The 144,179-nt window shown below is 35.3% G+C and overlaps 5 protein-coding genes and 3 long non-coding RNA genes across 11 annotated transcripts; 5 read left to right on the top strand and 3 right to left on the bottom strand.

The window, feature by feature from the left end:
• The first annotated feature begins 10,900 nt into the window (after positions 1 to 10,900).
• LOC110797137 (uncharacterized) lies at positions 10,901 to 17,934 on the top strand. The gene is made up of 4 exons (XM_022002232.2): positions 10,901 to 11,136; positions 13,460 to 13,718; positions 16,742 to 16,936; positions 17,328 to 17,934. The coding sequence occupies exons 1-4, from the start codon at positions 11,042 to 11,044 to the stop codon at positions 17,721 to 17,723; spliced, it is 945 nt and encodes a 314-aa protein (XP_021857924.1). The 5' UTR covers positions 10,901 to 11,041; the 3' UTR covers positions 17,724 to 17,934.
• A 14,031-nt stretch (positions 17,935 to 31,965) lies between these two features.
• LOC110797151 (E3 ubiquitin-protein ligase UPL7) lies at positions 31,966 to 56,778 on the top strand. Of its 2 annotated transcripts, none has more exons than XR_008921573.1 (15): positions 31,966 to 32,124; positions 32,300 to 32,422; positions 34,762 to 35,002; positions 41,148 to 41,734; positions 42,450 to 43,439; positions 43,521 to 43,840; positions 48,186 to 48,464; positions 48,550 to 48,802; positions 50,524 to 50,694; positions 50,796 to 50,888; positions 52,433 to 52,530; positions 53,122 to 53,238; positions 53,450 to 53,539; positions 53,669 to 53,780; positions 56,335 to 56,778. XR_008921573.1 is itself a non-coding variant. In XM_022002245.2 (15 exons), exons 1-14 carry the CDS (start codon positions 32,101 to 32,103, stop codon positions 53,750 to 53,752), a joined length of 3,480 nt encoding a protein of 1,159 aa, XP_021857937.2. In that variant the 5' UTR covers positions 31,966 to 32,100; the 3' UTR covers positions 53,753 to 53,780; positions 56,335 to 56,778. The 2 variants fall into 2 exon arrangements, 1 of the variants encoding a protein (XP_021857937.2); XM_022002245.2 differs by having other exon boundaries at positions 52,423 to 52,530.
• On the bottom strand, positions 54,121 to 57,781 carry LOC110797152 (GDSL esterase/lipase At5g03820-like). The gene is made up of 5 exons (XM_022002247.2): positions 57,394 to 57,781; positions 57,176 to 57,306; positions 56,858 to 57,091; positions 56,364 to 56,619; positions 54,121 to 54,604 (listed from the first exon to the last, which is right to left on the bottom strand). Exons 1-5 carry the CDS (start codon positions 57,641 to 57,643, stop codon positions 54,411 to 54,413), a joined length of 1,065 nt encoding a protein of 354 aa, XP_021857939.1. The 5' UTR covers positions 57,644 to 57,781; the 3' UTR covers positions 54,121 to 54,410.
• Positions 57,782 to 62,954: 5,173 nt separating this feature from the next.
• LOC110797153 (threonine dehydratase 1 biosynthetic, chloroplastic) lies at positions 62,955 to 76,031 on the bottom strand. 2 transcript variants are annotated; one of them, XM_022002249.2, is made up of 9 exons: positions 75,511 to 76,031; positions 70,507 to 70,686; positions 70,144 to 70,416; positions 69,387 to 69,593; positions 68,521 to 68,769; positions 68,369 to 68,442; positions 64,660 to 64,777; positions 63,678 to 63,812; positions 62,955 to 63,584 (listed from the first exon to the last, which is right to left on the bottom strand). In XM_022002249.2, the coding sequence occupies exons 1-9, from the start codon at positions 75,976 to 75,978 to the stop codon at positions 63,444 to 63,446; spliced, it is 1,845 nt and encodes a 614-aa protein (XP_021857941.1). In that variant the 5' UTR covers positions 75,979 to 76,031; the 3' UTR covers positions 62,955 to 63,443. The 2 variants fall into 2 exon arrangements, with proteins under 2 accessions (XP_021857941.1, XP_021857942.1); XM_022002250.2 differs by lacking the exon at positions 75,511 to 76,031 and adding an exon at positions 71,782 to 72,332.
• Positions 76,032 to 102,250: 26,219 nt separating this feature from the next.
• LOC110797142 (ent-copalyl diphosphate synthase 1) lies at positions 102,251 to 118,598 on the bottom strand. 2 transcript variants are annotated; one of them, XM_022002236.2, is made up of 15 exons: positions 118,392 to 118,598; positions 118,041 to 118,139; positions 116,189 to 116,310; positions 112,286 to 112,583; positions 109,284 to 109,467; positions 108,660 to 108,874; positions 107,456 to 107,576; positions 106,819 to 106,931; positions 106,419 to 106,645; positions 106,160 to 106,275; positions 104,708 to 104,806; positions 104,249 to 104,506; positions 103,781 to 103,910; positions 102,940 to 103,167; positions 102,251 to 102,641 (listed from the first exon to the last, which is right to left on the bottom strand). In XM_022002236.2, exons 1-15 carry the CDS (start codon positions 118,483 to 118,485, stop codon positions 102,405 to 102,407), a joined length of 2,541 nt encoding a protein of 846 aa, XP_021857928.2. In that variant the 5' UTR covers positions 118,486 to 118,598; the 3' UTR covers positions 102,251 to 102,404. The 2 variants fall into 2 exon arrangements, with proteins under 2 accessions (XP_021857928.2, XP_021857929.2); XM_022002237.2 differs by having other exon boundaries at positions 102,251 to 102,638.
• Positions 118,599 to 121,665: 3,067 nt separating this feature from the next.
• On the top strand, positions 121,666 to 123,428 carry LOC130462089 (uncharacterized). The gene is made up of 3 exons (XR_008922221.1): positions 121,666 to 122,327; positions 122,420 to 123,108; positions 123,191 to 123,428. It is a non-coding gene; the product is annotated as an uncharacterized lncRNA (long non-coding RNA).
• A 5,630-nt stretch (positions 123,429 to 129,058) lies between these two features.
• Positions 129,059 to 135,719, top strand: LOC130461903 (uncharacterized). Its single transcript, XR_008921910.1, has 7 exons — positions 129,059 to 129,391; positions 130,645 to 131,063; positions 132,044 to 132,081; positions 132,184 to 132,315; positions 132,395 to 132,508; positions 133,336 to 133,424; positions 135,467 to 135,719. It is a non-coding gene; the product is annotated as an uncharacterized lncRNA (long non-coding RNA).
• A 1,228-nt stretch (positions 135,720 to 136,947) lies between these two features.
• On the top strand, positions 136,948 to 140,180 carry LOC110797144 (uncharacterized). Its single transcript, XR_002535767.2, has 5 exons — positions 136,948 to 137,527; positions 138,350 to 138,468; positions 138,600 to 138,687; positions 138,787 to 138,886; positions 139,867 to 140,180. It is a non-coding gene; the product is annotated as an uncharacterized lncRNA (long non-coding RNA).
• The last annotated feature ends 3,999 nt before the right edge of the window (positions 140,181 to 144,179 follow it).

Raw genomic sequence — 144,179 nt, 5'->3', positions numbered from 1 at the left:
GATTCGGATTCCTAGAATCCGGAGTATTTGAGATTTAATTGAGTCTTTTAGTGCGTATTAACCTTGTGACGGGATGCGTCTGGGCCCGTTACGAACTCTAGGCTCGTTAGGATTTTAATTAATACGTGACTCTTATTTTCGAATCATATTAGGAATAGGATTCTCTCGCAATTTCTATCTCATTTAGGATTTATGTTGGAGTGCAACACCTAATTCTGACATGTTTCTATCTTTTATGACTTGCCACTTTTAACAACTACCCATTACGGCAGTTACTATTTTTAGCAGGTTTCCATAAATAGCAGGTTTCTATAAATAGCAGGTTTCGGGTGAAATGAAAAGGGGAATTGAGATTCGTTATTTTATAGGAGATGCGTTGTCAAGTGGAGATTTACGTTCTCATCATCGAACCTTCCCTTTCGGAAATGGGGACAAAAGTAGGTGTCTACATTACTAAATCTAATTTTAGCTTAAATTACTACTTTACCCTTAGAGATTAGTCAACCTTTCTTCCTCTCTTGCATACGTGTCAAGTGATGGGGCTTCCATCAAATTGATTGTTGTCAACTTGTCAACCTCTCAAACAATCAACCCCATCTTTGTGATTTTTGTGTCTAATTAGCTAATTCTTATGAAAGGATTAAAAGCTATCAAAGTATAATGCCTATGGTATTTTTTCCTCTTTAGTCTCTATATCAGCACTAGCTTCTGTTCGTGATATTTTAAAGACCTTGTGCTCATTTTTCTCTCCTAGTTTCTAAACAAAAGTTGTAGATCTCTTTGAGTAGATGAATTTAGGCGCAAAAATCACTTAGTTTGGAGCTGTATCCTAGGGGATACACCCTTCGCTTGTCGCTGCTGCTGCAGTTGTTGCTTTCAGCACCAGCCTCTGTTTCGTACATTTATATTCATTATAAAGACATTTTTAGCCAATTACATTTTCAGGAATTTTGTAGCTCTCTTCCAGATATCCAATTTAGGCTCAAGAATCACTCAATTCGGAGTTGTGTGCAAGGAATTAGAACCCTGAGAGTTCCGCGGTACTGCTGCATTGTTGTTGTTGTTGTTGCTGCGTGTTCTTTCTACTGCAGCAGATGAGGTTGTTGTTGTTGGTCGCTATGCCCCTACTGCTAAGTTGCCATTGCTGTTTTTCTTCCTCTATTCCTTCAAGTTACTCTTGTTCCTTCTTCTCAAATGGAAGTGTGAAGAACGTTGGAGAATCATTTTGGAATTCAAGCATCCGTTATGGAAATCAAGGATTGTGAGTTCTTGGAGTAGTGGTATTAATGGAGTGATTTAAGGTACACATTGTCCATCCACTTTGATTAAAATTTATGGCTTGTGTTATCATTATTTTAAGAATGTGATTTACGTTTAACAATATGAATTTCGATTTAAGTTTTACTTATAATATTGTGATTTGGAAATCCTATATAAGATGTGAATATGAACATTTATAGAATTTCAATGATTTTAATATTTGTGTTTTTAATCTATATATATCTCAATTGATTTAAACATGAGGATTGTGAAAGCTCGATTTTTGAGACTTGAAATTTTGACCGTGAGACATTTTGATACATTTGAAAATGAAACTTGTGCCAATTCGATTGTGAGACTTGTGAAGATTTGGTAGCGAGATTTATTAAGGTTTGGTTACATAGTTGGAGGATGTGACCCATGTGAGATTTATAAAGATACATATATTTGTTAAGAATAATATGGGTTGTAATGTAATCGGAATTCCATACTCTAAGTCGGCTTATGTTAGCTTCAGTATATTTAGTGCATTTCGGAAAATACAGTTGAATATCATTATGGGTAATCAAGCTATAGATATGACAAATTATGAAATAAGGTACGGGGTACATGATTAGGGAACTATGAGTGTGACTCATAAATATTAACCTATGTTGGGATTAATAAGGTTTAGCAGGGACTATCGGTTGAATCATAAGCGATAGATATATTCCTCTATATTCCTTTGTTTATCTTGAATTATTATTATTTGAGCGATATAATTTTATAATAAGATCTATAAGATAAATATTTTCTTTATGTTATAGTTAACGTTATCACTAAACGGTAGTTTTACTAACATATTAGTTATTGTATAATTCTAACTCGAATATGATGATAAGGATTGGTTACAACGTGAATGGCTTTTTGAAATAAGTTTTATGAATTGAGTAACCATAAAAATAAACTAATTGATCTTCTAAAAATCCAGTTTTGAGCTACTCAATATATAATGTATTTTAATTTTCCGAATTATGATTTATGGCCTATATTTACCAAGTCATCCTTTATCGAGTTTTGAAGCTCAATGTATATTAAATTGTTTCATTTGAGATCTTTACACGGTTTCTGTAAAGAGTATGTTTGAATTTAAAAGTTTAAGATTATTCTTTGACTAAGATAAAATAATATAAATGATATATATATTTTGATACGATTAGATTGTGTATTTACACATCATTTTATACTTTATTCTTAAATGAGAATTATTTTTAAGATCTAAATTACAGTGTTGGGTATGTAACCACGTACGATCAAGAGAAAATTAAGTTGACTAGTCTTAATTGAGCTATTAAGCTAACTTGGGTATAACCTATATGCAACTGGAGTTAGATAAGGAAGATTTTGAGTTATTATACTTGGAGTTATGAATGTTTCATAGTATAATAAGGGTTTGAGTTTATTATACTATTGTGACTAAAGGTTGGAGTTATTTGAAATGGTGATCTTTGTGCTACAAACTTAATATTTGCGTTTTGGGACCGAGAATATATCAATTGATTAATATTGAGTTTACTACTTTGTATTCATGAGTATAATTCCTGACAAGCTTAAGGATTTCGGCTATATCTTGGATTTTAATTATATGCGAGTGCTTTCAAGCGAACCGAATAACATATAGGTGCTTATGTTATCTTGTTTTCAAGATTTATGTATACAGAGTTTGTGAAAATCTTTGGATAAGCTATGATGATCTTTAAGCAAATATTTTGAATGGACCTGTCAAATTGAATAAGTATCATTGTGACAATATTTTCAATTGTGTTTAATTGTGTTAATTCAAATGTGATTTGGTTTTTGATACAAGCCTTTGAAGAATTATATTTCTTAAATTTGTTAAATGAGTTTTCAAATGTGTTTTAGTGGGGAAGAAGCCGTTAACAACGGCCATGAACAACACTTGTGTATTTGTGTGTGATCTGTGTAAATGCACATCTGTGCATCTGTGTAAATGTACATATGTACATCTGTGTGGGGACATGTCCTAAAAGTCTTGCAAGCATATGTGAAAAGGTGGGTGACGACCCCTAAAAGTTTGGAGGCAGTGGTTCTTCAACCCGTCTCTATTCGTGTTCTCTTCCCCTAGTTAGTTTATAAGTTTTAAAGACAAACATGTTAGAATTTGCTGGAATAAGAAAATATTGTGAAAGAATAAGTATGTTTATGCGTTTTGAAATATCAAACATATATTGTTTGCAAAATTTGAAGTGTGATTTTGATACGTTATTTATCATTTGTAAGAAGTATTTTTGGAAAAATTATAGTTTTGGAGTATCAATAACTTATAGTTACTCTTTTGAAAAGTTTATACTAGTCTTATGATACAATTTCAAAAATAAATTATCGAGATCGATACGAATCGAAGTTCCAATGTCTTTGAGAGAATATATATGTGTATTGGTATGAGAGATTCAGTATTGAGAATCATTAGTGGCTATTATGTTCGAGATGTGTTTGTACTTAGCTTATGTTCGTCATTAAAATCATGAGAGACGAAATGTGAATCCATGCATGATGGATACTTTTCCAGTATGTGTTAAGGTTTGATTATGTTAAATTGTGGATTTGAAGACTTCTTATACTATGAACATCTTTTGAACACCTAGTGAATGAGTCTGAAGCCTTTGCTTAATTTATTTAATCAATCACGAATACTACAGTTATGATTAAAGATTTTATGTGAAATGATTTAAGTTCTTGCAAATTTTTTACTGAGCTTGATTTGAAATATGATTTTTGATCGTATCAAATCAGTTTTACCTTACAAATAAATAAATCACGATATCATGTTTTAAGCCACCAAAATGAGTTTCAGGTTGGACAGTGTGTACTCAGTTTCCCTGACTTTGTTCTATGAACCTGTCCCGGTGGGGGCAGTTTCTTATGTAGTGATTTTGCAGGTTTAGTAAATGCCAAAGTTAAACCAAGGATCGTGAGTGGGCTGGGGGAAAGGGATGTGCTAGCTGGATTGTATGAATTGAATAAGGTTGTAGTAGTTTTATTAGTGAATATTCTTAGGTTAATTATGAGAATTGTTGATAAAATTGGTTTAATTCTTGGTGGATTAAGAGTTAAGTTTGATTAATGTTTAATAAGCTATTCTAATTAGCAGCTCATAGAGAGCGGGCTGTTACACGATGACACCGTCCTTGTGCTTTGTTTTGTAGCTTTGTACCTTTGTACGACTTGTACGATTTTTGGCACGTAGCTTTGCTTGGAGGTTAAGGCATTTTGCGACTAAAAACACTCCTTTTATGGTGCTCGGGTTTTGTATTTTGAACTCGGTTTTACGGGACGGGGTCCGGCATGCTCGGTTTTATGGGTCGGCGCCCGATTTTGGATTGCTTAGTTTCATTTCGACTGGAAACGACCTTGTAAAACCAATGAAGAGGTTCATTGGGTGAGATTGTGTTTGGATTTTGAATTTGATTTTTGGAAATTGAATTTTGTACTGAGTTTCGGAATGGGAACGGGCTCGGGAAATGGACTTTGGATTTTGGAATATATGTTAGCAATTGGAACTTCCGCACGGAGTTGTACCAACTACCTAGCAAGGATAATGGTCTCATCATCATCCCATTAGGGGAGACACAAATTAGGTGCCTACAGGTAGGAAACTGCTGAGGTCCCTAGAACTGATAATACTGTTGGGCCGCAACAAACCTGCGCCGCATCTCCATCTCCTCAAAAAAACGCACCCGCTCCATTTCCTGGAACTGAGCCCAAGCTAGTGTACTGTAGCCGGGTCCCCATGGCTGAGAGCTGCTCGCCCCATAGTGGTTATCGGGAGAAGTTACATAAGGTGTCTGACCACCTGCATCCCCATACGAGAATGAATACATGCCAGCCTGATCAGAGGTAAAAGTCGTGTTTCTCCTGCCACCAACATCCGAATGCCTCTGAGAGTCTCCCATACCAGTAGTATTAAGGCTGAGGTTCATGTTCAACTCATTATGCTCTGCGTGCTCATCGGCACGCTGGGTCTCTCTGTGAGCCTCCCTGCGCTCCTATACAAAATCCAAGCATCAGACTTCCTGCACACAAAATTCAAGATATAATAGTACAAAAATAAGCAAACTCACTGTACGACCACGACCAGCAAGCTTCTTGGCCAGCTTTACACAGTGCCTCTTCAGGGAGTCAAATACCACCATCCAACGGTGTACCTTGCTGCGAGAGTGATGCATATGAATTCAAGGTTCAAATTCCGAAATACAAGGCAACAATACAACAGTGGAATCAAAAGTATAAACAGACACTTACAATTATAAAGCGCTCATGAATGGCCTTGGAAACCACCCAATTTGAAGGAGGAGCTTTAGGCACAGAAACCTCTACCGGTTCCCCATCATCAAACGTATAGCGGAGGACCCTATCAGCATAGGGAACATCCTCGGGATCCACCTCCTCGATCTGCAAGCAAATAAACAGATTCAGTACAAAAAAGAACAATTCAAAGATACAAGAATACAAAGATACAAAAATTCAAGATTACCGGTTCCACTAACCGGACGACTGGAGAAAGCCTATCTAGGAAGGCTATATAGTTTTCCCCTATCTATAAAACCCTCCTAGGGAAGACACAGCGAAGAAACATCGCCTCGATCCAGGGATGTCCTATAAAACATGACCGCAGCTTGGTCACTCCGCATCATGGACTCTGGAGGATCGAAAGGAATCAGCTAAAAGGCAGAAATATGCTAATTGCAACTCGCTCACCCTGATACGACATAACGCGGTAAAGCCCCGGGATCAACACCCTCCTCATAGTCAAGAAGTGAGCATGAACTGCCGGCTCAAGTATGGGCACCCCATCAAAGGGACGCAATACTACCTGCAAAGCATTAAGTTCAATTGGCATACAATAAATGGCAAACTTCAGGACTTTTCAAATACAAATGTACCTCATCAATGGGTGTAATCCGCAAAGCCTTGCGTAATTTCAGCATAGTATCGCCAATGCACTCCGCTCCAAGCCAAGTAGCTGCAAACGGGTAAGCCGCACCATGAGGGCGAGCAGGCGCCAAGCCGGGGAAATGCTCATACGCCCAAATCTACAAAGAAGTGAGGGTTCAATCAAACCTACAAGTGCAAAATACAAAGTAAAAAAGGAGTAGTAGATACCTCCAACACTATCCATAGGGAAGCCATGATAACCGGGCCCAAAAGGGAAGTCCTCGAAGCATTCTTCATCTGATGCAAAAGGTGGCCATATGCCAAGCTACCCCAATTGAGTCCAGAAACGGATCTCAAGTCCCTCAAAGGCTCCAGATAGCGTACTAATACGCGACTTTTCCTACAAGGAACAACCAGCCGACAAACAAGCACTAGCAGGAAGATGCACACCCTCTGCTGCGTAGTTGCTCTAGGCAACGCAATACCAGCCAGAATCTGCTTCAAAGGAAATGAGTTACCCCCACGCTGCAATCTCCCCGCAACAGGCCCCAATAAATCTCTAATGCTCGGACTGCCCCACCTCAGGTCCTGGTTAAATGCAACCTTCCTCTCAGAAAAGGGGAGTCCTATAATCATAGCAAAATCAAAGGGGGTGATCGTAATCTCCCCCCAGCGCATGTGGAATGAGTTGGTAGTATCCCACCACCACTCCAAAAACACATGTGTCCTAGCCTTGACGCCAGTGACATCCTCAAAACCCTAGACCGCCTCCCAGAACTGGTCAAAACTGATTACTCACACAGGACCCTCGTATCCTCATGAGCCTGGATATGCCTGAAAGACCTCTCAAGATCTCTCCTAGACCATAATACTCGGATACCCACAGGCTTAGTCTACAAACAAGAACAAGTCAATACAAATGAGCATGATCCAAAAAGGAAAAAAAGCAAATCGAGGCAAAGTACAATGATCATACCACCCTCTAGGCGGACGATGGGACAAGTGATGAGTCCGGTTAAAAGCTAAATCATCTGGCCTCCTACCACTATTGTCAAAGGCAGTCCTCTCATGAGGGACCAAACCACCGACCTTGACATCCTCTAGCTCCCCAGCTTCCATGTTGGAGGCATCCTCCTCAGCAGCTCGACTAGGCAAGCTCTCAACGATCTTCCTCCGAGTACAATTTAGAGGCATACCAAAATATCAAGTACAAAGTCAACATTCAATATTGGGGGCTATCTCTTACATGTTCCAAAAATCCAATATCCCTAGTGGCTCTACGAGTACAGCCATGGATCCTCATTTCAAGTTTACGCCAACGCCTAGGCTATCTACGCCAACCAAATGTCCAAATACAAAATCCCAGTAGAATGTGCCAAGTTCCAAGTTTCAACAGTTCATGTTCAAGATGGATAACAAAGAAATTCTAACACAAAATACAAAATTCCAAGATACAAAAAACCATCAACCCCTTTCCATATACCTATCCCGTATGTATGGGTGACCTCCTCCCAAAAGTGGTCAAAAATTCAACAATTTCCAAATTTACGTACAAAATTAAGAGCCCTTCATCATACATGCCCAAGGGAGCAACATTTCTAGGCCTCATACATACAAAAAGCAATTCCAATACAAGAAAACATCCTACACATGCCCTAAGGTAATTTCAAAAGAAAAACTTAAAATACTTACATGGGTTGAGGTAGGAGAAGCAAAGAACGGCCTCGAGCAAGAGCAAGAACAAATTTTGAGAAGCAAATGCGCAAGAGTGAGCAAGCTAACTCACGGATGGGGTATATATAACCCGAGGCTAGCGCCAGGCGCCGGTCCCACTGTTGGCGCATGCGAGAATCTCGGCACGGTCCTTCGTACTAATTGTACTTACTTTGTTGCTACGGTTTTCTGCGCAAGCATCAAACATCAAATCAAGAATCTTTTCCAGCAAATACGGGTATACGTCTATTTCGGCTATCGGAGAGTGATGTTCTTACACCCTAATTCGTCTAGTCGAGAAGAAATTCGCGACTTCTTTCATTTTAGTTAGATTTTGTGTAATTTGACTAGTATAACTTGTTAAATGCACAAAAATCACATTTCAAAAACTTTTAAAAGGTGAAAAAAAACCCCTAAGATATGTGTCATTTATCCAATGTGCATTTAATCTATTACTTTGTTCATATTAATTAACGGAGATGATTAATTAGTAAGATCAGGTGATCGAAATGTGTAGTTGGATGGCGCTTCCTATAACATTAATTGTTAATATTCCAACTTACTTTTGACTAAACCTACAAGGATACACACAATATATAAAAATTGATCAAAGGACTAAACTATCCCGGAAGCGCATTTAGTCTCTAAACAGATTAAATTAATCAAAGAGTTAGTCGTTACCCTTAGATGGGCCACGTCCATGTGCGTGAAAGTACCATCGACATAGGCCTTGGTACTTGCGGATGGGGGTTGTCACTAGTATGTGCCCTAGGTAGAAAGCCCACGAGCAAGGCATTAATCACAAGCCTGCGCATGTGCCAACAGGGGCGTAGTAGGCCTAGCGGGAAGTCCATGCAATGTCGCCTGCAAGAAATCAAGCGCGGCAACGAGCCCAAGCGGAAGCAAGCCCATGAGGTCACATGCGTGCGAAGGGTTGGCATCATACACTCGACCCAAACTTTCCTTGGTTTGCAATATCTGGTGTGCATGTGTGTGCGTGTGATACCATTTGGACTTTACGACTTCTATTTGGCCAATACATCTTCTGCTATATGTTTTATATAAAATTCTAATCGTTCATTAGATGAACATACTTTTGATTCATCACACCAAATACATTTATATATAATCTTCTAGCCCTAGACCTTACGCCATCGAGAAAGTGAGATAAGTGTATCTAGTTCTCATTGGTTCTAACATAAAAAACATAAAGGAAAATTCGATCGCATCATTTGGATATGTGTAGAGGGACGAAAATTAGAGTCCTTAATTTGTATCTTGAACTCGATCGTGGGGAAACGAGAGTACACGCATCTAACATATGTATTCGATTAACACCCTTGATTTGTAATTACTATGGATTTATACATGAGATACTATTATGGTGATTTTTTCTGCACTTGATTAGATCGTAGTAAATCCCAACATTTCCTAATCAAATAAATCATACGCTTCTTCCTCACCTTATAATATTCCATCAAAATATATGAATTCTATCGTAGATCGTCTCGGCATAAACTGAAATCATTCTTCAAAATGCTTGTGCATTTCATCAATATATCTTCTATCACTCTCTCCTGAAATTTCATGGTATGATTTATCAACTTATCACTCATCAATGTGCACAATATTGATCATCGCCTTTGTTCTTATATAATTAAACATAAATTTCTACTTAGGTGTTCTTTCTCAAATCTTGTAGTATCTTGTTTTTCCTTCAAAACTAGCTTGTTGAATAAGTTTAATAACTAATTACCATACCAAACTTTCATAGACATTACATCATCCATACACGAAGTTCGTTAACTTTAAAACTTGATCTTATTCAATTAATTTTATTCGAAGGACTGACATATGGTGTGATTCTACACAAGTGCCCATAAAATAAATTTGTATTAGAAAATAAAATAAAATAAAATAAATATATGTCCTCCAAACTCTCACAAGGAGAGGAATATAACACAATATTATACGAAGAAATAAAAAAAATCTTCATTAAGTGGAAAACTTAAAAATGACGTTGACATTAATTGTGAACATAAACATAAAAGCTAGTAATAAAGGAGAAATTTTGACTTACTATTACGCTTTCAAACGATTTGATCCAAGTTAGGTGTTACTCTTTATGTGTTAACTCTATATTAATTGATATTTAAACTAATAACCATTAAAGAATTTACATGTTAACTCCGTTTTTTTTTGAAATTACATGTTGATCGACACAAGTAATAAGAAATTTGAGTTGATTTCTTATAATAATAATGCAAGTGGTGGATGTGCTATTATTTATTGTAAATATTTGTTTGTGGGTGGATAATTTATTGTGAGAAAAGATGATGTGAGAATGTGTGAAGACCATAGGAGAAAGATAAATGTTAAATAATGGAGGAGTGACCTTGGATGTAATATTTAATGTAGAAGTTACTAAAAATGGAAATATAACTCCTAAAAAATACGACCGTAAATAATGTACTTCCTCCGTTTTTTAATACTCGCAATGTTTGTTACTTTCACGCATGTCAATGCACAACTTTGGTCATTTATATCTTAAATGCTCTTTATGCAAAAATTATAAAAAGTATGACTATGTTTTATCTTATATTAAAAATTACCAAGAATAGTCAAAGTAGATTATATAATAGTGTAAAAAGTTCAAACGTTGCGAGTATTAAAAAACGGATAAAGTATGTAACTCTTAAAAAAAAGTACGACTGGAGTAGATTTAATTCCATGATGAATTGTTCCTTACTAGCATATATATGTCCTAGTATTCATAAAATTTGTACGTATATATTAATACCAATTACCGTCGGCATTTTTTTGGCCAAATAAAGTTCAATAATGACATGATAAATTTTCTTAAAAACGATATTTTACAAGAAAGAAATAAAAAATACAGAGAAATACCTTAAATTTAGGAATTATTTCCGCTAGAACTTTAAAGAGGAATGTAAGATCCTATAAACTCTCGGTGCGGGAAGTCCTTTCTTTGAACAGGCATCGTTGCATACACTCTTCTCAACCTTCCTTGTCAATTTCCCTCATTTCCTTATTTCCTTCCTCTTTCTTCCCTTTTAGATTCTAAAACGTAAACTCAAAATATTTGAAAGAATAACAAAAAATAAAATTAATAATGGTGGGAGGAAAAGAACGCTCAAAAGAGCGTCGAGAAAAGAGACTCCAAGAGATTTCTTTGCTTCGTACAATTCCATATTCAGACCATCGACGGTATTTGTAACTTTTCCAATTATTTTAATGTCATTTGAATGATGTGGATTCTAGTTTCTCAATATTAAATGAACTCGTTACTATCCATTTTATTTTAAAAAAATACTTAATTAAATTGTTTATTAAGAGAAAGATTATTCGTTTTTGTTCATCATAATCCCCTTTTGTAGGATGTAGATGGTTGTTATTGATGACCATGATGGTTTATTGTTGTTGTTGTTGTTGTAAGCGTCTAATGGATACACAATAATCTCTTGGAGGAATCAAAAATTGAGGAAACATGTAATGTTAGGTGATTATGTAACTCATTACAAGTTTTTTAATCATGACTATCTTGAATTCTTTAAATATATGCCTCGTATTAATATTTTGCAGGCAAACCAAATTTTTCTGTCATAGAATTTCACATTCTTTTAATGGGTCAATTATTTTCTAAACATGCTTCAATAATTGATTTGAGGCATTAACAAAATTTTGAGAAATTAAAATGTTTCCTAAGGTCTAGCTTTAATTTCTTGAGAATTTTGAGCTTATAAATTATAGTATATAAATATAAATATAAATATATATATATATATATATATATATATATATATATATATATATATATATATATATATATATATATATATGATAGGAAAATAATAAATATAAATTCTCTATTTATGAGAAATATTTTTTGGCAAGCAAGAGAAAATAGTTGGCCAAAAGAAAACCTTTTATGATGGATTCCCTTTAAAACAACCACTGTAAAAAATGATGGCTCGAGACACTGAGCCAGAACAAACCATCCAAATGCTACAATGAAAGAAACTTATCCTTGTCTAGAAACTCTAATTATGAGAGTTAACTTTCCAAAATAATATTCCCTCCGTCCCAAATTAGTTTTGACACTTATCAAGGCACATAGTTTTAGGAGATAAGTTGTTGTTTGGTTATCAAATAGTATTTTACTAGGAAAGTAGATGGAATGTAGATGATGGCCTGGGTAGTATTTTATTGAAAATTAGATAGTAAAATGTTTATTTTAATGCAATGTGAGGGAGAGTGAGACCATAGTGTTTTGATAGTGGAAGGAGATGTGTATTAAAATAATTAGCTTTTGAGCTCGTTCATAGAACGGACGGTTGTGTAGTAGTTGTTCAGATGTATTTTAAAGTTTTAATTAGTGAGTACTTCTGATTTTTGGTAATATATGAATTAAATAGAGGTGTAATATAAAGGTTGGAAAAATATAAAAAAATATATGTTGAATAAATATTGGATGTTAAAGGGGTGGAGTGGAAGAGACTAATGAGTATATTAGACTATTAATAACTTGATGTTGAAGAAGGAAAATGGAGTGGAAGAGGCATTAGAAGTTGTAAATCATAGAAACAATAAAGAAAAATTGGAAAAAATAACAAAACAAAATGATGGATGAAAGGAGAGATGCCACATGGCTTATAATAATCTATGGTGTTCCTTTTTATAGACTAGGTATAGATTGTGGGGTCTTTTCCAAAATATAAGTGTAAAAACTAATTTGGAATGGATGAAAATGAAGAGTGTAGAAACTTTTCTAAGACAGAGGGAGTATGCTTGTAAGTTGTAATAAATTAATGTTCATTTAATCAGCTTAAATTCAGTAGTATTTGGTCTTGGGAAATTTCACATATCATTACAGGGACAGCTATAATTATGCCCTTATGTAAAAAACTCGTAATTGAATCCTACTAGTATTTTACTGTCTTTATTATTTTACATTTATTATATATTGAAGACATGAAATATGACTTATCTTAGTGGATAAGTTTTTATTGTTAGAAACTCGAGGTCAATGATTTTTTTCCCGTATATACAATATTTTTATCCTTTAGTGATGCACATGAATTAAGACCATTCGAAAGAGGCTAGAGATCTTCACTTGGCATAAGAAATTGAGTGTAAACGCTTTAAATATTACTTTATAATTTGATGTTATAGTTAAAATAATTTGATCATTTGATTGGAATTATACCATTATAGTGGTTTAAACTTATTTGTTCTATAATGGTTCCTTGGTCATTTGTGCTGATAAAATCATATTGTTTTAACACAATTCACATCTTATGGTACTTGTGTTATTGTGTCTGTATAGAAAAAGGTAAATATGTATATCATGTACAAGATGTAAAATATGTGGATGACAACTAGTTTTATAACCTTGTTTCCTTTGTGGATTTTTCTCCACACACAAAAAATGTTAAATTTTGATCAAGTGTACATATGGCCGAAGTTTCTTATTGAACTCTTCTTCTATTAAGGATCTAATAGTTTTTTATATTGATTTTGGATATCTTAGGTGGTGGACCTCTGAAACAATTGCAGTAGTGACTGGAGGTAATAGAGGGATAGGTTTTGAGATCACTAGGCAACTTGCTGGTCATGGGTTGACAGTCGTACTTACCTCAAGAGATACTGAAGTTGGTATTGAGGCTGTGAAAGTCCTACAAGAGGTTGGATTGTTAGTGGAGTTTCATCAATTAGATATTGTCGATCCTCAATCTATTCTAGATTTCGCTGAATGGATTCAAGAAACTCATGGTGGCCTAGATATTTTGGTAAGATTGATAAATAGTTATCATACAATTAACGTATAAACAAATTGTCAAGTAAAAATGGAGAGGGGATACCTATATGAGTATCTTCACTCTTATGAGAACTTGATATAAATAGTAAGAAATTTAGAATAATAAAAAGAGCTCATCGAGTTGTGTATGTTTAAAAAAAATAGAAATGCAAATTGAAATAAATAGAGTAAACTATGAAATGATTAACATTAAAACAAAAATGGAAACGAAAAGTTGGAAGACTTTAGAAAACATGACAAAGAAATTAACATTAATCAAACAATTTTTTCCTAGTTAAGACGAAGTAAAGGTTTTCTTGTCTTACAGACATCATGAGTATAAATTTTAGTTGTTACTGTCTTAATATAGTTGAGCGTTCGATCAATACTAAGAGTGGTGTTTGATTAAATTTACTAAAATTTACTGTAGGTTAACCCTTGTTTTGCTAATGGCGCCAAAAACGAACAAATTTTCAACCTATTATATTTTAAATGTTAATATACATGAAAAATACTAAAGATATTAGAAGTAATTATTTTCTTGAACTTAACTTCCTTTTTGATAAACTTATCTTAGTTTTGCTAAACTTATCTTATTTTTTTTTTTTGCTAAGAACAACTAATATATGTGAAAACTTACTTAACTAAATAAGTAGGGAAAAATATAGCCGCAGAAGAACTTTTCCAAACCTCTTGTTAAATACGTAGTATTTTTCTGCTATTTGTACTTTGCTAAATGTTTGTGATGGGAAAATCTTATGGAGTTCTTAATTAAAATTATTTTTTGAAGTATGATGATGAGCAATATATACCTAGTAAAAATCTTGCTTGTAAAATTTTTATTGTTACCTTGCTTGAAAAATATTTATTGTTGGACTCGAATCCAAGAAGTAGCACATCAGAATTATTTGGTTATTGTGAAATACAACCATAATGTACCCCCTAGAATATGATTTTTCCTTACAAATCTTTGTAAAATTCAACTTTGACCATGTAGAAAAACTTTCTCTAGTGGTTATTTCCATCAATGAGCAAAAATGTCATTTTTTTAAAGAGCTTTTCATTGCCTAATGCTTGAGCAAGAATGACTATCTAGTTGCAAATTGACAAAAGATTATCGACTTTTTTTGTATGTTGAAATGGGCTTGCCTAACGAGGGCTTTTGATTTATAAAATGCTACCTGTGAGGTATTGTAACTGATCTAGAAGCATACACAATTTAGAATGGTGCAATCTATAGATGGTATAGGTCATATCCTACCTGGGAGGCATTGAAACCGATCTAACATAACACATAGGTTGACATTGGGGGAGATAATCATTAGAGTTGGTAGGCAGACATTTCGGATCAAGTCATATTGGAGTGTCTATTAGCTTGTTAATTTTGGCAATTAAGGATGCCAGACTGATTTAAACTGATCTAGCAACCATCTTAACATGGGGGTTAACCATTAGAATTGGTAATTTTAGATCAGGTCATATTGCAGTGTCTATCAGTCAATTCTTTTTGGCAATTAATGGTGTATATCAGCATAGTATTAATACATTGATAAATATTGGTCACATGAACTTAACTTTCTTTTTGATAAACTTATCTTAGTTTTGCTAACTTTAACTTATTTTTTTTGATAAGAATAACTAACATATGTGAAAACTTATTTAACTAAATAAGAAGGGGAAAATATAGCCGAAGAAGAACTTGTCCAAATCTATTGTTAAATATTTTTATTCTATTTGTACTTTGCTCAATGTTTGTGATGAGAAAATATTATTGAGTTCTAAATTAAAATTATTTGATGAAGTATGATAATGAGCCATTTATACCTAGTAAAAATCTTTAAAGAAGTATAGTATAGAAATTTGTATATATTAAAAGGAAATTTTGGTATTCACTGCCTTAAAAAATACACTATTTATATATTTAGTACCTTATGAATATTTGTTTGTAATTTATTACTTTAAAGTATGTTTTTGTTTTTGTATCACTGCCACTTTACGGTTTCTCGTTTTAAAATTAAGATATATTTTTCTTTTAGTCGTTTTAACTGATTTAAAGCTCCTTTGCCCCTTTTTCTATAGGGATTTCATAGAAAACGATATTTCAAAACAAATTGTTTGTTACTTCACAAATATTTTAAAGTTCGTAAATATTGTTTGATTTGTTTGATCGTTTATAAAATTTCAAAAGCACGGCCTTTGTGGAATCATTACACGTAAAGAAGGAGAATGAGTTTTTGATCACTTAAACCAATAAAGAACAAAAAAGATGTCTTAGGGATTATTCAGTATCATGTGCGGTTTTGAGTTTTATGTTATTAGAAAACTGAAAGCTGATTTTGTGTTTTGTTTTATATTTTTTCAAAACTGTTACTCCCTCCTTTTCATATTGATATTCATGTTTTCCTAATCGGGACATTTATAAAACTTTTTCTGTTTCTATTTTAATTCATAAACTTTTTCCACTTTTCCATAAAACATGATTGGTTTTTCTTACACATATTACTTTTTTCCACGCATCCATCCCCACATCCAATTTTTTTTGTACTTTTTCATTAAACAGTCTTTAGTGGAGAGAGCAAAAAGCAAAGAGAAGCGGGAAGAGGAACTGAAGAATGAAAAACTAAGTGGAGAGAGATGCTTTTTTCAAAACAAAAAATCAAAAACCACTTTTAGTGGTTTTGATATTTTCGTTGTGGTTTCGGGAAAATAGTAAAATCTATTTTTATAAATGATTTTGCTGAACTCGTTTTTGTCTATATTTTCCAAAAATAAAACAGAGACTAACAAACTGCATTTGTTCCAAACAGAGCCTTAATTTTAAAATGAGAAAACCGTAATGTGGTAGTGAATCTAGATAAAACGTGCTTTAAGGTAGTAAATAAAATAAAAATTTCTTAAGTTAGGTGATACAAAAGTAGTGTATCATTAAGATAGTAAATACCCAAAATTCTCTATTAAATTAGTTTAGAACATGTTACTACTTGACAAATAAGGTCTGAAATTCGATGAAAACAGGTTAACAATGCAGGTATCAATTTCAATGTTGGATCAGAGAATTCAATTGAACATGCAGAGCAAGTTATTAGAACAAATTATTATGGCACCAAAAGTGTTATTGAGGCTATGATCCCTTTAATGAGACCTTCTCCTTCTGGTGCCCGTATTGTGAATATTAGCTCAAGACTGGGAAGATTGCATGGGAAAAAAAATGTAAGCTATAAACTAATTTTACTGAATCCGTCAAAAATATTTTGCATTGTTTCCTTTTCCACTATTTGCACACTACCTATAAATGAGTTGTATTATTCTTGTAATTTCCATTGATATAACAATGTTAGTATCCCACTAGCTTCCAACACATCCAATTTTCTATTAAAATAATGTTTGACAACCACACTACAATTTATCTCCAAAAATTTTATCGACGGTTAAACGTTCAAAAAAAATATGAGACAAATGGAGTAATTAGTTATTTCTGTGTGAAAAAATAACAAAAAAAAAAGTAAGTGAACTTTCTTTCTTCTTCCATATTTTCTCGAAACTTATATGAAGATGATACATTGAGAGATGAAACTTATTTGAAATATATTTTTTTTCCCAGAGGATTGAGGATGATACATTGAGAGAACAACTATCTAATGAAGAACTATTGTCAGAGGAATTAATTGATGATACTTTAAAAACATTTATAGAACAGACAAAAGACGGTAGTTGGATCAATGCAGGGTGGCCTCAAACATCCACTGATTACTCAATATCGAAACTTGCTACTAATTGCTATACAAGATACTTGGCAAGAAAGCTATCAGATAGAGCGGAAGGTGAAAAAATTTGTGTAAATTGTTTTTGCCCTGGTTGGGTTAAAACAGCAATGACAGGGTGGAATGGAAATGTATCTGTTGAAGATGCAGCTGATACTGGTGTATGGCTTGCGTTACTTCCTGAACAACCAACCAATGGGAAATTTTATGCCGAAAGACGTGAAATTAATTTCTAAAATAATGTCAAGCGTATTCATGCTTTTTTAATATTAGCTTTTATGATAGAACTAGTCTTCTATTGATACTATTCATAATAGTTTGCTAAGCTGCCAACTGGGTAGGAGATAGGTGTTGTGGTATATGGTTTGACAATTTTACTAACTGTCGAACGTTCTTTTATATATATATTTCTTTTTATGAATAACAATTTTATCACGTTGGAGAAAATTAGCATTTAAGTTTTAACTTTATTCAAAGCACTTTAATTAGCTGATTCCAAGTGATATGTACATGATGGCAAAACTTAATCTGAATGATGATGGGATTAATCAACTTCAAGTACCATTTTCCTTATTTATTAGCTAGCTAGTTAAACCATTTCTTTTGATGAGATTGTCGTCAAACACCTTTTAATATTTTTTCTCTCTCCAATTTAATTTCCACGTTTGCCAATATACACACCTTTGAAAATTCAAATATTTAATTATATGTGAGTAAAACTTATAAAATGTTAATACTTTTAGAAATATACATCGAGTTGAATATATTATTTTACATAATAACATTTGTTTTATATATTACGGAGCAATAGATTATTAGGTGAATATAAGACATATGAATGACGCAAAAGTCAAAGTGCAACTGATTTGTAGATGAAGAGAGTATGTCTTTCGTTTTGTATTTAGTTCTTTTTAATAAGTTCATTTGAAAATATACACGGCTATCTAATAAGATCCCACACAACCAATGATTTCTTGCCCTAGTTGTCAATAATAAGTGCCTATGTAGATAGGTCATAGATTCAAATCACCCTTCCCAATTATAACGTGTATTGTCCATGTGGCTCATTTTCCATAAAAAAATTAATAAGATCCCACACAATTTTATTTATATTTATCTATTGTATTTGGTTAAAGTTCACCAAGCAGTATGACATGAAAAATAGATTCACTAGTGCTAAAGAAAATATATAAGGCATATTTATGTTTTCCCACTGTCATTTTATTGCCTTTTAGCTCACTGGTATGGAGACTTTGAGGTTAACTTGCTACATTTTTTTGTCAAGAAGGCATAAATAATTCAGAATAATTTGGATGTTTTTCAATACTAGTCACAAACACATGTCACTCACGTGTTGGCTCAGCATTTATAATTTTTACTACTTGTATAATCGTATTAATTTTTTCCTATAACATAAAAGACGGTGTTGTCTTAATTGTTTACATCAAACAAAAGTGTATCATTCTTCTTCGCAAGTAAAGAAGTGCATATCCATACTTCAATAAAAAGCCGCATGAAAATTTTTACATTTACAAAAAAAAAACTGTTATGTATCTACTCCCTCTATTTCATTTTAAATTCATCATTTTTACTTTTGCACTATTTACGGGATCAACAAAGCAATTACGGTCAATGGTGCTGATCGAATAATGATCCAATTTTTGGTTCGCATACATATAAATCAGTTAATCTAAAATTTAGATAATAAAGTATAAGCAAATCTGGGAGTAATAACAAGATCTAGCAAGCAAGTACTCCGTGTATAAGAATATCACAAACCTCATTCATCTAGGACTCTGGAAAAGTGGAATTGAGAACTGATGTGCTTTAATTTGCACATCTTTAGGAGCAAATTAGGAACTCTTTTGTGTACATATTAGCGTAATTTATTTTCATATAGTTGCATTTAGAGTTATTCTTACTCTATTGCCTTTCTTTGCTTGTTTTCTACACAAGGCTCCTCTCTCCGAATTTTCAAAACAAGCTAAAGAGACACACTAAGTATGGATGTCCTGATAATCCAAAAAAGAGAATGACCACACCAATGGGGATCAAGTGCAAGATTCGCGACATCCTTATCATCCCACCTCATCACTATCATCAAAGGCTCTCACGAAGAAGGAGAAGTATGTGCGAAAAGCTTCCACCCAGTCAAGTTGTTGGGCTTGAAGAGTGCATGACATTTTTGCATGGGAGAAGAGTAGAAGAGAAGTGAAGCAGCTAGGGGCATTATAATTGCACGGGCCGTACAACCCTTGCATTGCCTTGAAGCAGTCACCTTCGATAGCAGATGTGCACGAACCATGAATGATATAATGTGGGTCGTGCAACACTTGATGCATGAACCGCTACAAGGGTCGTGCACATTTGGCACGGACCATGCAGCACCTGCGATTCGATCTTACATGATTACCTTGCACGACTACATTACATGGGTCGTGTAACTCAGCTGGGATCGTGCGGCGCATGACGGATACCCCACTTCTTGGATACATGTTTCCCTTTAGTATAAATAGAATGTTACCGTAAAGACCACAGTGTGGAGTGTGCAGTAGTGTTTTCTCTATCATTTTTTTGTCTTAGGTTACATACTCTCACCACTTTATTTCTTTCTAGTTTAACTCTCCAATTTCTTTAATTTATCTTTTGAATTATGCACTTTTAGGAGTAAGATCTCCTCTTTAAATTCAAGTATATTTAGTTATTTCTTTGCTTAATTTCTTTATTCCTTTCATATATAGATTTCTTGAGCCTCATTTCTATGTATTTAGTTGTCACCGTGACCATCGAGAACCAAGTTAGGAAATCGGAAACCTGACTATAGACTCTTGAACCACACCGTGATCATCGGGTGTGAATGGTTTGTAGTAGTGTGCAATGCTCCTTAGACTAAGTTGCAATTAGCCATATGTTCATGCTTGAGTAGAGTAAGATAGACCTTGACTTTCCATAGCTATACTAGGTGGAATCCCTCTTCTCTAGTCCTATAATTTAGTATAGTTTACTCCATTTGTGCAATTCGTCACAAGTTGTGAAAACAACCCAATCATTGATTGTGTTTGAAGTGAAGTATTCTAGTGATTACATGTGCTTTGTTACTGTAGAAAACGCTTGATCCCCGGGAGTTCGACCCCTTACTTACCCCTTGTCTACTATAATGGTTGTAGTGTCATAGGATTGAGTCAAGTGGACTAGATTATATTACTCGGTGATTTATCTAGGTATTTAACGACCGAACTTAGAGTGCATCAAGTTTTTGGCCTCATTGCCGGGGATCAACGGATTTGTATGCTATCTTATGTCTAGTTGTTAGTTATAGCTATACTTTTGTTACTAGTATTGTTGAGATTGCGTGCCTTACTTCTCTTACCTTTTTTAGCTAAGTTTTTCTTACGTTTCTTCTTGTGAATGAACTTGGAAGAGCAAGGGTGAATAATATTATAGAGGTAGCAATGAGCCACGCAATAAAGTAAAATTCTAGTAGCATTTGTGGAACTCGACCCAGCTCTTATAAAGCTGCTCAAAGCAAACATGTTCGGAGGAAGAATTGATGAGTGCATCATGGAGCACATCGACTCCTTTGTGGAGAAATGTGACTCCATGAGGTATGATGGGATGCTCCGGACATCATAAGGTTCAAGCCTTCCCTACACTCTAGAGAGACAGGCTAAGGCAGGGCACAATACGATTGGGACGAATAACTTCAAGAAATGGAAATTGATGGATGTCATCTTTCGGCTGTGCTACATTCCTTTTCCTAAGATCCAAGAATTGAAGGACGACTTAGTGATATTTATCCAAGGTGGTGAAGAATCATTCTCTAGTGCATGGGAAAGATACAAGGAAAAGAAGGCGAGGTGTCCCTATGGTGTCTTAGAATGCGTTTTTGTTAGTGCCTTTAACTATAGCCTCCGACCAGATAATAGAGCCGTCGTGGACAAGGCCGCATGAGGTAGTTTGATGAAAACCATAATAGACATAACCAAGGCCACTTATGAGAGCCTAGCTAAGAAAGCATAAATCTATGAGGACTCTCATGATACTCCCCTTGAGGTGAAAGGAGAAATAAGAACAAACACTTGTTACTCTGTGATTGCTGGTACGAAAGTAATGGTCCAATTCAATATTTATGAAGTTCCTTCTTATGAGTCGGAACCCGATTAAGTTCGAATCCAAGATGTGTCAAGCTAATGATCGTACATAAGCGTTTCATGGTAGGAAACCCATGCATTTTATTGATTTATTTAATTCAATATATAGTTTTGTTTGATTAATGATTTATTATAGGAAGATTTCTTGAGGAAGTAAAATAGGAGTGCACGGACCACGCATAATGGGCACGGACCATGTAAGGTCCTTGAGCAAGAAAAGCGAGAAAAAAGAAAATACTGGAAAACATGGGCACGGGTCGTACAGTATGCTGCATAGACCTTGGCATCTCTCTTTGGGAAGCTACTTCCTGCACGGGGTAGGGGTTGAAGGAAATAATTCCCTTGGTCCAAGTTTGCAATTAATGCAGTTAATGCTAAGTCTAATAAATGCGGTTCAGTATTAATTAACAAGTTAATAATTCAGTGAGATCAAGTGATCTGAATGCCTAACTAGAGGCCGCTTCAGTTCAAGTGGAATTAATAATATTAATCCACAGCTTACTCTTGACTGAACCCGTAGGGTCACATAAATAGTACGTGAACGAATCAAGTATTTAGGTGAATATAATATTCAGTAAATACTCTATTTATGGACATTTGGAAAATGATGGATCTTGGTTCTAGTGGGAGCTGAAATCATCAAAAGGCAAAGAAATAATATTTTCCGGAATTGAAGATGTTACCGGAAACGGAAATATAAATATTATGGAAGTCGAACATATTGTCGGAAACGGAAATATGGTTCGAATCGAAAAATATTAATGGAAATAGAAATATTGCCCGAATCGGAATATTGTCGGAAATGGAAATATTATCGGAATCGGAAATATTGTCAAAATCGAAAAATATTTTCGAAATTGGAAATATTATCGGGAACGAGAATATTGTTCGAATCGGAAATAAATTCCGGAACCGAAAAAAATTCGGAAGCACAGCGAGCAACAGGCCGGCAAGCGAGCCAGCCCATCGCCCGACGAGCAAGCCCGCAAGGCATGACAAACCAACGCCAGGCACAAGGCCCAGCTCCAGGCCCAGCCCCCAGCGTGGCCTGCTAGCCATGTCAGCGTGGGCGGCAAGGCGGCGTGGCAGCTCCAATAACTTAGGCGCCAAGTTTTCTTGCTTGTCAAGTAACTTGGGCCACAAGTTGTTTGTTTTCCTAATCTTACATAACTTAGAGTTTTAGAACAATCCTAATACTAAGATGTTTGGATATTTCTAAAATACTAAGAGTTTAAGATTAACTAGAATCCTAATTCTAAAGGATTTACTAAATCTGATCCTAGTGGGATATGACTATTCTATTCTCGATAAATATGTGATCCATGGTCATAATATATATGATAATATACATTACAAGTTGAATTCAGTAAATTCAATACTTTAGACTATCACTTATAGTGAGTTCCCGAGTGCATAAAACCTTAGATTATATCCTAGTTGGTTGAATCTAAGGCGGATCCGAACGTGTTGTGGACTATCTACAGAGGGGTGACATTTAGAGCCCTATACTTGTTCTTGTTCGGTTCGGGAGCAGCTAGGGAAGGCTCGCATCACATAGTATGTATACTAAACTATGCTAATTGATTATGTGACAATTAATTTGGATTCATGGCTTTATGGTTTTTCAGCATGAACTAGTTTATTCATAACCTTTTAGTGGTATCACGAGTCTCTAATAAATTGCTTAATCAATTAAATTAACATGGATTAAATTTTATAAATTTTCAAAGAATTAAAGGGATGAATTAATTTCGTGTATGTATTAATTGCAAATTCGTTCAATTATTTAATTATATGTTCGCAGGATTTTCGGCAGTTTTGTAAATAATAATCGGAATCTTATGTTTTTATAGTGAATTCTGCATGTAAACGGCGTTTTAAAATTTTGACAAATTTTTTTTTTCCGACCGAACCAGAATTCCCAAATTCGAAGCCTAACTATGACTTTTCGGAGGTTTTAGTTTTTCGAATGCAAAATTTGTAATTTTTTTGATGTTAAATTAAATATTTGCGAATCTTGAATGTGACTCTTGAATTAATAATTGACCTACTGCATATGTTTAACAATTTTATGGACTAAATTCGTTAATTATGCAACCTAATTTGTAATTATAATTAATTCGTTGGATTTTCAAACAATTTGGAATTTGATGTGATTTTTCATAATTAATTAATACTTTAATTAGATCCTATGAGTAAAATACCACCTAAAATTTGTTAAATCTTGGATCTTTAAAATTTTGAACTACAATTTTAATCCCTAGAATTCATGTAATCGAAAATTGTTTTAATTAATAAATTTTTGATTTTTTCGCCTAAATGTATGAAATTAATACTTCCTCCGATTTTTAATACTCGCAACGTTTGTGATTTCTACACTATTCACATATTGTACTTTCACTATCACTAGTAGAAAAAGCATCAAAGGTGGCGCTTTTCAAGTGCATCATATGGCTTGGTCACATATGAGAAATTCACATAGGTGGCGCTGAAAAAGCGCCACCTTTGAAGCTCAAAGGTTGCGCTTGTTGCAACCAGCACCACCTTTGTGAAGGTTATAGGTTGCGCTGGTTGCAACAAGCGCAACCTATAACCTTCACAAAGGTGGCGCTTGTTGGCAACAAGTGCAACCTTTGTGAAAGTTATGGGTTGGGCTTGTTGCAACCAGCGCAACCTATAACCTTCACAAAGGTTTCACTTGTTGCAACAAGCACAACCTTTGTGATTATTTATTATTTTTTTTAAAAAAAAAATCCGCAATACAAATTCTGATTCTGCAATATAAAATTATGCATTATAATTTATAAAAGACTCTTTCACCAAATATCAGCTTAACATTCCTCAAAAATGATATGAATTTCAAGTTTACAATAATATTACCACATTAATTCAAATGTAATTAAATCAATAAATAACAAAGTAATTTAAGTCACTCATAACTACAAGCTTGTTCTATTTACATTGAGGGTAGTTCACAATCGGTGAAGTAAAGAGCCCACTTGTCTCGAACTTCATCCATCTCCTCTTTGGTAAAGGGCCGCTCCCTTGGAGTTTTGAAAGCCTTTAAAAGAACAACGTACATGCAAACGAATGAATTAAATTAAGTTAAATATAAGATTAGTTGAGAGTTGGGAGCGAAAATAGCTTTTATAGTCAAAATATGTCTTATAACGATCAAATGAGCCTTAAATATGAATAACTTGACCAAAGTAGATGAGAATGAGTATTGACAACCTAATACTAAGTATATTAAATATCTAAAGGGTTAAGAATTCCTATTTTGGTTCATTTGGTTCGTTTTGTGAAAGTTGGGAGCAAAAATGTCATTTTAGGCTACATATGACCTATAACGACCCAAACGGGCTTTAGATGTGCATAAATGGCTTGGAATGAGTCTTATAAACCTTAAACTAATCATATTAAACATGTAAATGGTTTAGAATGTTTACTTAGGTTAGTTTTGTGAAAGTTGGGAGCGAAAATGACATTTTAGGGTACATATGACCTATAATGACCAAAACGAGCTTTAGATGTGCATAAATAGCTTAAAATAATCATATTAAACATGTAAATGGTTTAGAATGTTTACTTAGGTTCGTTTTGTGAAAGTTGGGAGCGAATATGTCATTTTAGGCTACATATGACCTATAACGACCCAAACGAGCTTTAGATGTGCATAAATAGCTTGGAATGAGTCTTATAAACCTTAAACTAATCATATTAAACATTTAAATGGTTTTAAATGTTTACTTAGGTTTGTTTTGTGAAAGTTGGGAGCAAAAATGCCATTTTAGGCTACATATGACCTATAACGCCTTAAACGAGCTTTTGATGTGCATATATAGTCATCTATGAATAAGAGAAACCTTAAACTAATAATATTAAACGTGGAAATGGTTAAGAATGAGCCCTTAGGTTCATTCTGTGAAAGTTGGGAGCGAAAATGCCATTTTAGGCTACATTTGACATATAACGACCCAAAGGAGCTTTAGATGGGCATAAATTTACCAAAGTAGATGAGAAGGAGGATTGAAGACCTAATACTAAGTGTATTAAACATGAACAGGGTTTAGAATTCCTATTTTGGTTCATTAGTTGAGAGTTGGGAGCGAAAACGACTATTTTAGTCAAAATATGACATATAACGATCAAACGAGCTGTAAATGTGCATAAATTGATTAAAGTAGATGAGAATGAGGATTGGAAACCTAATACTAATTGTATTAAACATGCAAAGGGTTATAATTTCTATTTTGGTTCATTAGTTGAGAGTTGGGAGCGAAAACGGCTATTTTAGTCAAAATATGACATATATCGATCAAACGAGCCTTAAATGTGCTGAATTGACTAATGTAGATGAGAATGAGAATTGGCAACCTAATACTAAGCGTATTAAACATGTAAAGGGTTAAGAGATCCTATTTTGATTCATTGGTTGAGTGTTGGGAGCAAAAACGGCTATTTTAGTCAAAATATGACATGTAAGGATCGAACGTGCCTTAAATGTGCATAAATTGACCAAAGTAGATGAGAATGGGGATTGGCAAGCTAATACTAAGTATTTTAACCATATAAACGGTTAAAAATTCCTATTTTGGTTCATTAGTTGAGAGTTGGGAGCAAAAACAACTATTTAAGTCAAAATATGAAATATAACGATCAAATGAGTCTTAAATGTGATATAGGTCATATATACCCCAAAATGGAATTTTCGGTCCCAAATATCAACAAATGAAGCTAAGTCCAAATTCTAAACCTTTTTATGTTTCACATGGTTAGTTAGAGGTTTCCAAGATTCATTTCAAGTAATTTATACACATCTAAGGCTCATTTGGGACGGTGAATGTAGAATTAGCATAAACATTTTCCTAAACTCTTGTTACTTAATACTATGAATGTCGCAATACTCTCAGATAGAGAGGGAATGAAAGAGAACTTTCAACGGGCGATTAGACTCTTCAAGTATAACTCATAGTTTTGTGATTCTGTCATTTTAGCTGATTTTCTTCTTTTGCTGTGTTTTACTTGTAAATTACGTAGTATTGAGAAATATTTCCAGTATTTCTCCTACACACTTATATGACTTCAAAATCTTACTTCATTTGTGTAGGCAAGAGAGTTACTAAGTTTTCACCCAAGGAAGCATATTACGAAGATCACTTACCCTCAAAGTCCATCCTTAGACCTCACTATTACTAGATTATCAAATTTGTCACCTGTATAACTGTATTTAAAGGAGAATGTATATTTGATTGTTTTCAACCAAATGTTTTCAGAAAATAGCAACTTACCACCAATTCTCTTCGCAACATCCTTGAGGCTTCCTGCAAAATGCTGACGAAGAACTTCCAATGTAATTGTTTTTTCTGCCTCGGCTCTCTTTTTCTCCCCCGATTTTCCAGAAGTTGAGAAACTCCCATCACCAATTGCAAAATAATCTATACTGCTTCGGCCTGAACTTCCTTTCATGTTAGAGTGTTGCAGATGCTATCCAGGTGTTTCCCAGCCAAAACCTCAATTGGTTGATCTTCTTGAGGAACCGCTAGTTCTCTCTCTGTCCTGGAAAGCAGTCCCACACGACTCTTCCTGAGAAGAACCTGACACAGTATCTTGCACCTTTAACATCTTATTCGTCTGTAGTGGATCATCTGGAATCACAAACACGTTTGATTTTATACCCTGTCAGCAATAATATTTCAGCATTATCAATTACCCTAATCCTAATATCCATCTAGATAAGAGAAAACTGAAACCACAATTGCATAAGAGTAAATAAAGAAGGCGAACATGAAATGATGGAGCACAACTAATATCCCCCTAGATCAAGGACATATCTTTAACTATTCGAACAACAAGAAACTGCAGGGGAAGCGAAACTACAGGGACAAACGGTGCAATGAAAACAACACCGACAGCAAATATGTAGTTTCGCTTGACACTTGAATATAATGCGGGAAATGGAATATTTATTTTCAATACCTCAATTATTTTCAACATATTCAAGACAAGAACAAAATCAATCAAGTAATACACAACCAATTTCCACAAGAAATTCATCAATTGACTTAGGAGGCACACAAAATTATCGTACTCAAAGAAGAACTCCAAGTGAATCATGTTTAAACACAAGTTGAAGAGAAGAATGGGAAACTGTCACACATTTAACTTGGATGAAATCAGGGTTTCAAAACATTGAAACCGAAAAATCAAAAGCAAGCAAAAACCGATTAATCTGAACAACAACACAAAACCATTAAATTAAATCATGAATTATTGAAGCTCAAAACAAAGAAAATTTAAAAAATTGAGGAGTTAGGTTTTAAATTACAAAACTAGAATGGGGAGAGCTTAACGGCGACACGAAGGTGGGGAAGGAGGAAGAGGAAGAGATCACGACGACAGCAGGAAGAGGAAGGCTCGGTGGCAACTCGTTTAAGGTGAAGAGTGAATGAGAGTCGTCTGAATTGAAGAGAGAGAGAGAGTCAGAAAGGAGAATGTCACCTTTTTTGTTTTGTGCGGCTTATTTGTGAAATGAGCCCGTACTTGATCGAGTTTAAAGCCCGCATTTGAAATCAAGTGCTGCCAATTTTCTAAAATGAGTCCCACTTGTGAAAATATATTTTTTTCTTTTTTCTTTAGTGCTCTCTAGTGCTACCAATTTACTAAATAAGCCGCACTTGAAGGGAAGCGCATGGAAATTTTTCTACTAGTGTAAAGGTGTAAAACCAGTGGGACATAAATGGGTCTTTGTGCAAAAGAAGAATGAAGCTGGAGAAATTGTGAGATACATGTCACGTTTAGTTGCACAAGGGTTCTCACAAAGACCTGGAATTGATTATGAAGAAACTTACTCTCCTATGGTGGATGCAACTACTTTCAAATTTCTAGTCAGTCTAGAAATATAAATAAGAGAAGGACTTGATTTATATTTAATGGATGTAGTCACAACCTACTTGTATGGGCCACTAGACAATGACATTTATATGAAAGTCCTGGAAGGATTTAAACTGCCAGAAGCAACACATTCTAGTTCTCGAGAACATTACTGCATAAAATTAAATAGACCTCTTTATGGATTGAAACAATCAGGGCGTATGTGGTATAATCTCCCGTGTGAGTACTTGGTAAAAGAAGGCTATAAGAATGAGCCCATCAGTCCATGCATTTTTATGAAGAGATTTGGGGCAGGATTTGTAGTCATTGCAGTGCATGTTGATGACTTAAATATTGTTGGGACTCCTTGGGAGATTTCACATACAGTGGAATATTTGAGATGAAAGATCTTGGAAAGGCAAAAGTTTGCTTGGGGCTACAAATTGAGCACCTAAAGAATGGAATCCTTGTGCATCAAACAACATACACAGAAAAGGTGCTAAAAAGGTTCTCTTTGGATCAAGCACATCCGCTGAGTAGTCTAATGGTTGTAAGATCACTTGATGTGGATAAAGACCCATTCCGCCCTCGGGAAAACGATGAAGAAATCCTGAAGTACCATGCTTAAGTGCAATAGGGGCATTGATGTACCTTGCTAGTCATATGAGGCATGGCATATCATTTTATGTGAATTTGTTAGCAATGTTTAGCTCATGTCCAACTCGAAGGCATTGGAATGGGATAAAACATGTACTTCGTTACCTCCAATGAACGAAAGATATGGGTTATTCTTTTCTAACCCGTCCAAAGAAGACTTAATTGGTTTTGCAGATGCAAAATATTTGTTTGATCCCCTTAATGCTCGATCACAAACAGGATATGTGTTCACATGTGGTGGTATTGCGATTTCTTGGCGTTCCATGAAGCAAACTATTGCAGCTACTTCTTCTAACCATGCAAAAAATTTAGCTATACATGAAGCTAGTCGTGAACACGAGTGATTAAGGTCCGTAATTCAACATATACGAGAAGATTGTGATATATCCACAGGGAAAGAACCTCCAACAGTTATGTATGAGGATAATGCAGCATGCATTGCACATCTCGAGGGAGGATACATCAAAGGTGATAGAACAAAACACATTTTACCAAAATTCTTCTTCACCCATGAACTGCAGAAGAATGGTGATGTACATGTTCTACAGATTCATTCAAGTGAAATTTTGGCAGACCTGTTTACCAAGGCACTTCCAACTACTACTTTCAAGAAATTAGTTTACTCTATTGGATTGCGTCGTCTCAAAGACCTCAAGTTATGTAATCATGAGGGGGAGTAGATGCGCGCTGCACTCTTTTTCCCTTAACCATGGTTTTTCCCACTGGGTTTTCCTAGTAAGGTTTTTATGAGCCATCATCGTACGCGCATTAGGAAATAGTTTATTCTAAGAGAGAATATTTATTTTTGTATAATTTTAAGGAATTTTAAGATAAAACCACCTTTTAAAGTTGTCACTTTTGAAATAACCACCTTATAAGTTTTTTTTTTTAAATAACCACCTTAATCTTTCTCCGTTAAAGAAATCGCCACCTAATTCTAACTTCCGCCAAACTGTCGTTAGTGGGGCCCAAGATTCTTTTAATTTCCCCTCCTTTCTTCCTTCCTTCCTGCTTCCTTCCTTCTTCCTCCAATTCACTTATTCCTCCATTAACAAAACTTGCTCAATTTTTTTTTGAAATTCTCCCTATTTAATCAATTTCTCTTCTAATTTTCCAAGTAATTTTAATTAGCTAACAAATTTCCGCAAATTAAAATGGAATTTCTCTTGGATCTGATGGTTAGTTGCTGTCAGAATTTTTAAGATGGAATTGCTTTTTTTTTATTTTTTTTATTTATTTTGGAAGTTAAATGGAGCATTTCCATCTTAAGTTATTTGGGTTGGTTCGTATAAAAAATGGTATGGGTACTAGTAGATGGATACCTTGATGAAGTTTTGTGTAATGACTGTAATGCATACCTAAGAGGTTTAATGCTGGTTAAATGTAAAGTCATCTTTGATTTATGGAACTGGATTGGGGGATGAATGCACAGTTTGTGTAATGACTGTAATGCATACTAAACTTGATTGCTAGAATCTTCTCCTCGGTCTCTGGGTGCTGATTAATAAGCCAGAAAAACCAGCTGAGTGCCACAAATGAGGTATCCCTTCCAGCAAGTATGAAGTTTACACAGATATCTCGTAAGAATTTGTCAAAAAATGGTTGTCCCTTATCATCCTTTAGCCTTATAAACACTCTAAATCTGATCTCTGCTTGCTATTCTCATCTTGCAAAGCTAGCTCCTTCTTTCGTGTCCTAATGACTTCATTAGCAATAAGTTTACTCTTATGATTAAGATTTGCTCCACATATGAGGTTTTAAATAAGCTTACTCCTGTTAGCATTTCCATCTTAACAGTGGTCCATCAACCTCCAACAACCAATTGAGTTTAAAACCCAAAATTAAAGAACCCCAAAATTTTACATACGAAGAACCCTAATTTCATAATTTCACAAATTACCCGCTTCACTACGTGCACCATGCTGATAAATGGGGGAATTTATTACTTGAAAAATTGGAAGAGAAATTGATTAAATTAGGGGAATTTGGGGGAAAAAAATTGAGCAAGGTTTGTTAATGGAGGAACAAGTGAATTGGAGAAAGAAGGAAGGAAGAAAGGAGGGAAAGTTAAAAGAATCATTGGATGTGGGTCCCACTAACGGCAGTCTTGACGGAAGTTAGAATTGGGTGGCGATTTCCTTAACGGAGAAAGTTTAAGGTGGTTATTTAAAAAAAATATATATCTATACGAATATATTAAAAGGCGTTGCGAAAAAAGTTTATGTGCCACGTAGAGCTCTCCCTTTACGCCACGCCATCCACTCACCAAGGCTATGTGATGTTATTGACAACCAAAAGTCAAAGCTACAAGGTTTGAACACAAGACCTCATGCTGGAGAATAACTCTCATTACCATCTTAACCAACTATTAATTGTTGTTTATCTATGCACATTAATTTATAAAGACATGTTAACATGATCGAAGTATAAAACATCTAAATCGTTATGTTACCTTTTATTTCTTATAGACTATATTGGAATAAAAACAGCAATTAAAACATTAGGAATACCATGAATTAAACATGTTCCATTAGAAAATAAATTAAACGAATCGTAAGATGATCTAATTGAAAAATTAATTGGCATGATAAATGACGCAATGTGCATGTGTAGTTGCTGGATTTAATGAATTTTTTTTCATGTGAAATATGGTTTGCATAAGGTTTGAAATAATAAAGCCTCTACCACTAACGCATGACATGTTTGATGTTATCATTTTGAAAATTAGTAACACGTGACATCGCCTATGCCCAAAACTAGTTTATTTATTCAAAGTAGCACGTGGACTTCTATTGACAAGAATACCACTTGATTGGCATAGCCGCACAGGGAATTGTTTAGAAATTTGTCGAAACTTTGTTGAGTTTGGTGCTTCGCTTTGGTAATAACCGGAACCAAAAGCGTTTGAATGACGACATGATCGCATAATTTGATGGATGATCTCAACAAACATCTGGTAATTTCGTCTTCTCCTCTTTCTCTCCTAATTTATGCTGAAATTCATCAATTAAGGCTTCAATCAAGCATCATTTCGATCATTTTGCGTGTTATTACACATTTGTAGTGAAATTCTGTACCAAATTAGTCATACTTTGATGTCAAATTTGTTGATTTTGGATGCGAATTAACAGGTGTCACTGCGAGGAGCAAGTACTAAGGAAATTACTAGGGATGCTCTTCTTGAAAGGGTTTCTCATGAAAGAGAGCTCCGGAATTTTGCTCGGCGAGCTAACTCCGCCTCTCTCTTTATCCAGGTACTCCCTCTTTTTGTCTGTTATCGGCATAATTTGTACACATTAGTCGAATTCGCTGTTTCGATTATCAATGTGACTTAGTTATTTGCATGTTATTCACAAATTGAATCTACTTGTAGGCTAGATTGTAAAACAGCAGTGCCTTTTAAGTTTTATTTAGAAGTTCGTTATGCTTCCGAGTTACGGTTATTATGAATGGTAGCACCTTTCAAACTGAGGGATGTAGATTACGACACGATCCACTAGTGCTGAATGCTGGTAGCTATGGTCAGGAATATGAAGTAGGCTAGAGTTGGTAAAAAAAAAATTGAAAATGAAAGTAGGCACTCATATTTAACCCCATGAATGTGCGCACCTATATGATGAATTGACTCCACTTTATTAACAGTAGGATGGAGAAGAGCCGTTGTAGAACTTGTTTCTCGTTAGGGTTTGATTTATATTCCTAGTCTTTGATGGCATTTGATTACATCTCATATTTATGTGAGTTGTAGAGTTGTCTATTGTGTTATCTCATCTTCTCGAAGTGCTCCACAGTAATTCTAGTTCTATAACTTTATGACTGAGGAAAATAAATAAATTTTGATACATGAAGCAAGAGTTTCCTAGGGTTTATACTGGTAAAAAATCCTATCTAGTCTTAGCTTGCTGCATCTCATCTGGTGTTTGGGTCTTAGAGGCCACTGCCATATTCAGCTCACGGTTACTAGATTGGTACCTTGGAATTTGGTGGGACAAACCGTATTTGTTAGATCCGTCCCTTTCCAGTTGGTACCTTCGGCATCATATGATCCAACACTGTGGTCTATAGATAACTAAAATCCATTTCTCAAATCAAGTATTTGCACTTTAACAGGCTAACATTAACGCAAGCTAACTCCTTGGAGGGCCTATGCCATTACAGACGAGGGGAGGCATTGCTTGTTGTATGACATGCGTATGGGCTACATGCTGATTTAGAAATAGCATTCATACAATTTGGTGGACTCCGATAGGCGAATACTGTATAAAATTGATTTACGACTTGTTTTCTATGAGAGAGGGTTATGGACAAAGGTTGAATCAGGAATTTGACACAGGGAATTCATTAATTGTATTCCTATCTCTTGTTTTTAGGATATGGGAAATATGTTGGGAATTGTTGGATATAATAGAAACCAAATAAATAAACATTCTATAATATCCCTTTTAGAAAATGTAAATTTTCCGTTCTTTTTCACTCCTTTTCTGCCTCTTGATAATCAATTTCTATATTTTTTCTGCACAAACCTCCATTTCTCTCTCTAAAACCTTTTTCTCTCCCCTTTTTTTGAGAATCTTCTACATTTCACACCCTTATTTTGCTTCATAATAACTCTCCCATCTTCTACTTCTTTCTAACTTAAAAACGAAATAAAATTAAAATATAAACAAAAAACGCTCTTACCCTGAAAGGTAGTGAGTTATGGTGAGACGATATTGCCATATTGGAAGAGGAACAAACAAGCAAATAGCAACATCAATTGATAAAAAGGTGGGCGTAGATACAACAGGTTGGAAGAGAAGCAATTGAACCAATTGAGGTTGGGGTGACCAGGTGAGTGGTTAAGAGCCTCTTGCTCCTTAACCAAGGTCTTGGGTTCGAGCCTTAGGTATGGAATAGACCTCAGCTGGGAGGGATGCTGCCTATCGAGGTACGCATGCAAACTCTCGCGGGAGATTAGTTCTCTCGCCAAAGGCTGTGGGAACTCCTCGTAGTAAAAAAAAAAAAAAAAAAAAGGAAGAGAAGCAATTGCATCATTTTATGCCGGGTATAATTGTCCTTTCACAATAAATATGACAAATCCCCATCCTCATACCTGTTCCTCTAGGTACCGGATTAGTGGGATAAGGAGTCATTTTATCCTTATGCCCGTCCCTCATAAAAAGCCAATTCCTTGTAAACAAAACAGGGATAAGAGTGAGACGAGATAAGAAATCCCTATCCCTCCAAACAAAAAACCCGTTAGGGTATAGTGAAGGCAAGTTGCTTCTGCAACGCATGGTCTACCCCTTCAGAAAATAAACTTATTGCAAAGTAGTCTGCACATGTAAATAACAAGAATTTACTGAGCTAGATTTCTATTCTCAATTTTTAGGGATCCAGTTTTATGGTGTTAAATATTGTCTCAAAATGCAAATTTTTCTCGTCAATTTCATTGAATTGGCTCTTTTAGTTTCATAAGTTATTGAATTCTATCTGAAATTATTTTGATCTGCATATGGTGCATATCTGGTGAAAGAAAGGTAACAACAGAGAGCGTTCAAGATTTTTCCAGGTTCTTTTCTAACGGAGCTAACTTTCTCGTAAATGTTATCAGAGGGTTTGGCGACGCTACAATGTGACGATGAGAGTGGCATTGGAGCTTCAAAAGGAATGGAGCCTTTCAGTACATGATGCTTCTGGGCCAATGAAGAAAACATGGATTTCCTGCTATTTATTGAGGCCCTTCCTGTTTTTCATCACTCATTTATCTCTCAGACGCCACACTGTCCAATATCAGGATGTGAACACTATGCGCAGTTGTTTTGTGATATTATTGGAAAATTTAAATTCGACAGGTAACTTTGTTTGTTGTTGTACTTGTTTTGACTAGCTTAGTATTATACATTTTTATTCTAATTCTTAATGCCCAGGCTTGAATTTTTATAATTTGATAAATATAATGTTTTCGGTTATGATAAAATGTGCTGAGTTGCAATTGCAATTGCAATTGGACGTTGTTATTGAGGGGACAGTCTGATGCTTTTCCGTTATGGTGAACTGCCTTATCTGAGTGACTCTTTAATCAATTGTTAAACAAGATCTGCATAATGCGCGGAAAACATTTTGGAAGCATATTGTCTAAAGGCTAAACTTTCACATTCAAATTTCTTTCAGCCACTAATACACATGAGAGTTAAATAATATTTTAGGAATGAATGCTTTTCCGATGACAATAATTCCGATTTTCCGTTGTTACACAATAGTCCAAAGTCCAAACTATGCATCGTTGCAGCTCCTGTGCATCCTACTCGACTTAATTATACTAAGCCCTTGAAGAATTGTGGAACTTTTCTTTCCCCAATAACACTTGCCCTCTTGTATTATTTTCTTTATCTTGCTCCTCTCCCCCATTTCCAGCTTCGCTAATCCCTTCTTGCTCAATCTTCTCTCTTTTTCATCCCTGCTCTTTAATCTGGGTATTAATCTGCATTGATTCCTAAGCTTTCCAAAACTCTTTGCTATGTCTTGCAAATTTGTTGTTGTGGGAGTTCCTCTCATATGCAGTTAGCAGATCCAAATTACTTTGATCCATTTCATCAAGTACCTAAAGCCTATAGTATGTTGAGAAAACTTCTAAATTGAAGAAGCTTACTTGGAGTAATTATAAGTTGGGGCACCCTTTTATGAAATTGCCAAGATGGAGAATCAGTAATTTATGTTAGTCTTCTGTATAGACTCCCCAGAGTCACCACCTCTCTCTATATCCAACAGTGCGCGCATTGATATAATTATGCATTTGGTTATTCTCTGGAGCTTCTAATTCATCTTGGTGCTACTTGGATTTATGATAGACCTGAACTAAGGTGTTTGAGAAGTTTGATACCTACTTTTTCTTTCAGGAAACTTGTCATAGCAGAGGAACTTGCATCATGTGATGATGCTGAGGCATCTGTGTTTATGTACTTCATTATTAGTAATAGAAATTAAGCTTTGGTGAATAGCACAAAAAAACCTTGCAGAACAGAATTGCGTATAATTATAACCCAAGTTCCTCTTGGCATTCCCTTGAAAAGGTGTTTTTGAATAAGGCAAATAGTTTGAGATGAAGTAAAAAACTTGCGCTGATAGTGGTACAGCATGTTGTTCAAAGAATCAATTAAAGAAAGAATGGATTCTCGTTTGGAAAGAAAGTAAGTAAGATTAGAAGTGAAAGTATACAATTACAGTTCCCACTGTTAACTAGGGCAGGGTCTTATATTGGAAATCATAAGCATTTGTAGAGAAAGCAGAAATAGCTCTTAGACAAAATATTTCAGAAAAGGTAACATTATCTAAGGGTCATATAATGTTTCCAAATTTTGGTTTTGTAGTTTATAATTTATGATGCTTTTTTGCAACAATGAATTTTGTTATTTTGCCAAATTATGTCAATGCTTTTCTAGTCCAAAAAGCTTTGCAACTATGAATCCTAGTGTGCCACAACTTCTTATGTAGGTCATGTTTTGATGTGCTAAGGATTATCTTAATCACGATTTTCCCAATTCTAAAGTCTATAGTTGAGCTATTGACCTCTTCTTAGAATGGTAAAGAGAAAAGCAAAGTGATTATTTATTAGTTATTTTTTTCGTATTTTATGTTATTGAAATACTGTCAAGTGTACATAACAACTTCTAAAATAAATAATGATGTCATATTGATTTACTTCTTTAAAAACACCTGTATGCCTGTGTTGCTGTGGTGCAGCGACGTAATATGAGATTAAAGTAGTTTTTTTTTCTTTTTCTAGGGTGATAAATTACTTTTTACCTTTGTGCGTGAACAAAGCACCAAACATATAAAAAGCTCAGTTTTATCTATCACAGAAAATGTTCGTTGGCTCATATGAGAAGCCCCCTTAAGATGAGAAGGGTGAGGAGTAATGATGAAAACTTAGATCAAGAGATGCACGGTCAAGACTGCACAAGATTTTTTCCCTTTCTTGTCTTCTCCTTCCTGCTCCCGACTTCTTTTCTTTTTCAAAATTATCATTCCACTGTCTTCCATAACGAGATATGGCAACCGAAAGTATAATATATTATCTACTAGCTCACAATTGCCTTGACTTGGTTGATTTTATTTACAGATGTAGTAGGACCGAATTAACAACTGCAAACAATTGAATCTAATCAACCGATTCGAATTCCAGATTCAAGTCCCAACAGCTCCTGAAACCAAAATTTCTCTTTCCAGCAGGAAGCTTTATTTTTTCCCTCTAACAAAAAGTACAAGGATGTATAATTTCTATCTTTCTTTGTCTTTGGTACTCATCCCTGAAAGCCGCTAGCTATGATTACCAAATGTGTACATAGTCATGTTGTTTGCGTAAAGTCTCGTCAAAGTCGAGATCTAGTGACCTCTAAATATTTAGTTTTCAATTTAGACCCTGTTTGGCCAAGCTTCTGGAAACTAACTATTGTTTCCTAGAAGTACTTCTATAGAAACTGTTTCCAGAGGAACACTTTTCCGAAACAGGAGTGCTTGGCCACAAAATTTAAGAAGTATTTCTCAGAAACCCAATCCACTTAACATTGTTTGGCCCATGTTGCATAAAAAAATCCTTTTATCAATTTTTGGATAAAATATCCTTTAACCAGTGGGTCAAATATAATACCGTACATCATGAGACATTTGGCCTGTTTTCTCAATAATTTTCAACTAATTATTTATATCTTTATATCTTTTTTGGAAAAATTAACAACACTAATCCCAATTATTGGTGGTCTTCTCATTTTAATCTAAATTATTGAATAATTCATAATAATCCTAACTATCCCCATATCCTTCTCACTTAGTTTTAAAAAGCGCGAAGCGCACTGAAGCGCAAAAGGGCCCTGGAGCTTAAGCGCAAAGCGCACGCTTTTCGTAGGCGAAACGCACCCGAAAAGAAATAATAAATTTTCAAAAGTTCAGATAATATGGAGAAAATAGGGAAAGAAAAGATGAAAAAAAAAGGAGAAATCAAAACGATGAAAGAAAAATTCAGAATCCGACGGGAGAAATCCGGCGAGAAGGCTAGAGAAATCCGGCTACGGGAGAAAATTGCACTAGGGTTTTCAAAAAATTCCCAAATATTCGCTTTTCAAAAAAAAAGAAATCACATGATACTTTAAAAAAGAAGATTAGAGTCACGTGGTTTTATTTTTTATGAAAAAGAAGGGTATGATGTGCCCAGACTACAAGAAGCGCAAAAGCGCTAGGAAGCGCAAAAGCACCGAAGTGCTAGGAAGCGCGCGCTTCTTGTATGTCGCTAGGCTTCGGCTGGCAGAAGCGTAGAAGCGTTTTGCTGTGAGCTTCTGAGCTTCCGAGCTTCCGAGCTTTAAGCGCAAAAAAGCGCGCTTTTTAAAACTAAGCCTTCTCAAAACAGTTCCATGTTACCTGCAACCTTCAAAGCCAGTAAAAGCCTGTGTATTCCCTCTCCTCCTCCCAATATCCCCTTCCCTCCTGCTTGTGCAGTTGTGCGGTACCAGATAACCGCCACATCTCCACTCTCTATTATTTTTCTTTGTCGTTCCTCCCCAAAAGCCCAACTCCTGCCATACCAGATCACCTCAAGTCTCTTAAGAATTGAGTTGTGGAGTTTGTATTGGTAATTAGTTCCTCAAAATACAACTTTGTCACTAATAAAATCCCAATAAAACAAAACAATTCGAATAAGAAGTGCATTTACTAGAGTACGGCAATTTCGAAAATTCAAACAAAAAAAATATGGAAATTAGAGGTAAATAATAACAGAGAAGTATGGAACTGAAGAGGAGTCTACCTCGAGATATTAAAACCGACATCCTTTGAAAATGAAGTCCCATTGTCAAATTGTTGTCGTTGATGATGAAGTCAGTGAGACTGGTCGTGTAAGAGAGAATGAGACTGCATGGTTATGGCGAAGAAGATGAGTAGCCATGGAAGTCCGATTGACTAAGAAGGAGTTAAGGAAATTCAGACAAATGTAGGGGGGACTCAATGGCTGGAATCGATTAAAGGATGAACTTAAAAGATGGTTGGTTGTGAATGGTTGCCACTAAGACCACCGCAAAGTATAGTTGAATGCCATTGAAACCCAGAATTGGTATGTTCATATTTCCGCTTTTTGAAGGATGTAAGAAAACGGAAATGATGGAGAAATTGAGCAAGTACCCAGAATAACAAAAAAATTGTCGTGTCAACGTTTGTGGAAGAGAGAGGAGCAGATCGAATAGGAAGGAACTTGGTTTTGAGGTGCTATGGTGAAGCCTTTGTTATACGGAGTAATAACATAACAACTACTCTATATAAGGAGGAGGAAGAAGAACAGAGGGGGAAGACCCACAATTAATGAAGTTAACTGTTATAAGGGGTTCTAAAATTATTAAGATTGTTTAAAGAAGGGAAAGTACATAATTAGGATTAATCTGGAATAATATTTAATTGAAATTAATATTAGAAGACCGCGTATAGTTGGGATTATTAATGTTAAACTTCCCATCTTTTTTCTTATCTTTTTATTTGTTCTCTCTTTTTTTGCTTTAATCTCTGATTCTCTTCATCCTCCTTTATACGAAACTAATATTTTTCAACAATAACAATGGCAGCCATTATACCAACTAATACCCAAAAGTCAATTCCGTCTTATAATTAAAATCCTTTCGTGAAAAACAAGGAAATTGCAAGTTATAGGACCAATCTGTAAAATCAGATCTACAATTTTTTTGTCTAGATTACCGTGATGGAGGTTGTGGGGTTGATTGGGTGGAGAAGACTCAATTTCCATAAAATATTACTGAATTAGTAATGGATAATGAGAAATTATAGAAAGAGAAGGCTTAGAGGAGAGAGAATTAGGGAAAGGGAGGAGAGAGTATTAGGAGAACGAGAGGAGAGCTAATAAGAGATTGAGAGGAGAGAGAATGCTATTTTAGATTGGATATATCGGTATTTTCTAAAAAAATGAAGGGCATTGGATGACACAAAGTTTCATTATATGGGTATTTCAGCTCCCCGAGAAACACTTCCTAGAAGCTCCAATTTGGAGTTTCTGCTTCTACCCTCTCTAGAAGCTATTTTTGGACCATTTGGGCTTCTAGGATTGTTGTTTCTGTTTCTTTAAAACCCCTTGTTTGGCCAAGCTACTACTTCTCATGTTGAGAACGACTTTTAGAAGCTTGGCCAAACACTACCTTACAACTTTAAGTGCTTCTGTTTCAATCTACTCTACGTACTGACGTACATATTCAAATTCAAGTCAAAGTTAGTATATGAATAGTGTCAGACTCAAAGTGATGCATTTAAAAAGAAACGGAGGGAGTATATATTGCAAAAGGATTCCTATACATCTCCTGCATTCCCGTGTTGGATTTCAATGTTTATTTTTATTATACCTGATACCAATAGTAATGGCTTGTCCATTTCCGATGGAGCCAATGATTGATTTGTTCTTTTGGTTGTGGGATGTAATGGACTAATCAAAATGGCTCTTAAAACCTCTTCGCTTCCTTTCCTTGAAGTAGAAGATGGTCGTCCTGGGTTAATTTGGAAACAACCTCTCTGCAATTGCAGGGGTAAGGTTGCTTATGTCCGACCCCCCCTTACCCCGCTTCTTGCGGGAGCCTCTTTGAGGCAATGGGGTAATGATAATGATGATACCAATAGTAATGGCGCGATGCATGCTTGACTGTCATAATTTGGATATGGTGAAAATGATATGAGGCTTTGGTTAATGCCTTTGATTTTTCGTCGCATATAATTACTCTATTTTTGTCTCTGCTGTAGTGCTGTGGAAGGGTAAATGTCGGACATGTGCGAAAGAAATAAGAAAGAGGGTGTAAAAGGAGTATTCTATGCCCATATTTAAAGTCTGCTAAATACTAATTGCACTTTGGAAATTTGACAACTTTATATCTTTTTCAGTTTTTTCAAGTCAATTTATAGTTTGCAAGTCGATATGTTCGTATATTTGTCTTGATACTTTTTTTGTTTTAAAATATGTAGACTTAGATATAAACTTCTGTTCTTTGGCAATTGGTACAAATGAGGAGCAACGAATGTGGAGTTACCAAGTAAAGAAGCTAGTCTCTTTATGCTCATTTATACTTCTGGACTATGATAATTACTCACAAGGGAATAGTGAAGTTGGTGCTGTTACTGTATTATTGATGCGTTTGATTATCACCCTTGCTGATTCAAGGGGCTGGAAGTGCATATCTGATGAAAAGCGTGAGGATGCAGACATAGCAGTAAAGGATTTGATTAGGTTTATTTGCAGTGATAAAAGTGGCCTATATAAATCTGTTGGGGGATACTTGACTAAGTTGAGAGCTTCTTTTTCTTTACAAAGTGTTGTTCAGAAGGATGATAGGTTCTTGATTACCGCCAGTGCAATAAATTTAGTGTTGCGACCATTTCTGGTGTTCAGCACAAATGAAAAGGATTCTTCACCACTAGATATGCAATGTGCTGCAGAGCAGTACTGCTTATTCATACTTACAGTACCGTGGCTGGTTCAACGTATCCCAGTTGTGATTCTTCGTGCTTTGAGGCATGAATCTACTTTACTGCCCTGCTTTCAGACTCTACTGGTGAGTAACAAGTAGTGGATCACTATGAAATTTTAATTATGATTACATAACTATAAATATATTTTTGAAATATGTTTGTATTGTTTATTAGGAACTCTCCTAAAACCAAAGCTCTTAAATTGCGTCAATCACTCTCTGCAAGAAGTGTAAATCTTTTTGAAATGATCAAAATGTTCTCGGTTATTTTTGTAAATATGTTGAATTGTTTTTAGTGTCGGAGTAAATAACATCATCCTGTTGCGTCGATTAAAGGCGGAATTAAGGAGACTTGATCTAGCATTCCCTACAATGGCCGATGGACGTTTAGACTCCTCTTTTCAAAGTACAGTTTTGAATGCCCCTCTCATGAAAGGGGCATGAATATAAAACTGGGGACTGCTAAAAAAAATTCACGTGGAAAAAAAATGAGAGGATTCTTGTGATCTGGTGTCTTCTTCAGCATCGTTGTTCCTTATAAGATTGTTTTCAGCTTCTCTTGCTGTCATGGGGTCTTCCTTAGCGTGTCCCATTCTGATTGTGTGCGTGAGTGAAGATATTTTTTTCCCCCTTCTTTCTTGAGTTTGGTGGAGTCCTGGTCTACTCGTTGTAATTCTTATCAAGTTAATGAAATTTCTTTTCTTGTAAAAAAAGAGGTGTTCCTAAATTAATTATAAGTCATATGACCTTGCATTGTAAAACATCAGACGGCTGATCATTTTATGGCAGGTGATGGCAGATCTCAAATGAGAAGATCTTGATGGAATATTCAAGGATGGATCTTTTTGGAGTTTCTTATCCTAAGGAAATGCCCTGTGTTGGTTGGGCTCTTTCAAACATTATAAGCCTGGTAACAGAGAGTGAAAATGGCTCCATTGAATCAAGCAGTTTCACTGATGGTGTAGACATAGTTGGATATGTTCATGTTCTCAATACCCTCGCTGAGAGGTTCCTTACCGAGATTGAGAACAATCGATTGGTACAAAAGGAAAACCATGAACTGTCGGAGGATAGTAGGAGTTCTTTTGGGATGTATACATATCTGGCAGAGGCGACCTTTGGATCTTTAAATTACATGGACCTGTTGAGACCCGTTTGTCAGCAGTGGCATCTTTCAAAACTCATGGTCACAGTAAAGAGCAATGGTTTCATAAATGAGAACGATACCTTTACTTCTAAGTCAGATCTTAAACACATGAAAGTGTTGGGACTGCTTGATATTGTTCATTGTTACTCTTACATGGTTAGAATATATTCTGCCTTGAATTTGATGCTTGGTCCATTACCAGTTCTAAATATGCTATCTTTTACTCCTGGATTTTTGGTCAGCATTTGGGGAGAAGTGGAGCATGCTTTATTTCCTGAAGTCGCTCAGTCCTCTCGAGATGACTTGAACCATGCTACTGAAATGTATGGGAATAAGTCTGCTGGGGTTTCAAAGAGAAAGCAAAAACAGCCTAGTAAAGATGGTGCTGCTAAATGGGTTAACGTATTGCAAAAAGTTAGTAGAAAATCCCAGACACACGCAGATAATTTCTCTGATGGGATTGGTGGTCGAACTGGAGACAGTCAGGGAAACATCAATCTAGATGATATGTGGGATGTTGAATCTTTAAGATGTGGTCTTGAAAGCATTTCAAAGGAAAAATCATGTCTAATTCATCTATTTTGTGCCACATATGCTCACCTGCTGTTGATTCTTGATGATATAGAATTCTATGAGAAACAGGTAACAATATTTGTGGTTGATTACAGGGCTTACTTCCATTGTTTCCCTTACTAATACTGGGCATTTTGTTGTGTAAGCCAGGTTCCTTTTTCCTTGGAGCAGCAGTGCAAGATTGCATCAATGCTAAATACCCTTGTTTATAATGGCTTGCTGCATAATACAGCTCGGAAAAATAAACAGATTTTGGATGCAGCATCCAGATGTCTACAAATGCTATATGAAAGGGACTGCAGACATCGATTTTGCCCTCCTGCTTTGTGGCTTTCACCAGCTCGCAAGAGTAGGCCTCCAATTGCTATGGCTGCTAGGACTCATGAAGTTCACTCAGATGACAGTTTGACCTTTCCATGCATGGGTTCTTTTATAACTGTGACTCCCCATGTATATCCTTTTGAGGAAAGGTAAGCACCATAGTTAAGGATCTGTCTTATTCGACTTATTTTGTCCCAAGTCTGAACTTTTTTTGCCTGGACTTATTTTGTTTGGAAAAAAAACTTACTCCCTCCGTTCCTAAATAAGTTTCCTGTATTCCTGGGGCATTCCTATTTAAGTGTTTTGTTTCTATCTTTTGACATACACTTTTTCCACTTTTCCATAAATCATGATTGTTTTTTCTTACACATTCTACACTTTTCCCACTTTTCCATCCCCACATCCACTTTTATTTGCACTTTATCAATAAACAATCATCTACTTTTCCCCCTTCCCCATAAAAACGCTCCCAATCATTGTTTTTCATACACATTTTTAACATTTCTTAATACCCGTGTTTTTCACCAAATGAGCCACTTATTTAGGAACGGAGGGAGTATTTTGTATGGAATAAATTGATTTGTGCGTGAATTACTAGATTGTCCTTGCAACTTAACTTAACTTATTTTGTATGAAATAAGTCAAAATAAGTCGAAAAGAACAAGGTTAAAGTAAGATTTTGGAATGTTTAATTAAGACCTACATTGTGGTTGCAGGTCTTTGAGTTAACATGTGAATTTGCTCTTTTCCAAGCGCTTTAAACTACAATTTTTTTTGTCTAATAATGACTCTAAGATGGTCCTAGATGTTCACCTCGTACATAGATGCTACCTGTTCGTTATGGCACTCCTATAAAGTTTAAACCTCTACCTCTAGCATTTCCCATGACTGATATAAGTAACAGCCAATTGAGGAGGGGCTTGTTGTACTCCCTCTGTCCTCCCTTAGTACTCGCACCGTTTTGACTTTTTGCACTATTCATATAATTCACTTTGATCCTATTTTATTTCTAGTATATGAAAACAAATGTTAGTATATAATATATCGTTGGCCTCATCTTTATATATATTTTCAAAGTATTAATATTTTTATAATATGTAGTTAAAGATATTGGTGGTCAAAGTTGTGCATTGGCAAGCGTGTCTAGTCAAAACGGTGCAAGTATTAAGGGGCGGAGGGAGTATATGTTTGACACTATGGTTTTCGAAGGAGCTCCTTGAGCCTCAGGGTAGTATAGGTGGGTGACACCTAACAGTTTCCAGCTCAAGCCATTTTTTTTTGATAGGGACCTTACACCAAATGTACACTTGCGACGCTCTGAAACTATGTTGAACTCTTCCTCATTAGCTTCTTCAGTTGTGATCTATCTCATTGATTCCACTATTTGAACAACCCAACGACTTGGTTTTGTGCTTGCCCTTCTTTTTTTTAAAATAAAATAAAATCCGAGTGCACTCCTCCAATATTCCAGGCCTATGCCAGAAGAGGGAAGGGACAAGAACTTCAACAGGACAATGGGAACATCCACCATGAAGAAGTAAGGAACCACTACACATAGTGGATGCAGTCCCTGAGTTCATTAAAGCTTGTTGTATCATTCAAACTACTTTTTGTCTTACCTACTTTTGCTTAATGACTTTTGTCTTGAACTGGTGTTTTGTAATTAAAAGGGGAAGGGCAAGGAATCATCTTGGAACATATTGGGTAGCCTTGGGAGAGACAGAACCTTTCAAAAGTTCTGAACTTGTAACACAAGCTTTATGCTCTATCAATTATACAGTCATTCAACCTTCCTCTAAATTCGTGTGTTTTTCTATGTTTTTCTATGTTTTTCTATCTTATCTGTTGCCAGAAAGAGAAGTTTGTTCCACTTGGTATCGGAGCAGGCGAGATTGCCTATCTCAAACACCCAGAGGTAGGACGGCATGGAGGCACTGGATGGGGTGAGGGGGTGAAGGAGCAGTTGATGGAGTGTTTTGTTTCACTTGAGGGACGCTTTGATGGACTAGCAAACTCCATCGGCTAGTTGGTAACGAAAGTAGTGAAGAGGACCTCCTTGGAAGAGATTCGAGCAGCCAATGAGATAGAAGCCCCAAAAAAATTGGTGACAAGGTAGAGTAGGCGATTGTCCTTTTGGAGGGGAGGAGTAACCGTTTCCGCGAAAGTAAAGATGTGCAGTTGTCCACCATGAAAACACAACAAGAAACTTTTCAGTCAAAAATTCGAGAGATGTTAACAGGAAGGAAGGAGCCACCATAAACCTCGAGGTTTAGATAGACGAACCACACACGATTGAGAAGGAAGACCATTCAGAGAATTTGGTGAGGTAGGAAGGGTGTCTGAAAGAGGAAGGGACCCAATGGAGGAGGACATGGTGGAGGGTATTGGCGTTACCGGAAGGTGGAGATGCTGCTTTTTGAGGCAGACAATCCGGATGGATGGATCCTTTAGTAATTTACTGCCTTGTCGTTTGACCGAGGAGGAAAAAGTAGACGCCGCAAGTGGTGGCCTTGGAAGGAGAGTCTCTTAAACGGTACCAATGGACCAAGTCCGATCTTGGGCCGCATTAAAAGGTCGAATCCTGCACCATTTTAGACCTTTAAAAGTTGGGTCTCTTCACGAAAAATGGCTAGCCATGGAGTAGACGACTATAGTGGTGTTGGAGTATCATCGAAAGTTCATCGAGATGGTCAACTTGAAGGTACAATCTTACCGGTAGAAATCCTTACCCAAGAGACCTTTCGAGAAGTTGGCAGCCCATTTTTATGGCTCATTCCCAATCTTTAAACATATCGGTAAGGTGGCCAACAAATTGGAAATACCTCAGGAGAACAAAATATATTCGGTTTTTTATGTGTCACAGTGGTGTTGGAGTATCATCGAAAGTTCATCGAGATGGTCAACTTGAAGGTACAATCTTACCGGTAGAAATCCTTACCCAAGAGACCTTTCGAGAAGTTGGCAGCCCATTTTTATGGCTCATTCCCAATCTTTAAACGTATCGGTAAGGTGGCCAACAAATTGGAACTACCTCAGGAGAACAAAATACATTCTGTTTTTTATGTGTCACAGCTCAAGCGAGCAATAAGTACGACTATGGTACCCCTCACAGCTCAAGCGAACAATAGGTACGACTATGGTACCCCTCACAGCTCACGTATAACTTAGAGCTCGCGGTAGAACCGTAGGAGGTCCGAGAGATGCGAATAATCCCTAGGAATGGGGAAGCAGAGGTCCTGCTGAAATGGAAGGGCCTCTCTGTGTTTGAGGCAACATGGGAAGATGCGGCCATGATTGAAGTTCAATTTCTAATTTTCGGGATTGAAAGGTTTTATTTTGGGCCTTAAAAGGTTTGTTAAGTATGAGATTGACAGGACGAGGGGCGAGGCATAGTGGAGGCCCAGGTAGGCCATGCCCCCCCCCCCCCCTCCCCCCTAAAGGCCCAACTACCCCTATTATACTGCGGGCTCAAGGTTAATATCAGATAGTTTTCTTTTAGAATAGCCCCCTAAGGTCACTAGACTGAATATACAAATTTAAAAAAAGCTAAAAAAAGTACATTGGTTTGCCGTGTTACCGTGTATCAGTAAGTACTCAAGTACTCTGAAGCTCATTGGGAACATCAAGAGTGAGCTTCATCAAGTTTTCAGACTTTCCTATGGAGATTATTTTTATCTCTTACTCTCTCTCATTGTTTCAATTTGGTACGGGGTATAGACAAAAAAAGCTTTCCCTTTCATTTCTTAATCTGTTAGAGACAAAGAAAATTGTTCCATCATTCAAACAACACCTTTAAGGTATGATGCAAATCCCATCTTTGATCTATAGTTTGTGAGTTTATGATTTACAATTAATTCAATTTTGAGCATATGTAATTATTACGAAGTATATTTCAAATTGTAACAATTATTCACCCTAACTTTATTTGTCATCCCTTGATCTGTTTTCTTTCGTTGGATTCCTAATATTTCGCAAGTTAGTGGCTGTATTGTTATTTAGAATAACTGTTATTATTACTTAATTCTGGGAAATTAATTTTAGGTGATTGTTTTTATCAGTTGTCCTTCACATTGCTAATTGACGTGACATGAAGGAGCGTAGAGCGCTACTTTGATTGTCTTTTGTACTTCATGTTTATGGATCTTAAATTTGGATTTTGAATCCTTTTTGTAGAGGTTTAAAACACTACATAACCTTTATTTGGAACAAAGCCAACATGGTGCATATATGATGTAAAAGCTAATTGTTGTTGGATATCATATTAGTAATTTAATATATCACCTATTTTGTTTATTATGTATTGTTTATGTTTATTTTTATTAGAATCGTCTGGGCCCCCTTAATATCCGAGTCTGGCTTCGCCCCTGGACAGGACCTTTTAGATTTACATGTTTATCTGCTGGTTGGTAAGCTAAGCTTTTGTGGCTTCCAAAGTTCCAACTTTAAAGTCTATACTAGTCATATACATCATTTACATGTTTACCTTGTTGGCAGGGTGCAGATGTTTAGAGAGTTCATTAAAATGGACAAGTCTTCTCGCAGGATGACTGGGGAACTCAATGCCCCTGGTGAAAGATCCATTGCGATTGTAGTTCGTAGGGGTCACTTGATTGAAGATGGATTTCAGCAATTGAATTATCTGGGAACAAGATTAAAATCCTCTATACATGTTTCATTTGTTAGTGAATGTGGCCTTCCTGAGGCTGGCCTGGATTATGGTGGTTTGTCCAAGGAGTTCTTAACTGACATTTCAAAGGCAGGATTTGACCCACAGTAAGTTGTCTGCATGCTTGTCTTACATTAATTTTTTCATTTTTTCATGTAAGTAAAGCCTGCGTTTGCGATTCTTGATGCAAAGGTATGGACTATTCTGTCAGACATCAACTTCTGAGAGACTACTAATCCCTAATACGGCTGCAAGATTTCAAGAGAATGGTATCCAGATGATTGAATTCGTTGGAAGAATCGTTGGAAAAGCTCTCTATGAAGAAATCTTACTGGATTATTCATTTTCACATGTTTTTGTCCAAAAGCTCTTGGGTCGGTATTGCTTTCTTGATGAACTCTCTACACTTGACTCAGAGCTGTATCGAAATCTGATGTATGTCAAGGTAAAATTAGTTAATTTTGAGTATCATTCACTTGAAATCTGTTTGCTGCTTATTTATAAGAACAAACTTGTGGAACATATGATGTGTACGTATCAGAACTATGAAGAAGAGAGAGTGGAGAAAAAGTGCCATCAAAATGATGTCTTGTTGTTCTTCATGTGGACATTTGACAACCCTAAGATGTAAAAGCTACAAACAAATATTGCATGTCATTTTTCTTAGGAAATTTTGTGTTTTACCACCTAAAAAAAAAATTGAATTTGTGTTTTACCACTAAAATCTCAAACTTTTTGAATCAACTTACAATTGGATTCATACTGTTTGATATGTGTCAAAAGCTTTGTTTTCTCAGACTTCTAGATATAGTCAAGTTTTTGATGATCTCATTATCTGTTTATTGTATGGAATTGATTGCAAGAGACTGTTCTTTTAAATGGAATTGCTTTCAAAAGGTGATTGGATCTAACTCTTAGTTTCCGCATAGTGCATACTGTTTTAGATGGATGTCTGAGTCAAGAAAATCTTGTTAGTAAACTTTTGTTTGTGATACATCACTCCTTAAGTTAGGGAGGGAGGGAGGGAGGGAGGGAGGGAGGGAGAGAGAGAGAGAGAGAGAGAGAGAGAGAGAGAGAGAGAGAGAGAGAGAGAGAGAGGTATTGCATCTGCTACCCCTTAAAATAGAATTCATTCTCAAACTTGAATGTAAGAGAGAGAGAGGGGGAGGGGGGGGGGGGGGGGGGAGAGAGAGAAGAGAGAGAGGTATTGCATCTACCCCTTAAAGTAGAATTCATTCTCAAACTTGAATGTAAGTTCTGTTACAGAAACAACAATTTTTCTATGTATCCCATTCCATCCCCTTAAAGGAGTTTTCCCTCAAAACTCTAGCATGTCTCTTGGTGTTGTTTCTCCTTCCCATTCGCTTGCCACCATGGCATAACATCACAGAACCATAAAACTTATCAAAAGCTCATATTAACTAAAATTTCAATGTAGTAATTAGCTAATAAAACAAAACATTGGTGATATTTTGCATGATCAGTGTAGCATTTGGGAAGGCAGCCTGAGTTATTAAAGTAAAGTGCACGGACCATGGTCTTTCTATACCCTTGAATTGGGTTCATACAGTTACGCAGAGTTGTACCTCCCTCACTTTAAGAGAGTGCAAATATTTTAAGCCCTTGTTTACCGTATCACAATGCTAATCTGCATTCAGACTTAGAAGGTCCTTAAACTGAGGTTAGCCACTGGCTAGCTCAATTAGATAGGTTTTAAGCTCATGATATGATTTGTGTAACTGATGCATCAGAGGGCCTACCTAGCTTTGCTTTTGGGGTTATGCGACGGGGGGATTTCAGGTTCAGTGTATCATCTACGAGGATTCTAGGTGAAAAGGGAAATTTTTATGTAACTGTATTTCTGTCCTAATTAAGGAAAGCTTGCCTTATTTGGGACTTAGTATATAACCATGTATTGTCAATATAACTTTTTTGTTATCAAAAATGTTTGGGATTGTATGGGTTGAAGTGTACAAGTTTCAGTTTTTGCATTGGGAGATAATTGCGGAAAAAACGCAAACTATAATGCATAGCTTTCCTTTGGTTATCATATGTTCATATGGAGGGATTTACTGTGGTTTATTATGCTATCTAATTTGTTTGAACTCCTTGGCTTAGTTTTAGGCTTGTCTCTTTGTGTGACTTGTGATGTACTCTTATTTGCAGAATTATGAAGGTGATGTTAAGGAACTTTCACTCGATTTTACTGTCACTGAGGAATCATTTGGAAAAATGCACATCGTTGAGCTTAGACCTGGCGGCAAAGACACCATTGTGACAAAAGACAATAAGTTGCAATACATTCATGCTATGGCAGATTATAAACTTAATAGACAGGTACATAGAAATGTCTACAGTTAACTGATTGCATATTTCAGGGCTTGAATGCCGTTGGGCCTGGTTGTATTTAACTTTCTGATATGTGATGTAAATTGCAGATATTGCCACTATCAAATGCATTCTATAGAGGATTGACAGATCTCATTTCACCATCGTGGTTGAAGTTATTCAATGCCAGTGAATTTAATCAGGTATTAATTTCATCTTATGCTTCTTTTTGAAATGTACGAAAGACTTGTAATCTTCATTACTTACCCTATGGTTCGCAAACACTCATGAACTGCAACCTTGGCACCTCCCTTTCAAGTGGCGCTGATGTTGTTTGCAGTAAAAGAGTGGAATAGCTGTACGTTTTGATTGACTTAGTTATAACTTTTTCAATATCTGCTGTGGAAATCATGGGGCAATTACGCTCATCACTAAGTATGAGCCAATTTCTAGTTTACTCAAAATACTAATACAAACTGTCTGGTCGGAAGCATAATGTTGAAAACTTACTCAAAATACTAAATATGGTTTGGGTGGGATGCTCAAAGTGTTAGTTGTGTAATGCATGGTTGTCCTTGGAAGTGCATTTCCCAGCTGGTCAATCTTTTTTTTCCTTTATGTAATACAAAATAGCGAACGGTTGCCGTAGTATTTGGATGGATCCCCTAAGTTTCCAGTATTTTCCATTTGGAAAGCGAAGGTACTTCTTAAGTTGAAAGCTCTAATGTGGACAGTGGTGTCAGTGAGAATTAACACTAATGACATGCTTCAAAAGCGTAGGCCAGGTTTGGTTATTTCAACAGTGCTTGCCTTGTCATGCCGATAGTGAGTCATGTTCACATGTTTTCTTCATTGTGAAATGGCGAGTTACCTTAGAGGAAGTTGTTTGCGCTTAATGAGGAATCTTCGGTTTGCTCTTCAGAGATACCTGCAAATTTTTTATAGGAGGGTTTGGTGAAGGTAAGGAGAACAGGTTGTTATGAAGCAATGCTTTCATAGCAACTATGTGGTGTGCGTGGTTGGTGAGAAACTCAAGGGTCTTTGCACGAGTTTCGTTAACTTTTGACTTATTGTGGGGCAAGGGCACACATTTATTATCTTTATAACTTTTGACTTATCGGTGGGGCTTTCAAGAGTACTCTGTTGGGGAGGTACAATGAAATTAGGGAATCTGTAAAAATAATTTCCAGATCAAAGGACATCTTACTCCTACAACTTGATCAAAGACAGCTTTCTCCTTTTTCCTACTGTTAATAATCTTTTTTCTTATAAAAAAAAAATGTTCAACGCTTACTCCTACAACTTGAATCAACAAGAACTGGGAAATGAAGGTAGCACCATTTCTGAAATAAACATGCGCACATCATCCTTGCACGCTTATTCCCACTCGTATACGTTTATTATTGATGTCTGTAATAAGATGTGAATTTATCGCGTTAGTGTATAAAAAGGAGGCGCTGAAGCTCAAGGCGTTGGAAGCTAGCGCCTTTTATGCTCTGGGCGAGGCGGTTTAGATGAGGCGCATCTAAGGCACATGCTCCCCCTGAGGCGCACACCATTTCTTCACATTTTTTTTTACTTTTTATTCGCGCACCGAGGCGCACCCAAGGCGCAGGGAACTCTAAATCTCCTTGTCGCGCCTTGAGCCTTTTATACATTGGAACTATGTGTTAGCTGTACCTGATAAATATTTCAGCTATCTGATTTGAACAATGAAATTTGATGAAATCTCCACAGTTACTTTCAGGTGGCAACCATGATATTGATGTTGATGATCTGCAGAAAAATACACGGTATACTGGTGGCTACTCTGAGGGAAGTCGAACTGTCAAACTCTTCTGGGAGGTAATTTTATCGTATTTTAGATTTTTTTTTTGTTTCATTTAATTCCCAATGATGTGAATAAATTTTATATTAGTTTGTGGGAATATTTGTATCTTCCATCCATGTTGGCTGTTCTTTTCTAGATTTGAGTAAGGAATGTGGCAGATGAGCAACCATGTGCTTGTGCCTCATTCTTATGCACATGCCAACCTTGAACCAAAGAAGCACATCTGATAGTGAAACTACGAATCTAAAAATCCCCATCTAGGTGCTCATCAACAAATAAGACTAGTGTAGGGAAGGGGGTGTCATGGGTGAGGCTAGCTGTATCAATATTTTTGAACCAATAATATTGTAATCCATGCACTTCCTTTAATCTCCCAGCCAGATTCTTTATGGTGTTTAAGCATGTTGTTTAACTGTATTTCATCGTATGACAGTAGAATAAATGGAGTATTCACCACTGCGTTGATCAGTGCTTTTAAGAAATCATTCATATAAAATATGTTGCAATTACTAAAGAACAGATTGAGGAAATAATTATGATGAATTGTAATTATGTGCTGGACTTAACTTGCTTAGCCTACATATTTTCTGCATACAATTTGGCAGGTTATGGCGGGATTTGAGCCAAAAGAACGGTGTATGGTTCTTAAGTTCGTTACAAGTTGTTCACGAGCTCCATTACTTGGCTTCAAACATTTACAGCCAACTTTTACCATACATAAGGTATTCCAAGAATATGCGATTTACCAAATGAGACTCATTTGTTTAGAAAATTGAGCAGAAGAAATTCATACCGTTAAATTGAAATTTTCTTGATAGTGAGGAGAAATTTTTAATGCTTGCTGATTCTACATGATAATGGTAATGTAACAATTTGTGTATGGAATGCATGACTAAGGTTACCATTTCTTGTTGCTATGCTGTCCAATCTTAGGTTGCATGTGATGTGCCGCTTTGGGCAGCATTTGGAGGACAAGATGTGGAGAGGTTACCCTCAGCTTCTACATGCTACAATACTCTAAAGGTAATATTCGGACACTGAAGTTTCGCTAGGTAATTTGTCACTTAGCTGTTTGAAAATTATAAATCATCTTGGTATGCCATTCCGTCCTGTTTACTCTTTTCCTCCTCTTGCTCTCTTCACTTGTTATAGCTGCCTACCTATAAACGGGCTAGTACATTGAGGGTGAAGCTTCTATATGCAACCAACTCAAATGCAGGGTTTGAACTTTCTTGAGTGCCTTTTGCCGCTACTGAGTCATGAGGTATTAATTAGCTTTCATTTTTTTTCCGCATATTGAAGATTTTACTTCTGCCATCTGTATCAGTTAAAAAATAGAATTCTTATCTGAATAATTTTTAAAAAATAGATGGAAACACAGTTCTTTTTCAATGCTGTGCTAGCTGAGGTCCTGATAACCTCTCTCTATGCATAAAAAATTAAAAAAGAAATTCAAGAGAATCAGATTTTGGTAAGTATTGCAGATTCGGTTTGGATATCAAAACCTTAGCACCAACCCCTGCTTTTGGGTATTGGTTATTAGCTATCACCGTGATGCAAGTAAAAAAAAAAAGAGAAAAAAGGAACAAAAGAATAAAGAGAACTAAGAAGAAAAGGTGCATGGTAATAACTAATAAGTGATAATCATAGACTGCAAAGCTAATATGAATTGTCTTGGATTCAGTGACGGACCCTTCATATTAGCAATATGATGATGTCTTCTACTACTAAACTGTTACTAAGCCCCACATGGTTTACAAAGAGCAAAATTAACTAGTTCTTAAATTACACTCCTTCAATTCAAATAAATTACGTCTGCCAAAGAAGCAGGGTTGACCAAAGCCCTGTCTGCATTGATACGGATGAAGGAATACTTGAAGTGTTTCGTGGTGATTTAACCAATCAGGGGAAATCCCTGAGTTAGGAGAACACCAGCCAGTGCATTGTTTGCCGCCTCAGAAGGGTGAAACCCGTCCCAGAAGACATACTGTGTGGCATTGGAGCATGTCCCTACAGACCTTTCATTGCAAAGCAAGGATGTCTCTATTGTCCCTGTTCCACAGCAAGCTTTCCTTGCTTCAAAGAAACCTGCATCAAACAGTTCCCATCAAAAACTTGTATGCATGGTAGACCGTAGTCTCCCTATTTCATTTTTTTTTTGTCTTCACGGCTGGATTATCAGGCTTGTAGCCTAGTGAAACATGGAGTTGCTTGCTAAGTTTTAATACTTAATAGGCTCGATGCTCTTCTTTGTTTTTCTTCTTTGTTTTTCTTCTTTGTTTTTCTTCTTTCTTTCACCCACCTAATCACCTATATTAAATACTCCCTGTCCCTAAATAATAGTCCGTATGTTATATCATTATTTTAGGCCATTCTAACTCCTAAAACAGGAACCCCTCAGAAAGAGGCAAAAAAAAATCTCTCCTAAAACAGGAACACAATTTAATACGAAGTATAAACTTTTCCATATCACCCTTAACGATAACCTTAGGGGGGCGTTTGTTTCGGGGGCTTCGGGAAAGAGAATGGTAATCAACTACCTTTATTCCCTTTGTTGATGTTTGTTGGACCCTTTTAATCATTCCCTTTACCCCAGCCCCACTCCCCCAGGGTATCACTCTTACCTCCAAACTCTTCTTCATCCAACTACCTTGACCACCTTGACAGCCATTGTAACTGACTTTGACGACCTTTATAAGACCAAACCCATCGGAGCCACCCACTGCCGCCGACCCACCAGACCCCACCACCTGCCACCCACCATCTTAGACCGAAACCACATGAAACCAAACCGCAGCCATCCTTCCCTTCCCTAAAACCACCCCAAATCACCAGCAATTGCACCTGAAACAACCCAAATTCCATCTTAAAAAAGTTTCAAAACCACTTGAAATCCCAGCCACCCAAGCTCACCCGATAAAGCCTACCCAATCCAGAAAACCTGCCCCTCCGCCACGAAAACCCACCAAACGGCAACACCAACCCGAAATAGTTAGAAAAAAAATCAAGATAAAATTAAAAGTTACCTTCCTTGATCATTAATAATGGCTTTAAATGGTCAAATTCGACCATAAACACTCCAGATTTGGTGCTTTTATGGTCGAATTAGACCATTAAAACATCAAATTTGCCATGGAGATGGTGAAAAAACAAGAGAATGGAGAGATAAGGGTGGCGACGTCTGTAGCAAAGATGAAGTAGTTGACGGCGGTGATAAGAGAAGGTCTGCAACGGAATGAGATGGGGTGGCGGCGGCGGAAGGAGATGTGGTCTGCGGTGTGACTGTGTGAGAGAAGGGATTACGGGGAAGATGAAATATGGTTAACAAACATTTTATATTAAACTATTAAAGGGTTTTGCTTTGCATTCCCCTTCTTTCCCTTTGTTGATTTCATTCCCCTTCTTTCCCTTAGTTGATTTCATTCCCTTTACCCATGCCAACCAAACGCCCCCTTAATGTGGAACTGGTGGAAGACACGTTGACATGGTGATGTAAAAATTTTAATTAGTGAAGGAAAGTTGTGGATTTTAATTAAAATCCTTGAAAATAACCCTAAATCAGATGTGACCTATTTTTTAGGGACACGGACAGATTTAGTTTAAGTAGTATCCTTGGGCTCCTTGGGATTCTTTCTACTTAAAGGGGAACCAAAGTGATGTCTTGAGAAGCGAAGTGAGCATCAGTAATACATGCTGCATGAAGTTTGAGTTCCTAACATGCAACTTAACTGGTTAATTTGTTTAATTAGCATGATGTATGTAATTCCATGTAACAAACAAAAGTTGATAATCATATACTCTCTGCTTATTTTAATCAGGAAACCCATTAACTATATCGAGAAATTACCATTTTCCATGGGATGTGCTATCATATCAAGGAGAGGGTGGTAGATGTCAAAGACCACCAATTTTAAATCAGCATGTTTTGACTGCAAGCTCTGTGCCATGCCATTAAGTTTGCTGTTAAATGAAGCAGCATCCTTGTTAAGTCTTTCTACGCATTGGTTGCTTCCTCCTCCAAAAAGGGTAATGGCTGCTGGCAAACAACCCATTGGCGGTAAGCTTGTTACTCCTATCCTTCTTACTCCAAGCCCATACAATGTCTGTAAAATAAATCAAACTTGAGTTAGTGTACCTTTTTATAGATAGAAAGGGATTGTAAAAGAGATTTTAAACTTTAAAGTGTGCTGTGTTCATTTGCTTTGAAACGGCGTCTGTTTTGTTAGAGTGTGTGTATATATGTGCATCAAGACATTATTTCAGGTGCACCATACCAACTGCTATTTCAGTATGCATTTAAATTGTGAAATGAGGAGATTTAGGAGAGAGAGAGAGAGAGACCTGGACAAAGTTAGAGAAGGAGGTCATAAGAAGATCAGCAAACTGATCAGGTGTATACTGTCTGTAGATATAAGGATTGATGTAGTAATTCTGAAGATAATCACTATTTCCAGCACTGAGAAGATGAATTCCACCTGAGAACATCCCTTTTGCTTTCTCAATCCCCACCATTTTTGTCACCTTACTCTGGTACTCCTTGTAGTACCCCAACTGTTGCGTAAGAGATACCGCCCTCTGCAGTTGCAAACCCCAACAAAGTTAGTCTTTAACATTAAAGTTAAGTTTTCTGAGTTAACAAGGTTTTGCATGAAACTTTACATATAAGCTGGCTGTTCTCTCGGCGTAACCCGAACCAGCAGACGCAAAGTTGGCGCCAATGAGTAGGTTCTTCCCTTGTGCTGCTCGACTTAGGTAAGCTGCTGGGTATGCTGTGAACCCCAGATTCTCAGCTGCAAAACCATAAAGTTAAATACAGAAACAGAGAAGAGAGAAAAGAGAGAAATAGAGAAAAGAGAGATATAGAGTATTTGACTCACCAGTGAAATCAGTGGCAAGTTTTCCATTGCAAAACCTTCCAGTAGGCTGGTGGGTGACAAAGTCTCTTCCATAAGGTGGGAAGTTTGCTCTAATTAGGGTGTAAAGGCCATTGTTGTTTCCTGAATCAACAACAGAATCACCAAATATGCAAAGTATGGGTACTAGAGGTTCCCCATTACTCTCTTGAATTAACAAAACAGCAACCACAAATGTTAAAACCAAAACCAACATTTTTCTTGAAAACCCCATTTTCTTTCTTTACTTTCACTGTGACAAGGGGGGGAGTAACTAATTGGGTTGTAATTGTAAATACTAAATATTGAGGGAAATGGGGAAGGGGCAGTTGAGGTTGTCTTAAATGTGTTTGGATACCTGTCAAATTGGAGTTAATTATCTGCAGTGAAATCTGCTAATATTTACTTTTTACTTTCATGATTTTAGATCCATGCTCCTGTTTTGCCTATGGTGACCAAGGAACCCTTCAATTGTTTAAACTGCAAGTGAAGGTATCCCTAGTTTCCTACTGTGATCGAAAGCAACCTTAATGCATTTTTACCCAGGTAGATTCCTCTTTAGTGTGTAATTTCATCCCGCTACCATAATGTGAAAGTAACTTACGGTAACCACAGGCATTAGGCACCCTTAAAAATGTACTTTTATCCCGGTATCTTCACGTTTAGTAGACCTTCATCCCGCCACCCTACCTTGATGTCCAAGGTTTCGAGATGAAAATTACACACCACATTTTAGACCTTTGCATAGTAGATTTTAGTACTAGTACAAGTTATACAAATGTAATTATGTAAGGGTGTTAGTCTTTTCTGTATGAGTTTGTGAAATTCTACCAAAAGATAATCAATACTTCATCTGTTAACAAATTTAAGTAGAAAGAGTTTGAGTAATTAAATTGCATGAAATGTGAATGGGTCTCTAAAATCAGCTCTGCTTCGCAATAAATTTTGTTTGCAGACTTTTTTGGCAACAATTTTAACTTTTCAGTACCATATTAATTTCACATGACATAGCTACTGTTTGACCGCAATAGGATTCCAATATGGAGTATAGTATTTCATCCGTTACCCTAAAATTACAACACGCGCAATTTTCTTAATTTGCCAAGATTTTACTCACTAATAAGGATGGTACCAATACCATGAGAAAGTTGGGTAAAGTCTAGTAATATGTGGACCATAACCTTTACTCTGTCCGTTCCATATTTATAGTCTTGTTTGATCAAAAATATAAGTTTAAAAAAACTAGGAATAAAGTACATAGAAAAGTGGAATATAGTAAATTGGTGTTGTAATTAGTTTTCATGAAAAAGTAGAATGTAGTATATGGGAGATTATAATATAGTACATGTTTTTATTTTATTGTGTTTTCATTGCATTTTTAATTAATATACTTCCTCTGTACTTTAATGTTTTCCCATTTCTTTTTAAGGTGTCCCAAAATGATCTTCCCATTTATTTTCTTAATCTTCTCTTTGTAATTTTAACCTTGTAATTCTATTGGTTTATCAATAAAAGATCTTGTAATCTCATTGGTTGGTTTAAGTTTGGATGGATTAATGAGTTGGCATTTTTATTCCTAATATTCTATTGGCTCAAATTCTAACGGCTATTTTGTTTTATTGTGAAAATGGAATCAAAAAGCAACAATTCCCCACAAAAGCACAACAATAAAGGTTAATTTTGTAATGTTCAGTTTTCCTTAATAACCGCGTAAAATGGCAAACGGGAAAAACATGTAAGGGATGCCAATAAAAAAACAGGACTATAAATACGGGACGGAGGGAGTAATATATTTCATATACCATATTCTATATGCACCAAAAAAAAATACTTCATTATATATGGATCCATAAAGTAAATAATTACAAGAGTTCTATAGTCCAGATAGATCTGAACCGTATATATTCGAGAAATAGGAATCTCAAAATCAACCCGAGCATATCCGATGTCCTTGGGCTGTTCAAACATACCGAAAAAAAGTCGCTCACAAATGCGAAATTGCATAGCAAAAGCCACTAAAGGCAAGGAGCTAAAAACCACTCAGTTTTTTTCTTTAAACTCCAACACTTGCGAACTTCTCTTTTGCCTAGTGTTTGTTTATTTTAACCCCCAACTTCAATGAACAAGCATTTTCGGGGACTAGTCCGCAACCAAATCTGATTTAGTCCGTTAGTCCTAAATTCGAACCCAAACCGCTAACAATCTAAGGAGGTTGTTGGTGTACACTCTCCTATTGCTACTGCTAATCTTATTCTCACTGTAGTTTTACATTTCAACAACATAGCAGCACGCATCAATGCTTATGATCATCTCATACAAGCAGCAATGCAACATTCTAGAAGCTCTAACAAACTCCCTAAATTCTAGGAAATCAGTTATGCATCCTGCAATGCAGCATGCTTGTAACAGTTTCTCTTAGTTGCTTGTAGTAGCTGATGTGTACATATAACGCTATCCCATTGGATGAAACACATCATCACATCTTGTGTAGAGTAAATAGGTCTGGAGGTCCCTAAACTTTGCCAAAAGGAGCAGTTAGGTCCCTCAAGTTTCAAAAGGAGCATTTAGGTCCCTCAAAATGGATGGAAACCGCTGCTTTTTGACTTCTGTTACTAACGTCTGTTAAATGAATTAAAAATAAAGGCAAATTAATATAAAAGGCAGAAAAGGACAAAATAACAGTTACTTTTACATATTAACAATAATTAAATAAAGGGAAACCCTTTTAAGTTAGCTTTTTACAAAAAACTAGCAGTTCAAAGTATTTAACAAGGCCATTTGTACCCAAATTATTCAACACTTAATAAAATAAAATAATGGATCAACGCTTCCTACTAATCAAATCCCCCAAATTAACACACCCAACAAGCATAGGTTAATCAACAACATTTCTCAGAGACAATTTATCAAACACCTTGTGTGCACACCCAAGTAACTTACATTTCCGGTAAAATTCATCCGAGCTCAAACCCATAAACTCCATGCATCATCATCATCTTCAATCTCATGTTTAATCAGCAAGTCAGCAACTCATACATGAAATCTAACGAGCCTACGACTACTAGTACTCTGCTCAACCATACTCTTTCAATTATATTCTTATCAACAGCCTAGCTAGCTAACATAACTTTGTGGATCAAACAACAATGCAAAATCGATCGAGAACCAATACTCACAACCACAAAAACAAAGCACCTTGCTGGATGTTCCTTAACAACAGGGCCCGACTCCGAATTTTCAATCGGAGCCTCTAAGTGGGCTTAGCCAAGCTCTGGACACCTCTTGGCTGATTTCCTGAAAGGGGGTTTAATTTCCTCCGCCTCTTAATTCTTACTCAAAGTCTCGAACCATCTTAGTTTACTCCTCTTCTTCTTCGGTATTTCGTGGCTGCAAGTAGGGAAAAATCCCATGGTTGATTGGTTTCTTCACTGCTACTCTGCATCATCGTTGATCCTCATCATGATCACCATCAATCATCTATCAACTTGAGCTTGAGATCACAATAATCGTGCACCTTCAAAGATCACTTTCAACAGTATCCCATAATAAAAGAGGAGAGAGAAAGAGAGAGAAAAAGGTAGAAGAAGAACTAGTGGTAGTAGCAGACATCTGGGAGAAGAGAATTTGAAACTTTAGAGTTGTGGAAGAACAACAATTAGCTGAAGTTTATGGCGATAATTGCTGAAAATTTAGAGTAAATTTGCTTGGGTTACTCACTAAATTTGATTTGATTAGGAAGAGTTGTGGAAAAACCTAGAAAAGGGAATATAAAGGGTGAAACGTGTAAATGGAGAAAAAGCCATATGAAAAAGCTAAGTAAGTTGAAAAAGCTAAGTCATAATTAAAATCAGCTGTTTTCATTTATTTATACACGTGTAAATTAATTTTCCTTTTCTTTAAAGCGGTTTTAATATTATTTTATTGAACTTAACGGAAAATGAAACGGTGTTAACAAAAGTAGCTGATTCCATCCATTTTGAGGGACTAAAATGCTCCTTTTGAAACTTGAGGGACTTAACTGCTCCTTTTGCCAAAGTTTAGGGACCTCCAGTATAGTTTACTCCATCTTGTGTATATATATTGTACTTGTTGTAAGGTTTCATCAATTCAATAATAAGACCATTATTCTCTCTCAATTCTCTAAGTTTTTCTCTTTCTCTATTAAACAGTAGCTGATATTCAGCTTCTGAGAAATCATGCAACCTAAGTGGTGATTTCTGATAGAGGCTTATAACTCGATTTATATCTGACAACTGTTATCGGAACCAAACCCGCATCCGGCCAATAGCAATTCGAAAACCGATTATACCCATAAAAATCATGACCGACTCGACCCAATAAAATCCGATATCCGATTGTACCCGACCCGTGTGTACCCGAATCTGACGTCAACCGTGGTCGACTTGAATCTCACCCGGTTATATGTGAAATCCAAAAAAATAATCTGATCCGAATTGAACCGATAACAAAAAAGCCACTTGAGATAAATAGACCTGATTTAACTTTAACCCAATTCAATTTACTTATTATTAATCTAACTCAAGTAAACCAAATTGAATCATTTATATTATAAATCCAATTCGATACATTAAAAGTTATTATATGTTCTCTTTTATTAAATAATTAGGAAACAAAGTAATAGAATTCTAAAAAATATTTATTTCGCATGAGGTCTTAGAAATAATAAAGTGAACCGAATTTGATCGTGTTCGAGAGTCACTAGTAGACGAATACAAGTGTAACCTGGTCTAAACTCAAACCACAAACTCAATCCGTAATTGAACTGAACCTGAGGTATCCGAGTTTAGCCTGAAGCCGATACTCACCGATCAAAACTTGATCCAACCTGAGACTTATTTTGATCTGAAGATGACTCATACCCGCAGTAAACCGGCCAAAGTTATACTCGAATCCGACATTCACCCGAACCAAACTCGGCCTAACCAAATCAAAGTGGTGCGAAACGTTTTAAACCGGAACCAATTCAAACCGAATATGAGATTGAACTGAACATCTAAATACCAAAACCAAAACCGACTCAAACTCTGAACAATATGTGACCCGACTTCATCCGAATTCAAAGTTATCTGAATCGATCCCAATCTACCCGAATAAAAATAATGTCCCGACACTATCCGATTTCGACAACCATTTATAACCAAGACGAAACTAATCTGATGAGCCAATTTAACAACCCTAGACCATCCGTTACCATCCATAGTCCCTAGGCCAAGATTCCAAGAAGTTGTATAGAGCTCTATTTGTTTTGATTAAAACGGATATTTAGAATAGGATATTTTTGAATTCATATAAAGAGCTGATACATAAATTTACAAGCTTATAGTATTGTCTAGCAAGCAATGTATTTTTCATCTTTCAACCAAAAGGTTGGGATCTCAATTTCCGCTAGGGGCACGTTGAGAGAGGATTTTCCGTACTATTCCCCCACTGTAAAAGCATGTATCCGCTATCCTAGGTCGGGTTGACGCGTGCGAGGTGGGAATCCCAGTAACTTCATCTTACCTTATAAATAAATAAAAAAGATATTAGTCCTATTAATATAGGTTGAGCTTATATAAATTGATAGTTTGATACATATACTTGTAATACTTTTCTCTTGGGTAGCAAGTGTTTGATGGACTTGTGCTATCTCCATACATAGAACTTGCGGGCTGAGGACCCATAAAAAAAACTTATAGCACTTTCAGACATTGATTACAAGATTAAGCAATATTAAGAACTTACAACACAAATATTGGACAAACTGGAGTTGTACAGAACTCCATATCCTTTTACACAAACTTGGCAACGAAAGCAAAACAGAAAACAGTTTAGAGAGGCAAGGAGGCCACAAAAGGAAGTGGACTGCGACATGGAATAACAAGGAATCATCAAAGACGGATGCTTTAAGTTAGATTCTTCTTTGCTCCCCGGTTGCAGATGTCTGAAGCACTTCCAGCATTTGCACCATCAAATCGCTCTCAATATGTCAAAAAGCTCTCGTTTAATCCTAGTTAGCACTCCTAACATACAAATCAATGCATCAATACCTCATAAACCTCGTTGTCGCTTTCTATTGCATACATAAATCCAAGGTTATCGGCACGTTCCCGAAACTCGTCCATCTCGGACGAAGGTACTTGGATTCCAACTAATACATTTGCACCAGCTTCACCCTGAACCATTAGATTAACAATAAAATATGAGGGGGGAGAAAATCACTTGTGTATTGTAAATTAGATTTTAAAACAATTGCAAAAAGAACTCACCTGTGCACGGTAATGGAACAAACTAATATTCCATCGTGGACTAAACACATCCAAAAACTTCATCAAAGCTCCCGGTCTTTCTGGGAAAACAAACCTACAAAGAAGTTCATTTTGGACATCTGACCGGCCTCCCATCTGCAGAAAAGGTATCCAGGGTTCAATTCTACTGAAAACTACTTAGTACTCCATAAGATTTTTACTTCTTTGAGAGAATTAATTAGGAGTAATTTCACCAATAGTAACAACGACAGTGTACCTTAGTAAAGCTACGCCCTTCTTTAGTTCCTTATTAATAGTAAGTGTAACAATGAGAAATTAATTCTGAAAATGATCAAGGGTTTGAACCCAGATCTTATAGTAAAAACTGCTTAACTGATTATTTTATTTCATTCTCACAAGGTCAATTACCATTTGTTCTCTGTGAGGGTCAAAGTTACCTCAAGTGATTGTTTATACGCACTCTCTTCACTCCCTCGATATAATGGCCAGCTGATGTCAGCCAAAACAAGAAGCATCACAAATTTCTTTCAAGAAATAGTTGAATAAAACAATAAATAATAGCTGTAATTATGGGAATGAAACAATAGGTTTTTTTTTTCTTTTTTTTTTGAGGGGAAGGGGATGAAACAATAGTTGTCTTTTAAGCAAAGTTCAGTAAGCAGTTTGGTCCTACAGAAAGGTGGTTTTTGACAACTTATCCTTATGAAGGCTACGTATGAAAAGGAAATAACCACCACCACCACCCCACAAAAAAAAGGTACTTAAGGCCTTATATGAGCCATGCAATTTTTTTTCCTTAACCAGACCAGTAATCTTAATAATTTAGGCCTGATATTTTGACTCATTGCTTCTTTAAATCCACTAAAACCTTCCCCCACAAACCAGAGTAGCCTTTTAGGAATTGGTCCTGGAGAACTCGTAGCATCTACAAATGGAAATTCTGCACCCAGCACAAAACAGGGAAGAAACTTAAGATGCTTACCAAATGCCGTAAATGATCCTTAACCAAATCGTTATTTGTCAAGTTGATAGTTCGAAGCTTAGAAGATTCCATACGCTCCTTCAATGCTTCAAGTTCAGAAACAGTGTGATGACCAACACTGCATCAATAAAAGTAAACAGACAAAAAAAATTACAACACATAAGATACATGTAATATTGATTTTTTTTATAACCCCTCTCTAGAAAAACATACTTGTATGTATACCAAAAAAAAGAGCATTACGAACTAGTACATACAGATACAGAACAAAAACTTTGTAAGCCCAGTATGTAAAATAAAAAAATAAAAAAAGACATAATAATAAATCCACCATATAAAGGCATACTTGAAGGGGGGAAACATTCCTAAGCTTGAATTCAAGTATTAGATACTCCTAAATGAGAAATGTAGCCAAAGAACTTTTACAAAAGGAAAAAAGAGCGGTCAAATCACAAAGGGGTTCAATAGTAAGATGACTCAGACTTAAACATGTAAAGAACAACATAACAGACACAAGCTTTGATTTAGAGCTAGCTAAACTGCAACGCTACATTAGGGTTTGTAGAACCCCTGTTCCTTCAACGTGCACTGAGCAAAACTTGGGATGAAGTAGAAAGGATCAAAGAGATGGGCGCACTGTAGTACTGTATATAATTTTAATCAACAACCAGATCAGTTCAGTAAGAACACTCAAGGCGTAAGAACACTCAAGGCATAAGCATAAAGATAAAGAGGGAGGTTGAGGAACAAGCTGAACAATCAGACAGGAGTCACAGAATGATGGCAAATTTTCATGCAGTTCCTCCGTTTTAAAGTTATTGCAAAACTCTTTCTTTTTCTGGAAATTCCAAATTAATTGCAACATACTTTTTTGGGTAAGTGGTCTTCTCTATCTCACTCCTCGTCACATGGGTCCTTGTTTTTATCTCTTTCTATCTGTCTTCTCATCACCTAAGCTCCCAAGTATTCGTGTCTTCCCCCATGTTGCAATTATTTTGGAACAGATGAGATTTTAATTTCCAACAACGGAAGCTAAATTCTCGCAGTTGAACTAAACTAAACTTAGAGCGCTCTAATTGTCTCTTCCTGTGACTTCCAGCAATCAAAATTTCCAAAATTCTAGAGCATGAATGTTCTCAGATGAGCACATTTGTGATGGAACTCATTGAAGACATTGCATTTAACATGCCTACTCAAACAATCAGCTACAATCAACTCATTCTGCAAGTTAGTATTTTGTATTGACCATTAATTTAAAATGTTGAACTGGTTCTTAGTAAAAAGCTAAGCACCATAACTATACTTGATCGCTTGTGGAAAAACCTAACTGACATTGAACGAAAACAACAATGCCAGAACGAGATAAGGTTAGGTGGTGCCTAATCAAATTGTTATTCCCTCCGTCCCGGAATACTCGCACCATTTTGACTTTTTGCACTATTCACATAATTCATATTGACCCTATTTTGTTTCTAGTATATGAAAAGAAATGTTAGTATATAATTTGTTGTTGGCTTCTTCTTAATATATATTTTCAAAATATTAATATTTTATAAGTTTATATAATATGTAGTTAAAGATATTAGTGGGCAAAAATATGCATTGGCAATCGTGTCCAATCAAAACGGTGTGAGTATTCCGGGACAGAGGGAGTACAAGTTAAACAAATTTGGAGTTAACCAACTCATGGAAGCATAGTTGAGACCTCAAACGTTGTATTGAGTTCCCAAGCTTGCAAACTGATCAGCAACAACTCCTGATAGCAGCAATAAAATCTACAGACTGAAAGCTGAATTGGTGGGCCACATATATGGAAAAACACAAGTAGTGATGATACAAAGAAAAATAAGTTGCTTTTGACAATGGTCAAATCACTAGATTATGTTCATTTACAAAAAATGTTCAGTTCAGTTTCAGATCCAGTTCATCCCAGATTTCCAGATAATATACCAAGACTTCAGAGTTGGGGCATTTTTGCAGCTAATTATAACTACTCTAGAATGAGCAGGGTGTAATGAACTACCCTAGTAGAAAGGGGTAGTTTAATTATTGCATAATTAGTTGGTTAGGGGTAGCTTTTGCTTGAAAAGTAAGATAGTCCGCTATAAATAAGGGAGAGTAGGCAAAGAGAAATATTGTCATTTTAGCTTTGTTTAGCATTTGGGAGTGAAACAAGCCACTCAAAAGCTTGTTCTATTTTCCAGAAATATTGTTCCTCTTGATATGTAACTTTGCCATCTGTCCAGTATGTTAAGTCATAATACAGGGCGTCAATTGAAGCTTGCACAGTCAAATATCTGCTGGCATCAAGCACACTCCAGCAAACTATTATCTGTTTCTAGACTTACACTCTATATAGCGAAGAGCATGTTTGGACAATTGTCACTATTGTCAGCATGTTCTAGTTAGTTTAAGCGATGGTTTCCCATTTCATATGCAAGACCAGTGGGTAATCTGCAATGCCTTACTCGAAGGGTAGTTTCCATTTTTCAACTAGTTCCTACTAGTGATACATGTATTGCTATCCTATTGCTCATATTAGAAACTTGATGCCCTAATCAGCAGCTTCACATATGTCCTGTGTAACATGGCTTAAGAACAGCAGGCTTCAGTAAAAATATTAAAACATCAATAGAAGCTAACATTAACGAGAATTAAATTTAGTGAACCCATGTACCACACCTTACACTTAATCTCAATTGATTGATCACAAAACTCTAATCATTTCCAAATTTAAGCATACAAAAAAATCCTGCACATGTTCAATGTGAGCTTACACAATCTAACTGAGCAGATATCAAAATTTACACAACCTTGAAGAAAAAAGCATTTAAAAGACAACCATTTTCTCTGTGCAGCAAGAAAGATATTTTCTGCCTTCCTAAAACTTTCCCTTTTGACACTTTTCATTATCTATTAAGGCCCACCCGAAGGCCGTGAAGTTCAAAATTTTGAAATCTTCTGGAAGAGATGGGTGGACTTGCCTAAGATAGGCATGATAACTGGTTCAAGCATTTTACTAAGAGACTAAAAGAAAGGTCCATAAAAATTTGTTTTCCCTGGACTCATGCGACTTACTTCAATTCTTCAAACTTAAATATTCACCTCAAGGGAGAATGCCAAAGACCCAAAATGCCCCCATAAAAAATGTTTAGAGCAGCAGAGTTAGTGAGTGACTACTTCACCAAAATATTTCAATAAGCCAGATATCCAGAGTTAACAGCATCCTATCAGGCTCCCTCCAATTTCAAGTTATCCTTTTCTTGCATTGGGACTGGGAGAGAACTCAAATATGAAATTAATTCTTGCAGTTGACCTTGTATTACTGAAAAGTAATATTTAAAATGTATACAAAAAAAAATCCTAGAAGAATGAATTGTTGACTGAAGCTATCAAACTGAAAGTCGTCAGGGTAGAAGGCACCAGTTTGGTGGTGAGGTGTGTGGCGTGGTATCCTAAAGCTCAAAGTCTAAACCCTTATTCACGTGGATAAGGAAGGACCTATTAAAGAATTGGTCACTTTCAGTATATCCTAGTGTTGTTGGTTGAAGTTTTCCATGCCATGGTCCATAAGCTTTATACTAAAACAAAATGCTAGCAAATTGGAAAATTGGAACAAGCTAAAAAAAGCAAAATGGTAATATTAATAGATTCCAACATCAGGTGGCAAATTTTTAGAGGATTTAAAGACAGCTTCATAAATGCTTACCTGTAGAGAACTAAAGCCTCTTCTTTTGCGGAATTATATCTGTATTTAAATTCTGTGATATTCATCGGCCCTACCTGCGAAACAAAAATTGTGTTAATAAATGCACAAGCTGCTTTAATTCCAATAACCTAAACAACAAATTAGTGGCCTACCATCTCAGCAAATTTTTTGAAGCTACCAGGATCTTCGGGCATAAAAGTTGCAAGTACTGCTTCCCGTTGCCGACCAACATCCGCAAGTTCAGTGACTAATCTCAATCTATCAAAGTTCATATTTGCCCCACTTGTTATTGCAACAACATTTTCATTCTTTATGCCATAATATTTGCAATAGGCTTCTGCACCAGCCAGTGCAAGAGCACCTGCTGGTTCCAGTATACTCCTTTTCTCCTCGAACATGTTCTACATTCGACAAATCAGGTTATCAGTTCTAGTAGCTACAGTCTACAGATTCCATGAACTAAAGCTGACAATAGGCAATGTGGGAAAAAAAAAACCGAAAACCATTTAGCAGGTTAAAAGTAGAGTCATTAATTTGCACATGCTAAAGCTTTATTCTTTTAAAAAGATACAAAAGAATGGGACTCGAGGTCAAGGTGATAATGTCAATGTCAATCTTATAAACCTGAAGATGATGATGCCCACTCTATTACAACCATGTTTACTAATCTAGCTTAACAGTAATGCATTGGGGAAAAAAGAAAAAAAGACCTGAACTTGGACATTTCATTTATAAAATTCTTAACCATATTCAATAGAATAGCGCCAACAAACTTTAGTCAACCTTCTGCACAGCCACTTCTGTGGCTCCCAAACATATTATTAGGCTCCATTTTCAGAAAGAAATGGATTTCTTATAGATACATGAATTCATAAAGGGGAAAAGGCAGTTAAAATGTGGCTCGAATATCGAACAGAATGCTAGATATGACATATAACGGAACTTTTCCATCTACAAATTAGCAGAAAATAGATAGCAGTAAATCCCTGGTGTTAAGATTTGGTGCTAAGTAACTAACCTTTATGGAGGCACAAATGGCATCACGGTTAACAAGAACTACACCGTCAATCAATTCCTTGCATATGCGGAAAGTTTCTTCCCCAACCACTTTAACAGCAACACCATCCGCGAACCCTCCAACTTTGTCTAGCATAATTCTCTGTCCATGGTGTAATGACAGAGCCATTGCATTGGCATCAGCTGGTTCCACCCCTATAATTTTAACCTGACAAGAGATAAAACACATATATCATCATCCAGATAGGGAGAACAAACATTGCCACAGGAGGACCTGAAGATGATGAAAGACATAAAAGCAAAGTGAAAGGGCATATTCAAACATAGTAGCAACGGTAGTATACAAACAGACATAAAAGTAAATAAACACATTGGGATTTGGCAATAAGCGCGCGGAAGATCAACATTTACTTTTGTTTAACAGAATAATAAAAGCAAATAAGCAAAGTGAATATTTGGCAGATCTTCCAAAAGAAAAACGGCACATCCAGCTCAACAAAATCCATCACATCAAACTGGCTATGATATTATTTGCAGGTCTAGCAGTTATTTATGATGTGACAAGTAGGATACTATCAGAAACAGAAAATCAGAATAGGCATAACCCAGCTCTTCACACACACACACACACAAACTATAAGCACTATTATGTCTCCTTGTAAATAGCAAGATAGATTGAGTAAGCAGGGGACAACAAGGCTATGGTATAGCGGTTGGCATACACTAGACAAACAAATCTTGCAAAACCAAAAACAAACCTCTGGTTGAATTCTCTTCACATAAGCAGCAATACCCGCTATGAGTCCACCACCACCTACAGGAACAAAGATCGCATGTAATGGACGGCCTTTTGCCTGGTTTACTATCTCCATGCCTACTGTGCCTTGTCCCATAATGACGTCTGGATGGTCAAATGGGGGTATGAATGTTCGCCCCTCTTCTTCAGCCCTATTCTTAGCATATGCTTGTGCCTCATCATAAGAATCGCCCACGAGAACAACAGTGGCACCCAGCCTCTTAACAGATTTCCACTGAATAAAATACAGAAACCATCAATTTTAAAGACAACTCAGAGACGAAGTCATTTGGCAAATGCATAAGATTATTATAAACAATGAAACCTTAATTTCTGGTGTCGTCACAGGCATAACAATAACAGCATCACAACCAAGCTTCTTAGCAGACAAAGCCACCCCCTGGGCATGATTTCCAGCAGATGAGCATATTACCCCTCTTTCCAATTGTTCCTTCGGAAGTTTTACCATCATATTGTAAGCACCCCGTAGCTTGAACGAGAAGACCTTCAAAAGAAAATGTATGGAACTTTCAAAATTTTAACCACTTGCGGCATAATGGAAGATACATAGAAAGTTTCCAAGAAGAACATTCTCAAGATTGTTTCTTTTTACTTTAAATTAGTGGATTTAACTTTTTGGAAAGACAAACAATGTTCTAGCTGATCCAATATGAGAGTAAGAGTAGTGCTTGTATAAAATTGTTACTAATATTTTGTAAATTTTCTACAAAGAAATGCACTTGTATGAAATATACATCTTTTGCATCATTTCCAAAGTAGTTCCTCCAATGTCCCTTGATCAAAGAAAAAAAATCTTTTAAGAAAGTACTCCCATCATTCTTTTCTCGCTACCTTACATCGACGTTGGGTCACACATCCGTGCATCTATTCTTGAATTCTCTCTGTAATATTTGTGACATTTGCTCATAATAAATAAAAGTTGGGACATAGAGTAAAATATAAAAGATCCCTTTACTAGAGTTATAGCAATACCAGCATCTTGTAGTGTTCTCATCTTCAGAATTTTTCTAATTCACACCTTAATATCCTAGCAAACCTGTTCTTTCTCAATTCCTTGCAGTTTTATTTCTTAGTTTTCATTAGATCAATACAAAGCCAAAGAGTTGATTGTTATCGAGGAACTGTTAATTTCAGTCGTGATTGTTGTAATCGCAAAACTGTTTAATATCGGCCGCGCATATGTACTATGTAGCTAAAATGACGTTACTATGCATCAAATATCTTGTCAGGACAAAACTGCAAGGTCACATCTTTGCAGTTTTCTCATCCACTGACTATCCTTTAGTTCATTAAAGCTATTAAATTTACCACAAAACAAACAATATAAACATAATTATCACCTAAACTGACAACATTCGATTCTCAAACTACGGAGTATACAACTAGGAACGACTCATGATATTCAGAAAACTCTTAACTTCTCTTGATTCATAACAATACGGCTCAAATGGTCGATGTTGGTACCCAGACTTGATATCGAATTCTTCTACATTATTTACTAGCATAGAATTCAACAAGAAAATAATTCTCAAACAAAAATCAAATGCAAAATTGAATATTGAAAAAAATCATGACCCACCGGTTGTAAATCCTCTCTCTTAAGCCAAACATTATTGCCTAACCTCTCAGAGAGCTTTTCCGCCAACTGCAATGGAGATTGAACCGCGATATCATAAACCTTCGAGGACAATATATTCGTCAAGCACTCCATGGCGGCGGCAGAACCATCATCAGATGATTCTGGAGACGAATATTCGGGAACAGCGCCGAGGAATCCGCTCTCATACACCAGCGAATCCGTGGAGACGACTCTCAGGGGAGCGGGAGTCGGTGATGATGATGGCGGCGGTTTCTTAACGAGCGTTTCTTCTGGAGAGAAAACGGTGGCTTTAACGACCAAGGCATGTCGGCGATAGAGCTTGGGAAGGTGGAGGAGAGAAGAGTTCGGGTGAATGTTAGGGCGGTGGTGAGAGGAGAGATAATCGTATGTCGTGGTGGTTGTGGCGGCGCCGCCGCCCGTGGAATGGAGAAATGAGAGAGACATGATTGTTGTTGGTTTGTGGAGTGGAGGTGGTGGCGGAGGTAAAAGTGTGTTTTATTTGGGGAAATTTAAAAGCAATGGATGTAAAAAATCTGATAAAGGGTCACGTTTTTTTTCCTTTTAAAATATACTTGCAGATGGAATGGCAACTGACAAGTACTCCTCGATTTCGAAATAATAGGAACAATTCAGCTTTACACGCTCGTCAATGTAAATATTTGGATATTAATATTTCTAATTTTGTCTTTGCAAGAATTATAAAAAGTTGATATTTGAACATTAATATCTTTAATTTTGTCTTTGCAAGAATTATAAAAAGTTGATATTTGAACATTAATATCTTTAATTTTGTCCTCGCAAAAATTATAAAAAGTTGATATTTCGAAAGGACATATCGAGACGAATCAAACACGAGCTCAGACGACTATAGTTCCTTACTTATAACTTATAAGTCACAAATGATAGTCAAATTAAAATTTGTGAATAATATCAAAATTAAAGTGTCCCTATAATTTTGAAACGAGTAGAGGAGCAAGTAGGGGGGACTATTAGAACAACTTCAATAGTTAGCTACGGAGTACTTATTTATTAAAACATTCATTCTACAATACATGTAATATTTAATTCTTTTTGTACGTATTTTAACATGCTTTTTTAGATATTATTATCTCTAAATGCATATAAGTAAAAATTATAAAAAGTTGATACAAAGCATTTGAAATCCTCGCATGATAGAATAGTGCCCACATGAGAAATGATGTATGTATTACGAAACAGGGGTAGACCAATAGTATAGTTAAATTTGTCAATCAAATTTCTAGCTATAATGCTTTTATGTTACAAAGTTTTCTATTAATTGGCTAAATACCTTATAGCTCCATATAATATTTTATTTATTTGCAGCCCTTAAGCACTAAATACTCCTAAAATATTCTTATATTTTCAAGAAAAATAGAATCTAATAGAAGAATTTAATAGACATAAATAAATTTCCAACCATTTATTGTGTTTAATTATGTATTGTTACAATAATCTACATTAACCTCTGCCATTTTTCTTCTACTCATTTTCATACCTCTTCAGAATTTGTTTATCTCTGCCTGTGTCTTTTATTTTGTTATTTTTTTACTTTTGAATTTAATCCTCATATCAAAAAAGGTATTTTTTTTAATTAGGGATGACAATGGGTAGGGTTTGGGTAGAGTCTGGCAATACCCAGACCCTAACTTTTTGACGTATACCCATACCCTATCCTTACCATGTACTTTTGTAGGGTCTAAAATTATAAGACCCTTGTCCGGACCGTATGGGTCTAGTAGGGTATGCGTAGGGTATAGGGTCTAGAGTGGGTCTATGATGCCTATTTTTTTGATAACTTTTATCGGCTTTTTTGTGTATAATTGTATCTAATGCGCAAAAAATAATAAAGACTAATGATTAATTTGACAATTTAAAACAAATAAACAGTAAGTCTCCAAATATCATCCTTGTCTTTCCTTTAACATGTCATAGTTTAATGTACTAAGCTCACAAACTACAAAATTCAAGTGCACAAAAACATAACATCAATGTGAGAGGTTTCTTTGACTTAGAGAGTGGTAGTGTGAGCTTACTTTTAGAGGAATAGAGGTAATTTTGTGAATTGCTTAGTTTAGGATTTTGTTTTTTTTTTTTATTATTCTTTTTTATGTTTTTCATAAATTTTGAGTGGATTTAGTTTAGGGTCTGGGTAGGGTCTGAGTCTTAAGGGTCCATGGGTAGGGTATGTGTTTGAAAAAATGGGACCCTTACCTACCCTACCCTACCCCATACGGCCATACCTTATATACCGATACTCTACCCTTATCCTATAGGGTCTAAAAAATTAAGACCCATACCCTAATTAAGTTTAGGGTAGGGTCCTGGACCCGCGCCATCCCTAATTTTGATGATGTCCGTAATATTAATTTGGTGTTTGGTTTTGTTTGCTTAATGATATACTACCTCCGTTTCATTATGTTCTTTACGCTTTGAAAAATGTGTCCAATAATCAAAATTTGACCATAAATCAAATTATTTTGAATCAAGCAAAACAATAAATTAAATGGGAAAAAGGTGCATATATATAATAATGTTCCAATCTATTTTTCAATACTTAATTTTCAAGTGCAGACTTTATAAGGCTGCGTTCTATTCACCTGATTTACACTTATTTTTCCTGAACTTATCTTATCTGAACTTATCTGAACTTAACTGAACTTATCTGAACTTATTAAAACTTATCAAAACTTATTTTAGTTATAAATTGTACTTGGCCAACCTTATTTTTCTTGAACTTATCTTATCTGAACTTATCTGAACTTATCTGAACTTAACTGAACTTATTTTTCCTGAAATAAGTGGAAATAAGGTGAACAGAACAGGGCCTAAGTAGTACATGCAATTGCCCTTTTTTTTTAAAAAAAAAAGTAACTACGTCCATGCAATTGAATACCTAGAAGCTAGTTTTATACATATTCTTATTTATATGTAGTGTATAATAATTATTTAATATAGTATAAAAAAATTGGGTAAAAGTTATTCGATGTACAATAAATTTATTGTACACTTTGTATATGCAAGACCTTTTGAAAAGTTTAGACCATCCAATTATACTGATTTTTATTTTGCATAATACGGATAATTTTTATATGTATATTTGGAGTATTTCCTTAATGAGATAGACTTTAATGGACCATCCAATTATTGGTGTAAGCCAATCTTTTAATTCAAGCTTGTAATCTTCAAACCATTAAACACAATACCTAATACCGAGTTCAAATACAAATAAAAAACCACCAATGAATTCTTAGTTTAGTGGTTAAAAACTTATAATTGATGGTTTGTTTTTATTGTTACTTTTATTTTTTATGATTACACTTTGTGTTTTACTGTCTTCAATACACATATTTGACCGTTAATTTTATCTACTTATATATAATTATTTATATATAAAAAATTGATTTTTAAAAAATATAAGAATTCAACAATATTTTTCAAGCACATTATTTTGATACTTGTAATACCAAAAATTTACGGTCAGTTAAAATTTATAAAATTTGACAACAAAAATTAAAGTGCAACCATAAAAATTAAAAAACGCATGGAGTAGAATAAAAAATCCAAGTTAAATAAATAGGAAGTAAGTAACTTCCACTTCCACTTCCACTTCCACTTCCACTTCCACTCCCACTCTAAAAAAACAATAATACGGAGTAACAATAAAATCGAAAAAAGTAAATCACGTACCGGTTGTATATCCTCCCTCTTAAGCCATACATTAGTCCCTAACCTTTCAGACAGCTTCTCCGCCAACTGCAACTGCGACTGAACTGCGACATCGTAAATTTGAGACGTCAATATATTCGTCAAACACTCCACCGCAGCAGCTGGGTCGTATTTTAACGACGAACGTTCAGGGACGGCACCGAGGTATCCACTCTCGTACGTCAAAGAATCACTGGAAACGAGTTTGAGGGGAGTGGGTGGACGCAATGATAATGGTGGTGGTGGTGGTGCATGGGGTTTCTTAGTGATGAGTGTTTCCCCGGGAAAGAGAATGGTGGCTTTGACGACCAAGGTATGATGGCGATAGAGCTTAGGAAGGTGAAGGAGAGAGGAGTTTGGGTGTAGAGGGTGGTGGCGGGCTGAGAGATGATTGAATGTGGTGGTGGCTGTGGAGGCGCTTCCTGTGGAATGGAGAGATGAAAGTGACATGATTGATATTTTTCAAGTGGAGGAAAGAGTGGTGTTAAGTGACAAATGATTTTGTGTGTGTGTTTTATTGAGCAATAATTGAAAAATAAAACAGGCCGGGGATATTAAAAAGAAAAGAATAAAAAAAAAAGTAGTAAATGTCTTTGGTCACGTTTTAATCGATACATGTACTCCGTAACACATCTACTAGGGGTAGATACAAAGTTACAAACATAATGGTTCGTGAATATTTTTTTATTTAGTTTAATAAAAGTTCTGCTCGAAAACTTTAGCTTAAAGTTATTTTTCGATAATAGAATGAACCTGAATCAAACTTGGTTGTATTCGACTCCAATCTCGTGACTTTGTTAATTTAACAAAGATAATATTACATTCGTTTCTGAAAGTTTTTTATGCAATGAAATATGTGTTCAAAGTATGAAAACTTTGACCGTAAATTCTCACTATTACATAAATCAAACATTATCATGTAAGATCTTGTTATATTGTACTCGGTATGTATTTTCAGAATATAAATTTTTTATAAGTTTTCATATACGGAATTGAGTATATTAGTGGTTAATTATTCCATTGTAGTCCATGCAAATAATAAGTGTAAATAATTCACTTTAAGGAACGTATATTAGTATATATATAGTACATATTGATGAGATTGTTATACATATACCTCTTTTGTTTTTGTTTTACTTGCAACATTGGCCACTTTCATGAACGCATTGCAATTCACAACTTTTATTATTACTATCTTTAATGTTTTTTAAGCAAAATTATTTTAAAGTTGATATTTTGAAAATACATATTGAGCAAAACCTAACAAGCTAGATATCCTGCATAACAACGTTTTATCTTACATATAAATCATACATTATCGATCGTTAAAGTATAATTAATGTGTAAATAGTAAAAATTCAAACGCCGTGACTATTAAAAACCAGATGAAGTACAAAATAATGCCTAAAGCTATGAGTTGAATGACATAGGGAGGAATACTTTACATAACTTGTCCACGAAAATGTCATTATAGCGTTGATTAAGAAATATTATTAACTGGAGTGCGTATGTTATTGTGTTTACCGTTGGAATATAATATGCTTTTATACGTTTATCGAGTTAAGGGACGAAAAATCTCAAAACTCTACTCGAACTCGATAAAATTCCTATTAACCTAGCTCGATAAGGATATTTACGCTCGAGGTGAGTTTGAGCTCGAGTTCGAACTTGGTAATACTAAACCAAACAAAGTCGAGTTATATATGTTAGAGTTCGGCTCAGCTCAGCTCGTATCTACCCGTATACGCTATTTACATTGAGGGGTGATACACAAGACGTATGGGATTGAATCCTGTTTACACCATTTGCCGTCTTGTCCTTTGTGGCTCTTTCTACACCAAAAAAAAAAAAAAGTACTAGCTACTTGTTTTATTCCAATTTTTTTACTAAGTTATTACTCCATATTTAATAACAAGAAAATTTACGATAAATTTAGACTCCCACGTGTCCCTACTATTTTTATTAATTTTTTTTAATTATTATTTCATACTTTAATTTAAAATCCCTGTCCTTTCACCTCCAGTAATTTCAAATAATATTTTTTTGACATTCAAAAAAAAGTTAAAGTCAACTATACAACTTTTTACTTCGTATTATTTCTAGAGAATTAATCTTAATATAACTTAAGCAAATATCTAGAGTTTATGAGGGGTTAACCTAAACATTGGGGCCTCAACTTTGAAAATTTTCACCGTTAAGGATCTGAACCTTTTTTTGGTAACCGTTAAGGACCTATAATGTATTTTCTGGCCAAAATTAACTAATAAATCCGAAAGGTTAGTCCCTTAGTTAAAAGGTTAGTTCTCATGGTTAAAAGGTTAGTCCCTTACACGTGTTAACATATTATTTGTGGCGCTATAAACAAGAGGAATGATTCAGCCAATTACTCCCTTACACGTGTCACATAATTGAGGGCAAAGAGAAAGAAACGTCGTTTCTTATACGGGGAACAATAATACTCCCTCCGTCCCTTAATACTCGCACCAGTTTGACCGGTGCGGAGTTTAAGATACTTGAATTGACTTATTAATTTAATGGGTGTTAGTTGATAGTTGGGTATTTTTTTAATATAGTTATTGGGAAATGTGTAATGTGATAGTGGGGGTGTGAATTTTTAAATGATGTTTTGTAGGGAATGGGTTAGTAGGTAAGTGTGAGAAATAATATAATACTGGTAAAAAAATTCCATTTATAGAAGCGGTGCAGGTATTAAGGGACGACCCGAAAAGAAAACCGATGCGAGTATTAAGGGACGGAGGGAGTACCAAAGCAAAGGTGCCAATCATCTTCTTCTCCTCTCTCCCTGGCCTGATCATTCTACTCTAAAAGGAGCTTCTTCATTCTTCCATTACTCAAGTTCAGAGGTCGATTCGCCCCAAACAAAAAATTCAGAGCAATTATTCCACATTTAAGGTATAAACTTCTGATTTTGTTTCTTTTATGTTTTTCCGGTAAAATCCAGTCCTTAAAATGACATCATATGTTAGGGTTTAGGGTTTCACAGAAATTTTGGAACTTTAATTTTTAAGGTTGAAATTTGTGTTATATTTGCATTGCTTATGTGCAAAATTGTTTAATTTGCATAGATGATGTACGTAGTTGTGTGATTCGCACATCGGATGAGTTAGGCTTTGAGTGATTTGTGTAGACTTGTAGAACAGAGGAATTTCAATAGCTTAGTATGTGCTTAACATTTATTTAATTTCACCAAAAATCCTATAATCGACAATTTCAGCAACCTAAATGTCCAGTCTGGTCTGTCTTTAGGAACCATGATAGATGTGGATTATAATGCTTATAGTTGATAAAAATGCTTTTAACTTTTTTGGTCTTTGGAGTTTGATGATTAAAACGAATTAAGCAGCTTTATTTTGGTGTCGGAGATTCATGAAAACAGAGGAGCAGAGTTGTATTTATGACAGCAACTATATGACAGTCATATTTGGGAAACATTAGCTGATGTACTTTTTCGTAATTTAATTTAATGGTTAAAGGGCGAGTTAACTTGCCAGAAAGAAGAGTTGAGGTCTTAAAGGATAAAAAAAAGGTGTAGGTCTTAAAGGGTGAAAAATTGAAAAGTTGAGACATGTAACATTAGCTTAACTCAGACTATGAGAAAGATTGTGTTTTTAGCATTTTAACTCGTGGTCCTTAGAAAGAGGGTTTCATGTAAATTTCGTACTCCGCAAGTGTAGGATTAGTTCATATCTTTGTCTATATTCTTAATTTGGTACTGAAAGTCGAAATCTATTAGTAACCTTTTATTCGTAAGTCGGTAGCGACCACAACTCATGAATAGACACAGAACACAAATTGGCACATTCATTGGCATCAAATTAAATATGAAGAGGGACTACTCCTATAGTCCTATTGGTTTTGTCCTTATTTTTAAATTTGTACTCCCTCTGTCTCTTTTTGTTTTTTACGTATTTTATTTTGGGTGTTTCATTTTGTTCTTTACATTTCCTTTTATATTATCACATAATGCATTAATATTCTATCAAAATTTGTGCCCAAATATTATTTTAACCAATTAAATTCATTGGATATTAAATATTTCTCATTTTTCCAATGTCGGATTTTTGATAAAATTGAAAACATTATAAATAAACGTAATTTTTCTTGTTTAAATAAAAAAATAGAGGAATCTCAATACACATTTAATAGTCATTAAATCGCGTGAAAAATATCAAACGTAAAAAACAAAAAGAGACAGAGGGAGTAGTACGACAACAGATTTCAGCACTGGATTATATCCTCCGCATATAAAATGTACGGAGTACCAAATACTGCAACTTTTTTGTGGGTACTAAAATGAGACTTGTCTATTTAATTTTTTTTTTTTTTTGACAACACAATAAGAAATAACTATTTAATTTTAATTTGTTGAAGCCAACTCTTTGTTCTTTGAGAAGCCATCTTTGCACCCAATTGTAAAGGTGTGTCTTTTTAACTTATAAAATCTGAAAATTATCTGAACTTACCTGAATTTTTAGGATCTTATTTAACTTATAAGATTTTATAGGACCTTATTTAAATTATATGACCTTACATGAACTTATTTACCCTATAGGACCTTATAAGACCTCATGGGATCATAGGGTGACCTTATAAGATCTTATTGGACTTTATTATACCTTATACGTAGTAGGACATTATAGGACCTTATTGAACCTTATTAGACTTTATTTAAACTTTATTAAATTATTACTAAACTTTTAGCCATTAGAATATTGATAATAGTTGATGGCAAATATTAATAAATGTAGCAGAGTACAGGGCCGGCCCTGGGGCAGGGCATAAGGGGCCGCCGCCCTGGGCCCCAGGGAAAAAGCCCAACATTTATTAAGCCAGTTAATGCAAAAATATGTAATATTCAATGAAAAACTTATAGTATGCACTGTAGAGCAGTGGTTTGATTGCCTGATATATCAGGGCGTCCACCAAGGTTCGACAACTAGAGGTGGTAGTTTGTTTTTACTTTTTTACTTTTTTTTGTTATTTCTCATTTGCTAACTATGCAATTATAATCTATTACCCAATTAGAATCCAAATAAACACCAAAAGTAGAGCCGTGTACTATCCTTAGAATCATATATTTTCTTCTTCATTTGTTAATATAATCACACTCCTTGTTTTAATTTGGAGTTTAGCAAAAATAATTGGATTATAGTTTATTGTACTTCAAAAATTATCACTGATAAAATTTCAAGTTTCATTTCCCTTCAGTAATTCATCGTTGTCTTATGCTTGATGATTAATATTTAAAATATTAGAATATAATTCATGTTTAATGGCACAAGGTTGAAAGTATTCAAGCCTTCATATTTTGTAATAGAGTTAATTTCTCATGGCTAATTTAATTAGATATAGAGTAGTATTGAGTCTTAAGAAGTGAAACGCCAATTATTTACATAAATTTTTCAATAATAAAAGTACATTACATCGATTCACAATTTTTTTTTTCTATGTGCCCTTTTAAAAGTAAGGGCCTCGATTTTTTGTTTCGCCCATAGGCCACCAAAAAGTCAGGACCGGCCCTGGCAGAGTATTTGGACTATTTATTTCTAATTTGGATGCAGTTTGCAGCTGGAATACAGAGTACTGTTCGGAATTGGCTAAGACACACACGACAAGCAGAAAATTGACATGAAGAGCTTCAAACCGTGTCTACTCAGATAATTAGAAATTCGGTCAAGCACCAATTAAGTGTATTGAGTGGATCTGATCATAGCAGTTTACTGTATTTGGGAAGAAAGAAACATGAGAAAGTTTCAGAGTACGACACTTGAAGCTTCTCGCGTGGTTAGACAAATTCAAGCCCTATTTGGTTCAATATTAGTAAAGGAAGGGAAGAGAAGAGAAAGGAATGGAAGAGAAAGGAAGAGAAAGGAAAGGAAATAAAATATATTTTCCCATGTTTGGTATGATAAATGAAAATGATAGGAATTCCATGTTTGGTACAACATTAGTAAAGGAAGGGAAGGGAAGGAAAGAAAAAACGTGAGTTTAAGATTTAATATTTTGTTTGACAGACTTAATTTTTTCTTTCCTTCCAAATTCCTCCAATTTTGGGAGGAAAGGAAAATAAAACTTTTATACAGGGAGCTTTCCTTCCAATTCCCTTCATTTCCTTCCACTTCCCATATAATTTTTTGAACCAAATATAAGAAACGTTATTTTTTCTTTCTTTTCTTTTCTTTTCCTTCCAATTCCTCCCAACCAAATAAAACCTCAATTTCTAGCATATGTAAGATGTCTTATGAGTAAGAGACCTCATGTAAAGGGGCAGAGTCTGTAATTGTTGTGAGGAACAAAGATTGTGATGGGCCTTCCTAGAAAAGTCTGTCATTTCTTTAGTTCTCTCATCTAGTTTGTATGGTCTTCTTGTTTTTGCAACTTTGTACTTGATTATATATATATATATATATATATATATATATATATATATATATATATATATATATATATATATATATATATATATATATATATATATATATATATATATATATATATATATATATATATATATATATATATATATATATATTTCCGGTGTTGAAACAATGGGCTTCGAATGAAGGCCCTATTCGTTGGTGTGGAAGATCTAGCTTGCTTGAATGAGTTGTGTCTGAATTTACCTGCACAATTAACAATGTAACTGGCCTCGGGGGTGTTCCGAGGAAAGCCCCTCCGATGCCTAAGTAAGAACAATGCTTGAATCCTAGAGAGAGTTCTATAGAGAGTAGTCTTAAGGCAATAAATTGGACGTACCTTGAGGTGTGAGACTTGGCGGCCTATTTATAGTGTTTGTGTAGTAAATCTCCCATAGGCCATTTATTACTTGTTGGGCCTTGGGCCTTGTTGGTGGCTGAATAGCCTTTAGAGGGGTAAGTGGATGCTATGTTGCTGTGTTGAGGCCATTGGGCCTTTGGACTGCTAGCCTAATTGGTTTCCAATTGGGAGCCCAAACAACATGCCCCCCAGACCCGGTCCATTTAGAATTAATGGGTGGGTTTCCATGTATCAGAAGTCCAAAAGTTTCCCTCTCTTTATTCAAAAGAGGCATTTTGAATCCATGCATTAGTGACAGGTGTCGAGAGTCCATTCGGTTGCTTTTTGATCGTGTGGAGTGAAGTGAAAGTGGAAGTTAGACGATTTTCAAGGTTGTGGCCTATAAATACCGGACCCAATTCACCATTTTAAACTTTACTCATCTCAATCTCTCAAAGTTCCACAGAATTTCGGCGGTTTCTTCTTGCGAATTTCTTCAGATCTTTGCAAATTCACGGGGAATTTACTTCGGGACCTTGCTCCGTTCGACTTGCCGGCAATTTCCGCTTCGGGGAAGGTAATTTGTTTCCAGTTTTTCTTATTTTTCTCTCATTACCCTGCTCTTTACTCTTCTGTGCTCTAGATTTAGAGTTTTCACCGTGGCTGGGGGTAGATGGAAAAAGTTAAATTAATTCCGAGTTCATTAGGTCGAACAATTAATTGAAAAAGTTTCCAAATTTAACCATTTAATTCATTAATTAACAAAAACCCCCAAAAACTCAAACTCCGGGGCCAGTTTTTGAGATTTTGTTCTCATGAGTTGATCTTAAAACACCGTTTCCAATCATATTAGGGTCAGAAAAATCGAATTTTCGACATTTAACGAATTCGGAATTACTTTCTACGATTTATCCAATAATCCAGAAACAATTCGAAAATTCACGAAAAAATTCTGAAAAGTTCGACAATAATCACAAACATATAAAACATGCAAATAAGTACTTTGAATACATGTATCTCATGATACCACTGTAAGGGTTTACAGTTAAATATATAACATGATAGCGGAATAACCCCAAAGCCAGGAAGCATGTATAAAGTACAGATCAAGCAATACTTACGTTTGTAGCGTGTTTTCCCTAGTTCAACGAATCACGAACATGAACAAGAACTCCAGATGTCGTTCCTCTACTTGGTTCACTGACATGTTCAGGTCCGTCTTGAGATCAATGGCTTAGAAGTCACTTAAGATAGTTTGCTTTAGGGAAGAACAATTCTAATGGAGACACAAAGATAGTTTAGGGTTTATCTTGCCTTAGGTTAGAATCATATTTTTGCATTAGGTTAGGAAAACATGTTAGATTAGGTTATTATAATAACCTATCTAGTAAGCCAAGCCAACCAGCCAAGCATAGAGCCCGACCGGCCAGCAAGGCCCACTACCGCAGCCTCGCACAAGTGCACATCGCAGCACGCAGTGTGTTGGGCCTCGCTGCTGCTATTTTTGTGGCTTCCCCGCGCGCGCACAGCCAAGGCAGCAAGGCCATGGGCCTTTGCTCCTTGCGCTTTGCTTGTGGGCTTGCCTTCGTGTTTGCTTCATTTAATTATCATTCGATAATTCATTTATCATTTCGTACTTGACGATCCATTGTCGTACGATACGATTATTCGTTTCGCCTAGCTTACGAATATACGCAATCACGATATACGCTTTCACGATCCAATGTTAAATCGTATAATTATGTTTTCCGAACTAATTTCCCGAAAAGATATTAAATGAATTTCCGATTCATTTAAACCGATGATCTGTTACATGCCAATGGTGTGACCTTATGGGTTCAGTCAAGGGTAAGTCGTGAGCCTAATATAGATTAAAACTCACTGATCGGAAGCATTGCTCCAGCCAGCTGTTCCGATCACTTGATCTCACTGAATTAATTGTTCGTAATTAATCTAAACATTGGTATTGGATCAATGCACCTTGGGTGAAGGACATATTTCCTTCAGAGGAAACTATCCTAGGTGTAATAGTGGGAGGACTCTAAGTGTGTGAAGAGTCTCTAGAAGGTAATTCTAGGTGAAGGATGACTTGATTGGTAGACTTTAACTTGGTTTAGATTCTTAGGAAACCACTTGTTTAAGACTCTAGGTGACTTAGGACTTGATGGGCTCTAGGGATGACTCACGTAAAGGGTGACAGACTCGACTAAGATTTTTTTACTCAACTTGACTTGTCCTTTGCCTCGAATATTGTTAAGCGATTATAACGAGTATTTTGGTGTAAATCCATTTTTTCAACTGATTTTCGAAAACTGACTCTTTTCCTTTATTTCTTTTTTGCTTTGTGAACGTTAAAATTATTTCGTTAGCATGAAGGTATTAGGCCGCACATTATGTTATTAAGAAGCTAATAATAACTTAATAATAGATTTCATTTATTGCGTATGTGTGAAGAAGTCAATTTGTACGAGTTTTATTTTTGTCATTCCAATTTCTCCGTATCTTATATTTTACTGAATTAGGCCTTTTACTGTGCACTTAAACATTCGGCGTTCCGGCACGAAAGTATAATTTGTGCGTACTAGACTTTGGAGTGATTTTTAAATGCTATTTGGATTAATTTCATGACTCGTTCAATTAATGTAATTCCATAAAAATGTCTATGGCGCAATTTTAAATTTGCACCTTTTTTTTAGGGACATTTTTAACTAACCCAACGTATCGTTTAGCACGAATGCGTTTTGGTCGTTTGAATTGGTTGCACGAATTTATATATATTATTTATTTATTTTGCACTTCATAAACGTACAAATTAATTCTGATGAAATCTGACGTGTGCGTTAAAAATATTTTGCGTCAAGCAGTGTGCGCAAAAAAGATTGTCACGCACAGTTATTGGTGCAAAAGAAGTATATATTGCGTTACCCTGCTGGCATGGTTTATTTTTCACGCCTTGTTGCAGGGTCACCTTTTGTTCATATGTATCAGAATGTATGTGCCGCAACAAAATTCTTGCGGTGCCTTTGAAGGAAATAATGCCCTTGGTCCAAGTATGCATATAATGTTAAGTCTAATAAATGCGGTTCAGTATTAATTAAACAAGTTAATAATTCAGTGAGATCAAGTGAGCTGAATGCCTAGCTAGAGGCCGCTTCAGTTCAAGTGGAAGTAATGATATTAATCCACAGCTTACTCTTGACTGAACCCGTAGGGTCACACAAATAATACGTAAACGGATCAAGTATTTAATGGAATTAAATACTCCATCTATGGATATTCGGAATCGACGGATCTTGGTTTCAGCGGGAGCTGAGATCGTCAAAGGCAAGAAATGAATACTCCGGAAACGATGATATTGCCGGAAACGGAAATATGGATCGTATCGGAAATATAAATATTATCCGAGTCGTAGATGTTGCCGGAAACGGAAACATGGTACGTATCGGAAAATATTATTGGAAATGGAAATATTGCCGGAATCGGAAATATTACCGGAAACGGAAATATTGTCAGAATCGGAAATATTATCGAAATCGGAAAATAATTCCGAAAACGGGAATATTAAATATTTGTTCGAAACGGAAATTTATTCCGGAATCGAAAATATTAAATATTGTTCGTATCGGAAATAAATTCCGGAATCGGGAATTTAATCGGAAGCGTATCGTACGAATTAGCATCGGACGAGGCCCGCAGACGAAGGCCCAGCACGAAGCCGGGCCATCGCCCAGCAAGCCACACGCACCACACGCAACAGCCGAGCCACGCCAGGCCCAGCGCAAAGGCCAGGCCCAGCAGCGGCCTCGGCACGCGGGGCTGCGGCATGGGCTTCGTCGAGAAGGGCTGGTGCTGTGCGTGGGCCGCAAGGCCTGCGTACGGTGCTAGCGTATCACTCGAAGTGTGTTACTCGAATCCTAAGGCTACCGGGATTCGTCATATGATTAAATCCTAATCCTAATAAAGATAGAATTTGTTTAATAGAGTTTTAATAAGATTCTAATTAAATAAATTAGTATCCTAATAGGATTCCAAGTCCTTTTCCATAACTCTGTAAATAGGTGCCTAGGGTCACATATTTACATAGAGGATTTCAAGTATTCAAACAATAAAAAAGCTAAGATTTTTAAGTAGAAAAATCAGCCATATTCTTGCCCTATTAGCCGAAAATATATAGTACCTTAAGGGCGATTCTAGTTGGTCAATCTTAAGACGGATCCGGACGTGCTGTGGACTATCTACAGAGGGACGACACTTGGAGTCCTAAAGACTTGTTCTTGTTCGGTTCGGGCGCAGCTAGGGAGGGCACGCTACAAAGTGTATGCATCTGAATTATGCTAAATGATTATTTTTAAATAATATGTTTCCTGGCTTTATGGTTTTTCCGCATGATTTATGTTTATTCATATGTATCATAACCTAACAGTGGTATCACGAGCCTCTTATTATTTTCATAATCTAAATTGCATGACATGGTTAAATTTTACAAATTTGCAAAGAATTAAAAGGGGTGATTAATTTTCGTAATTGTTAATTAATTGCAAATTGCGTTTATTTAATTATATGTACGCAGTTTTTCGGCAGAATGTTCGTTACTCAACCAAATCGAGTTATTTTTGTGTCAATTCCGCATGTAAAAGGCATTCTAAAATTTTGACAAAAAAAGTGTTTTTCGCCGAAACCCAGAATTCCCAAATTCGAAGCCTAACTATGACTTTTCGGAGGTTTTAGTTTTTCGAACGCAAAAGTTTGTAAATTTAAGATGTTAAATTAAGTATTTGCGATTCTTGTTGATAAATCTTGAGTTTTTGATTAACCTACTGTATATGTTTATCAATTATGAATGCCTAGACTTGTTAATTATACAACCTAATTTGTAATTATGGTTAATTTGTTGAAATTCGAATAATTTAGAATAGATTTGTTTTTCATAATTAATTAATAATTTAATTAGGTATAAAATCCACCATAAAAAATTGTTAATTTATGTTAAATTTTTAATTTTTATGACCTAGATTTGAATCCATGTTAATCGGAAATTAATTGATTAATAAATTTTTGATTTTTCGCCCTAAAATTATGAAATTAATATGATTTATTAATTTGTCATTAATTTTGAATTAAAAATTTTAAATTTTTATATAACACGCCCATAAATCTTGCACGCACAAAGAAATGGACGCTACATGTTACCCTTAAGGGGTGTTGTATGGTGCGGGCATGCGACGACGAGCAACGGAGCTCGTCGCCCATGCGGTACAATGCAGCGAGCAAGGGCCATGGCACACGAGCACAAGGCAGCACACTGCCCTTATGTCGAGTGTTGTGCGCACAATGGGCGAGCAGGCAAGGGCGATGGGCCAAGGCGCAAGCCAGCGGGCAGACACGTGTGGGCAGCAAGCGTGCTGCGCCACAGCGCGCACTGCCGCGCCCAGCGAAGCAAGAAGACGCGAAGCAACAGGCGCGACGAGTGAGCGGGCTGCGCGCAGTGTGGCCTGTGCTTTCTGCGTTGCGTGTGGCCTGCTTGCGTGGTGCTGTACGATCGGTCGAGGGGCGTTAAGCCTCGTGCACTCGACGGGGCTTGGGCGCAAGCCCAAGTGCTCGTCGTGTTACGATTGAGTCGTTTAGAATTTTAATTTGAAATTTTCAGTTCGGAAATAATTTTAATTAATTTTAAAATTAATAATTTAAATTGTTTTCTCGGATTTTAATTTTGAATATTATAATTATTATAAATTTTATTTATACTAATTATTTTACTAAAATTAAACCTTGAATTAATTTAAATTCATTTAATTCAACTGAAAAATAAATTAAATAAAATGGATTCAATGATATTTTTATATGAGCTTTAAATTTTAGTTAAATTTGTATGTTTCCGGTTAGACTAGAAATACATTTTTATGTTTAAACATGCCAAGGATGCCAAAATTCCGTGTCGGTATGGCCGGTTCTTTCCCGTTTAATCGTGTACATTGAAATTTCAGATCGTCCCAACTTAATACGGAAACAAAAGCGGCGTAATAGAGGTGGATTTTTCCCTTGGGATAGGTCCTCTTACTACTTGCGCGAGTATTCCAATAAACTCCCCAGTGGAGTCGCCACTGTGAGGGGGGTCGGAAAAGACGGGTTTAGGGCCTTTCCTTACTTCTTCCCTCGTGGATGTGTGGCAAGCAATATTAAGTAAAATCAGACTAACTGTGGGAAATTAGCCTCTTTTTACTAGTTTATGGAGTCGCCATTCAGTTTTACAAAACTGACAAAACCCGGTTGTTTTGATACGTGAGTACAATCTTGTGAGACCCAAGCTCAATATATTTGACAATAACTGCCTTAGGTTCCATGTGATTCCTGGTGTGGGAATCTCTCAACATACATCCAGCAGAGTACATATTGAGGGTTCGGTGCACATTTACTAATACGGGGAGTGCCACGCATTAGCCCATGAAGCGGTTCTTACCAGTTCAATGTAACGAAGACGGGTCATGCGTTAGACTACATTACTAGTCTGGCTTGCTTTTAATGCACAAATATTAACTAACAGTCGTCAAATGGTGATTTAGATTGATTTAAGGTACCTAACAATAATCTGGATTGTCCAAAGAAGATCTTATTAGGCGTGATAAATAATCAGATTATGTTTGACAGATTTATAATGGTGATTAGAGTAATAAAACAGATTATGGCATGTTACAACATAGTTTTGGTTATATTGCGGTTCTCAGAAAATAACCACTTGGCTTCACACGCTTTCCTTTTATTAAACGAACGTTCCTCGACTTGACTAGACTCTTGGACAGGATCCAAGCTTAATTCGGGCGCTTATACGGACAATGTTCCGCTTAACAAGAGTTAAAACGACAGAAATACGGGACGTATAGGGGATTATAAGGACGTATAGGGACCTTTGGCTTAGGCTTAGAGCTTGTGAGTAGTATGAGAATATAATTTGGTTCCTTTACTTCAGATGATTTAGCCTATTTATAGTGATAAGGGCCGTTGAAAGATAGGGAATTGCAGGAGTTTGAGGGACGCTGAAAATCAAGTGGGCGCAAGAAGCCTTTCGCGCCTGCTGGGCGTGAGAAATGTCTTACGCTAAGTACCTGGTGTTAGGTTATGATTCATATGACAATTCATAAATCATGCGGAAACAACCATTTAGCTAGGAATACATATTATTTACACATAATCATATAGCATAATTTAGATGCATACTCTTTGTTGCGTGCCTTCCCTAGCTGCGCCCGAACCGAACAAGAACAAGTCTTTAGGACTCCAAGTGTCGTCCCTCCGTAGATAGTCCACAGCACGTCCGGATCCGCCTTAAGATTGACCAACTAGAATCGCCCTTAAGGTACTAGAATTTTCGGCACTCTTAGGTAAGAAATATGACTGAATTTTTCTCTCAAAACTCACTTTGAATACTTGAATTAATCTCTCAAAATATGTGACCCTAGGCACGTATTTATAGAGTTATGGAAAGGGAATTGGAATCCTAGTAGGATACGAATTAATTAAACTTAGAATCCTATAAGAACTCTATTTAATTAATTTATCCTTTTAGGAATAGGAATTTAATCATATACTAATTCTAATAGTTTTAGGAATCGTGCATGAACACAAACTCACACACACACACGGCAGCCACGAGGGCCGCCCATGCGTGCGTGCGAGCAGCAGCCCACGCAGCGAGGCCCATGGCCTTGGCGCGCGCTGGGCCTGCCTTGCGGTGGGCCTGGGCGCTGCCTTGGCTGGGCGCGCGTTTGGCTTGCTGGGCGATGGCCCGACTTCGTGCTGGGCCTTCGTCCGGCAGGCCTCGTCCGATGCTAATTCGTACGATACGCTTCTGATTAAATTCCCGGTTCCGGAATTCATTTCCGATACGAACAATATTTAATATTTCCGATTCCGGAATCAATTTCCGTTTCGAACAAATATTTAATATTTCCGTTTCCGGAATTATTTTCCGATTCCGATAATATTTCCGATTCTGACAATATTTCCGTTTCCGGCAATATTTCCGATTCTGGCAATATTTCCATTTCCGATAATATTTTCCGATACGTACCATGTTTCCGTTTCCGGCAACATCTACGACTTGGATAATATTTATATTTCCGATACGATCCATATTTCCGTTTCCGGCAACATCATCGTTTCCGGAGTATTCATTTCTTGCCTGTGACGATCTCAGCTCCCACTGAAACCAAGATCCGTCGATTCCGAATATCCATAGATGGAGTATCTAATGCCATTAAATACTTGATCCGTTTACGTACTATTTGTGTGACCCTACGGGTTCAGTCAAGAGTAAGCTGTGGATTAATATCATTAATTCCACTTGAACTGAAGCGGCCTCTAGCTAGGCATTCAGTTCACTTGATCTCACTGAATTATTAACTTGTTAATTAATACTGAACCGCATTTATTAGACTTAACATAGAATGCATACTTGGACCAAGGGCATTATTTCCTTCAGTCTCCCACTTGTCCTTAGGGACAAGTGTGCATTTCCTAATTCCTTTGTCGCTCGATGCTTGCTCTTGAACATAAGGTAAGAGTTGTCATCCTTATTATGTCCAGAGGTGTTCCTCGGTTTCAGAGTTCAACTGATCAAATAAACAGATAATCATAGCCTATGATTCATCCGAGCACGGCCATGCATTTCACAGTTTCTAGCTCTCCGAGTGGCCTTGTACAACTTTTAAGCATCTCATCCCGATTTATGGGAGGACAATCCCAATCTTGCGATCTTGAGATTAGACTTCGTTTGATAGGTGATTACCTGAGCGTTGCCTTTATAGCCTCCTTTTATGGTGCGACGGTTGGTCAACGTCAAAGCAACCAGTTCTCAAACAAGTAATCTCAAATCACTCAGGTATTGAGGATTTAGTGTCTAATAATTTAATGAAATTTACTTATGACAGATTTTCATCTCTTATAGTAAAGTTTCATAGGTCTTGTCCGATACTATTCTTCCCAAAGTAAGTATCTATGCAAATGATTATGACATTGCCATGTCCACATAGTTCAAGAAACAGAACTACTAGTCATCTTGCATTCTAATCGTCTAACGTTTTCTATGCGTCCAATTTTATAGAAAACTCCGACTAGGGACCATTTTCAACCTTTGACATTCAAGTTCACTTGATAGACATTTCTTAGTCACAGGACTGGTCCTGACAGTCTATCTTGAATATATCGTCAAATTTGAAGGGACTCATCATTTAATACTAAACCAAGATTAAATGGAATATGAAAATACATTTCATATATGATAAATGTTCAACCCCAATGTTTTATAACCATGGGCCTCAAACCCATCTTCTAAAACAATTCATGGAATTCAAAGCTATGCTTGATTTCCAGTGCTACAACGTGAGTGTTGCTTCTCACTTGTTGCATAGGTTTAGTTATCATGCTTTGCCAATCTTAATATCCTTTTCATCGAATGTTCTTCGAGATATGATGATAAGATCTTTTCGAGTTTGTTTATTATGTGATCTAGTCTTTCTTACTTCGATGGTGGTTTTACTCATTTTTCAATGAAGAACCATCAAGTTAGCAGACGTTTTTCTTGCTTCAAGAGTGGTTCTACGCATTTTTCAATGAAGAACCATCAAGCCAGCAGATAGGTGATCTACCCAAGTTCAGTGAAGAACTTTAAACAACCCTGTTTTATTGCTTCTTAGGCAATAATTACTTTTACTTCAACTGTATAGGTTGCTAGTGATGCTTCGTTTGGATTTATCTATCCAGGCAGTTCATAGATATGTGGAAGATTCTCCAACTATATCTTGGAACATAGAAATTATTATTTTAATTTCCCACGCAACAACTCATGGTCTCCAACCCATGTTGCCATTTTCAAAACACGATGCTCTATAGCTCGTCCTTATCAATGGTTAACTCCAAAGGGTCTTGCTTGATCCTTTGCCAGTGTTTATGCGTGTAGCATCAATATTTAGCATATCTTTGTTTCCTTGAATCAAGAACTATTCCTATGTACCTTTTCAAGTATCATAAGTATTCTTGATCTCAATCTAGTTGATCTTCACTTAGATCAATAGAGATTGGTATATGTTCGTCATGCCTAAAGTCATACGATACGTTTTTGGCGATCCTCATATTATATCATACATGATAAATTCTTTTGCAGAATAATTCCCAATTGAATTCTATTCATGTAACTTTAGCTCATCTAGTTTCAGTAGATACTAAATCCAGCTAAATTCTTTGACATATAATATAGGTTAAGAATCTTACTTAGATCCTTGGATGTTTAACTTAGTAAATGCTTATACATAGTTCAAACATTCTTTACTTAGATTTATTCACATGGGTCGAATATCTCCAATGGAGTCATTCGTGTTTGATTTAGTAAATGCCATTACTTGATCTAAAACATTAATATAAGATCTTTGTAAATAGATCTTAATACCCAGTATGCACTAAGTTTCGCCTTGGTCCAACATTGATGAATAATTTCAAACCTAAGTTATTAGCATTTGAATGTTATTTCACAATAGAGAGATATGTGTGTGATACACATAGGACCAATTAAGTTTTATGTACTCCCACTAAACTTCTTATATATCTATAAGAATCATGTACATTTTATGAAACTAAAATACTTATTAGCTTCACTAAAATAAATTTCTAATTCCCAATTGCTTGCTTAAATCTGTACTTAGATTTCATAAGCTAGCTTTCTTTTTCAAGCATTTATTTGGATCCACAAATCCTATGACATACCATGTACATAGTTTATTCCAACATTTTATTGAGGAATTGTTTTGTCATCCAATTGCTATATGTACCGATATGCAATCATTGCTTGAATTATAGACTTGAGCATTACGATTATGCATGAGGTTTCAACACAATCCATGCCATGAATTTGCTTGTAACCTTTTAGCAACTAATCTAGCTTTGTGCGTGAACACAATTCCATGTTTGATGGTTTTTATCCTTAAAACAAACTTGCAACCAATAGGTGTGAAACTATTCTTGCAAATCAACAAAATTTCAATTTTGTCATCAAAACATTGAGTATGTTTTATGGCCTCTAACCATTTAAACATATAGTCTATATATGGCCTCTAACCATTTTAGGGAATCTATATTTCGTCATAGCTTTCTTACAAGTCACAAACTCATTAATCTATATGATAATAGTTTGGCTGCAAGTTGTAGGTTTCTTCACTATTTAATAGAAGAATCTCATAGTTTCATTGACCTGATCTCTATGTTTCTTCACTATCTAATAGAAGAATCTCATAGTTTCAGTGACTTGAATTCTATGCCTACTTGGGTATAGAACATCAAACAATAGAATATCAATAGCCACTTGAAAGTCCTTTGAATATTCTGTTCTCCTTGAAGCACTTGTAAAGTCTTCTAAGAGATGTCTATTCTTTAAAGCCACTTGTAAAGTCCTTACAGAATAAGTTCGGATTTTCTGAAGCACTTCGAAAAGCCTCCGGAATATCCGTTTATGTTTGTTGTTTGCCTTGAAGACTTTCGAGGTCTATTTTCTCCCACTTGTCATTTTGGAAACGAATCTCCAAAAGGACATCATTTCGAGCAAACAAACATTATGTTCTCAAAAATCCGTGGTAGAAACAATACCCTTGTGTCTCATTTGAATAAATCATAATGAAACATATATCTAGACTTGGGCCTTAGTTTGTTGAATAACAAACACTAAGCTCCCACTGAGTTTAGCAACTCTTTAGATATATTTAATTGAAAAGATATCCTGAAATTACTTTTCAATAGCTTTGACGAATTTGGTTTAGTTTGGTGGTAGTTGAGCATTTTGTTTTAGAAATTATAGGAAAAGTTTTTATGATTCATCATTAATCGAATCAAGTACCAATTGACTTCGATTATTCCAACTAAGATATGCCATATCTTATGGACCTAGATTGTGAAATTACAACACACAATCATTGATAATCATATTTGGTCTCAAGTAATCATCAACATGATCTAACCTAGATCTTTATGATTTCTTGCCAAGTGGATTTTATACTTCTGAATCTTTGAACTAGCCAAACAGATTCAACTTATATCACATTTGAGTAAATAAACCTATATTCACTCAAATCTGTGTGAAATAATAAAGTCATAAAACCTTTCTTTAGCTTTGAACTCTATTGTCTAGGCGTTCTAACAATACTTCATATCTTTTGTTACTTTCAACAAGTAAGACTAGTTGTCTTAAAATGATCTAGAAATCAATCAATTTTCAAAAGTCCATCAAAATAGAGCTTATGAATGTTAACTTGTTGATATGGTCTAAGCAACAATGCCAAAGATTAGTGGAACTCAAATCAAGGGGTTGATTTGAACCTAGTAAAGTTCTTTAAAGAGTTGTTTGTTTTAATCAAGCATATTGACTCAACCTGTAATTGACCATTTCATTCAAATAAACAAACAAACATTGTTTTTGTTTTTCTTGAATGCGAGTCTTTCTGTGTTTGAAGCAGAAATTTAGGTATGCTGATTATGGAACAAAATAGCCATTAAGTTCCAGCCTTTGAAAGGACTTAAAACAAACTTAGATGACCCTACAATTAATGTAGCATTGCCATGCTTCATTTCCCACTTGTAGGTCATTAGTGTATCCTAGCTTCCATTGTTTGAGTTATTACCAAAGTAAGAACCTCAAGCGGTATATGATACCAAGGAAGTTTGATTGCTAGGTCACTTCTCTTTAAACATAAACTTATAGGTAGAAACGGAATCGTAAATTCCTTTCATTTGTTCCTCGTTTTCCTATTTCTTGTACCCTTTCTTATAGTCTTAAGAATTGATTTCTTTAGTGTTGACTTTTATACTTTGTTAGACATGTCCAATGTCACTCCAACAAGGTTCTTACCATTTTATTTATGTTGAATATTCTGTTTCAACTAGATGATCTTACCAGAAGCTTCTAAAGTTTTCTAAGCATCGATCTATTCGAATGTCTAGGGACTAGACTCATTTAAATGGACAAAGATATTAGGTTGTTAACCATTGGTAAAGCTGAGTGTTTAAACTCAATGCTTTATGATCTCAAAACTACATTGTATTTTGAATTCACAAGCACCAATCGGTTTGCCATTCGACTTTGATACTCGAAAACAACCATAAAAGTCGCTAAAAGAAATGTACATTTTAAATTGCTCATTTTCTCTCATTTCCGTGAATCGTTCTTGGATTCACTACCAATCGAGGAAATTTACTGTTACCTTTCTAAAAGGATTTATTGCAGTGCAAGATATTTAATTATAAACAATAATTAAAACATACATTGAAGCATGCAAAGTCTAAACATTTATCATGAATAATAACTTGAAATTAAAGCAACCATGCAATTCAAACAAGTTATTAGCATTTTATTCGAATTATGTGTTCCGGCAGGTGTGAATAAAATGATTCCAAGATCCTAAAATCATTGAAGAATTAAGCACAGTTTGTCGACTTAATCCTAAAACATCTTAGGTAAGCAAAAGCCTTTTGCTAATAGTCTAGAAACTACTCTTGGTTGATAGGTACGTCTAAGAACTTATTAGGTAAACCTATCGATTTTGCCACGACATAAAAGGACTCCTTACTTATATCGTTGAGTTTCACCAAAACTAACATGTACTCACAATTATTTGTGTACCTTGCCCCTTTAGGACCAATAAGTAACACCTCGCTGAGCGAAAACTATTACTAGATTGATGTAAAGGATATCCAAGCAAGTGTATATTTTGGCATGGCACCTTTTAACTCAATTTTTAAGTTTGGAACTTAAGGCTCTTACTATGTTGGTTAGATTTTAAGTGAACTAACATCCTTAATCATGCAACATAATCAAGCTTTTGATCTCATGCATTTTAAGACATATTTAAAAGCAATAAATAACTTAAAACATGCATAAGATAAATGTGATCTAGTATGGCCCGACTTCATCTTGAAGCTTTGACTTCAAAGTCCGTCTTGAAAATCTCCGTGGGAGGTACCATTTTCTTCAAATAGGATAAGCTATAACTAATTACAACTATTTGATGGTACGCAGACCATATTTGAATTGAAAAATAACTTTGGTATTTTAGACCAATTACATTCAAATTAATGGTACGCAGACCATATTTTCTATCCTATTTGGGCCATACTAGTCACTTCATAACCTGCAAAACAGTACATATACAATATATACCATTCACCCATTCATTATCATGAATGGCCCACATAGCTGGTTAGTAAAACACATTATGCATCACGTAAACATTTGCAGCAATTAATCAAGGGCACCAATAATCTACCAATTATTCAGTCCTTATTAATTCTAATCAAGTTGTTTTAACCTTAAGGATTTGTAGACCTAATCAAGAGTTTATGACTAAAAGGGCTCCCACTTAAACCAATAAATTCATATGCTTTACTAATTTTAAACATAAAAATGTATTTCTAGTCTAACCGGAAACATACAAATTTAATTAAAATTTAAAGCTCATATAAATTTATAATTGAATCCAAAAGTTTAATTTAGTTTCAGTCGTATTTAAATTAATTCATGATTTTAATTTTAGTAAAATAATTAGAATAAATAAAATTTATTATAATTACAATATTCAAAATTAAAATCCAAGAAAATAATTTAAATTATTAATTTTAAAATTAATTAAAATTACGTAAACTGAAAAATTTCAAATTAAACATTCAAAACGATCTAATCGCAACGCAAACACCCTACGCATCGCACGCCCATGGGCCGCACGCACACAGCCATCGCTGGCTATGTGCGCGCAGCCCATGCGCTCGTCGCATAGCTACTGCATCTCCATCGCAAGCCATCGCACGCTGTGGTGCTTGCTGTGCGCGCGCCAGCGCTCGACGCACGCGAGCCATCGCTCGCAGTGCACGCTCGCCAGCGCACGCTGCGCGCGCTCCATCGCTCGCTGTGCGCGCGAGCCATTGCTCGCTGTGCGCGCGAGCCATCGCTCGCTGTGCGCGCGAGCCATCGCTCGCTGTGCGCGCGAGCCATCGCTCGCTGTGCGCGAGCAATTGCGCGCGTTCAACGCTGGGCGCAGCGCTCGTGGCACGCGAGCTTGCGCTCGCTGCGCGCGAGGCTGCGCGCGCTTGCGCGAGGCAGTGCGCGTTGTGGCGCAGCTCGCTTCCTGCCCACACGCGACTGCCATGGCTTGCCTTTCGCCCATGCCCATACGTCCATAGCTCGTGGCCCACGACACAAGGCAGGGCTGCTGCCTTGTGCTCGTGCACCATGCCTTGCTCATTGCATTCGTGACGCACGGGCGACGAGCTCCCTTGCTCGTCGTCGCATGCCCGCACTATACAACACCCCTTAAGGGTAACACGAAGCGTCCATTGCTTTGTGCGTGCAAATTATATGAACGAATCGCATAAAAATTTAAAATTTATATTTAAAATTAATGACAAATTAATAAATAATATTAATTTCATAATTTTAGGGCGAAAAATCGAAAATTTATTATTCAATTGATTTCCGATTGTCTTGGATTCAAGTCTAGGTCATAAAAATTTAAAATTTTATCATAAATTTACAATTTTTATGGTGGTTTTTAATCATAGGTTTCTAATTAAATTATAATTAATTATGAAAATCAAATTAATTCTAAATTATTCTAATTTTCAACAAATTAATCATAATTACAAATTAGATTGCATAATTAACAAGGCTAGGCATTCAAACTTGTTAAACATATACAGTAGGTCAATCAAAAATTCAAGATTTATCAACAAGAATCGCAAATATTTAATTTAACATCTTAAATTTACGAAATTTTGCATTCGAAAAACTAAAACCTTCGAAAAGTCATAGTTAGGCTTCGAATTTGAGAATTCTGGGTTCGGCAGAAAAATATTAATTTTTGTCAAAATTTTAGAATGCCTTTTACATGCGGAATTGACACAAAAATCACTCGATTTGGATGAGTAACGAAGAAACTGCCGAAAAACTGCGTACGTATAATTAAATAAACGCAATTTGCAATTAATTAACAATTACGAAAATTAATCACCCCTTTTAATTCTTGCAAATTTGTAATATTTAACCATGTTCATGCAATTTAGATTATGAAAATAATATGGGGCTCGTGATACCACTGTTAGGTTATGATTCATATGACAATTCATAAATCATGCGGAAACAACCATTTAGCTAGGAATACATATTATTTACACATAATCATATAGCATAATTTAGATGCATACTCTTTGTTGCGTGCCTTCCCTAGCTGCGCCCGAACCGAACAAGAACAAGTCTTTAGGACTCCAAGTGTCGTCCCTCCGTAGATAGTCCACAGCACGTCCGGATCCGCCTTAAGATTGACCAACTAGAATCGCCCTTAAGGTACTAGAATTTTCGGCACTCTTAGGTAAGAAATATGACTGAATTTTTCTCTCAAAACTCACTTTAAATACTTGAATTAATCTCTCAAAATATGTGACCCTAGGCACGTATTTATAGAGTTATGGAAAGGGAATTGGAATCCTAGTAGGATACGAATTAATTAAACTTAGAATCCTATAAGAACTCTATTTAATTAATTTATCCTTTTAGGAATAGGAATTTAATCATATACTAATTCTAATAGTTTTAGGAATCGTGCATGAACACAAACTCACACACACACACGGCAGCCACGAGGGCCGCCCATGCGTGCGTGCGAGCAGCAGCCCACGCAGCGAGGCCCATGGCCTTGGCGCGCGCTGGGCCTGCCTTGCGGTGGGCCTGGGCGCTGCCTTGGCTGGGCGCGCGTTTGGCTTGCTGGGCGATGGCCCGACTTCGTGCTGGGCCTTCGTCCGGCAGGCCTCGTCCGATGCTAATTCGTACGATACGCTTCCGATTAAATTCCCGGTTCCGGAATTCATTTCCGATACGAACAATATTTAATATTTCCGATTCCGGAATCAATTTCCGTTTCGAACAAATATTTAATATTTCCGTTTCCGGAATTATTTTCCGATTCCGATAATATTTCCGATTCTGACAATATTTCCGTTTCCGGCAATATTTCCGATTCTGGCAATATTTCCATTTCCGATAATATTTTCCGATACGTACCATGTTTCCGTTTCCGGCAACATCTACGACTTGGATAATATTTATATTTCTGATACGATCCATATTTCCGTTTCCGGCAACATCATCGTTTCCGGAGTATTCATTTCTTGCCTGTGACGATCTCAGCTCCCACTGAAACCAAGATCCGTCGATTCCGAATATCCATAGATGGAGTATCTAATGCCATTAAATACTTGATCCGTTTACGTACTATTTGTGTGACCCTACGGGTTCAGTCAAGAGTAAGCTGTGGATTAATATCATTAATTCCACTTGAACTGAAGCGGCCTCTAGCTAGGCATTCAGTTCACTTGATCTCACTGAATTATTAACTTGTTAATTAATACTGAACCGCATTTATTAGACTTAACATAGAATGCATACTTGGACCAAGGGCATTATTTCCTTCACCTGGCGCCATATTTGCTTGGTGTTTAAGTTAGAATTGAATTAGGACTATAACATGAGAAATATGTTGCGCATGAACTGTTGCGCGAATTATCAATTGCGCTGGGCCCTGTGCGCAAGAAGTTTCTTGCGCACCATTCTGGTTTCATATGTTTTGCTCTCTTTCTTGATTTTAATTCGGTTTTATGCCGTATTAAAACTCTTTTTAATCCTTATTTTTTAATATATTCAACTAAAACTCTATTAAAACCTTTTTCTATATTCTTAGGATTTTAGGAATTCAATTGGAATGCGACTAGAATTCTTTAATGCTTTTCAATCTTTTCTTAGAATTTTAATTGGAATGCAATTAAAATTCCGTGGAAACAAATCTATCTTTGGGCGGTTTACTATTTTTAGCGACTACTTTAAAAGGCTGCTACTATAAATAACAGTTACTATAAATGGAAGCTTTAGGCTTGGGGAATGAGCTAGTCAGTCTTAATTAGAATATTCGTTGTTTAGGAATGCGTTAGCCAAGTGGTTGTTATGTGTCATCATCGAACTTACCGCTTCTTCCCGGAGGCCAAATATAGGCATCAACACAATTAAGGTCGTGATTATAGCTAAAAGTACCTTAAAATAGGCTTATTTAGGCAAAAGATACTCAAAAATGGAATCTAAGAAGGGGAAGACGAAGAGCTTAATTTGTTGGGATTAAGCAAAGGAGCATACTGGGTGGGGGGGGGGGGGGGGGTTAACCCTAGGTTTTCCACTCACTAAAAAACTTATCCCTCTCATGTTTCTCTCTTACCCTACGCTCTTCTTAGCGTATTCTTACTTAAGTTTCAAATAAAAGAGGAAAAATATCTCGAGCGCTACATATACATATATACTACGGGCGACATTGACGGACCAACAGTAAGGGGCATATGTAGGGCTGTCAAAAAGTGACCCGACTCGAAAAACCGACCGACATCTGAACCGAATATATCCGAGAAACAATCAAACCAAAACCGACCCTAACTGATTCGTTGTTGACCCGAAATCTGATTTGACTCGTAAATTGAAGACCCGAACCCGAACCGCTAGCAACTCGAGGAGACCCGTAACCGATTTGCACCAGATAACTTTTAACCAAACCGAACCCTCATCTGATCTTATAGAAATCTGAAAATAAATTTTACCCGATAACAACCGCAATCAACCCTACCCGACAACGCCCGGTACCCGATACCCGATTTAACCCGAACTGTGTCTATCCGAATTTGAATTCAACCGAACTTTTGGCGATCTGACCCGATTAAATCTGATAACCGAAAATAACCCGACTCGAGTTAAGTCGGTAAACAAAAGTCGGCCCAGATATAAAAAAAACTTAATTTAACCCGAATCCTATTCAATTACTCGTCATTAATCTAACTCAAGTTAACTGAATTAACTATTAACTATGTAATCAACTCGATACATGAAGATTTATTCTATGTTCTACTTATATTAAATAATTAGAGACAATGTAATATAAGTCTCTAAAATCTTTATTTGGCATGAACTTATAGATTAATAAAGGGATCTGACTTTATCGCAAAATCGGGAGTACGTCTTATCTGAACTTGACCGGAATCCGAGACTCATCTAACCATAATTGACTCGAATCCGAGACTTAGTTGATCCGGGCATGACCCGTACCCGAAGTAAACCAATCAAATTATATCTGAATCCGACATACACCCGAACCGAACTCAATCCGAACCAAATCAAACTCATAAAAAAGAGTTATAAACCCAAACTAGTTCCAACCGAAACCGAGATTGAACCGAATCTAAGTTAGCCGATCGGAAACAATTTATGACCAACCTCAGCAAACCAAGGTTGACCGAACTGACTCGAATAGAAATGTTAACCCGACATAAACCGATTTCAAAGTGACCCGAACCGTTTATAATTAATCCGAAACTGATCTGCTGACCTGATTTAACAGCCCTAGGCATCTAAGGCCTGACCCCAATACAGGCCCAAAAAAAAGTTACTTAAATTGGCGGAGTGACTGAGTGAGTAAATAGCCCAACAGAAATAAAAGTAACATGCCCATTTCGTTCCTCTAATTTGGCAGCAAAATGGGGCCCAAAACCCAAATTTGACCTTTCTACTTAACGTCCTAAACTACTAGAGTCCTAAACACAACCCCTTTTCTTTGTAAACTCCTTGTACAATTTTTATTCAAGTACTAATATTATGAATTTTACTTGTTTTCTTTTTTATCAAAATATTAGTGATGTTTTGTGGAGTAGTCTTGTATGCACTACTCGTGTCGATCAAAATGTGGAAAATCTTGATATTTTTATTCCGTAAGATAACGAAGTACTACGTACGTAGTATAAGTTTATAGTCTTGAAAACATTGAACATCCGCCACTGCTGAAAAACAAATAGTTGTAAATTGTACAAAAAAGCAATATGAAAGTGATAAACATTGAAATGATCAAAGGTACTTATTGAGCTTCATTTGCAATTAAGTTAAACCATATTGTATCACATGATAATTCCTTTAGTTTTTCTGTATAACTATATATAAATTTAACTGTGCATGCATTTGTGGTAATTACACGAAATCACCAGTATAGCTAGTAAAATCAATCAACTTTGTGAAAGAGAACTTTGTGAATGTGATAATCGATCTTTTGTGGAGTGCAATGAGCAGTATAGTAGAAAGTTTTGACTAGAGCTAGACAGGTTTGCTTTAGACTCGGATTCGCGCCATTGATTGAGCTTGACTGAATCATTTGCATCAGTTTTTGAAGGTCTTCCTGCACTTCCTCAATCTTCTTCTCATTATTTCTACTTCCATTAATCTTTGTACACTGCACCTGCTAAGAGAACAATGTATGCATATTGTCGTTCAGACCAAAATCACAACTTAATTGTGTTATATTTTTCCCTCCATGAAGAATTAATAGTCACGTTGTAAGTTATTAAATTAAAGAAATATTTGTGTTACATATTAGATTATACATAAAATGAAATCCCTTTTGGCTTTTGCTAAAATAACCACACACTGGCCTCTATCTAAAATTCATATACGTCATTTTACAAAATGAACTGTAAGAATTAATAGTCATGTGTAGATCCGGGAATAAAAAGAAAGAAAATATATTAGGTCATACGTACCTTATTATAGTAATAATAACTATGATGGTGGCTTCGAATATGGCCAAAGTGATGGCATAAATGATTAGTAATGCTAACGAGAGAACGAGTATGTGGATGAGAAGCCATATGGTTGTGACTGTGAGAGATCCAACGTCCTGCACAAAGTTCGATTGTTTCGACAAGCAGTTCTGCCTCCCCTTTATGCCTATCGCCTTCCGTTTCCCACGTCCTTAGCCATTTCTCCCACTAATCATTTTCCATTTATATATACAATACAATACAATACAATACAATACGTTAGAATTATAAACAATACATTATACATGATAGGATAAGAAAGAGGAGAATTTAGTCCACTTACTAACCCAAGAATTGAAGGTTGTACACTGAAACTAATTGGTATACGTTATAACTAATAAGTAAGAGTGGCTGATCGATCTAATATAAAAAGCTTTATTTTTCACCTATTTCTCCATTATGAGACAACTCACATATATTTATTGTCATATACTTCACATAATACAAATAGGTTTCAGTAATTATTATTCAATTTCATGAATGTATCTCGCAGAAGTGAGACTATATATGTCGTATTCACTGATCCAATCCTCGCTCCCACAATCCCACATGAGAACACAAAAAAGAGAAAATGCCAAACAAAAGAAGATAAATTTGAAAGAAGCTAAGTATACATATATATAGTGTACATTGGAATTTGAATTATTGGAGGTACGTTATGTAAAACTTAGATCATTGTATCATTTGTATGTTTGCATGCAGCAAGTGAACGTTGAGAATTTTAGATGGAAGAAAACATAAAAATACAAAAAATAATAATGGAACTTAATTTTAAACTCACAGCGTGAAAAAGTGGGTTAAGTATGTCTCCTCCGTGAGTCAAAAGTGCATCCAACGAGAGCTGGTTCAGAGTACTCAATAGTGAGCCCACCAAGCTTTGCCCTTTCTTCTTACCAAGCTCTACAACTTTCCTGATAAACAAATCTTAAATAATTTATTTTTTTAGAAGAATTATATAGTCTATAGTATGGATTCATTATACAATTACAACCTTTAGGAGTAACTTATTTCAGAAAGGAAAATAATTCTCTATATCAATGTTTAATTACCATATATATATTGATATATATTGAAAATAAATATACTTTTATTTTTAAAACATAACATGTAGGAAAAACAAAATTCAAGTTTATAAACAAAAAAGTATTTTAATCAAAGTAGTTAGGGCGTTTATAATAATAATAATGATATCAATAATAACAACGATTATAATAATAATAATAATGATATTAATAATAACAACGATTACCTTCCACTATGTCTTACATGACCTTGACTAAGGTAAGAGTGCTGAAATTGATCGATAAAGTCTCTTCTTTCGTCAAGTGAAGTCTTCTCCTTTGAAAACTCAAAGTCAATAGCTTCAACTAAGGCCAGAGTCTTAGCCCATGCTAGTCGTTCTTTTGACTTTTCAGGTTCAAACATTGTAGCTGCTGCTAAAAAATAGCCCATTAAAAGCCTTTTTTGGCTCACACCGTACTTTTCTAATTCATATTCTGATTCCCACCTATTAAAATTCAAAATATTATTAGAAATGAAATACAATCCATAATGTCCAGGGTACTTCATCGGTTTAGAAATAGTTACACGCGCGGTTAGCTTTCAAACTATTAGATAGTGTAACTATTTTTAAACAGAGGTACTCCGGCCAGTATATTTTAGAATAAAAAATATATATGGCTCAGAGTGGTTAGATAGAATAAATAACCTTAGGATGCTATTCCACTCTAGCCTATGCAGGGCTTGGGTGTTGTTGAAGTCTGATTTTGCTAGCTCAAGGTAAACATTGTTGCTCACATTAGGCATCCTGAAAATCAACAAAATAGTAAGCAATAATTCCAAAGTAAAGTGGGAAATTGGACAAGATTTGTATGGCAGACCACGTACTTGTGGCTGAGTCGACACAACAATATAAGCCAAAGGTTGTCTGTGATTCATGTAAACAAAATACAAGTATCCATGTTGTCTTCATCCTCGAAAAAGAATGTAGTATTTGTGTACTTTCTATGTCATTAACGGAAGTGTTTGATTTGATTTGATTGATCATGGAGGATATATTTTTACTTTTTGTTGTTGTTGAGGGAATTGATCACAGAGGATTGCGAGAGAGTTTTGAGTCAAAAAAGATAGTTAAAAACAACTACTAGTATGATCTTTTAGGTAAGAAAGGTTTGTGATTGTTGAGGAGAAATGACTTTTTATATATATATATATATATATATATAGTTGGTCAAATTTACTACTACATACGGAGTACCGTTTGCCAAGTTTGCACAAGAATATACATAATAATAAATTTTGTCACTATTATTTACACAAATAACTAATATAACTAGGTAGTTAAACCAACTTATATCATATGTTACTCAAACCAGTGGCGTAACTAGAAATTATACATAGGGGGGCCAAAACTTAACATACGATTTTTATAACAATGCAAAACAAAAAAAATTGAAAAAAAAAGTATAAAAGTAAGGGAGACAAGATTTGAACCTTGAACCTCCCAACAACCTCTAACTTTCAAGGTAAAATTACCACTTAAGCTATATTAGACATTGGGTTTATAATGCCTATTTAATTTTTGAACATATCATAGGGGGGCCATGGGCCCCCGCCAGCCCCCCTTAGTTCCGCCCATGACTCAAACCAGCTACAAAAAACAATTGACAGTTGACCGCTAATTGTGAAACAAAGTGAGTGTGTTTTCTCCTATATCGTGCTTTAAGCAATAATCACTATAAGAAATTGTACTATTAACGACGGGAAATCCCGTCGCTAAAGGCCAATAATGGTTGATTAACGACGGGATTTTCCGTCGTGAACCCCTCATAAAAGGGGCGGTCGTTAATGAAAAATCCCGTCATTAACCCGTCGTAAAAGATATTTGCGACGGTTGTTCCCGTCTTTGTTACGTTGTTATCCCCGTCGTAAAAGCCCTTTTGCGACGACCCGTCGTTATTAGGTTGTCATAAAATATATAATTTTTTGTAGTGAATGTATAGATGAGTGTTGATTGAATATGGTGATGCCTGTATATGATCGATGAGTATAATGTTTAATGAGTCATTAACATGATAGAAAATGCTTAAATTAGCTTTAATATCGATCGATCTGTTGTTGAAATACTAGCAAAAAATAAGAAAAGCTAGAGTTAAATCACCTGTAAAGAGTCTTTCCAATCCAAACATCTTTATCTCCTCCATACTGTTGGATGTAGAACCTTGTCTCAACACGAGGTAGACTTGCATACCATGGAATGTCTAATGCATAGGTCACCTACACAAATATATAGTAATATAAAGCGTTGTTTTCATATTTTCATTCAAATATAATGCTTCTTAAAATTATATATGTTGATTACTTGTACTCATGCATACTTATTGTGATTTAAATACTAATCAAGTCTGGTAAAAACGTACCTCGCCTGGTAGATCCTTGGTTATAGTCCACTTATCAAGGAGTTGATTAGCAAGTCGTTTTTGGCACAAGTATTTGGCGGAGAATTTTCGAGCTTGATCAAGTATGTTCTCACCAGGATACTGTATTTCAGAAGCCCTAAGAAGGTTGAACATTCCTGTCACTGCTTGAGTTGACTGTCCAACAAAGCAGAAGAACTCCCCATCTTTCTCAAAATTTTTAAACACATCTGTTTTTATATATTATCACAACAACAAAACTAAATTATAAATTCATTTTTTTTATTTTTCATAATTTACATTCTAGAACAATTAATTAATGTAATAATATTATCAATTACCCTAATTATACCACTTTAATTATTGTATGTGTAGTGATTAGGGTTTTTAGTTTGATTTTTACCGGCAGAAACTTCATATCCATGTAATCTTAGAAGCCTGAATCCCATAGCTGTATCATCAATGTCTTGGACCTCTGAATTTCTTGCCCAGCATATTCCACGCTCCGTCCAATACCTGATATTTCTTTAGTCGTTAAGTCTAAAAACATTTGAGGTCAAATAAGTTATGAAATCCTCGGTTACGTGTTTTTAAGTTCGTTGATTGACCAAAGTAACATGACTAACTTAATAAAGTTGTTACACTAAATAACAATCCGGATATGCCGAGAGATAAGTGAGATGTTAAAATCTCGATTAAATACTTAATAATTGTAAATAGTGATGTTGATGTTGATGTTGATGTTGATGGGAGTGAAAATAAGGTCGGTAGAAAAGAAAAGAAATGAAATGAACATACTTAACTGAAGTGAAATCATTTAATGAAAATGTTTACTTTATCCCAAAATCTTATGCTTAACAATAATTTTGGATAAAAATTTAGGTGCTTTTATTTCATAGAAAAAGTAAATGATATGCAATAGAAAAAGAAAAAGGGTACGTGTGGGATTCTGTATGGTGGTTTTAAAGTGTGGGATTGGCCAATAGGGTAGTCTAGAACATCAAACAAAATATAAATAAATAAATTACAGAGAAACATACTTGTTAACATAACTCATGCATTCGTCAATCTCATGTTGAAAATACCGAGAAATTCCAAGGCGTAGCAAACGATCAACAACCCAAATATGCTCGAACAAGTCGATTGGATACACGTTAGGAACTGCAGAAAACAAACCTACACTTCAGCCAATGATTAAATCTTGCTCTAAGGCTCCGTTTGGTTGGGTGTAAAACATTCTTAGTGTAAAATAATTTTCATGGAAAACACAATTTCAAAATTAGTTATCCGTGAAACAAAAGGAAAAGTAAGCAAGTAGTGAGAATAGTGTACAAGAGAGATAAGGCAAAAGGAAGGAAAATAGGTTTTCCTTCATTTTGACGGGAAAATGGTTTTCCATTATTGAGAGAGCAATATCATATCACTCCTAGAGAAAACGGTATTATACTCCTTTGCAAACCAAACAATGTAAACTTGAAATAGAGGAAAATTGTTCCCGAAAAAATATTTTACGTCCTACCAAACGAAGCATGAAACACATATTGCCTCCGTTCGAAATTAATAGGAGTCCATGATAATATGATCGATTACTAATGTGACAATTAAATACGAACATAAATAGTAGCAAGTTTGTAGTAAAAAGTGGTACAAACTTATACTAGTAGTATGTTTGGATAGATAAATATGGAGGAAAGGGGGGAGGGGATTCATCTACCCTTATTTAGAAGCTGCTTCCTCCGTCCTATAATATAGTGCTCGTTTGACTTTTTTCACATGAATTAAGAAACTTGAAAAATAACATGGTGAACTATTATTACGGAGTATTATTTTACTTTAGTAGAAAAATAGATGATTTATTTTATTTTTTGAACAAAAAAACCAAAAATAATAATTTTTGGGACCATATTTTCATAATAGAAACATTAATGATATGACAACACTATTTGTACAAACATTAAATATTTGACCACATTTTGGGACACCCAAAATGAAAAACAAGCATTATATTTTGGGACAGAGTGAGTATTAAATAGAGAGGAAAGGGAATTGGAGGGATCAATTTTTCTCCCCTAGCCTTTTAATAAAATAAAATCTTTCCAACGTTGTAAAGATTTGAAAGAAAAATGCAATCCTGATTCCTGATCCATGACATATTCCCTGTCATCAATTGATCTCCTTTTGTTTTCACAATAGTTATCCAAACACGTAAATGTATGCAAGTCGCAGGACAAGAAAATGATTTACCTCCTCCATTAAACCTTTGAACAATATTGTTTAAGTAAGTGAAGCAATTGAAATCCTTGGTTTGCATAAGAGCATAGGCAGTTGAGGAAGGGGAGAACAAAAAGGAACCATCTTTGCTTTGCAATTTAAGAAGTTTATCCCAATCAAGACCATCCATTCCTTCCAAGCTATGCAGCAATGTTGTAGGCATTTTGTGCATGATTTCTTTGGGTATCCTACCAATTAAATATTTTACACAATTATTACAAACATGTTAGGACATGACACCACATGCATTGGGGCCTTAAACCTTTACTCTGTTCATAACCCTTTTTTTTTTTTTAACACAAAAGCTAAAGCTTACCTTTTCCTTCATTCCTGTCTTACTAAGTTCCTACCATGACTAAAGTAATAAAGCTAACAATTTACTTGTAGCTCCACAAAAAGGAGTGATAAATATATATATTGTGACAACCTACGGTTAATTATCCTAATTCTGTACAAATATTACAATTACGTGTATATATCTTAGGGTACTCTTTTACTAAACGATGTCATTTTCAATGAAAACGTTTCCTTGATATTTAAGATTTATGTTAATCAAGCACTTTGACATTTTCCCTGCTTAAAAGGGTAATTGATTACCTTGTGAGCTTTAAATCCCTTTTGGCATATATTTCTTGCATAGCAGGAGAGTCTTGCGCAACTTCAATTCCATAGCTCTGAGCTATCTCGATTAGGGATGGAAATGCAACTTCAAATCCAATTGGCATGTGTTCCGTTTTCTCGTCCTGTAGCTTGCTAATATTTTTCCTTAGGAATGTAATCCCTAAATCAAGAAAACAAACATAACCAGCCTTTTTTAAGTAAATATTGATAGGCATACGGTATATGATACTCCCTTCATCTCTATTTGTTCTTCCTGGTTTGACTTTTTTTTGTCTAACAAGAAGATTCTAAACAAGAAAAAAAAAAAAAAAATAGAGGGAGTATAATTAAGGAACTAAAAGCAGTTACTCCGTAGTATTAAATTGTCACATCTAGTTCGAAAATGGATGATGTGGCAAGTTACTAACTGTCAAGCAATCTTTTACGGAGTACAAATTGTTTTGTAAACTACAAATATAGAAATAATACGCCAATAATAAGTTAATAACATTAGTTGACGAGTAATTATTATGCAGTACTAAGTATATCATCTCTAATCTCTATTCCATACTGAACTTCTGGAGGGTTTGACATGTTGGTGTCCTCTTATAAATAGTCTATAATATCTTTATTCATTTATTTATTTATTAATTGAATAAATTCATTCAATTAATTAAAAAATGATGTAAAAATTATTTAATACCACGTAAACTATATATCCACACGATTATTTAATAACAATTACGAAGCAGTCTACTTAATAACACTATCTTACGCAAAGATTAAACACATGGAACACGCACACCACTACTCCTTATCAGTTTCGCGTGCTTAATTCTTTTTACTTTTACATGTATCACGTCCATATAAGAATAACATGAATGAACTTTTAGGATCTTTGATGTCTAAGTAAATTTCGATAATGTCTTTACTAACATTAATTTTTTATATAAAGTGTTAGAATATTAATTATTGCATATAAATTAGAGTTTTGCGAATATTCACACGCATTGTGTACACTGACACGTGACTCGAGAGAGCTTAGTTGTTTTCTAAGCGAACATTCCGTACTATTATTAGCCCTTGCAATTAACTCTTAATTTCAAGTTTCCTTTTTTCACAAAAATAATAATTAAAAAGAAGGCATTACCTCAAATAGTATGTAAGACAATATGCATGTACAACTTTAATTTCTACAAAAGGGTCTTCTTTTCTTAAAGTTGAAAGCTTGGTAACGACAATTACGATGGAATTCGACACCTACGCTAGAATCTACCATTTTAAAGCACTTTCTCTCTTCTGTATGCAATCACCCTATATAGGAAGTACTTCCATCTAAACATTTACGACAAACTTAGTTATGCTTATAATAATAATAACAATGAAATAGGTTCCATTCAATTGATTTTTACTTATTAAATTATTTATGTCACTCGTCAAAAACGTATTATTATTGGTCGAAGTTATGAACTTCCTCCGTTCTTTTTTGGTTGACAAGATTCTTTTATCAGGTTGTCAATGCAATATTTCAATAATTATCTATAATTATAAAAAAAAAATTGATATTATAAATCTATATTATGAGGCGATTATAACAAGCTTCCCCATGAGTACATTTTGATTTTACTTAAATATAAATCACAATTTATAGTCAATATAAAATATATAAATAGTTGTATGACTGTTGAATTAATTTTACATTAAGGGGGAAAAAGTACTCCGTACATTATATGAACAATTAATATCAAAAGTCAAATTGTATCAACTAAAAAAGAGGGAGGAAGTACTTATGTGAAACACGGGTCTGGGCCGCGCCCATATTTAACATGGTATCAGAATTAGGCTTGGACCTTGGACGTACCTTTAATACTTGGCCAAATTAAAATCGGCACGTGTGAGTGGGGTGTCAAGAAACGCGCTCTGACACATGAACCATCACACGTTACCGAACTAAAAATGGACCTCACATGGGAGGGGGATGTTGAATTAAGTCTTCCCAAACAACATATGTGAGTGTCCAATAAAGATACGAGAGTTAATCACTTAATAAGGCTAAGAAGCACTACAAGAATTTGTATCTTTAACGACAACCTAATTACGACGGGTCAAAAATCCCGTCGTAAAAGTCTTTTGTGATGGGCTAACAACCAAACAATGACGGGAATAACCGTCGTAAATGTCTTTTACGATAGATTTACGACGACCCCCTTTTATGACGGGTTCACGACAGGAAATCCCGTCGTTAATCAACAATTATTGGCCTTTCGCGACGGGATTTCCCGTCGTTAATAGTACAATTTCTTGTAGTGAAGCTACTCCCCTTGCCGTCGTATAGTTTTAAGATGGAACATCCTTTGGATTTATTAAGTGAACTCTCTCTTTTAATGATGGGCAGTGCCCATACCCGTATTTAACAACTTTGTATTAATGTAAAATAAATTACCTGGTAATAATATAATCTATACTAATATATTAAAAAAAATCGTTTCTAATAACGTATACACGTCACATGGAAGTCTTTTATTTACTAGAACATGTCATGTCATTTCCTTATCAAAGGATATGTACAGCAAAAGTTTCTTATAATATATGGGATTCGAACCTGTGACTTATCACATTCAAAGCGGATGTTTTACCATTTTAGTCAATCATGAATTTTTTTTTTTTTTTGCACGTAAATATATATAACTTGAAACATCAAATTGTATAGTCTAATACTCTGTATTCCATATTTTACGTATTACACACTACATAATATATGTTAATCAAAGTAGTAACTCGTGACATCGCTCAGGCAAAACACTAGTTTTATTGTTAAAGCTGGCTAATGTTGAATAATAAACAATTAAGTGTTTTGCTAATACTATTTGAACTAGCATCTATACTTTCTTTAATAGGTATATAACTTGGTAATTAGGTAATAAGTTCTTCATCATATAAGTAAAATGTCGTGAAATCTGGAAAAAAAATATAGGTAATTAGGAAAGAAATGAAAATACCTTGTTGGCACATGGTTGGATAAAGATCCCAAGATTTAAGTGCAATTAAGCAAGCTAATGTGTTGATAATCCTATCATGAGCTGAAAAAAGGGAATAATCACCCCAAGAACCATCTGAAAGCTGATTATCAACAATCCATTGTAGACTTGATGGAAATTGTGGACTTCCATTGTTGCTTTTCACAAGTGCTACCCAAGCTGTGTCGTATGGAGATATGCTTATTTCTCCATCGTTCATTGTCTTCAATATTCCCCTTATTTTTTCCACATTTTCCTTTATTTTACTTGATTTCAGTACCTAATTTTTTTATAAGACAAAAAACGTAATCACATACTATAATTAGACATTTCAATTGATTAAATTAGATAAAACGACGAGTTAAAAAAAATGGTATAAACTTGTACAAATATATTTATATGTGCTACTTGGTGAAATTCCAATTAGGCGTAGTACTATCTCCGTTTCGAAATGATATTTATATTTTTTGTTTTAGAGTACGTTTTAGAATGTTCTCTATATTGTGCTTTATACTATTTTTGCACATTATAATTAAATTTACACATTTTCACTCAATTTCTCTTATGTTACTCTTTTTTTTTCTACTCCTACCTATTATTTTACGCATTTCTCTTACTATATCCATATTTTATTATATTTAACTATTATTTAACTTTTTTTTTTATTTTGTCTTAATATTTATGGAAATAGTAACTATTATATTGATCATTTTGAAATAGACGTAGTATAAGGATTATTTATGTGCGTTGTGCAAACTATATTCTTTTCATTACTCCGTACATCTTGGAATGTGTTTATATATAGAAAGAAATATGCATAGAAATAAAGTGATGTTTATCTTTCATTTTATTATACAAGTACTTTTATCGGCGAAAAAACGAAAATTGATATCATCTCTTTTTGTCATGAATAAAATTGTACGGAGTAAGGTTTAAGGTAGCATGTACTCCGTAATAATCTTATTACCTTTATTTGTTGTGTTTTTCTAATAAATAACTAACCATACCTATTTTCTATTATTATCGATTCCAAATTATGCCATGAGAAAAAAAAAGTATCATTTCCATGAATACGGATATCAGTGGATTTATAAAGAATGATTTCATATGTCTATTTTTATTTGAATTAATTTCAATTAAAAAAAGAGATAACCAAATTAAAATTTTCCTGTTATTTAATAGAAAAGATATACTACGTACTATTTGTGAGTATATTGGTTAAATAATTGATGAGTTTAAATATTTTATTCAAAAATAGAATAAGTTTATCTAACAAATGATAGAACGGAAGTAGGAAATGACCAAAAAATCACAAATTCTTAATTATAGCAGGTGTACAATAAATATTATAAGATGGATGTAAAGTTATCAGCTAGGTTAATATAAAAGTTATTTAATTATTAGTGATGACTTTTAAAAATCAGCCGTAATGTACAAAGTTAGTCATCTACCGAGTAACTCTTTTAAAAGGTTTTCCCATAAAAGTTCATAATGTAAAATTTAATCGAAACATATTAAAAGTTACTGTACCAAAAAAAAAAGATAAAAGTTACTCCGATTTACAATACGATAACTTTTGTGTAAGCCTTACCAAAAATACACTTTGATTGTTTAACTAATTAATTTCAGTGCTTAACTAATTAGTTCCATTGTTTAGCTAATTGGTTCCAGTGCTTAACTAATTAGTTCCAGCTAGTGTTTAATATATTGATTCCATTGTTTAATTTATATGACACCATGAAGGTCTTTTATATAAGGTCGTCTTATATAAAAGTTTGTATTTACCATAAATTTATTGTACACCAGATACGTGCAAGAACTATTGCAAAAATCACTACAAAAAATTGTACCATTAACGACGGGAAATTCCGTCGTTAAAAGCCGATAATCGATGATTAATGACGGGATTTCCTGTCGCGAATCCGTCATAAAAGAGGGCCGTCATTAATGGAAAATCCCGTCGTTAAAACGTTGTAAAATACATTTGCGACGTTTGTTCCCGTCTTTGTTTGATTGTTAGCCCCGTCTCAAAAAGCTTTTGCGACGGAATTATTGACCCGGCGTTATTATGGTATCATTAAAGATACAGATTCTTTTAGTGAATATTTCACTATTTTTTATGACTAACTTAATTTAAACTGTCAAAGTGTTTTATATGCAAGACCTTTATTCAAGATGAACATTCTCTGTATTTCACTATCTTTGATATTCGACAGTTTAATTTAGTCTTTGATATGCAAGACCTTTTTTCAAGATGAACCTTCTCTGTATAAAGTTAGTCCTCTACCGTGCTCTGTATGATTTTCAGCATACACCGTAATAAATTAAGACTTTGACTGTTTAATAATTATATAAGAATGCATGTCATATAAATAATATAATCACCTCTAGCCACTTAATACGCTACTAAGCATGATATCGCAAAAAACACGAAAAGTTTAAGCCGACCTGATAGGAAACAAATGGGTTGATTACCCATAAAAAAAGGTATTTTAGAATATCTTTTGATTGTATATCCTCTAAAAATATTTATGCTAAGAGGATAAAATACATCCAAATTATAGAATTTCTTTCGATTGTGTTTCCACTTAAAGAAACACAGTCATGCTGGTAAACAGTTTTATTCAAATTAAAAAGAGATTTCTAGATTCTCTTTAGATTGAGATTTCAACATTTTTTTTAAGGACAAATTCTTTTCTTTTCCTGTTAATCAAATGACCATTGAGAATTAATTAAAATTTTCCAAAAACTGAAATTTTAAACTTCCCATTATTTCGTTCCTAAATTCCATCACATTATCATAGTATTTTGTACATAATAATCACTTAATCAGTGATGTATTGACTTAATGGCTACTAGTCTTATATGCACGCAATGCGTGCGAATATAAGATATAAATTTCTGTTATTACATTTAAACATGAAATAACATGTAAAAATATAATATAAATGCGATGCATGCGAATGTAAGAAACAGATAAGTTAGATAGAATCGAATGCACATAAATGTCATTAAAGGTTTATAAACCGATTGATTAGAATGGTAAGAATTTGTTTAAGGGGCTAGTTTGATTAAAATGCTTCTTTGGCATTTCCTATTAGTTGTCATTATATTCTTTATTTTATAAGTGTGGAGGGTATTTTAGTAATCCAAGAGGGACACCAAAAGCGGATTTACTAAAATAACCTCAGCTATTCACTTATATAATAGAGATGACTAGTCTGTGAATAATATTTCACATGTTTCAAATCTCCATTTTCCCATGTAATTTGTATTTTGCTTATGACTCATTTTTAAACAAAAATAAAAAATAAAAAAAATCAAGGATTAAGGTATGTATCACCTATTCGACCACCGCAAATTCTTATTTAATGGTGGTTTATTATAAATATTGTGTATTAGAATACAAGTTAACTCGAAATATTTAAAAGTTATCCCGATGTAAAAATTATCTACTTTTTAGTGATAAAAGTTTTCGCTTTAATAAAAATTCATCACTAACGTATAAAGGTAATTATTTAACCATTTAAAATGTTTATCCATCAAATTTTATTTTTGTAATATAAAAGTTAATCAAAACAGGTTATAAGTCAGTAAGTTACCAAAAACATGGTAAAAATTATCACGATGTATAATAACTTATTATACACCTAATGCGTGCAATACCTTTTAATTATTACACTACTTTAGTTCGTCATCTTCATTATATTTTTAAAAAAAAATTAGTATCAACCAAATGGGAGTCACAATAGATGATTCATTATTTTCATACACACTATACGTAGTTCTTCACATGATAAAATTAACGTCTTTATATTAGATGAGACAAGTTCAAATTAAACAAATTAGTCGAATATCAAAGACGAAACACGGTTAAATAGTTACCTCGATCGCTAACCCTTCAACTTCATCCTCCGGGAACTCAAGCGGCTTCTGTATCAGAGAAGGTTCATCTTGAAGAAGATCACTGTAATCTGTTGCAGGGCCGGTCCTGCATTTCGGAGGCCCTAGGCGAACAAAGAGATATGGGCCCCCATGTATAATAAGCATTTTAATTTTCAAAATCTACTTTAAATAATATGCTTGTTTATATTTTTACGGTACATTTCTTTTACAAAGTACTCCGCATATATAAATCATATGTAATAATATTTTATCTCATCTTATTAATTTATATGATGTCGTTATAAGAAAAACGAGGAATATTTATCCAAAAAATTTACATAATATAAAATTAGAAAAAAAAAATTAAATTTATCAAACATAAATTGAAAAAAGAAAATAAAACAAAAAAAAGCACAGTAGGAAATGGATATTTAAAAAAATAAAAAATAGACAATAGTTAAAATGAAAGAAGCGAAGGAAAAAAGAGTAGAAGATCAGTAATTAAGGAAAAACAAATCTTGGCACGAGGGGGAATTAGCATTCGATCTCTGGTTTCAGGGAAATCATCAACACATCAATTACCATTGAGCCACAGAATCATTTATGACTTGTTAGATTGATTGTGTTTATAATACTTGTACAAAATAACTGGACACAGATATATTTGGGCCCCTTTCGACCCTGGGCCCTAGGCCGTCGCACTCCTCGCCTATGCCCAGGACCGGGCCTGATCTGTTGACAACTCAAACAATAAAATAAGTAATGTCCCTATTAATTAATAATCCTTAAACAAAAATAAATTTAGAATCACACACACAAAAAATTATGTTACTTTTTTAGTACATTGTTTAGCTTTTTCTCTACCTATTTTAATTCTTCCTCAATGAATTATTTATTATAACTAACAAAATTGATTTGGCTGTTTTGCCTAACGAATCAATTTATCCAAAAGTGTTATAGTGATACCAACTATATGTAGTAGGGAGTACTTAGTATAATTGTTGTTGAATACTCGTACGGAATATTATATTTCATGTGTTAAGAACTTAAGGGTGTACATGATCTCTTTGATCAACCAAGTAATGTATTAACGTAGTGAAAATAATTTTACCTTCCAACCAAAAGGTTTGGGAGATCATTTTTCACTAGAAGTACTTAGAGGGAGGGCTCACTTTATCACTTGACCCCTATTTTTAAAGTGTCTAGCCTGCTAATAGACGGGTTGACCCGTACGAGATTACGACCCGATAGCACACTTCTATCTTACCTTAAAAAAAATTTCCTTTCCATCATGCATGTTTAATTCATGTAATTTAAAAATAATGTACCCCAAAGTATTAATTAATCGCTTCATCAAATAAAATGAAATAACCTTCCAATTTTGAGACAAAATCTTTGCATTAAAAAGATTATTGTTATAGTCTATCCTAAGTTGAGTTCACTTTTCTTTATTAAAAAAACCAAATAATCGTGAAATTCAATTATTGTTTTAAATTTTACGGAATAGAAAGCCCAAAAAGCGGTGAAGAATTTTTAAGAAGAAAAAAAAGTATCCAGAGAAACCTCCCCCGGTTCCTCAAACAGTTTGATAAATCATAATTTGAAAACCAAGGCAAAAAACACAATTCATGCAAGGTATAACCTCGTTAATTTTATGATAAAAATTGCCAAAAAAAACAACAACATATCCACTTAAACCCCTCTTTCCAATTCGCTCAGCAACTAGAATATGGTTGGGTTACTTGGAAAAATCGCGATTCAAATAACAGAAAAAAAAACCAAAAATAATGTAAGAAATGATGATGCGTAGTTTTACTCTGAAAATAAAAATGTTAAAAATGATCTTGTGTACCTTTGGTTGTAGGCTTGGAGAATGCATTACATCTGAGACTGAGCGCCAAACCAAGTTGACTGTTGTTGTTGTTGTTTCTTTTTTTGAGTGACCAAAAACCTGCAAACAAAACAAACAAATTCAAATTCAAATTCCCCATAATACAGAGGAACAAATGTACGATCAAATGAATTTATACATTTGGTGGTAAGAAAATTCCTAAAACCCGGGAGGGATATTTCTCCATTAAACTGAAAGAAGTATCCTATCCGGAGTTACCCAATGAAATCATTTACGGATTAATAGTTTTTCCAAGCAAAACGTAATTAAAAGAAAACATAGAAGTTGGCGCATATATGATGATAGACTTACTGGATACATCTTGGAGTGTGGATGGTGTGGTGGGAGAAAAACAGAGAAGAGAACAAGGGGAGGAGATAGAGTGATAGAAATGAGAAGAATACATAATATTAAGTTTAAGTTTTGCAGAAAATTAGAGAGAAAGAATGAGTTAGAGAGAGAAAGGAGAAAGGAGAAAAGAGAAAAGAGACAGAAGATAGAGATTCCAAGGTAGTATTACAAGAACAACGCATGGGATCAGCCAAATATATAGAAGTGAGGGCTGTCTTTGTCCTTCATTTCTCTCCTAAACCAAACATTTTACTAGCTACCTATATTCTTTTTTCTTTTTCTTTTTCTTTTTTAATTTTTTATTATAATTATTCTTATAGTTTTTATCCTATCCTTTTTTTTCATTTCCATAACTGTTTAGTCTTGTTACTATTTTCACATACCACGATAATATGTTTCTAAAACTTATGATTATATACCTATAATTTCAATAAATATAGTATCAATAATATCTATTACATTTATTTGCATTTATATTTGGGGTCAAAAATCAGATTTGATTCATGGTACGCTGGTAGCAGCCCGTCACCTGTGTGGCAAGTCACACCATTAGTTGATAGTGTGACTGAGTGACACTAAGCTGAGATTTAAGGCAAAATAGCGATGTTAAATTTTCCAAATTCTTATATGAGACTGTCCTCACCATTAACTGATGGTGATACCAATTCACACTTGCGAATTTAGGTATGTTACTTCTATAGTTTAGACATGTTACGTTTTTTCATAATTTTAGAGGAGGTACTTTTTTTTAGTTTAGGTATGTTACTTCTATAGTTTATACATGTTACTTTTATTATACGGAGTAGTTTTAGGGGAGATACCTTCTTAGTTTAGGTATGTTACTTCTATAGTTTAAACATGTTACTTTTTTTTTATATATATAATTTTAGAGGAAGTACTTTTTTTAGTTTAGGTATGTTACTTCTATAGTTTATACATGTTACTTTTTTTATGCGGAGTAGTTTTAGGGGAGATACCTTCTTAGTTTAGGTATGTTACTTCTATAGTTTAGACATGTTACTTTTTTTTTAAAATAATTTTAGAGGAGGTATTTTTTTTAAGTTTAGGTATGTTACTTCTATAGTTTAGACATGTTACTTTTTTTTATACGGAGTAGTTTTAGGGGAGGTACCTTTTTAGTTTAGGTATGTTACTTCTATAGTTTAGACATGTTACTTTTTTTATACGGATTAGTTTTAGGGGAGGTACCTTTTTAGTTTATGTATTACTTCTATAATTTAGACATGTTACTTTTTTTTTATAATTTTAGATGAGGTACTTTTTTAGTTTAGGTATGTTACTTCTATAGTTTAGATATGTTACTTTTTTTTTATACGGAATAGTTTTAGGGGAGGTACATTTTTATTTTAGGTATGTTACTTTTGTAGTTTAGACATGTTACTTTTTTTTTTATATAATTTTAGAGGAAGTACTTTTTTAGTTTAAGTATGTTACTTCTATAATTTAGATCTGTTACTTTTTTTTTGTAGTTTTAGGGGAGGTACTCTATTGGTTTCACGCTCGTCACACCATCAAGTTGATGGTGTGACTGGTCTCACAAGAGACGCGCTGGTTAAATTTGCATATAAATTATACCGCGCAAAATGGTAAAGGTCAAGTAGCGTTGGAGCAATTGTTTCATCATTATTGGCTGAGAGTCTTGGTTGCGGGTAGGGGTGCTTATGAGCTTACAGAACTCGCGAGTTAATCGAACTCGACTCGGTCAAAACTCGGTCAAAGCTCGACTCGAGCGAGCTCGACTCGAGCTCGAGATCGACTCGAAAATCTAACGAGTCGAGTTGAGTTACTCGATACTCGACTCGAGAAGCTCGTGAGACTCGAATTATTTAAACATATATAATTTTTCTGAAAATATGAATGTTTTATTTCAACACTTTTACTCATATATTTAAATGTTTTTCCTACAAAAAAAAAGAAAAAAAAAATATAAAGGGAGATAAAATAATCAAAGAACTAATCTAAACCGTTCATCTAGGTCCTCTAGGAGATCTAGAGTCTTCTTTAGTCTCTCCAAGTCTCCAGTCTCCACTCTCCAATATTTCACTCTCAAACCCTAGTCAATCTCGAACTACAGACTACCGCCGTTTCCTCCTCAGTCCTACCCGAGCTCCATATTCTTCAAAGCAAAGCACTCTTGACTCGTTCTCATAGTCTCATCTCTTTCTATCACTCTTTCGACCGATCATCTGCATTTCTCAAGGTTAGTTTTTACCATCATCTCTTTGTTTTTCATCGTTGTTTAGTTCTTTACTTATTTGTAATTTATGTGAATTATGTGATGATTTATTGGAAAAAATTGAATGGCCTGTTATTTTTTTGTAGTTTTATTAGTGGGTGAATGGTGATTGTTGGGTGATTCTAATTAAAGAAATCATGGAGCACTCGTAGCAGCGAATAGTCTCTGTTTTCTATGGTTTTTGACTTGTTTATTAGATTGATTTTAATTTATTTAATTATAGAATGTTCCACAAAAACATTCGTGGATGAGTTAAGTGATTACATCCATTTTAGCTTATTAAGCTACTTTGTCTTCTTCTTGCTTTACTAATTGAAATAACCATTATTATCATGGTAGATTATATTATTAAAGAGTATTGTATATATTCATGTACTTCGTATGTGGAGGTAAACTATTCAATTTTTTGGAACCCAATTAGGCCTAGTTCTTTTTAACATTTTTTTTACGAGAATTCAAGAAAAGTAAGTGCTACATATGCCATAATAAGTGTAGACCAACTTAATTTTACTGGTTCTAAATTTCTAACACCAAACAAAGCACACCCTTATACAGTCAGTCAGTTAGTGTTTTAAAATTGCATCTTTTAGATGACAAATTTGTTTTTGAGATGACAGATTCATCCTATACTAGCTTACAAGAAGCCTAGATCTATATCATTTATCAGTGTCATTAATTTGGTTGTTTATTAGCTTGTATGTACTACTGTAATAGCATTCTTAATGTATTTAGTGACGTATAATATCGTTCATATGTATTTCAGGATGACCAATTCTTCAAGTGGACCACAAGCATCGTCAACGCCTGTAGGCTCTTCAAGAGTAGAGGAGTTTAATGTGAATCCTGAGGATTTGTTTCCTATGGAACCAAATGAAGATGAAGGTGAAGATGTGAATGCAACAGGTGGTGAGCACACTCCCAGCACTACATCGAAAGAAACAGAGGTAGAAAACTCATTCTAAGCTTACAAGAGACCAAGAAGATCAAAAGTCTGGAATGATTTTCTTGAACCTGAATTAATTAAAGGGAAATGGAAAGTAAGGTGTAAGTATTGCAACAGTCCTCTTTCGATCTTGGTATCTAAAAGTACTAGTCATTTGAGTCGACATGTTTGTCCGAATAAGACGTTGCATATGAAACAACAACAATTGATTAACTTTATGCCATCTGATAAAAGTGCTGGTGCAAACCATTCTGAATTTGTTAGTGCTTTGCATAATGGTAAGTTTGACATGATAAAGATGAGAGAGGGGATAGCACATTGGATCACCATGCATGAGCATCCTTTCACTACTGTAGAAGAGGAGGGCTTCAATTTGATGCTAAAACGGGGAATACCACAATGGACAAGTGTGTCTCGTCACACTATAAGGACAGACTCCTTCAAAGTGTACGACATTGAGAAGAAGAAACTGAAAGCATTGTTGAAAACAGTAGATTGAATTAGCTTGACTACAGATTTGTGGCGATCAAGGCCTCAAAAGATCGAATACATGGTTTTAACAGCTCATTTTGTAGATCCGCAATGGAAGCTTCAGAAGCGGGTGCTCAATTTTGTCCACTTGCCTCCTCCACGTAAAGGTCCTAATATAGCAGATTGCATCTTAACATGCTTAAGAGAGTGGGAAATTGAAGACAAAGTAAGTGTGCTTGTATTTTTTTCCTAATACTCAGTATGTATTAGTTGTGATTGGAGTCTTAAACTAATGAAATATTTTTTTGAATCTCTTAGATTTTCACAATCTCGGTGGACAATGCAACTGCAAATGATTCTTGTATTCAGATTTTGAAGGATAATTTTGCATCTAATGGAAGGTTGTTATGCAATGGAAGATTATTTCATGTGCGTTGTTGTGCACATATCCTCAATATAATGGTTCAACATGGGCTTCAATAAGTGAAGAGCATCATTGAAAGAGTACATGACAACGTGGACTTTTTGAACTCAAGTGAAGCACGACTTAAACGGTTTGGTGAGCTTGTTAGCCAATACAACTTGCAATCACGGAAATTAGTCCTTGAATGCAAGACTCGCTGGAATGCAAAACTCGCTGGAATTCAACTTGCAATCATTGTGGTTTGTCAGAAATTTTGCAATCGGTTAGATGTGGGCAAGTAGTGGAGCCTAATAAATCCGAAGTCGATTTGTATTTTGATGAAGGGCTTTTCATTACTCAAGATTCTAAATTTGATGTCTTGTCTTGGTGGAAAGAAAAATCAATGAAGTACCGAATTTTGTCTAAGTTAGCGGTACAAATTTTAGCAGTTCCCATCACCACTGTGGCTTCTGAGGCAACTTTTAGTGCTGGGGGTCGTGTAATAGATCCTTACAGAGCAAGGCTTTCACCAGAAACAGTGTAAATGTTAATATGCACAGGTGACTGGTGCAGATCCCTCCATGGAGTGAAAAGAAAGAACAAGGTATGAATTACTTTTTTATCGTAATTTATGTCTTTGTTGTTTTCCCTGAACATTTATATCTTAAAATTTGATACTATTGCAGAACAAAGATGAAGATCAACCTAAAGAAATTTTCATCCCGGTACCTTCGAAGGAATCCGCAAGCTGATGTCAAAATTGAGTACTATTTGCATTTGTTGTATTGAAAAAATAATGTTGTGGAATAATTTTTCTTTAATATTTTTATTGGGATATTTTCATGTGTTTAATTCAATTAAGTTGTTGGTTTTTTATTATGAATTATGTATTATATCTTAAAATAGCACTTTTATAATAATAAGATGCTAAGAAACGCAAATGGCATCTGTTTAATGTAAACACAGGTTTGATTTTGAAAATCGAGCTCCATAATAATACAAGCTTGAATTCGAGTTTGAATTCGAACTTGAATTCGAGCTTGAATTCGAGTTCGAGTCCGAGCTTGAATTCGAGCTTGAATTCATGTTCGAGTCCGAGTCGAGTTTGAATTTTGGTTTTCGAGTTCGAGTCGAGCTCGAATTTTCGAGTTTTTCGAGTTTTCGAGTTCGAGTCGAGTTGCACCTCCAGCATTCGAGTTCGAGTCGAGTTTAGCAAAACTCGAACTCGACTCGCTCATAAGCATGCCTAGTTGCGGGTTCGACTATCGCCCCAGACCAGATCCCGTAAACTTATTTTTTTCTTTGTTTTAAAGGTTATTATAAATATGTATGTATTTGAGTTACTTCTTTTTTTTATGGGACATGAGAGTTATTTCATATAAATTTGAGGTTATTAATCTTAATCTTAAGGGTGACTTTCTTTTTAAAGAGAAAAAAGGTTAATTATCACCAAGAATCATACAGTATAACTGCGGGTTACTTTCATATCATCCGGGAGTTACTTAACATAATACTAAGGGTTACTTAATTTTTTAACAAGCAGAGTTAATTCGGGTCAGTTATTCAGGAGTTACTTGATATAATATTTAGCGTTACATATTAATCGTAAGGGTCATTAATCTATTTATTTATTTTAAAACTAGTCTTCTATGCACACGATGCGTGTAGGTATTTAAAAATAAATATTGTATCTCTATTATATTACATTTAATCACCACAAATAATAGGCAAGAAAAAATGTTCATAAAGTTCATATACAAAAAATTTGACAGCAGCTGATATAGCATACTCAACCTGTATCCTGGTGTGGTGCTGTATGGAATAGACCTTCTATTCCAAAAACCAAAATTATCTGTTGGTTGATGTTACGAGGAAGGTTGCAGACAAGATCTAGGCTTTGCAAATTTGGTGTGTGTGACACAAAAGTTTGCCTCATTTGTGATAGTCATGAGGAAACCCACCCTCATTTGTTCTTTGATTGCCTGTATAGTAGGAAATGTATCTTGGAGGTGAAACAATGGCTTGACATTCCAGTGGATATTGTGAAATATATGGCTTTGATCAGGTGGATTCACTGGAAAAGCAAGTGTTGCAAATTCAAAAGCATGTCACGTATGCTGTTGTAAATGCAACAGTGTACGCAATTTGGAGATCTAGGAATGAGGCACTTTGGAATCAGAAGCTCCCTACATACAGTTGGATTTGTACAGAGAAGTGTGATTGATAGAATGCAGCACTTGGGGATTCCCAAGATCAGTAGCAGTGTGCAGAGTTAGTGGCAAGACAAAATATATGTATAGTTATATTGTTAGTACATGACTGTTGTCATGTTCTTTTTGTTTGGCTTTGTTCTTCTGGTCTAGCTGTTGCTCATGACTGGGGGGCTTTAGCCTAAGTTGTAAATTGGTTCTACTTTTTTTTGCTAATGAAAGCTTACACTTATAAAAAAAAATTGACATGTCTCTATTAAAATATCTAAATAGTGCAACAATATACGGATATATACGCATGTCTTTACATGATGACACACTCCGTCTACCAATACTTTGATGATCGGACTAAATTAGGTCTCAACCGGACTAAATTTCCAGACACACTCCGTCTACCAATACTTTGATTATCATCTTGCCCAGACTCAATCAAAGTGGGGGCTAACTGTAGACGCCTACATTTGTCCCTAGGCCCGAAGCGGTGTGTTCGATGATGAAACCAAACACTGGTTGACTAAGCTTTCCTAAGCATGCGACGAATAACTTGTGACTGATTGACAATCCCAAAAACCATATTTCCATTTTTAGTAACTGCTATTTATAGTAATTGTTATGCTTAACCGTTGCCCAGAATAGTAACCATATAAGATAAGTTTTCAAGTGATTGCATTGCATTACAATTAATCCTTGAATAAAAGATAAGAGTTGCATTCCAACCAATATCCTTAAAAGATATAAAACCGTGAGTGAGATACAAGATTCAGATAAAATTGGATAAAAATTGAAAAAGTGGAAGTAAAACACCAGCGCTAGATATTTCTAGCGTGAGGCACGCATGCGCCACAATATTCCAGGCTTCCAGCGCACCAAAGCCAGCGTCACAATATTCTGGCGCTACAGTTTGGTTCTCACCCAATCAAGGCACAGATAAAGTTTTAAACAGTTGTCAATGACTCAACATACATCAGATCTGGCGCTTTCCTTACTTGCGGTAGAAAGTAATAGCGCTCCTACAGGAGCGCTATAATATTCTAGCGTTGCTGGTTGCGTTTTAGTGAACTTCTATCTTTTCCAATATTTATCTTATTCCGGCCTGTTACACTATAAATAGACCCTCTGAAATCCGGGAAACAACACACAATCCCCACATAATACCCTAAGCTTGAGTATTAACTGAAGCTTCTCTCTGTCTCGTATTTGCGACCGTCTACCGTATTAACACACTGTTAAGCAGACTTTGCCTGCACGATCGCTCGATCCTAACCAATTACTGCCGAAGTTCTGACCAAATCTCTAGCCTAAAGACACGAAACTCTGGAAGAATCTCGCCCCATAATCAGTCAGTTACCAAGAAGTCCGAACGTTACAAGGAAAGCTAGCAAAGTCAAGTGGTTAGTGCTCCCGAGAACCGCAATATAGCCTACACTATACTGTAACCTGAAATTTACCTTTATACCGCTTTCATCACCAATAAATCTATTCACATAATTTACTTTATTAATCACGCCTAAATAAGATAATCTCCGGACAAACCTGTTTATTGCTAAGTTCCTTGAATTAATCTAAATCACTATGTTGACGTTGTTTAGTAATGTGCATAATGCATGTCCCTTTCGTCGTCATGTTGAACTAGTAAGGACCGCCGTGTGGGCTAATGCTGGGCACTCCCCGTATTAGTAAACGCCCTTCTAACTCTCAATCTCTACTCCGTTGGATGTACGTTGAGTGATCTCCATAACAGGGATCATAAGGGAACATATGGCCATTGTGAATCAAATATGTTTACACTCCATGCATATCACGATAACCGGGTTTTGTCAATTTTCTTCAATGTAGTTGTAAAACTGAATGGAGACTCCTAAAACTAGTAAAAAGAGGCTAACGCCGACAGTTAGTTCCTATTTACTTAATATGATTGCCGCATCCAGAGGGAAAGTCGTTTGGGCCATTTTCTTAAGGCTCGTCCTGTATTTTTTGACCCGACACACCCGGGCACTGACCCGTAAAAACGGATTCAAAACTGTAAAAATCAGCAAAAGGTTTGCGTCTTAAAAAATAGCAAATCAACCTCATTAAGCAACCTCTCCAAGAAAACCTTCCCCACTACAATACAAAATTACAAACGTGCCAACCAAGACGCGCCTCAAAAGGATGGTGTCATCGTCCTTTTTTTGCAGCATCTGCTGGCGCCAGGCGCCAGCTCAACTCAGCACCAAGCGCTGGCTTAGTGCCAGGCGCCAGCCTTTTGTCTGTTTTCCAGCCAAATTTCTATATAAACTCCCATTTTTCCAAAGCTTAGGGAGGCAGAAAATCAAATACAAACACAACGTCGTATTGCCAAAATAATTCTACACTTACAAATCCTCTCAAATCCTCTCAAAATTCTAAAAATACAAATTCTACTAACATCTTGCAATTGGGAAATCATCTTGGAGAAATCAATCTAGCATTTTTAGGTAATCTGAGACCCTTCTAATATATTATTTTGCTAATCTATTTGCTAATTTCTAAAAGCCAAGGATGTTCATATTATGTTCATACTAATTTGAACTAGGATTTGTGATAAAAGGGGTAATCTTTGAGGGGATTTCATACTTGAAACCCCTCTCAAATGATATTCCAAACCCCATTTCAAGTTCAAGATTCAATCTTTATGCATTATTTTCTATAAAACTTAGTTAAGAAAGTGAGTTTTTTTATGATTAAAAATACTCCTTCTAACAACCATGACTAAAGTTTTCAAAAAGCTTCAATCTTTATACAAGTTCTATGATAATTAAAGAAGTGCAACCCCTTCTTTAAGTTAGAACACATGATTCATTTAATTTCATTTACAAATGCCATTTCTAAAGTGAAAATGTTCAATGATGTTTAAATGAGATTAACTTCTCTTTAAACTAGAATAAAATACAAAGTATGGAGCTTTCCAAAGGTGGAGTCGTTACATAAAGTCTTGACCTTTGAGAATAAAAGTCTCCTGATTTCTATATTCAAGTTCTATATTCAAGTTCAATATTCAAGTACCATTTCCATGTTCAAAGTACAAAAGCGCTGATACTTTTTAATGAGCAACTCATTTTAAAGTGAGATTATTTTTACACGATTGGATTTGATGGGGAGCCAAATCACTTTTGAGAAAGTGTTTCTCAATTGAATTTTCAATATTCAAGTTATTCAATTCCTGTTATACAAGTTCCATGCTTTGATGCTTATTTATTTCTTTATTGCTTATTTATTGCTTATTTCAATTTCGCACCTTTAAATATTGCACCTTTCATTTCCGTACTTACTATTTATGCACCTTTACTTGCCTAGTCCTTCTAGGCAATATGGTTTCCACCTATTCCTTTTTCTAGGTGATGATGTATATTTACTAATTCCGCACTTCAAATTTCTATTGTGATGATTCTTTACTTGTTTATTGCTTTCATCGCCTAACATGCTAAATCAACAAAATACAAGTTCTAATCACGCTTAACAAAGATAATTTTTGGACAAACCGGTCTAGGTTCCTTAAATTTGACTTAAAGAAAAGTGATCACCATACAAACTTAGCAAATTCGATATTCTAATCAAGCATGCTTAGCCGCCTAATTTTAGTGGCACGTTAGGAATATACTACGAAAATGATGCTTGTATTGTATGAACTAATTGCAAATTCTACTCAAATAAGTGCCTCGTTCCCTTACTCGAGTTTCTAAACGGTTTCGAATTCCAAATGCCTTATCCCGAGTCATACTAGGTCTTTCCAAACTGGACCCTTAAACTTGTTTGGTGGCGACTTCATCAATGTTCAAAATTCCGAAAGCCGTAGGGGTATTTTACGCACTTTCCTATATTTTGAGCCTTGATTTTCTATGTTCAAAATTCAATTACATCACTTGTGTGAACCTAGAATTTGTCTCCCCTTTTAGGGGTGGGATTGAGACAATCAAGTCAAATCTAGTTGATCACACACTTGACAAATTGAACAAGTTAGAGACTTTGGTGAGTGTTAAACAAGATTCATCAAGCTCTCATAACTTAATTACATACAAAATTCAGTGTACAAGCTATACGAAATACGAAAAATACCACTACCACTAGTAGAAAAAACCCCGGTTGCATCCCCCTTGTTGCAGCGTACATGTATTAATACGCTTCAACAACCAGTCGGTCAACGCGGATCAAACCCTTTAAACGGTTGTTGCAGCGTACAAATTAATTTCCCCCTGCAAAAATGTTTGTTGCAGCGTACATTGTAAAAGCCCCCTGCAATAGCCCTTTCTGTTGCAGCATACGTTGTAAAAGCCCGCTGCAATAGGTCGTTGTAAAAAAAATTCGCTGTAATGGATATTTGGTTAATTCACACCAACAAAATCTCAAAAAGCAAGAGACCAAATTTTCAAAGTCCCGCGCTCAACTCCGTTCTTCAATTCTTCCCTCAGCTTTCCCTGCCGGTGGGTCTCGTCAGTGGTTCTCTCCCTCTAGCTTCCTCGTCGGTGGTTCTCTTTTCTCGTTGGTGGTTCTCGCCCTCTAGCCTCCTCGTCGGTGGTTCTCTTTTCTCGTTGGTGGTTCTCGCCATCTAGCTTCCTCGTCGGTGGTTCTCGCCATCTAGCTTCTCTGTCGCTGAACCAGCTAGCTTGCTCGGCCGGTGGTTCAGCTCGTGTCCTGTTCTTCGTCAATCTTTTCGCCGCGGTAAGTAATTATCTTCCATGTCCCCTCTTGATTTTAGTTTTAAGAATTAGGGTTTGTTCAATTTGTTTTTTTTTTGTGATATTAAGTGTTGTTTAAGGTAGGAAGGGGCCAATTAATGATATTAAGTGTTGTTATTGTATAGTGTCGAGTCTGAAATATATCATCTGGCTTCGTATACTACTGTAAGATTTTGAAACCCCTATGTTAATTGGTTCCCATTACTGTTCAAAGCTTACTCTCTTTCTATTATCAATTTTGGTCGAAGTCAACTACATCCCAGTCTTCGCTGGTACTTGCGAATATGGTACTCGCGAGCTCAACAAATTGTATAGCTATAGCTTAACTTCCCCTGTTCAGAATTTCTGCCATGGCATTTTCAACGAACATGGGTACTTTTTCGATTGATTTCTTTGCTGATTTTGGTTGTGGGTTTTGTTGGTTGTGATTGATTATCAACTTGAATTGCTTGTTATTGTTGTTATTGTAATTTTAGCTACATTTGGTACTTGGGTTTTGTTTGATTGTGGAATTAATTCGATTGATGTTTTTGTTTATTGTTGTTGTGTAGTGAATTATTACAATTTTTTTTTTACGAATTTGATTATGGTTTTATGTTGGGATATTTTTGGGTTTTCAAGTTAAGTTGTTATTCATTGTAATTAGGATAAGACATATTTTTGGATTTTCAAGTTAAGTTGTTATTCATTGTAATTAAGTTGTTATTCATATGCTTCGGATTGTTTCTTGTTGTTATATAGTAAATGCATATGTTTCGGTATGTAGTCCTCTTAGGAATAGTTTTTGGTCGTATAGTTGCAAATGCTAAAAGATTCTGGAAGGGGAAATGTGTTCAATGACATTGGTTAAACCAAAGAATGGTAATGCTTATCATCAGCACGTTGCATATGTTCCTTTGAGCTTTGGCTTTCAGACTTTCAGTCAGTATTACAGAAAGAACTCTATGGACTGAACTATTTATATTATATTCTTGTGAATTGGGACTCAGTTGCAGTTGATGTTGAGGGATCAAGGATCATATTGAGTACTAAATGTGTTTGAAATCTCATATTGATGCTTGCTAGCCTACTACTGCTGTTATGCTGCTGCTATGCTTGGCTGCTATACTGCTGATATTGTTAATTTTTCTGTAATGCTGGAATATATTATGTTGTTACTGATGTATAGTCATGAACACGATATTACTAAAGACAGAATATTTTTTTGTTTGAAAAAATTGCAAATTTTGCTTACAGAGATTGGATCAAGGTTTGTCACTTTACCAGTAGAGAGACTTCTAGCAGTAGTCAATGCCCTGCTCCACCGGTGCTACAAGTATCCAACTGTAACTACTGCGAAGGTGCCTCAGTCTCTTAGGAAGGAGCTTTTCGGTGTCTGTAGGGCTTTCTTATCAGTAGATGCTATAAACAAGCATGTTGATTTCGTGCGAGAGTACAAGCCAGACTTTGAACGTGATATTGATCTAGATAACACTTCTACCTTCCTAGCAACACTTTCTGAACTCACTGAGAGATTGAAGCATTGGAATAATGTTCTGCAAAGCAATGTTGAGGACAGATTTCCTGCTGTGCTGAAGCTAGAAGAGGAAAGCAGGGTTTTGCGTGATTTCCATGTTGTTGATGTTGAGCTTCCAGGACAGTATTTCACTGATCAGGTATGAATAGTTCTCATCAGACATAGAATCCTCTATTGCTTGACTCTACATAGTGATTTTGGCGTTTTTATATAAAAAAGAATAGCTTCCTCTGTTTCTTTTTTCTCTTAATTTGTCAGCTAAAACTTTTCTATTTCCTTAGGAAATTGCTCCTGGTCATACAGTAAAATTAGGTTACCTAATACAACAGGAATAGGGTTAGTGCAAATCATATTCCTGAAATAGAGGTAGCATTCAAGGCCGGGAAATATACACTGGAATAGGGATTTTAACTTATCCTACAGATCAGATGCTAAGCTATTAAGCTAACCACTTTGATTAAAAGTTTAAGGTGATCCTGATCCTTCCTGGTTGAAGGGACTGGATAGGTCCATGTCTTACAGAAGCCTTGGAACGACTTGGACTCGGGTCAACAGGCCGATAGTCTTCCAAGCTCACTTCACCACCATATTTGTAAAAATATATGTTATCAAAATGATGATTATAACAGGAATCAATGGGTTGTAATCGAGATTTCCATGCTTAATATTAGCAAGGTGTTCCTATTTATGGGGATATATGAAATGCCAATTGTATTCTGCACGAGACATAACATTACTTGAGTTGAATGAAGAATCAAAGAGTTCAGATAACTTAGCTTTGATATGTGACTGCAAATTCAGGGCTAGCAGACCAAGTGCTTCATCAGAACATAATGATAAGAGTTCCTTTACACTTAAGTCTCTCTAAAAGAATGAGAGTAATCGTTTAACCTATTGTCTGGTTAATTGACTGTGCATTATCTCAGACTCCCGAAGCACTCAAGCTATATATGTCATTCAATTAATCTTATTTTAAAATTGGACACAACATTCATATCCCTGATTCCTGTTAGTTACCTCTGGATAATATTTTAGACCGGTTAGCCAGTTCTGGTTAATATTTTACTTCAAGCCCCATTTTTCGCATGAATCTAACTTGATTGTTTTGTTCATTTTCAGAAACTCGAAGCTTACGCACATGCTGCAGAGCTCTTGAGGTGAGATACTATAGCCCAATATTTATCCCTTGAAGGATCAGATTACAACTAAGCCTTGTTGAACCGAGATGTGGCTGTAAGTTATCTGTCTTATTTAACCAGATTAGTGCTAGCGCTACAGACTTGGGGGAGACTTTATGCTCCCTGAACTTTTCTAGTCGAGTCAAGGGAATCGAATATGGTCCAGCTCGCAAACAGACAGATTTTTCTGAGCTCCTCAAGTATAAGCATCTTGTATGTTCTATGAGAATTTTTTAGAATAATATTGTTGTTGAGTTTTGCTTGCTTTTTATGCTCGTATTTCTTTCAACAGGCTAAGAAATCAAAGCATGATGAAGAAGAAGCAAAGAAACTGCAGGACAATGTACAATCTTTGCAGCTAAAACTTTTTGCCAGAGAGCATATATGTAGAAATCTCCAAGAGAAGGTACTGTTGCTACTATCTCTCTGAAGATGATATCTGCAGTCTGCTTGGTCAACTTGTCCTAAGTTGACATTGTTTGCAGTAATTGATCAAAAGTTTATAAATATAAAATAAACAACTTTCATATTTGGTTGGTTGCTTTTTTGTTCTGTTCTGTGAGATATTGGTGCATTCCCGTTGTGTATTAGCTAGCAATTTGCCCCCTGAGTATGAACATATATTGGAAATATGGTAGAATATTAAATGAATCAGGCTTTTAAGTGATACATTCTACATCAGCTGAAGGTACAATATCATGGAATATTTAGGTAGAGGCAGGATTTTGTTAATTTATTTAAAGCAGGATTTTGACCCTTATATGATTATATCATAATTCATGGAAGTAACCTAACACCTATAAAAAAAAACTGTAGTGTGTTGCTTCATTGTACTTCGACTAGCTTGTTTTATGATGATTTTTTCAAGTTGATCTTGCATGGAGTATGTGATGATTGAGAACTTCATACTTATTTCTTATTTTAGTTTGTTGGCTTCAGCTTACTAAAATTTATGTATTTTAAGGTTTTTGCTGCAATTTTCCTATTCTTCTTATCCAAATAAACAACTTGCTGATGCTCACGTTTGTCTTAAAAAATCACCATGATACATAAGCTGATTTCTTGATCCGAAAGGAGTAAATCCAGCTGTAACTTGGTTCTTTAGCTGCTTTTGACTTTGTTCTGCATGTACTTGGTTGTCTGTACCTGTGGTTTATATAAGTGAATAAACCTTCCAATTTCCTGTTCTAACCTTATATATATGTGTGTTTTTTTTGGGTGGGAATTTATTAGTTTATGCAGATGGAAGTATCTGTCTTGACATTCTACAAAATAAATGGAGTCCCATATATGATGTTGCTGCTATCCTAACGTCAATTCAGGTAACAAGTTAGCCTTGAGGAATTTCTTGGGATTTTAGGCACATATTTATAATTAGTATCTCTTGTTTATAGTAGTAATTAGTATCTTCTTTTACATGCTTGTGATTCACTGAAGAGTTCATTTTGATCCATGTTGAAAAAGAGCAAAAAAGTGTGTTGAAATGGTTTTATTCAATAAATATTTAAAGAGCTATAGGAGAGTTTCATCTTTTGAATCCTCGTTCTATCTATTGCTTTAAGGAACTCCAAGTATAGAGAGGTGTTCTTTTATTCTTATTACATGATTAATATGCATAGTTTTAACTTTCTAAAACTCATTCTAATCTATTTATATACATTTAAGGCTCATTTGGTTGTTATAGGTCATATTTAGAGCTAAAATGACATTTACGCTCCCAACTTTGAACTAAAGAACCTAAGGACTCATTTTATTCTTATTACATGATTAATATGCATAGTTATAACGTTCTAAAACTCATTCTAATCTATGTAAGCACATTTAAGGCTCATTGGGTCGTTAAAGGTCATATTTAGAGCTAAAACGGCATTTTCGCTCCCAACTTTGAACTAAAGATCCTAAGGACTCATTTTATTCTTATTACATGATCAATATGCATAGTTTTAACTTTCTAAAACTTATTCGAATCTATGTATGCACATTTAAGGCGCATTGAGTCGTTATAGGTCATATTTAGAGCAAAAACGACATTTCCGCTCCCAAGTTTGAACTAAAGAACCTAAGGACTATTTGATTCTTATTACATGATTTATTATATGCATAGTTTTAACTTTCTAAAACTCATTTGAATCTATTTATGCACATTTAAGGCTCATTGGATTGTTATAGGTCATATTTAGAGCTAAAATGACATTTACGCTCCCAACTTTGAACTAAAGAACCTAAGGACTCATTTCATTCTTATTACATGATTAATATGCATAGTTTTAAATTTCTAAAACTCATTCCAATCTATTTATGCATATTTAAAGCTCATTGGATCGTTATAGGTTATATTTAGAGCTAAAATGACATTTACGCTCCCAACTTTGAACTAAAAAACCTAAGGACTCATTTTATTCTTATTACATGATTAATATGCATATTATTTATTTTTTAAAACATATTTCAATCTATGTATGCACATATATTTAAGGCTCATTGGGTCGTTATAGATCATATTTAGAGCTAAAATGACATTTCCGCTCCCAACTTTGAACTAAATAACCTAAGGACTCGTTTTATTTTTATTACATGATTAATATGTATAGTTTTAACTTTCTAAAACTCATTAAAATCTATGTATACACATTTAAGGCTCATTGGGTCGTTATAGGTCATATTTAGAGCTAAAATGACATTTTTGCTCCCAACTTTGAACTAAAGATCCTAAGGACTCATTTTATTCTTATTACATGATTAATGTGCATAGTTTTAACTTTCTAAAACTCATTCCAATCTATGTAAGCACATTTAAGGATAATTGGGTTGTTATAGGTCATATTTAGAGCTAAAATGACATTTCCGCTCCCAACTTTGAACTAAAGAACCCAAGGATTCGATGATTCTTATTACATTATTATATGCATAGTTTTAACTTTCTAAAACTCATTCCAATCTATTTATTCACATTTAAGGCTCATTGGATCGTTATAGATCATATTTAGAGCTAAAATGACATTTTCCGCTCCCAACTTTGAACTAAAGAACCTAAGAACTCATTTGACTCTTATTACATGAATAATATGCATAGTTTAACTTTCTAAAACTCATTCGAATCTATTTATGCACATTTAAGGCTCATTGGGTCGTTATAGGTCATATTTAGAGCTAAAATGGCGTTTCCGCTCCCAACTTTGAACTAAAGAACCTAAGGACTCATTTGATTCTTATTACATGATTAATATGTATAGTTTTAACTTTCCTTACTCTTGAGTCGTATTCTAGACTATTAGTACATTGTCATTAGTTGCTTGAATGTTAAAATGTGACATTTAATTTGCATTTAATCTAATGCTCCCATCAAATTTCTATTTTTGTAAAGGTCTATACTCCGAGGAATACACCTTATGCTAGTGAGGAAATTGAAGTGGTTCGTGAGCAATGTGATAAGTTTATTACCAGGAAATATTTATTATTTGCCTGAGCGCGCTTGATCGAGTAGGTTTAGATGTTATAGAACAACCTTTTATATTAAATTGTATGCCTAAGTTGAAATTGGAACGTACATATATTTTAATGTATGTGGTACGTGCACTTTGGTTTGGGGATATATACAAAACAACAGTTATTGTTTTTATATTTGTTATACAGGTTTCGATATTCTATTATTGTTGTGACAGGTTTCTATGTTTGGTGCAAGGCACTCTAGGTATTCCTAAACAAAACTAAAATTTTCCCGCCAAAAGTGCTTGTTGCAGCGTACATATATATGTGTACGCTACAACAAGGGTGTAAAATTTGGCAAAATTCAGACTTGTTGCAGCGTACAAATAGATGTACCCTGCAACAGGTGGGGTCTTTTACAGCGTACATGAATTTGTACGCTGCAACAAGTCAAGAATTTGGCAAACATTTTGACACTTGTTACAGCGTACATGCATATGTACGCTGCAAAAATTCACTTTTTCGCAGCGAACATTGAACGCTGATGTACGCTTCAATAGGGGTGTAAAAGCCCGCTGCAATAAGGGTTTTTTCTACTAGTGTACAAAAAAAAACCCTACAGCTGTCCAGTGTCTTCGGTATGCTATCAGATGCATCTAACATGTGCTGATCTCCAGGAAGTTTGTATCCATCACTAGGATTCCCGTTATTTCGCCTTTGTGTAACTGTAGTCATTTTATTTTTATTTATTCTACCACATTGACTGTTCTTTGTGTAATTGTAGACCTTGGAGCTTACCACAATGTATCATCCCTTGAAGGAGATTCTGGTGGTTTTGATGATGACGACATCCCTTCATATGAATATTGTCTCCAAACTTTAGTTTTTCTTCCCTGTAATATCAATATTAACAACATTAGGATTATAATATGTTTTTGAAGTGTTTGTCATTGAAGGGTTGTAGAGGAGTTAAGGGAGAGTCGATTTTACAAGCGATTGTGGACACTTTACAGGTGAATCGAGGAGATTGATTTGGAGGATACACAGCTACAGAAGGTAGGAATGGCTAAAGGGATCTATCAGAAACTGAGTCAGAATTCAAAGTATGAACTAGATTAGGATTTTTTTAAGGACATGCCGATGATTACACCCAAGAGCTGTAGGGTCTTCATATGTGGGAAGAAATATACAGGTAAATACCTGAACTAATCACTAGTAGAGAAATCGTCATTTGCAACTCATCAATTGCAACCCACGCAAGTCATACGAGTTGTAACAAGGGTTTGCTCAACGCGGGTCAACGTCTTAATGAACTATTCGCAGCAACTTCATTGACCAAGCACTGCGAAAAAGCTAATTTTTTTTTGAAAGAGGATTTCGCAGCGCGGGGAGGATGTACAAGTTTCAATTAAGCTCATTAATCGCAGCTTGTGGCCGTACTGAATGCTGCAACTCATAATATTCGCAGCCTCCATGTCTCGAGTTTGCTGCAATTAGAATCGCAATCTCTCTTCTCAACCCAGCCAAGCTTCGTTCTCTAGAAAACAAACGGAACCCTAAATCTAAATCTCAAAATTTTCTCTGTCCTCCGCATTCATCTTCCTCCTTCGTTGATTTTCTCGGTCCTTCGCATTCACCGCTGGCATTCATCTTTTCCGGCCACCGTTGATCTTCCTCTTCATCGTTGATTTTCTCTTTTGCTGGCCACTGTAACGCTCCCTCGCCTGTATTCATCATTTTCCGGCCACCTGTAACGTTCCTTGGACGCTCCTTGCTGATAATTGAATTTGCCGGTATTCTTCCTCTCTGCTCCTTGAATTCGCCGGTATTCTTCCTCTTTGCTCCTTGAATTCGCCAGTGTTCCTTCTCTCTGGTTCCTTCTCAACACCGCGCCGCCGGTATTCTTCCTCTCTGCTCCTTGAATTTGCGGTACCTAGTGAATCCCTCAAGGTTCAACATCGATTCGAAATTGAAGCAGGAAGCATTTGAAGTTGCTTAGGTTTGTTTACTCAAATTTCCCATTTCTATATTTAATTTGGGCTAATTTAATCATGTTCTGAATTTTATTTAATTTTCTAAATTTAAATTAAATTGGATTGATAATAGCTTGAATCGAACTCTTGAAAGACTGTAGTTGTGTTAATAGGACAAGAAAGATGGACAAATATTAAAGATTGCTTTTAATCTATTCTATGAAATTTGATTCAGGAGAAGTTCTATTGCTAATAATTGGCAGAAGTTTATTAAGGGACTTCTGCTTTCACCTTGTTCTTTGGGTTTTGGTGTTTCTATGGCATGAATTAATATCCTGCAATTTATGGTCCAATTTACTGGCTTAACCTGCTTTGAAATTTCTTTAAATTATCAACTCGTCATCTTACTAGCCTAATAAGCGTTGGCCATTATTGATGAGGCTGTTTGATGCTTTAAGAGACAAAATGGTTCTTTAGGGATTTTGGCCTCTGGGATTCATAGTTTGAAACTCAAGATTACGTTGGCTAATTTAGATATAGATTAAATTGGAAATTTATTGGTTAATATCAACCCCTTTAATAATCGACATTGTTTGATTTATGTGGCTCCTGTTGAGATACACGTTTACTGTGTTTCCATCGCTTGATACTTTGACCTTTAAGAATTTCCCAGCTAACTGATCTCCTGATTATAATAACTGTGGACCAGTGGTTTTGTAGCAAAAGGCTGAAGTTATTTTTTAAACCTGTTATGCATGATGCATTTTTAAATTTTTGGCAGATCATCAACATCTTTGCAATGGCGTAATGTACATGTTGTCTGAGTTTCTTGTTTTCAATGATTTTAGATGTTTATTGGAGACGGAGTAAAGCTTGTACGTGATGCTTTTGAACTTGCAAAAGAGAAGGCTCCTTGCATCATATTTATTGATGAAATTGATGCCATTGGTACTAAGCGGTTTGACAGGTAAGCAACTCTCTCATCATTATGTGGACTACTTCTGTGTAAACTGATAGAAGAAACCAAGAGCAACAATAAGTCATAATGTCATATGCGAGAAGGTGATTTAGGCTAACTATGAGCTTGTTGGACTGCAGTGAAGTGAGTGGTGACAGGGAAGTGCAACGAACTATGTTAGAGCTGCTAAATCAACTTGATGGTTTCAGTAGTGATGAAAGGATTGAGGTATGTACATATATTTTTATTTTTTCTTGTGACGCTTATAGATACGGTATTAGTGTGTTGTATATAATATATAATTCAGGTCATTTCCTCAACCAACAGGGCTGATATTCTGGACCAAGCGCTCATGCGGTCTGGTCGGCTCGACCGTAAAATTGAATTCCCTCACCCTACTGAGGAGGCCAGGGCGCGGATTCTCCAGGTATTCATTCTAGAAATAATATTAGTAGTCTCTAAAATATTAGAACGGGGTTATTTGTTTAGGCTTTAATAATCTATCTTATGGTGTTTTAAGAGTTCTTTGAGACTGGTTGTGGAATTAATATGAACTCCTCCGTCTTTTTTATTCCTAAAAAGGATTAGTTTGGAAAGTAAGGGCCTGAAATCTGCCTGAAATCTGACTGAAATATGCTTGAAAGGATCCGTTTTAGGCATTCGGAGAGAGCTCATCTTTTCTGTGGGAATACAGAGAATATTTAGTTCTAGTTCCTGTGTGTTCCCTCTCTTGGTTCTGGTCTGCAAGGGTGTTTGTCTGATAATTCGACTACTAATAACATTAAAAAATCCATAGCCTTAAGGCCTTCTGCAAGTTGAAAGCAGGCAAAGAAGCTAAATAAAGATTTCACATGTGATCCCCATGCTGCACTCTCTGAGACACGTTTTGCAGTCCTCTTCTTTGTCCAACGAGGATTCTTTTAGTAGTACACTTTTAACAGTTTGAATACATTTATTTATTGAGGCGTGAAATTGTACCTGGGCTAGGGTTTGGTATGCAGCCCAATATTACAATAGAACTAGGCAAAGTTCATCCTTAATCGTAGTGCCAACAAACCGAGGTGAAGAATGTACAATTAACCAACAGTTTAAACACATAAGACTACCATCAAACTACTGTCATCATCCACACATTTCCCTTTAGCTAATGAGCACTATAAATTTATAACCTTATTATAACCTTATTATAACACATAAGACGCAGTTGATAGTGGTTATTATGTGATGAAGTACATGCATGATATTGTAACAGTATACAATGAATACAAGGATAATTTGTCTGAGGCATGTGAAGACACTTATAAATTTTAGTTATAAGATTCAATTTTATTTTCTAGCTAGCTAATACCAAGTTTTTGTTTTTCAAACTAACTTCCTAGTAACTAATAAAGTTTTTGATTTTTGAAGGGTTATGTACAAAGAGCAATCCCGTACTCTAATGAGGAGTTAGAAGAAACTCGAGAACAATGGGCAAAGTATTTTAAGGACAAGTATTTGATGGATGCCGCCGAATGAGTTTGGGGTCGATCTAGACGTAATATATGTTGTATGTTTTTGTTTTCTAGAATATATTTAATGGATGTTATGTATGTGCATTGAAATGTATTATGATGTTAGATGCTGGTTAGTTGTAACATATATGGATGTTGGAGCATATATGTATGCTATGTATTATATACAGGTTTTTATATAAATTCCCGTTTTGATCGGGATTCACAAAATTATAGGGAAACTATGGCGAAATTTCTGCAACTTTATATTAAACTATTTAAAATGTTTTTATTATAATTTTTTAGATACTATATATATATATACAACGCGTATAATGAATATGCGCTGCAAATGACAACTAATTACAACGCGTGTGCTGAAACAAAATGTCGTAATTACCATTTATTTGCAGCTTATACAGGTCTACATGCGTTGTAATTAATCAACTATTTACAACTTATACAGGTCCATATGCGCTGCAATTAATCAACTATTTACGACTTATACAGGTCCATACGCGCTGTAATTAATCAACTATTTGCAGCTTATACAGGTCCATATGCGTTGTAATTAATCAACTATTTGTAGCGTTTGTGAGCGCTGCAAAAAAAGTATACCTATTTGCAGCCATCACAATTGCAGCGCTCAAAAACGCTGCAAATAGCCTGTTTTACCCGCGCTGCAAATAGGGTTTTTTCTACTAGTGAATTTCAATCTTTGCAGGTAAATATTTGCACAAAATAAGAATGTTGATCATGATTATAATCCAATGTATTGAATGTTAGTATGTCACTTGCACAAAACAACCATAGATCACAAATGCTCGAAAAGAAAGGGTTACTGAAAACAATTCTTAGGTCAACATACTAGTTGAACAGATATAACCAACCTTTATCTCTAAATGTATCACTGAAGGTAAAAATTCACTTTGCAATTCAATATCCTACAATTAAATCTGGTCATTGAATAAAGACATTTCAGCAGGTATGGTAACTTCAAAAGATTAGCTTACAGGCACCAAAACATCATCCACATTATCCCGAACAACACTATAGAGCCTACTTTCCCATCTTTACTATAATGTTTGTATTTAACTTGAAGATGCTTGTTGCAGGTGGCTTCCAAACATTTCTCACATTAAGCAGCTGGCGCGGGCAGCCGAACAGCGTCTTGTAACAGGTTTGCTTTGTACTCCTAAGGCATAGTTGTTTTGGTTTTTTCTTTACTTTTATTTATTCTAATGAACAACAACAACTATCTTACTAGCTCAATAGGTAGATCATTATGCAAATGCACAAAAGATGTGGGTTCGAATCCTACGTAGGTTAAACACGTAAGTTTAGAACATACACCACATTATTTAGAACAAAAGTTCAACTTTTTAGAACATGGACTAAAAAAGAGCCTACGTCATCTCAAATAACCACGCCAACTCCAATACTACATCCTCTAATGATACAGTCATTAGTGTTAACCTTAAATAAACCTCTATGAGGTAGAATGCACCTTGCAAGCTTGGGAATTGCAGCATCAACAGAGGTTGGTTGTTTTTGTTGTCTTATAATATTCATCTTCACAAGTGTATATACATATGTTTAAATGTAGCTTCACAGCTTGACAGCTTAGCCAATTCCTATCTCTAGAATTTAAATGCGGTGATGGGCAAAGAATACCACAACTTCACATGTAAATGTTGTACACCAAGCATACACAAGGAAGAATGCATTCATACCATAACAGAGGATGCACTTGAAAACATGGATGTAAAAGTTTTAATAGGAGGGGTATTCTTTAGCAACGGTTGGGGAGAATCGTTGTCAATTGTACAAATTATACCTTCCAGAATAACCATTGTCTTTTCTTTAGTTGACAGAAATTTTAACTCGTATTATCCCATCCTATGTAGGAGTCAAACATACACCCATGTGCAATGCCACATTGCTTAACCATTTTTAGCTGATAGGCTTTGAAAAACATTTAAGAATAAAAAAGAATTTATGTTTCAGGAAGTTCCATTCAAAGACACTCAAAACAGATACATAAACCTAGATTTAGAAAATATGCCACGATAATTGAAGGAGGCAATGAGGCATTGATCATTTCCTAAGCTAGATAATCATTTCAGAAAACTCCTTCATGATTTGTGTTGGGTGCACACCAACTCCATCACTCATTCCACCTCACTGACAGCCCACAACTCATTTACTATAGTTTTTCAGACCTACAGCAGCCCGCAAAGTAGCAGCAGATGGGCATAAATAGTAGACTAGTAGAGCATGTTATCCAGATTTGTCACGATCACTCCCCACATGCTGCACATAAAAATACATGCAATGTATGCGACTGCTCAAGCCCATTCTGGTTCAAAGTAATGCAATATTAATCCATAAAGACAAATAAAAATAAAAGGATTTACTTCACCCTTTGGGGGATCGATCACAACATTCATAAGAATGATAATTTGGCCAATATAGCAGCAAGTTGTTGGCACAAATCAATCTGAGAAGCAAATATCATATTTTTGGTGCATTTAAAATCAAAGTTAGCACAACTTGAAGGTTCAATGAAAGAAAATTAAGATCATATTTTTATAGTAAATTTTTAATATCGTCACCTTTTTGTTTATTTTCTATACCTTAAAAAGCCATCATTGCTAATTGTTGAATATCTTTTTCAAGGAAACAATCTTATTATCTTGCAACTGGACTATTATTATAAATAAAAACAATTATCAAACAATTATCATAATATCTTACAGACACAATACGCTAATTCAAAGATATCATATACCTAACTCAAGAAAATGACAAACAAAAACCTTAATTGAACAATTAGGAAACAATCTTATTATCTGCAGATTTAACAACTGGACTATTATTATAAACAAAAACCATTATCATAATATCTTACAGACACAATACGCTAATTCGAAGAAATCAGATACCTAACTCAAGAAAATAATAAACAAAAACCTTAATTGAACAATTAGGAAGCTAGTGACCTGATATTGGAATAGCTTGGGACAGACCTTAGAGTTAAGGGACTGTAATTAGGAAGCTACTGGCTATTGAAATAGCTTACAACTGCGGTATAAAATTTTGAACACACAATAGTTTAGAACATATGCATGACCGGTTTAGACATAAGCATATAACATAATGCCGACAAAAATTCATGGATCACCATATTCCATATTTACTGTTACTAACTTTTTCAAAGGAAATATGCTTATGTACACACAATAATTTTAGCTACTAACAAAATAGATCTAATTCATTTATTCATACAAATTCGAATCAAACAAGCAAAATTAAGATCAATAATATCGTAAAATTGGAACAAATATGAATGAATTCCATAACTTTCCAGAATATACAAGACAATAGAAAAACACAAAATTCAGAAGATATTCTGTACAATAATTATCTTATTAACGAAATCAAACACATGAATCAATAAATTAGGTTATTGAAATTACACAATTGAAAAATAAACCCAAATTTGAAATTGTACCTTTGAATTAAACCTAAAAACGAGGAATCCGGAAATTTGCTGAAGAAAATCGATAATTTTGTAGTAACATTGCACGAATCTGGGCAAAACTGAAGAACTTGACGAAGACGAACAACCTTTCTGGTTGTTGCAAGTTTCTTGTGAAAGTTAGAGAGAGAAAGAAAAAGTTGCTACAAGTTGAGAGAGAAAAATAATGGCTTGAGAATTTCAAATTATGGGGGGTATATGTTCAAAATGTTACGAAAATGCCATTACTCTCTCACTAATTTTGAGCGGATAGATCTAATCTAATCTAATGCTACGGTTCATAGAGTGTTCTTATCGAGAGAGTGTTCTTACGGAGAAAAGTGTTCTTACGTGAGCCTTCCTCTATATATTTACTAGTCTTATATGCACGCGATGCGTGCGAGATTACATAAAAACTAAATTTTTGTGAAAATACACTTCCATGAGCTTGACCTTCTCGGCTATTGGATTTCCAAGTAAATTCATGTTTTTCAAGTACCTGCAAGTGATCCAATTACCAAAAATATCCCGAAAATCATGAAAAAACTCAAAGACAATGTCAGAAAAAAGAAAACACCATAAAGTGAAGGGTGTGACCACCTTGAGATCATTTTGTTTCCTATGTCCAGAATTTGAAGTTTCTTCCTATAAGCCAGCCCATTAGGAAGAGTCTGTTCAAGGAGGAGAAAAGTGAAATATATAGAGTGCAT

Source organism: Spinacia oleracea, chromosome 5 (genome assembly GCF_020520425.1).
Source record: "Spinacia oleracea cultivar Varoflay chromosome 5, BTI_SOV_V1, whole genome shotgun sequence".
Taxonomy (NCBI): Eukaryota; Viridiplantae; Streptophyta; class Magnoliopsida; order Caryophyllales; family Amaranthaceae; genus Spinacia; species Spinacia oleracea.
The sequence above is the reverse complement of the archived record's forward strand: the minus strand, read 5'-3'. Positions and strand labels throughout refer to the sequence as shown.

What these genes read in the sequence shown, in the direction of transcription:
- LOC110797151 (XM_022002245.2), top strand. Translation starts at nt 32,101, where the DNA reads ATGGATGATCTCAACAAACATCTG. An exon ending in AAGGCAGGATTTGACCCACA is followed by an intron (nt 48,465 to 48,549) that starts GTAAGTTGTCTG and finishes CTTGATGCAAAG; the next exon opens with GTATGGACTATTCTGTCAGA. An exon ending in ATTATAAACTTAATAGACAG is followed by an intron (nt 50,695 to 50,795) that starts GTACATAGAAAT and finishes TGTAAATTGCAG; the next exon opens with ATATTGCCACTATCAAATGC.
- LOC110797153 (XM_022002249.2), bottom strand. Translation starts at nt 75,978, where the DNA reads ATGTCACTTTCATCTCTCCATTCCACAGGAAGCGCCTCCACAGCCACC. An exon ending in AGAGGGAGGATATACAACCG is followed by an intron (nt 70,687 to 75,510) that starts GTACGTGATTTA and finishes TTTCTTTTGAAG; the next exon opens with GTCTTCTCGTTCAAGCTACG. An exon ending in CCATTTGTGCCTCCATAAAG is followed by an intron (nt 68,770 to 69,386) that starts GTTAGTTACTTA and finishes TGTCGAATGTAG; the next exon opens with AACATGTTCGAGGAGAAAAG.
- LOC110797137 (XM_022002232.2), top strand. Translation starts at nt 11,042, where the DNA reads ATGGTGGGAGGAAAAGAACGCTCAAAAGAGCGTCGAGAAAAGAGACTC. An exon ending in CCATATTCAGACCATCGACG is followed by an intron (nt 11,137 to 13,459) that starts GTATTTGTAACT and finishes TGGATATCTTAG; the next exon opens with GTGGTGGACCTCTGAAACAA. An exon ending in GATTGCATGGGAAAAAAAAT is followed by an intron (nt 16,937 to 17,327) that starts GTAAGCTATAAA and finishes TTTTTTTCCCAG; the next exon opens with AGGATTGAGGATGATACATT.
- LOC110797152 (XM_022002247.2), bottom strand. Translation starts at nt 57,643, where the DNA reads ATGGGGTTTTCAAGAAAAATGTTGGTTTTGGTTTTAACATTTGTGGTT. An exon ending in AGAGAACAGCCAGCTTATAT is followed by an intron (nt 57,092 to 57,175) that starts GTAAAGTTTCAT and finishes TTGCAACTGCAG; the next exon opens with AGGGCGGTATCTCTTACGCA. An exon ending in AGCACATCCCATGGAAAATG is followed by an intron (nt 54,605 to 56,363) that starts GTAATTTCTCGA and finishes TGTTTGATGCAG; the next exon opens with GTTTCTTTGAAGCAAGGAAA.
- LOC110797142 (XM_022002236.2), bottom strand. Translation starts at nt 118,485, where the DNA reads ATGTATTCTTCTCATTTCTATCACTCTATCTCCTCCCCTTGTTCTCTT. An exon ending in CACACTCCAAGATGTATCCA is followed by an intron (nt 118,140 to 118,391) that starts GTAAGTCTATCA and finishes TTTTGTTTGCAG; the next exon opens with GTTTTTGGTCACTCAAAAAA. An exon ending in GTTATTATTACTATAATAAG is followed by an intron (nt 102,642 to 102,939) that starts GTACGTATGACC and finishes TTGTTCTCTTAG; the next exon opens with CAGGTGCAGTGTACAAAGAT.